Below are 144179 nucleotides of genomic sequence, written 5' to 3' on the forward strand. Positions count from 1 at the left end.
TGTCTCAGGACAAGGCACCGCAAGACTAAATATAGCTTTTATGTGTTCATATGTCATTAAACACCAACCAGCTAACGGTCTACTTGTTATTCTTTATTATGAATAACGGGAAATCGGAATAATTGTGGTTTTTGTCGCTTAGTGTATGTTTTCAAATTACGTTTGCGCTGCATTCGTTGACTTCTTTAAGTTCTCTGATGATTTATTTCTACTCCAAAATAGATTATATCAATAAAAACAGTACTGGCCTCCTTGAAGTACTAAAGCCTGTTTATAAACAATACACACAGCTTTTAAAGAATGACACGGATAGCACGAATTTCACTTCTGAGATACACTTGGTCCTAAATTAAGACGAACCCTCATTAATAGCAATATACATTTTACACAAAATAAATACAAAAGCATGGAGAAGGTTAGACATACTTCGAAGTTTGAAATTCAAACTTCATATAAAATCATTAGAACTTATTAATGCTACCTTTTTAAAACCCCTTTTGTAGTACGTGGATATTATCTGAGGTAAGCCAGTATGAAGAAGACAATATGGCAAATAGACCAACTGTTTGTGGTGCAACAAAATCTACACCATTAGAGGGTTCGAAATGAGAAAGACTTTCAACAAGGTGCTACAAACAGAGCATGATATCCTTGTAAAAATTTATCATGGTATGGCTCAAGGATACATGCATGTTATGATTTCTCGAACTGTCCAGCAGGTACGTAATAGAAAACTTCGTGATGGAACTAAAACCTCCAAACACCTTTCGGCAGGACAAATCTGTACCAAAGAACAATTTTAACAAAATCTGTTGCTAAATGGAATCTTCTCTCTTTTGGAAATTCGAAACAACGCTCACTTATACTCTTTTAAATCACAATTAAGAAATGAATATAGAAAAAGTCGCAGCCTATTACTATCAAGTAGAAAGTATAGTACCAATTATGCACACAATACTTCGGCTTGGCCGCAGTTAATTAAACGACTATCTTTTCAAAAACCATTGGTCACCTAGCAATAGATGTGCACGACGTGAGCCAGAAACCGCAAATCATTTTCTCTTATAAACAAACAATATATGTTCATGGGGTGAACCAAAAACCGCAAAGCATTTTCTGTTATAAACAAACAATAGGAATATTTATAGATTAATGCATTTGTATGGAAAAATATGAACGAGTTTTTTCGGATGGATATACTGCACGAGCTTGGGAGTGCAGTATATCCATCCGACAAAACGAGTTCATAATTTCCAATACAAATGAATTAATCTTTTTATTATGTAATCATTTTCTTATTCAACCTACGGCTTAATTATATAAACAAAAATACACTACAAGAAACAAAGTAACTGAATTTATGCTGTATTCCAAACTAAATACACAAGCACAGATTCAACAGTACTCAACAACAACATTATTAATGCGCATTTAACTCCGCCCATATAAATTTGAACTTTATCGCGCGGTAGACATCACTTTCGAAAGAAAATGGCGTTTTTGTCTACTTAAAATTGAAATTTAGAGTGATATTGTGAATGAATGTGTATTGCAACAACTTTTCCATTAAGTCTGGAATGAACAGATTTTGGTATTTTTGTCGATTCTATTAAATTTCGTGATAATGGCTAGATTTATCTGTATCAATTCTACATGAAGTACATCTGATTCCAGCAGCAAGGGAGCAGCGTGTTGACGTCTGCAAGTGTTTCTGTTCTATCATTGAATGTTTGGAATCATAATGTGGGAAATATATGAAGTCTTTCAATTATAAATATCAAAAAGCGCTATGGAATATAATGTTTATTTCATTTTGAGTACAGTAAGGAGGATGTAATTGCACTTGGAATATAGTCGAAATTACAGTACAATTTCGATATGTGTAATCAAGCTTGAGAACCCATGACATGGCTCATGTAATTCGGATTTGCAAAACTAAGAAAGTACATTTTGGGGAAATTCAGGATGTAAAACTGTAAGTATACTTTTTGCCATTCGTATTACCATCTAACGAAGACAAGTTTATACCTTGTCACTTGCATGTTATTTGTAGGGACCCAGACCTGTCTGTCGTCTATCTCTAGCCTAAATCTGAAACACTGTATCAAAACACTTAACGCGGAATGTGGCAAAGCATCTGGTATGTCGCAGTCCACGAAGCACCTGCTTTGGTTCATTCAGAAACAAATTTAATCAACCAAAACGTAAAGCGTCTACTACGTGAGCGTACATGATTTGTTTACAAAGTAGATCCTAATACACTACCGGGTACACGTGAGTGCAATATGAAATGCAGGTGAGTGCAATATTGTAAAATACTGCATGATTCTGACAATGTAAAGTTAACGGACAAAATAAAGCATATAATAATGCCTTCTATTACATAATATATAACTTCGTTATTAATGGGTGACTCCTTGTAATTAGTTGAGGTTAACGAGATGCTACCATGTCCGATAAATTTGTTTTACTTGTTACAACGTACATGTATATATGAATGAAACAAATTTCAATAGCACGACACCAACACATAACTGATGTATAGAAGTCAAATAGAAATATGATGGAATAAGATCTCATAAAAGTATAATAGTATTATGGATGACTAAATTATCTTTTAAGAGTAAAATTAAAACGTAATTGAGAGAGAGAGAGAGAGAGAGAGAGAGAGAGAGAGAGAGAGAGAGAGAGAGAAAACAATATTCTTATACACGCGATTCATTAAGAAAGTGCCACGATGACAATATGAAATGTGTCATACGGAAACTTCAAATTAATCAAGCGTGATGAAATACTGCTAATGAACCGATCAAGGCTTTTTCTTCGAAGCCTAGATTATTAAGCTGTCAGTCAACGAGCAAAAGTGACTTCACGGGTGATAAAAGATAATCACCTACCGTCACAGGTGTTAATAGAACCCATGATAGCCGAGCTTACATTGATCATTACACTTGGTCGCTTTTCCCATTCTACATTTTGACCAAACATTTATCATCTGAACGACTGTATGTGTTATTGTGTGTCTGCCATCACCGATATAAAAGACAACTACCGTATATACTCGCTTATTAGTACAGCCAAATTGAACTTAAAACAAAACAAAACAACAACAACAACCCAAAAAACAACAAAAAAACCCCAAAAAAAAACAAACAAACAAAGATCATGATCTGCCGTATCATGATTCGCCGCACATTAGGGTATATGTTGTTTGTTCTACTGATAACTCCTAACAAACTGCAAAAACTCAATTCTTCGGTGCATTATGCGCCGGCAGATCTGGGTCTGTGCATTTTGAAGGTGGACTGGTCTTATGTATACCAACAATTTGTAATTTTTAATCATTGCTGTAAATTGTAATAATTATCTTTAGTTGAAATTTTGTGCGTGCATAAATTCTATTTTAAGATAATAAAGAACGCAAAATTGCATATCTTCCACAAATAGATGTTTACGTAAGTATTGACAGTTACTAATGATAAAATTATTAGTAAAAATGTTTACGAGTTTCGGGCTTTTCCCATTGGACAGGTCAGTCAGGTGGTATCTTGGAAGAATTAGGTTAGTTCCCACTGGATGGGTTAAATCGTGTGAGCTGTTTTATGATGTTGGAAATTTGCGATTTGTCAAATAGCAGTAGTGATAATATACGCGTTTTAGCTTTTCGCCTGTATATAAGTGACTAAGACTGGGAAGTTTTGTTATTCTTTTTTCTTGTGTTTTTGTTGTAACATCAAGTCTGCAGACGTATTTTATGTTGTTTTCAGATATTATTTGTGAGGAAAACATTTGTTTGGATTTTTCAGTCGAAATTGAAAGTACTCATTTGGATATAATATTATTTTGCATCCACTGTGAATTATTCAAAGGAGTTCTGGACGACACCATTTTGGCTCTTGGTGAATTAGTATATTCTTGGACCTGAAATTTATACGGAACATTTCGATCTTTTGGACTTTAATAGAACTTTTTCAGGATTATTTTAGATTCAGTTCATAATACTGTAAGTTCCTTTAAAATTTTAATTTTATTACATCAATAATTAAAAATTACTAGTTGAGTTTTGCGAAACTTGTCGGTTTTTGCTTCTTTCTGTTACTTTGTTTATTACCATAGAATCGTAACAGAGTATATACGATATACAAACTGGAAATGAAGCTGATGATGAAGTATAACTACAGCTCTTGCAGCTGCTACTGCTGCTACCACTACTACTAACACCATATTTCTATAACCGTGTTGCCTATTATAACTATCTTCATTTGCATCATCAATGCCTAATGCAAATGCATACTCTTAAACATGAATAGTTTTTTCAAAAACGATTTCCATGTTTAAACGCAACCAGTTAGGTATACGGGATTGAAATCCGTTGATGTATACGCTAATACGATGGGTGTTTCTTACACAGCAATGTCAAGCTGTGTTCGTTCTCGAGGTTTAATTTATTTTATATTGAACAGAAAAGAACAGAACCTATAATTTGATATTTAAATATCAGGTTACATGTAGGAGGCATATGAGAGCAAACGTGATGGTTAGGTATGTTAATTGGCAGTGTGTGTAAAGCGTACTTATTAAACGTTTGAAGGTACAAAGAGGTATATGACAAAATGTGATGTGCATTAATATCATATGACGTAAAATACAACATAAACACCACATTATCAAGAACAATTATTATCACGGAGTACACATATATACACGAATACATGTACTTATATCTACATCAACATACATATGTATGCGTTCATACACATGAACATACATATGTATACGTACATACAAGCACACATATGCATATGCATGTGCACGTCCAGGCGGGGATGCAAATAATATATATTTGGCTCTTGCATACATTTTTTTTTTCTCACAATTATGTCAACGAATTTAGAAAGACATGCTAATAATGAATGCTTTCTGGATGAAAACAGTTTACTAAATTGTATTACATTAGGATTAGTACAATCATAAGATGGTAAGAATTTGTATCTTTGTCTTGAGAAATACGACGTACAAATAAACCTTAAAATTCCTCATCTATATCATCCCCGTCGCATACACTACATTTTCTGTCTTGTCTTGATATGTTTCCCCAACGCAATGATCTTACTGGATGTTTGTTTTCGCAGCTTCCAAATTTTAGCAAAGGTAAATAAACATTTGTTTCCAAAGCTATCAAATACTTCTCAAAGTTTAAATCTCGTTTGAATAATTGGTAAGTCGTACCTTTCAATGTCCTTCTAATCTTGTACTGCATTCCTGTAGTATAAATAAATTATTTAAAGATTATGCAACGCTTGCTTCAGCGCTTGAGGGGTACGTATTGATGTTAGGTAGAGCAGATAAATTATTCAACTGAAATCAAAATGATTTTAATATGTTCAGTCCATTCATAAATAAAGCCGGAATGAATACCGTATAACGTTTGGAAACTTCGGGGTATTTTGCTTTTGATTATTGAGAGCTAAAGTCCAATCGTGCGTCATTTAATATGGATGTCAACTGGTTTCATACCAAGTTATAAGTATAGGAAATTAACTTGTGCTGACATCCCCAAGACACGTGCTCCAGAATATTGGGGACAATTAAGAAGAAGTCATGTTAAATAGAATCAAAGTGGTGTGCGTACAATAGTACATTTACCACTATAGAAGTCATTGTATAAAAATTAATAAGAAACCATTAGATCGCTGGATAAGTATATCATAGCAAGCGTCCAGATGGTGAACCTGGTTGGCTTTAAGATTTTTGGAATAAACAAAGAACTATTATTTGATCATCATGCCGAGATTTTGCTCTAGACCTCTGAGACAATATTAACAGGAGGACCGGCATGACGGGATTTTAAGACCGTTTTATTAATTTTTTTGTTTTTTTATTGGGTTTTTTCTCGGCCGAAACCCCTTCTAGATTCCTCATTACTTATTTACAGTTAGAACTTTTTGCATACGCATGCATCGGAGTGAAAGCTTCGCTTGTCTATCTGCGTCAGGGGTTCATGGATTTGGGAGAGCTAAGCGTGGTCTCATACACACATTATAATATTACTTATTAGAGCAAGGTACCCGTGATGTATAGCACGGTATTTGGGAACCTACGTTCCACGGTATACCGCTATTATATTGTGGCCAAACAATTTGATTTCTGGGGTTTGAGCCTGACACGTTTGTGTTTAATTTACGTCAGTCAGTAGATGGAAGCAATGCCTTCCTCCGATTTATAGCAAAATAACGTCATATTATATCCATGATATTATGCGGAAAAATAATAATTATCTTGAGATTTAAAAAAAACCCACAAAATAACTCAAAAGAACCCCACTCCCTCTGAAAAGTATATGACCAGTACCTTATATGAGATGAATTTGCTTTTGTATGCTATTTGTATGCTAATTTTATGCTAATTATATGCTAATTGTTGTATAAGTTGTGATCTAAAAACAGCAACTGAAGTGGACGATAAAGCTTGAACTATAACTGACACCTGGTGAAAAACGCTGTGCTTACATCATGTGGGAAGTGCTGTTACTGAAAATCGTTGGATTCTTAACACATTCACATAACTAATTAAAATATGACATTTTTCGTTTAGTTTTGTTTTGTTGTTTTTAATCCGACTATGTCTAAAAAGTTGGGCTTAGTCCGAATATCTATCGCAATATTCCATTTGGCCACAGCGATGACATACATTACAAGATATGATCAAAAAATCATAATTATGATTATATTGGTAATATTCACCATTCATTTGTGACAGATGCAACAATTATGAAAACATTTTTTTTATAGAAATGTTTTATTATGATTAATGAAAACACGCTGTTAATATAATTAAAGTCTTAAGAAGATCACTGTAACGTCTTCCTCTTAGTAAGAGGGGTGGTTAATTGGATTTGGCTGGCGTTATCTAGAGGATGACCTCCCTCGATTTTATAGTCTCCTTATTCTCTAGTCTTCATATTCTGAAAGCTTCAACTCTTCCTGGACCTCCTAGTCCTTTATTCTGAATACGTCATCTATTTCCGGAATTCCGACCTTCGTCTTCAGACTGTCCTGTCTCTCCCAGAAAGCTGTTACCTTAAAGGACAAAAGTACCCCTAAATCTCTATACGTATCACTTTCTATAGTACACACAATTTCTTCACTTAATTAACTCAGAGCATTAACTAGCTATCCGAACACTGCATAAATTCCGACCTAATTCGATAGATTATCATTCTCGCTTCACAACGACCGATCATAAATTAACACGTGAGCAGTGTATCTAACATTACCGTATCTCTTTACATACATACCATATGGTCGATTACTTCACATAAAAGTCACAAAATTCTACCTCACAGCAATCCCTAACCTACAAGATTATTTAAACATTACAAAATCAGATATAAACATGCCATTATCGTTAACTCACGATAATCAATATCTTCCTAGCAGACAAAGGTAATTATTTTATATAACCCTATGAAATCCTACACATATGAAAGTTTGGATAGCATGCAATCGTCAATACTATCAATGAACTCGTAACTGTAAAATTAAAGAGATAAATTGCATAATAATTCTAGCATCAACAGATTTCCATGAAATTGAATAAACGATACACAATATGGATCAAAGTCATATCAAACACATTTGCACAAAACAAAAAATCAAAAATAGAAAATTACGTGAAAAATTAAAATCGTGTACCTTAATGTTGTACTCTTTCAGAAATTGTGCGTCCTAGCACTAAACCCTGTCTTTTCTTACAAGACAGCCACCTGGTCCCCTTTTCTCGTGCAACGAGGAAAGCACTATTCTTTTTAGGTTTCCTCGGCGCCAAACTTGTCCTCTCTCAAGGTTTTCGGACTAAAGAATTTTGACCCGGGTCGTCACTTTAAATTCACCTTACTTCCAAAGTGTACGCCTTAATTTAGTCTGGCCAATCGTATGCAGCGGTTCCTAATTTTTTTCCAAGATAATCATTTCTTTCGTCAGATTTTGGACAGCCCAGAATCTCTGAACTACATTGCCAATCAATTTTCCTTTGAAAATGATAATTTGACATGGGTTCCTATCGAGGGGTTATGGTTGATAGCTCAAATGTTTAGTTTCTCAGGGCAGCGTTGGAATGACCTGGTCAAATCTTAATGAGTCATATATGCTAGCCTATCAAGTGTAACACTGGCATGGGGGTCGGGGTGGAGGAAAGAAGAAAGGTCGAAGTGACCCTTCACGAAGACTTGTCTGGCTTAAATGTGATAAAATTTTAATGCTCAATGCTTTCAACTTTAAGGTTCAATACTATTCACAATTCAACACTTTACAATCACTTTAGATCTGTTCCCGTACATCCCTTACTGAAGGAAACTGCCAAAGTACCGGAACAGCCAAAAAGTATTGTTATGTTCAACAGGAGAAGAATGACGCTTTAAACTGGTATATAGGTAATGCCGCGCACCTCCACTGCTTACTCATCCATTATGATATTACTCACTGAGACAGATTAGATTCCAGCGCTAGATTTACTTGATTTTTCTAGATGTAGATCGTTTTATCCGCGATAACGACCAATTACAGTTTACTAATTGTACTGAGACTTCTTTGTTCCGCAGCGAGAATTTATGAACAGATCCTTATACGATTATATAACCGTGTTGAAATTATCTTTCATCTTCGCCTGCGATGCCAGTTACCATCGATATGTCTCCGACAACAATTTAGATGGGCTTACCTATAGTAGCTACAACAGTTGTTATTTCAGCAACACCCATGCCAACGGCGGTCGCGGTGGCTAGACCACAGATAGCATTCACGACATCAGGCACAAGAATGTACATTATAAGTAAAACGGTTGTCTTAGTGATATCATCTCGCGGCTGTTGTTCCGCTTCAGCTATGTTCTGGTGTCGGTAAATTTGAGGGTGCATCATAGCTCTTATATTAATAACCTAATCGCGAAGTATAGTTGTTCGGCGGGCAGACCCTGCTCAGACTGATTGCGTCCAGGTGAAACACGTAAACGCACTCCTAACCCATTACCCCTTTTTAATACAACAAATGCAATGCAACCATACAAAATATCTCTCTGATGAATATTTAAGTCTCCGGCAGTTGTGCATTCTGGGGGCATGACATCCGGTTCATATTGAACCATTCAAGTAGCTGTTCAGAATCCACGAACTATATTATGTGTTGATAAATCTAATATTAAACACAGACGCTGAAGACTGTTAATAACCCTCGATTCTTCTGTATCCCATGTATCTCATTTCTTTAAAACTTGTTAATAGTGAATGTGCCTGCAACGGAATAAGTTATACATGTGTTGTCATCGGAACTTGAACTAAATAAAGAATTTCTATATTCTAATACTTTATCGTCAGTATTAGGATCTTCCAGTGAGTGTCCTTGTTCTACTAATTGAAAACTCAGAGACCCCAGAATGCTAGTTGATGCGTAAACGATAAAGAAATAATATCCGGATCCGTCATCAACAATTCTAAAGTCACCACTGGGATGAAAGATTTAAATACTTATGTACTAATTTAGCATTGTAGTCAATTGTTTGTTTTAACTTCAGGTAGGGTGGGTCCTGCACGTAAGATTAATTGGCGCTCAGATCTCATAATGTGGAGAATCGATCGAGATGGCAGAACTGAGTGCGAGCGGGCGTATGCGTTGACGATTTTAGAGTCGTTACCGGTCACCAATGAAATCCTCTGTCGGATCTTGTCATTCATCCGTTGAATCTCATTGTGTTCGACGTGAACACGAGCGAGTAAATCCTGTAGAGCTGCAACAAAGCTAATGCCATCTCCACCGTGGGACTTCACCCGCAGTAATTGGTATAGAGAAAACTGCATCAAATTATTGTTTCGAGGACGAGATTGCAATCATTGAGGTCATACTCAGAGTTGTATTTACCAAGACGCTGCACAACAGCACTGATTTCCAAATAGAAAACACCTCATAATTCACCACCAGGGTTGCAGGTCACGGAACATAGCTGCCATAACAAGGGCAGGATGTGTACCGAAATGGGGCCATTGTAGTTGTTCTTATGGATGCGCTTTAACAGTTTTCTCTTTTTCTAATAAGGGGTTTGCACTAATACCATGAGTTCTGTAGACTAGACCCAGTAGAAAATGTGCAACCACGATGTTGTACGAATAAAGTTCATCATATACATAATCGAAGTCTTTAATGTGCCGAAGCATTAAAAAGCGAAACGTGTCCGCATTCATAATACCGTTGGTGAGCAACCGTTGACAAGTTGATGCAGCCTCATAAATGTTTTTGGCGCGTTATTACCGGCGCGAACTGATGCATTTGGGCAAGGCCATTGTGGAACGATTCAATTGTACATTTGCTGAACGATTATTCAGGCATCAATGTGCGAAAGAATAGTTGCTGGATCGTGAAGTGCGGTCTCGCGAGTGGACGGCACGGTTTTATTCAGGCATAACATCACTAAATAATGAAATCAAACTTATGGTTGGGATAAAACCCACTGGTGCGATACAGCAGAAAATTCACTTCCAAAGTGGCTTACGACAGACTCAAATATTTGGTAACAAGTTGCTTCCCTATCTGTATGCACCAGGGTAATTGCTATTGACCAGATTTGGTCTGTCGATGCATTTATCATCTCAGACCGGATTGACATTTCAGTACAGCCAACGCGCTACCATTTGGCACGAGATGGCACTGTGGTCCAACCACGATAGGCAAAGCCACCGAGTTACGCATTTGCGATGGAGGAGTTGCAAATCATTCCTGCAAATACAAGATTTATCTAGGTATCTGATCTCATACGCGTAAGTAGTGATTCATTCAGAGAAAATCCATTGGTATCAAACAGGGACAAACTTACCACCTTGGTGCAACGATATACATTCATGCGATGTTTCCACGAGCGAATCCGAGCGAATCTGATTTGCTGGGTGTGTGAATTTGCACCGTTGCCGTTAACACTCCACATACATGCTGTGCTTGATATCCTCTTGCACAACCATGCAAGGGACACATTCTGCTTTCTTGATGTTTTTTGCCGCTTGGCGGTCAGGCAACAAACAAATTCATATTGGGTCGATGTTCCTCGATGGGCTTGCCCGCGCACTTATCTTTAAATTTACGTGCGACATTTTTGTTGGTGTTGGTAATGAGCGGATGATAATTCGGGAACTCACTTGTGTCGAATTCTGTTAAGAGCGATGTTTCTTCCACGTGTGCATGTACATTAGTGTTAATATTCATCAGCAACGAGTCCGTTTACGTGGACAACATTCTGATGTTATCACCATAGCGTGGCTTAATCTTGTCTTAAATTATCTTCGTACATAAGCAGCCTTGACAAATCCAATACGGACGGACCAATATAAATGGGTTCTTTTACTGCATATCTTACGTGTCTCAAACGCTGACTCTACATTCGTTGGGTGAAGTTTAGTTGATCACTGTCCTCGACAAGATCAGCACAAATTCATTCTCGAAAATTTGCCAAGTATTTCAGTGAGTTTGACAAAATCTTTCACGAATTCATTCTTGGCGGCCGTTCAAAGATTCGTGTTAACCTGGATGTATGGAGCCTTTCACACACACATTCAGAACCACAGATACAACTGTAAGTTTCGTACGTGGAAGATATAGTAGAACCAAAGTGTACGCCTTAATTTACTCTGGCTACTCGTACGCAGCGTTTCCTAAATTTTCCCATGATAATCATTTCTTTCGTCAGATTTTGGAAAGCCTAGAATCTGTGAACTACGGTGCATATTAATTTCCCTTTGAAAATGATAATTTGACATGGGTTCCTATCAAGCGGTCATGGTTGGTATCTCAAATGTTTACATTCTCAGGACAGCGTTGCGATGCATCGGTCAAATCTCAATGAATCACAGATGCTAGCCTTTCAAGTTTTAACACTGATATGGGGGGCGGGGAAGAAAGGTCAAAGTGACCCTTCACAAAGACTTTTCTGGCTTAAATGTGATAACATTTTAATGCTCAATACATTTACCTTTAAGGTTCTATACAATTCAAAATTCGACACTTTTCAGTAACCTTTTCGCAAAATGGAAAACAATGCAGGTTCTTCTGAAATCCCAATCAAATTGGAAGACCTAAGAGAAAATAATAAATTACGATTATCTAATACGAATTTTGTATGAATAAAAAATATATATAAATAGGTGGCTTGCTTGTTCCTTTATTTCTCCGTTTTCCTCATTGCTTGATAGTTGCGATGCTTTCTAATACATCTGGCTCTCCGCACATTATAACCAGTAAAGGGAAACAAATTCAAAACACTAACCAAAGAAAGTAGCAAAACTCTTCAAGTTAACTCCCTTAGGGCTACTTTGCATGGTATTTGGCTTGTTGATACACACACACGCACATTAAGTTTGGCAAAACAATATTTGCATTTTAATTGAGAATGCTTATTTTGAATGAGCTTTCTAGAATATTGCTGCTTTTAAATAATATAATCCGTCCTTCTGCTGAATTACATATCACTTGTCTCTTTCCTTGAAGCCGAATGTGATTCGGAAAGTGCTTGGTGTTGGGGTTTGCATCAAATTGAGTACAATTTTCGCCGAGAGTAAAGGCGCATTCCATAAAATGGGTGGAACTATTTCCTATCATAGCATGAAATAAGTTTTTGTTCTGAATATGGCAAACGTGCTGTGCCGGGAATTATTTTTGGGTCTGACGTACATATATGAGTAGTATTTTGATTGACATGCACGTTTCATTGGATCTAGTAGCTGCACAAAAACAGAACCAGTGAAGAATTCTCACCCAGTAATAATCGGAGGCCGAAATACAGTCCTGAAGAGACCAGAGTGTTTTGATTGATATAGCGACAAAAAGTGACGTGAAAATCCTTTACCCTCTCCCCGGAATAAACTTAGCACTGCCACTTGCTAGTGAAAACTTGAACTTAGATATAATATGGAAGTATTCAGCTGCCGTCGACATCACCAGATGTTTCTATTTCATACGTGATCAAAACGACGTATTTTACGATAACATGGCGACTTACCAATTGCAATTTCTTGACGTGATTATTTAGACATTACGACACATTTACATACCTAGATTGCTATATTGTAGCAACACGTCAGTGAGAAAGCATATATCTATCTATCTATCTATCTATCTATCTATCTATCTATCTATCCTCTCTATCTATCTCTCTCTCTCTATTATATATATATATATATATATATATATATATATATATATATATATATATATATATATATATATATATATATATATATATATATATATATATATATATATATATATATATATATATATATATATATATATATATACGACACACATTATAATAACATGGCATTTAAAGTGTTGGTATAAAGCGAATTGATATACCATTACTACTGGCATTTAAATTGTAATCTGCCCATGGCACGATAATAAGAATATATAAACATTCTTTCAACTGCAGGAATATAGATCAATGATGAATTTTTACCTCATTCATTTATCATAAATGACATGAAAATAACGATAAAAAGTATTAATAGTGCATATTTTCTAAATGAAATTAAAATGATTCATAATTTCATCGGAGTCCATTCTTTTTTTCCATTCCCCTCCCCGTCTCGTGCGTAAGGGACATAAAAAGCAAAACTCTGGAGGGAGAGAGAAAAACATATGTCGCTGGACGAAAACATTAAATCTGAACTTGTAACAAGTAACCGACAGTAATCTGGTTCGTGGTAACGGTATGTTTACGCTTTCCTTGGAATCTATGTATAGTGTTCATAATATCAATGATACATAGTTGCAATAGCCAGTCAACACTAGGCCTATATGTTACATTTGTCGGTTACGAGGCACACATACTGCAGCGTATTTAATGCTTGTTGTCTTTGTTTTTTAAACCTATTATAATGTTCTAAAACTCAATTATTAATTAGTAAATATAAAAATGTCCAAATGATCGCCCAGTCCCCCTTCCCCTCTCTGTCTGTCTGTCTCTCACTCCGGATTTTCGTAGCTCGATACGGGTAAAAATTCGTGACAATACGATCGTTGGGGATTTTCGCTTGCTACATTTGGGGCCCCGAGTGGCCGAGTGGTCTAAAGCGCTCATCGTTCCAGATCACTGCCATCTGACCTCTGTCTGCGTGGGTTCGAGTCCAAGGCTCGGCTAGCGTGGGTACGTGGGAAAGCCTGCCAGTAGCTTCTCGTGGGTCGGTGGTTCTTCCCTGGGTTTTCCAGGGTTCTTCCTCCACCAGTTATACTGGCCGCCATGTATAGCCTATCTTGTGCTGAAAAATGGCGTTAAACCCTAGAACAACAACAACAACAATAACAGAACTACATTTTGTAGCGGATACACTCGCAGGGATGTGAGGAGTTCATTCATTCGGTCAATGCACAGTTACCCGCAGCATATCGTAACTCCATTCAAAGTGCAAATATGTGTATTTGTATGAGATATAAATAAAATATATGTATAGTATGTACGCTGTATCAATGATATACCACTCGTATAAATTTTTCATTAACTGGAAACTCGGCAAGCCTAGATTCCTTTTAATGAAAAATTTATACATCTTGTGGTATATCACTGATACAGCGTACATACTATACATATATTTTCAATCCCATTGCAACGTGCTGTCATGATTAGGCAGATACGATGATAAATTGGTATATATATATATATATATATATATATATATATATATATATATATATATATATATATATATATATATATATATATATATATATATATATATATATATATATATATATATATACACACATTGGAACATACATACATACATACATACATACATACATACATACATACCAATTTCTCATCATACATGCATTATCATATCAACAGTGCAGACGGTAATTCGTCCAGCTGACGTATGAGACGTCGTCTTTGTCACACATGCTAAAGAAATATAACGTCATGATGACACCTTAGTACACCCATAAATATACCGGTCAATGATGGTACCTTAGTACACCCATAAAGATACCAGTCAAGGATGGCACCTTAGTACACCCATAAAGATACCAGTCAAGGATAGCACCTTAGTACACCCATAAAGATACCAGTCAATGATGGCACCTTAGTACACCCATAAAGATACCAGTCAATGATGGCACCTTAGTACACTCATAAAGATACCAGTCAATGATGCCACCTTAGTACACTCATAAAGATACCAGTCAAAGATGGCACCTTTGAACATCCATAAATATACCAGTCAACGATGGAACCTTAGTACACTCATAAATATAGCAGTCAAAGATGGAACCCTAGTACACCCATAAAGATACCAGTCAATGATGACACCTTAGTACACTCACATAGATACCAGTCAATGATGGCACCTTAGTACACTCATAAAGATACTAATCAGTGACTAGAGAAAAATAAAATCTTCAAATTTTATGAATAAACACGATTTCCTGATTGGCACTGAATGGCTTTTGTCGAATAGTTTTAGACTTTTGTTAATTTTCTCAGACAGATTTTCTCAAAACAAATGATAAAATGGTTTCGGAATATCAGTCTGACCAACTTCGACTTCTTCTGTTCAGCCACAATTCACACACAAATGGTACATAATAAATGACACTGAGGATAAATGCATTTTTTTAAAAATAAAATAACCATATATGTACACAAAATGATATTTGTATTTGTTTGGATACATGTTTTATTTCCAAGGATGTGTTTATGAGACAAGCGAAAGTAGTTTTTTCGTGTTGGTTTAAGACATTTCGCTTACACTCTTCGAATGAAGCGAGTTACATTGCGAATGCTATACGCCGCAGACTGCACCGCATGGACTACCACGGAATAGTGGAGCTTTACATTCTGAAGACTTGTATGGTCAGTCATATTGTTTTTATACTCCGTCAGTGTATCTATAAGTCCAGGAAAACTTGGCCCAGACACTGAAGAATTAATTGTTGTCGACTGGGTCAGATGTCTGCAAACGAAAGTAATACAATGAAATTTAGTTACATTATTTGCAAATTTGCTGTTAGCACAAAACCTAAAGGCATACAGTGAGCAATATAGATAGTTTATTAGAGTGGTAACTTAAACTGAGCAAATTAAAATATCAGACATGTCTATAAATATTGTTACAAAACAGAATGATTAGTATATTAAATATCAACACAAAGAACAATTTGACATATAATGAGTTCCTTTTAGAGGGATGGGGAGAGAAAACGAATTAATCCTTTTAATTTTATGCTATTATGTACATTAAACGAAAATATTGTTCTCTCTCTCTCTCTCTCTCTCTCTCTCTCCACATTACCTAATAAGGCGTTGTCCAGGCAGACCTTGTGGCTCTAAAAATACTCTCTCAATTTCCATCAGCTGGTCATTCACTCTTCGAACAGCAATGGGGCTGCAAAATAAGTGTTTGCTTGCAGTAGCAGTTAAAGTATGATTTCAGATTTATATTCCCCGCCACGAATGTAAAAAGGGAAAGTAATGTTACCGTTGTCCGTCATTACGTTTTACGTTATGTCATGTTCTTACGTGCTGTAGGGTCGGTCAGTGGGGTGGGTGATATGTATGGTGATTTAGTGGGGCATTCGTGTTCTATGAAGAAGTTTTAGAGTTTATGACGATTTTATTATGCAGAAGAGATTAAGTAAAAGTTAATGCAAATTTGGGTCAGAGGTAAATATTTTGTGTCCATTTATAAAATAGGAAGTTTTTTTCATTATCCTTTCAGATTCCTCATGTTATACCAAGAACATTAAAAAATAAATTTTCTTTCCATATATTTCTACTTGGTATTTGAATGTCCAGAAATAATAATAATAATAATAATAATAATAATAATAATAATAATAATAAACGACTGAACTGATAGAGACACCACAAATCCGCTAACGAATCAAAAATATCAGTTCACAAATAGTCAGCATGTTTGGTCATCATTTCCACGGACAGTTGGGGACGGGATAGTAAACACGTTTGAGCTGAATCTGAATTGTTGTTCAAGTCCGAGGATGACCATGTCATCCTTGACCGGTTTATTTTCTGTGAGTGAGTGAATGGCTGATCATGCCATTTTGTGCTCTGAACTGTCAACGGCACACCTGACAGGCGATGCCACATGAATTTGTCTGATTAATGGAGGATGAGTAGTGAATAGGGATACTTCAGCGACAATGGGACTTCAATGTTAAAATAGGGTGTTTGTACTTTGGCGACAAGGGGAATTTAATATAGGTGGGATAGTTTGGCGACAAGGGGAATTTAACAAAGAGTTGTATAACGACAATGTATTGGGACTGTCTAGGGACAAAGGGAATTGGAGGGTGTGACGTCACGGTACTGGACACTGGGAAAACAATGTTGCAAAGGGCTGACCTCAGTCGGGCGGAACAGTGTTGCAAGGGGTTGACCTGAATACGCGCTACTCTAGGGACAAGGGACACATAGAGACATATACATAGAGACATGGTTGGAGACAGGGTTAGAGACATAGACAGAGACAATAGACATGAATAGATTTATGTACACTGGAGAGATGTACATAAATCTATCCAACAAAAATTCGACTAAATAGTTTTTAGGCAAGAGAGAATAGGCATCTTTTCCAGACAGTTGAGGGGCCCTGAAAAGGGTCTTTTTTTATTAACAACATTCAGTTAACATAGAGTGCATCGCACGGATTTTCTTCTCTTCCCCAGACTTCGTCTGACATCTTGATCGTAGATTAAGACTCGCTTCAGACAGCCTTGTCTCTCCACATAGATCCTTCGTTTCCAAAGGGCCGTCTCTGTGATCTTGGTGATTGACCATGATGATTTGACATGCATGTGATAGTCCGGGTTAAACAGCAACGACGATATGAGGGTAGACGATTCTACGTTAGTCCACATCTCGTGACGAGAACAGGTGAATGGAATGAGGTGAACCGCGGTTATTTATAGTGGAACAGCGAATCGAAACGGATTGAGTTCTTTCACCAATCCTAACACTTGTTACAAAATTCAGTCACAGTGCGGAGTCTGTCTTCGAGTCCGGAGAGAGCTGCATGTGACTTCACATTCCCTATATATGTGCTCAAGAGTTTGTGCGCAGTGAATCAATGCGACATAGTTAGAACATGACGGAAACTAAGAAGGCGATGAATTGGAGTGCACCGGCTGTGGAGACGAGGAGTGGTGGTATAGCAGCGGATACTAAAACAACCACAATCCTACTTCCAGAAAGAGTCTGATTTTAATTAGGATTTAGCGGATTTTCTCACAATAATTTGTTCTGGTACCAGTACCTTCTCCGCTTTCTCATTCCTTACCGCACGTCGAGGATTTTAAGCCGAGTCAGAAAGAAGAATAGGAGAATTTTTTGCAACAGCAGAAAGAAGCAAAACAAGCCTTTCTCATTCAGCAGCAACAACGAGAAGAAGACAAGAAGAAGAAGAAGAAGAAGCAGAGAAGAAACAATTTCTAGGAGAGAAGGAGGACAGTGAAAGTCAAACGGTGAAGGTACTCTTATACATTTTGGCAGAGTTGAGGAGTCTGAAAGAAATTTATCAGACTTCTGTAATACTACCTAAGAGAAAAAGACCTTCCCGAGCTAAACACTCCAATCCCGTCCACGCTCCCACTTCGCCTGAGAAACCAACGCTAGTGATCTCTACCAAATCATCGACAGTAGCAGGTCCAGAAGTAGTCCTTGTCCGTGGGAAAGGGATAAGAAAGTTAAAACTCCTTATTTCCCGTTCCTTATTTATTTTTAAATTGTTTTTTTTTTAAAAGAACAAACAAAAAAAGAACACACAACGGTCCTTTTCAGAGCCACCCATCTCTCTCGAAAAGAGAGTTCTCAATGATTGCCAAAATCAAATAAAACTCGTGTGTTAGTGCGTGAGTGTATGTTCTTATTATAAAAATCAAAACCAAGAGACACTTACGTTTTTCTTTCTGGTATATTCTCTGTAAAAAATTACAATCCAATTTCACAACACATCACTTTGAAAAGTTCATTAGCTTCTTCTTTGTCTTTTCACTCTCTCCTTTTTTGAATTTCTTCACTCTCACGGGTTTTTCCGCTTCTTCCTCACTTTCTTCTCGTCTTCCTTTCTATTCCTTCTGTATGTGTATGGGTTCTTCCTATTCGGAGGGTACTTCTTCCTGTTCGGAACCCCTTGCTACCTCCTGCTCCTGTTGTTTCTTACGGCAGTCTGAAAACTAATGTCCTTTCTCCTGACAATGATAACAGATATCTTGACCTTTGTCTCTCTTAACGCTTGCCTTGCTTTGACGTTGTGGACATTCTGAAGACCAATGCCCTTCTTCTGACAGATATAGCAAATATCTTGACTTTTATCTCAAAAGGAGAGAGAGTAGTCTGTGGTCTTCTCTGAAGGAAACCATTTTATGACACCTCGCAAAGCTTTCATCTGAAGTTCGATCTATGTTGGCTCTTCCCCTTTTTCTGGCATGATTGAGAGTGAAATCAATACTTGGTTGGAAGACACTAGCCTTACATTTATATATAGGGGACCATGACATTTAAAATAGAGTCATTTGACCTTTTGCAATCAAGATGAAACCATCGCACCACTTCATGAAGAAAGGAGAAGAAAGTATGATGCAGAAACATGACCTATAGCCTCACACAGTAGCCGAAGTCTTGGCTCAAATTCATGCCAGCGATTTTGAAGATGACATGAGTGAACCAGAATCCAGGACTAGAAAGTGTACACCAAACCAAAAACCACCACCAGTAATACTTGAAAACTACCACCACATTCGAGAGACGGATAAACTCTCCTCTGGAGAATTTAGAACCAGGGCTTACATGTACATGGTGAAATTTAAAGATTTCAGGTCAGACGTAACGCTGAAGAAAACAGAGGGGTTTATCACTTATTTGTGGGATTTTTGTTAACCACACTTATCGGCTATGCCGAGCCACCGACAGTCTGCAGTATCCCGTTTGGATCGAGTTTAGCAGGCCATCAAAATTGACACCTTCCAAAGTCATCGACAAGATCCAACACATACAGCAGTCCAACGACAAGTTTTACGTCACCGATGGAAAAGCGACACTGTACATGGTCCACGCTTCTCTTCCCAAACTGACCAGACAACGCAGAAAAGTGTTATTGGTGGACAACCTTCGCAGCACCAAACAATGTCTCGTCCAAATTAATTACCCTCAAGACAAGATGTGTTTAGCCCGTGCCATCGTCGTAGGCCGAACGTATGCCAACAAGAACGACACGTCAGAATAAAAAAAAGGCTGGGACAACGTTCGAAAATCAAACCAAGCCAAACACCCAAGAGAGGCAGAACTCCTGTTACAGCAAGCGGAGCTGTCTAAAGACACACCCTGTGGCATTCTCGAAATGCAAAATCTGCAAGACGTCTTGGCTCCACGCTACACCTTGAAAGTGCACCCTCAAGAAGTGGGCTCACCTCTGTTGTTTCGAGATAAAAATTTCAAACACGGAAAATACATTCACGTCTATCATCACGATGAACATTTCGATGTCATTACCAGTATCACCGTATTCCTGGAATAGGGTTATTATTGTGAGAAATGTGACTATGGGTATAACAATCGAGAGCAACACCATCATTGTGGATCGAAATGTGAGGACTGTTTGGCCTCTAAACCCGGTCTTGGCGAAGGACAAAAACGAGTTTGTTGCCCAGCGTGTCGGCGAACGTTTGTCAGTTCTACCTGTTGCCAACAACATCTGAATACGCAAGGTTCACATCAGAAAAGTTCTTGTCAACTCCTGAGATTGTGCCCTACTTGTGGACAAACCATACGTACCAATAGTATCAAGGCTTTTACGTACGTTCAGGAAAGAAACGATGTCACATTTGTCACCAAATCGTGGACTTGGAACACGAATGCTACATTCAAAAATACCAACCTCAATAGGAGGAGGAAGAAGATGACCACAAGAAGAAAGACAATTTCATCTTTTTCAATTTCGAATTCATGCAAGAGACTGGCATTCACATTCCTAATTTGTACGTAGCTCATCGAGCGTGCGAGAAGTGCATCCAAAAACTTATCTTTAGATCTTTAGTCCTTGCCCCCGCTGTAACAAGATTCCTGGAGGACGTGAAAAAACTTTCTGTAATCGAACACACTGGCCGATTTTGCCCAAAGGATCTTAGAATCTATCGACGAAACTTGGAGTCAAGAGGACATCTAACGTTACGGATATTACCATCGCTATGCCACAGTGATGGCTCACACTTTCTCGGGGTACAAGGGTCAATTTCTTCTCAAATACTATACGGAACAAAGTACCGAATGTCCTAAAGTCACTTTGAACTTAGCCAAAATCATTTCCATGCAAGTGGGGCAAGTGCAGTTTAAAGATTAGATGAGTGACTTGGCCAAGCCTTTGAGTCGAATGCCTAAAACATTTGGAATGACAGAAATGGCCAAATGTTATTTTTCGCACTTTTTCAATACCGAAGACAATCAACACACCGTTCTACCCCATTTGCAGGAGACTCACTATTACGACCCCGACAACATGCGCACTGAACAACGCGATGCTTTCTACGCTTGGTACCAAACTCACGCCCTGGACCCCTTCGACTTTCAGGAAGAAATGTTAAAGTAGTGTCGTCCGACATAGACATTTTACGACAATGCTGTGGAAAATTTCGAGAATTGTTCATGGAGCACGGAGGGATAAATCCTTTGGAAAAAAGCCTGCACCATTGCCAAAGCGTGTTCCTTAGTGTATCACAAACGATTCATGCCCGAGAAGAACCTGGCAGTCGTACGCCATAAAACGACCAATTTATTCAAACGTCAAGACTCGGTCAAAGCCCTACGCTGGCTACATTACTTGTGTGACAAGGAAGACAAGTGGATCCAACATGCCAGAAACTGAGGAGGTGAAAAGACCATCGGAACATATTCGGTGGATAGCTGGGACTTAGAAAACCCTAACATCGTGTACGAGTTTAATGGTTGCTTATTTCACTGTTGTTCAATCTGCTACCCACAACGGTACACCCAACATCAGTTTTTACAACGTACCATGGAAGACGTTTATGAGGACATTTGTCAGCGATGTTTAAAGTTAGAACAGCAAGGATACCATGTCGTGGAAATGTGGGAACACGAGTACGATCATCGTTTGAAAACCGAGCCGGAATTTAAACGCATCGTGGAAAGTTACAAGTTGGTGGACGCTCTGAACCCGTGATGCAGTTTGTATGGAAGACAGACGAGTGCCATCTGTTTGCTGTTCCACGCCGACGAGGAGAAAGGATGAGAAATCAAATACTTGGACGTGTTTTCACTGTATCCTTACATGTGCAAATATTGTCACTTTCCCGCAGGGCACCCACAGTTGCATACGGAACTCACTGACGTGGAAGACATTCAACAATTCGAAGGATTGATTAAATGTAAAATTCTTGCCTCCCACGGACTTGTGCCATCCCGTTTTACCTTACCACTGCCAAGGAAAAATGATGTTTCCTTTGTGTCGTGCTTGTGCCGAAACGTGCAACCAAGACAAACATTGTCAGCACACTCAGGAAGAACGAGCCTTGACAGGGAACTTGGGTCAGCATGGAATTGTTTAAAGCTCTGGACCTGTAATGCTAATTGTTAGAACTGTACAAAATTTACCGCTTTCCCGAGACAGAACAATACCATAAGAGCGACGAGACTCAGAAATTCATTTTCGCAGACTATGTGGATGCCTTTTTGAAACTGAAACCAGAAACCAGCGGCTATCCTTCCTGGTGCCACACTTCTGAAAAGCAAAATAAATTAAAAGAGAAATAATTGGAACAGGAAGGCATCACTTCAGATCTCATTGAGAAAAACGAAGGTCGACAATCGTTTGCTAAAGTGATGTTGAATTGCTTGTGGAGAAAATAGCACAACGACCGTGTTTACTCAAGACAGAGTATTTGACAGAACTTTCCCGCTACTTCAAGATGATTCACGATAAAACCAAATACATGAAACACGTGGACGTCCTTCGTGAAGACTCGATTCTTGTCAATTACGAAGAAGAACTGGACTTTGTACAGGCTGACGAATTTGGAAATGTCCCCATTGCAGCCTACGCGACAGCCCATGCTAGTTTATAATTGTACAAAGCCTTACACCAGTTAGGAAATAGTGAGCTGTATTTTTACACGGACAGTTGCATCTACATCGATCGCGTTGGTCACCGTCCCCTGACATCGAAGGAGACCGTTTTTAGGAGCCTGGACGGATGAGCACCCCGAAGACAAGATTCTAAGTTTTGCTAGTGTCGGTCCCAAAATTTACGGCAACGAATACCGGATCCCACAAGGAGAAGTGCACACAGAGTGTAAAGTGAAAGGACTGACGCTAAATTCTCGCAGCAGTCAAGTGGTGAGCTTTGGGGTATTGAAAGAACCCTTGCAGTCTGGAGAATATCAACATTTTAATGTGATGACCTACGAGCCTCACAAGATTATACGTTTAGCTACACACCAAATTATCAGCGACCTTAGGAAAAACTGTATCAAATCGTGTACCAGAAGCGACTGCGCTTCCCAACCACTGCACTTTACCTTACGAACAAATCAATATTGGTCAGGATATCAAAAGGAAAAACGTCCAAGATCGATAGTTCATTGTGACTACAGTCGCCAAGCGAGAAAGATGAATCCTTTTAAAAAAGACAATTTAAGTTCGGTGATTCTAAAGTGGAGTGCGATGCTGTTCCTTGCGATTGCAAGGATGCTGTACGTTGCGATCTCAGCGATTCAGCACAACACCATGGGAACTTCGCTATGACTACTAGTACCAATATATCTACCATGGAAAGTAATGCTGTGCGTGTCAAACCTGATGGATGCGAAATCGTTATTGCGGACTCTTTATTAGTTTTCATTTTTTATGTCATCCACAACGTGAAACCATGCGAAAACCACCCTAGTGATGTCATCCATGCCTGGGCAAACTACTTCGGGTTTCACCGTACCATAATCGAAATGAAAGAAGAAGATTCGTTTCCTGTATCTGAATACTGCGACTTTAAAAGTCGATTCCGAAATTTCCAAGAAAAATGGTCTGTATATCTGGGAGTACCTACCCCCGAAGAATTAGCCTGAGCCGGATTTATTTTCTTGGGCGAAGGTGACAAAGTCAAGTGCTTCAGTTAAGGTGTGTCACTTCACGAGTGGGAGAAGAAAGATTCGGCTTACCTGCAACACGTTGTGTGGTTTTCGCACTGTCACTGCCTACCTTTAGTGGGACCCCAGTAATCTCTTCATGGATACTTTACAAGAGAACATTCGTGGTTTACCTGAGGAGTTGAGTGAACGCATTTACTGAGAGTTTGTCAAAATACACGTCAAACGCAAAGAACAATTGCATCCTTTACGTCACCGATGTTGGAACCACTGGTACCTGAATGGCATCGGAATATTAAATTATTTCAAAGTGTTCCAATTTTCAGAAACTGATGAATCACATGAGATTCATAAAGTATAAAGTGTTGGATGCCACTCAATTTGCTTACAAGGTGACCATAGTACACCGAATTCCAACGGAAGAGTTAAAGGATTACCAAAATCTTTTACACGAACAAATTTTGGTTCAAGTGGAAACTTCTGTGCGACGTTTGTTATTTAAGTTAGTGACTAGACAATTTTGGTATGGTACTGAAAACCGAATTTGTCAAACATTTGATCGAACACAAAAATCAACTGATCGACCTTAAAAAGTTTTTGAAATAATCGAGTCCTGAAAAAGTATGAAATCTCTCGTCTTGTCTGTCTTCGTGTCAAAAGTGACATTCCCTTCACTACGGCTACCTCTCCTGTCCCTGCTTCTTCTTCATCCACTTTCAAAGTCATCGACGAAAAGTTCAGTCGTGTTTGTAGTGACGCCTTGTATCTTCGCCATCTCTTTAACATGTTAATTGCTGAACCGAAAGGTTCAGGCAAAACCGAATTTGTCAAACATTTGATCGAACATAAAAATCAATTGATCGATCTTCCACTTCAACGTATCGTGTGGTGTTACAAAGAGTGGCAATCGGCGTACATTCTCCTGCGAGAAAGTCAAGGGGATTTCCTCTTGTGTTTGAAAGGCATTCCTGGCGAAGACGACGTGATCGTTTCTGATCCCAGTCAAACCCATCTGGTCATTTTCGACGACATGTTAGGAGAAGACGAAGAAGAACTTAAACTGGTTTACGAGCATTACGTGGTCTTGCTTAAAAGTGCAAGTGTTAGCCAAACAGTTAAGAACTCCTTGGCTGACTCATGCGTACGACGATGCCACTCAAACCTCTCACGCCTATTTACTCGTGGATTTAAAACTCACGACCCACGATTATTTGCGATTTCGTACCCATCTGTTTCACCACTGGTGCCAAGATGGAAGACCTGTCGTGTACAAATCCCCATCGACTTAAAAAAGGTACATGAAAACCTCAGACACTTTTGGTATGTCTCACGCATCGTCAACATGACGTTCCTTCAGTCTCGTCTTCTCGTCAAATTGATTCGTGCCTTGTACGGAATCACTCACGAACAAAATCCACAAATATGTGCTCTTGTCTCAGAAGCCAGTCTCAGAGAAGTCTTACGATGGTTTATGGTGACAGCATGTCAATTACTGCAAGGCATCATTTACAGTCCACATCAGCCTAACGCTTTTTTGACAGAAGGAAAGTAGCCTTGACGCAACTGGCCGATCCTCGCATCAACACTCAAACCAAGAAGCAAATCATTTTGAAACCTGGAGGTAGCGGTTCACTATTCTCTAGGAGGTGTCATCATTCGCTCCCTCTTAAAATGGGATCCAAAGGCCCCAAAAGTCATCCCCAAGAAAAAAGCCGCTTTCTGACCTAAACGTACTCAGAAGAAAAAGAGCAGTGGTGTCAAAACCAGAAAAAGAAAAGTCCACAGAAAAAAGTCCCCAGAAAAGCCCCAAGAAAACAGCTTCTACCCGCAAGAGAGGCACTACAGTCCGGGCGCAACCTTACATTCCCAAGCCACGATCTGCAGCCATGGTGACCGCATTCCCAGTAGCCTCAGGTTCTTCTACTTTACCGTTGCTAGCGATGCCAGCCAAGCACAATTTGACACCCGTTCTTCCCTATTTGATACAAAAATGGAAACCCGTGTCTCCAGGAATTTCTCCTCCATCGGTGACACCCTTCTCCTCTTTATCTGTTGAGGCAGTTGCCAACAAATTACCTGCCCGCAGAAACAAAGTCCAAGAGAGATCGGGCATGTAACAGAGTTAACTGGATTTATCCAAGTAAGAACTGTCCCGATTTAGTCCATTGCGAACCTCTTTACGTCGAGTGATGCCTGTCATAGAGTTGATACTTTGTAGCGACAATCAGTGACGACGCATTCCATCACAATAAAAATGACCCAGGCAAACGATGGGTATCAGTATTTTTGTGCTTCAGAATGCAAGAAGATGTCGCGTGCCAGAAGTGCACACCATCACCCTCATCGTTCTCCTGTCCAGAAAGGAAAAGGAAAAAGAAAAGGACAGTCTCGTCGTTTAACCCCACATCCGAAGAAACGCTTAACCAAGCATCGATGTCTACACCGGAAAAGACACCATCGTCCAAAGAAAAGAGAAGCAACCAAAGTGGAGGATCGTCTGGTGATATAAAAAGAAATTCGTCACATTTTTGACGAAGACATAGTCAAAGAGCTCGTCAAAAAGACTGGTTACAAGCCCGTCGACCTACTACGAAAAATAAAATAAAAGTGTGTGTGCCAAGTAATCGATGTCAGTGTATTTTTTCTGTGCCCCGGAACAAACAAAGATGTCACCCCCCAGAAACCACACTTCTTCTACCCCCAAAGGAAAGAAAAGGAAAGGACTCCCTCCTCGTTTAGCCAAGCATTGGGACGTTTTGTCCAAAGCCCCTCCACCCATGCGAAAACAACTCATTCAAACCGCCTCCAAAGACATCGTCAGTACTGTGTGTGAATGTTGCCTGAATGTCATGAAAGGAACGATACCTTGTCTTAACATCAGAAAGAATGCTTAGCCAAGCATCAACACGTTCTTCGCCAAATGGTCCAAAAGAAAATACCCATCCGTAAAAATAAATATGTTGGTGCAATGTGGAGGATTTGTACACATATTGTTAGCACCTTTGGTGAATATAATATTGGAAACAATTATTACAGGACTTGTGAAGGGAGCTGGTTCACAAGGGATAGGTCAAAGTTAAAAAGAATCAAGAAGATAAAAGGGGCCTCTCGGGTCAAAAGATCACAGACGTGACCTTTGGAATCTGATGCAAGGAAGAAAAATGAAATTAGTGCCTTACAAACGATGGATGGAATTCCATTGTTGTCAAGGACAACGCACTCCGCATTTACCTTCCAATCCTCATTTGAACGAAATGACCCAGCTACAAGACGAACTTCAACATTTGATGGATCTCGGCGATTTGTCAGAAACGGAAAATCGCAACGGTACAGTCAAGTGTTTCAGCGAATTCAACTCTTTCACCAGAAAGCTTTAGACGAAACAGTTGGACCGACTCTGAAAGATTTTAAGACCCTGATGAAAAGTCCACCACCACAAGCCTCAATGACCAAGACAGACGCAGCCTCACGGATACATGAGGAAGAGGAGGCATGAGAAGTCTTTCAAACATTGTCAGTGGCTCCCATCCCTAGTAAGATTGCAGCGTCCTTGTTGACCCCTTCCCCCACACGAGAAGAACTCAAAGCTTGGGTTAAAAAGATGATACCCACTGCTCCTTCGACAGAAGTGAAAACGAAAGAGAAACCAGAAGTGAAAAAAAGAAAGCAAAACAAAAGCCACCCCATTACCACCACCACTACCGTCGACTTTATACTCCCGAGTCACGTCGGACACGTAAATCCGTTAAAAAACCACCACCTCACTCCATCCAGAGTAGCATCAATAAAGATTGGGTGACTTGTTAAAGAGAGAGTTCTAATGGAAAATATGTTAGCCAGCATTTACTACGATCCAGCCCATCCTGCGGGATACGGAGGAGTTGAGAAATTGTATCGTAAAGTCGACTTAGAAGTGTCCGTTTACCTCAAGTGCAACGATGGTTACAAGAACAAACCACGTACACTTTATACAAACCCATTCGAAGAACATTTTCCAGAAATCGCCCCCGAGTAAAGGACATCGATCATCCATGGCAATCCGATTTAGCTGATATCTCTTATTAGGCCACCTAAGATTGTAGCTGCAAATATTTGTTTTGTGTCATCCACGTCTTTTCTAAATTTGATCGGGTCGTTCCATTGACTTCCAAATCGAGCACTGAGTTAGCGCGATATCTAAAACTGGTGTTGAAACAAAGTGGTCGTAACCCTCTTTGATGGCAAACTGACAAAATCACCAAATGTTTGAACCAAGCTTTCCAAAGAGAATTAAAGAAACGAGACATTCATATTTTCACAACCGAGAATCCCGAAACCAAAGCTATGATTGTGGAATGTTTTCAACGCACCTTGAAAGAACGCATGTGGAAACATTTTAAGCATCAGCACACTCTTAAATACATCGACGTCTTACCGCACCTGGTCGAAGTTTACAAGCAATCTTACCATTGGAGCATCATATGCGGCCCGCAAGAAGTGACTCCCGACAACGAAGTGACCGTCTTTTTGAGCGCCTGTTTTGTATGTCCCCGACTACAATTGTCCCCACGAAAGATGGAGTGTAGACGACGGGAGATCGGGTGCGCATCGGCAAAACCAAACACAGTTTCGACAAAGGTTATTTACCCAACTGGATCACCGAATTGTTTCGTATCATTGGACGAGTGCCTGGTCGTCATCCTGCATCTATAAATTGGAAGACATGAATGTAGAAGTGTTAAAAGGAACCTTTATTTACAATGATTGACCAAAAAGGAAAACCAAGTGTACGACTTCGAAAGTATTCTCGATCAAAGAACCCGTAAAGTGGGAAAATGACGTGTCAAAGACGTCAAAGTACGTTGGAAATGATATCCTACCAGTTTTGATTCTTGGGTCGACGCTTCGCAAGTAATCGACTATAAAAAGAAGTGACCATCATGCCCTTCAACACAGCCTCAACCACGACTGTGACAATTCCTTCTCAGAGTTCTTCTGTGCAAGATTTACAAAAGCAACCCTTGTGCGTGTGATGTGGAAAACGTGTGCCTAAAACACAAATCGTCTTTTCCTGCCAAATCTTTGTGGTGTATTGTATCGTCGGTCTGTCATTGCCAATTTAAGTTTGCAACAAGGAGACAAACAAATGTGAACCATTTTACTGAGCAGTTGCATCGGTTACCTTCTACCCAATCCCTTCGCTGAAATACTCTAACAAAACAAGCAAAACCCTCTATAGGACACTCCTCTGATCTCCAGTGACCCCTCGGACAGTAGAGCTCTGGAATTATGAATAACCAATTTTTCTTAACTTGACCCAGTAACAGTTCCATGGATGTGTTTCCCCACAAAAGGTTGTGCTGTTTCACGGCTAAAGTACCTCAGGCTATCCAATTGGACCACGAAGCGCATTGGGAAGTAACTTTGGTCGAAATGTTTCACCCTACACAAATCAAAAACATCACTGAAACTCAAAACACCTTTGAGGTCGAAGTTCTTAGCGACCAAGTGCAACAATACTTGAATGAAAACAAAACTGTAGATGCCTTTAGGAAACGACCAGTGTCCCCTGATACTCCACGGTACATCTATATTTTGAAATTTCCTGCAGGCTATTATTTTAACGGTCAACATCTGGTGGATACTATTGCCTCCAAATTCAATGCGCTGTTTGACAAAGCCTTGGACGAATCAAAACAAAGTGGTGTCACCATCGAGTACCATAAAGTGACTTGTCGCCTCCTGATGTAATTTTCGGATGCCAAAACGTTGCCCATTACATTTTGTCCTGGATTGTTTGACCGTTTGGGTGGAGACCTCATGATGGTCAAGGGTCAACTCATGCCACCCATTACCAATAACTTGAATTTTGCGAAATGTTTCCGTTACCCTGTAGAACTGAACCAAGGATTAAATTTGCTCTTCGTATACTCTGATGTGGTGGACTACAACGTGGTGGGACACACATCCGCATCTTTAGCGCGAGTCATTCCTTTCAAAGCGGATTCTGCAACGACCAATGACGAGGAAAGTGGAAACACCTATCACGTTTTTGATTATTAAATAACAGAGAAAAATGATGCACCGAGAATCTTGCGAATGTTCCAAGTCGGAACTGGATCTGTTTGCCATGCCACCAACTGTGATGACGATGCAAGAATCCCAATGGGTAGAATTTCATCCCGTCTATTCTTTGACGATCTCAGCCCCCTCGAATTTGAAATCAAAGGATAGTCTAAAGATTAGATCGATCTGAATAACAGTTACTTGTACCTGAAAGTGAAAATGATCAAAACGGACGACACCGCTCCGGAAACCGATACCAGATTTGTACTTGAAGAACAAACTAGTCATCAGCAGCATGGATTCTTACCCTTACCGAGCGTAGCTCGAAAACCTCTTGACGAACGAAAAAGATGCCAAGAATACTTATCTAGATGCTGGTGTCGTATGGAAACCTCACAAAGCAGGCAAGGACAAGTTTAACGACACAGTCCTGACAACAGCTGACAATCCTCACAATGTGGGCTTTAACGACCGTCGAAAGTAATCCTGCAAGGACGTAGTTTAGAACTGATGGATCGTTTGCATTTGGACATGTGCTTACAAGAAAAGTACTTGCTGAAGGGGGTGGATATCCGCCTGAGACTGAATCTCAGCAGTACCGTTTTGCATCTGATGGCTAATACCAACGAGGACAAAACCATCATCCATGAAGCCAGACTATACGTGCGACATGTGGAAGTGTTACCTAAAGTGGGAAACGACATCAGTCACACTTTGAGGAGAATGACCGCCAACTATCCGATACAACGCGTGGAAGTATAAGCCTTCACTATTGCCGATGGAGTCCGATCCATAATCGAAGATCATCTGTTCCAAGGACAGTTACCCAAGCGTTTAATCATTGGTATTGTCAGCAACGAAGCCCTCAAGAGAGCCGTCACTGCCAACCCTTTCGAGTTTAGGCACTACAGAGTGTCCAAGATGGAAGTCAGTCGCGATGGCAAAACCTTGTGTACACGACCCATCGAACCTAAGTTTACCGAGAAGAATTACTTGAGATTGTACTTGGCCCTGTAAAAAGCCACGGGACAGTTAGGGACCAACACCAGCCACGGCATTTAGTACTACGATTATGCAGGAGGGTACGCTTTGTTGGTTGTTTTTTGGTTTAATAAAAACGTTATCGAAAGTGAGTGTTGGTTGTTTGTTTAAAAAATTGTTATATCACTATATATGCTCCTTGACTTCTCTCTATACCTCACTATGAGATGAGTTATAATTTTCCTACCCAAAATCCGCAGGGTTGTTTTCTATCGCGTCCGCGCTTGAGACATACATGCGCGGCTCACTCCAATCTGGCCTTCCACTGTTGACTCGTCAACACGTAAAGATGTCTTCCAAACTAGCAAAGCTGAACGCAGCCCATGTACATTTGTATCTAGTCAGTCAAAGCCTGATGTCAAGGCCCGAAGAGTTTGAAAATGCCAGGGTGCTGAGAGTGGCACAAGACCTGATAGAAGAACTCTTTAGAGAAGAAATAAAAAAGGAACAAGAATAATGGGCAGAGAAGTACAGACTTCAGAAGCAGCACCAGCAGCAACAACAACAACAGCAGGAGTTGGAGAGAGTCTTTGTCGACTGCCGTGATGACAGTAAAGAGTTCTCCTTCCAAAGAAGCGGGCATTATCCTGTGGGAAAACCTGCAGCCAGACGGGGACACGATAAGAGATTGCCTAATATTTCTTAACCAAAACAACCCTTTTCAGGGCTACCCCAAAAATCTAGAAAAGACTTACTAATCTATTGCCAGATTTGTCTGTATTTGTGTGTTGGTAGATTACAAAATAGAACTGTGCCTATAATGTGTGTGTTTGTAAGTGATGGGATAGAAGTGTGCCTATAAACACTTCGTTTCCCTGACTTTGTAGGATAATGAATGTGCTTGTTTTAGGATTGTATGTATGAGTGGTAATAAATTGTGCTTTGTACGTAAAAAGTGGACGTGAGTGTTTCTTTTAGGTCCGCGCGGTCTATATTTTCTATTGTGGTGTGGGTATTGTTTGTTTTTGTGTAAGGGGGTGTTTTACTTCACGTCCGTGCTTCAGACATATAAAACGCATCGTTCGTCAGTCTGGCTACCCATCGTCAACGTATCAAGATTAAAGAAAATGAGCAGAATTGCCACAACTGTTGGAATTCCAAATTCACCTGGAGTATGCCCGCCGTCTCTTGGATGAGCTAGCCATGGAGGCCATAGAAGAAAGTGAAAAAATAAAAAGGAAGGAGGAGGAGGAGATAAAAAAAAATGGGTTAAAGATAAATACATCTTTAACCCTTTCTCACACATATGCACGTAGTCTGCCAAAGGACGCGCTTGCTTTAACACTTCTGGCATTGATTTCATCATCGATGTGGACTGCACATCGCATTTTGCTGCCGAGATAGGTGAAATTGTCCACTGCCTCAAGAGTTTGCCCATTTACTGTGATGGTAGTCTGTACACAAGTCTTTCCTGGTGCAGGCTGCACCAAATCTGTCTTTTTGGGAATAATTACGAGACCGAAATTGTCATAAGCTGAAGAGAAATGGTTCATACTGTGTGGTATGTCAGACTAAGATTCTACATTAAAGTCATCAGCAAATAGGCTGAATATGATTCAGTATCAAGACATACCGATTTCAAAGGCCGCTGACCAGTACTACGGCTGGAAAAGGCATAAGGTATTATCTTATCACAGGAACAATGGTAAATTTGACGGACATTCTTTTACATCTCCATCGCATAAAATGGATCTCTACCATACAAATTACTTTTGTCGTTCTATGCAGAATTTTATTTTATATTTCAAGTCTAATACCCAGTTTGAAAGTCAGGGAATATTTAAAAGAAAATATAGTATTTCTTGCTTTAAATCACTGAATATTTTCATCCACTGGTATGGTCCTTTCGATTCTTTAAACTAAATCTTACAATTCAAAATCTAAATTGTAAAAGCAAATTTTTATCCTAACCAGCTCTCTTTAACCTTCTACTCCTTGATATTTGGTCCATATATCCCCTCTAACCATTCAAAATTTAACCTGTGTTTCGCTTTGCTTTCCTCAATTTTACTAATTAATTAATTAAATAATTAACGTGCCGAGGAGTATTAGTATACTGCATTACCTTCACACATTTTAAGTTTCTGAGTTAAAATTCGAAAAAGACTTTCACTAATAGTTACTCCACCCATACACTTTATTACCCACGTGTATCTAACTCTCTAGTTTTGGCTATGTGTGTCATGTAAAATTGGATCGGTCTTGAAGATTTATTTGTTGAGACCTGCGATCGTAAAATCGAATCGATACGCTGAACGCCTTTGTAAAAACTTGAATTTAAAAAATTCACACGGAAGAGGAGGAGGAGGAGGGGGATTTTGGTTCTAGGAGACCTGAGTGGTCTCAAGTAAAAGCCAAATCTGCCCACAGGAGGCATTAATTGGGTAAATTTATGACTTAAGTTTACGGATACATTACACTTGTACATAGAAGGTAATGAGACACCGATTTGTTTACAGAATAATTACCATTTGTTTATATTTATAAATTGTATTACCAGGACTTGTCAAAAAGTGAGAGATGACATAAAAGTAGAACTTCGAAACATCAAGTGCATCGGGCAAAATTTAACGTTCGTATTTGCCATTGTTTGGATTTTTCAGGGTCGCAGAGAAGTGAATTCTTTTAAACTATACTTACTCATTTCTGTTTAAGTTCGATACAGATATGTGGAAAGCAACCGACTCGTTGTGGAAAAATTTGACCGCTTTGCGTAGATGCTCTGTAAAATAGTAAGGTGCGTATAATGATATTTGTAAATAAATTGTATGTGAATAAGGGTCACGTTTTAAACATGCAATACCTGAGAGAGAGAGAGAGAGAGAGAGAGAGAGAGAGAGAGAGAGAGAGAGAGAGAACATATGTGTTTGTCTTTCACGGGTGCATGTGAAGTTGAGTACAGTGAAAAGTAATACCGGCAAGTATGTGATGCCGTCTCATTTGGTTGTCCTTTGTTGATTACCATACGCGTTGCGTAAAATTAAAATAAAAAAGAAAAGATATAACGAACATGAAAATTAATTATGTGATTCAAAGTTTAAACATGCGCTTTTGGACTTCTGTTTCTTTATTGAAAGGTGCGACCTTCTGAACTTAAGTGTTTAATTAGAGCTGAACATTCTTATGGCCTTAACCAAACTGCTAACATTATTACCAATATCAATTCCGCTGTTGATGATCTCTTTCTGATACCCGTACCAGAGATTGTCTGTGTAAAGTTGCAGAACCTCAGAATACTCTGTAATGTTGAATGGAATGATCATCGAATCCGCCAGTGAGCGCAATAATTCTCCGGACAACTTGCCTACTGTTGCATGTAACTAAGAACATGTGGAAACACGTGTCAATTATTAACATCAAGTAGAAATACTGATTTTTATAAGGTTGAAAATTAAAAAAAAAAATCTTCATTTTATTCGTTCTAGCTTAATACAACTGAAATTCCAATAACATGTATGTCATTTCTGATAGCAAAATGAAGTCGATTTGTTTTCATTTAAGCTTGAATTCAGTGATTTCAGTAAAACATGCTCAAATGGATTATTTACATAATAATACCAACATTTATTAGAAAAAAGTAATATATTGTATTTCCTGAAATGTTTATATATATTGCAGAGAGTGAGTTTATTGCTGGCGCAAAGGAAACAATAAAGAAACATATTAGTATATAGCAAAATAAAGTTAAGACAAACAAAACGAAACAACTTAAATTCCTTACAATAAACCCCGGATCAACCAGCTTATCCACGGCATAGAAGGTTTCGTAGCCTGTGTGATACAATGGGTAAAAGGCAAGGTTATTCCCGACCTGAAATTAATATATATAAGATTAAATGACCATGGCTGGGTATTTATCGACGTGTAAATTTTACCTAATCACTTATAAAGTAAATAAAATCCGAAGGACTTTATGTTAACTTTGTGAGCACGTTACCAAAGGTAGGCAGCAATACCGTTCCCTTTAAGATACAAAGTTTCTCGATGAAGCTCATACTATACTGAGTCGAGGTAGCGTCAGCTCCATTTTCTAGTGGACTTAGGTTTGCTGTTCAAAACGTAAGACTACGAAACGAATATTTATGAAAGGTCGGTATTCATTATTTCATAGGAACTGTAGAGTCGAAAAGATTCCTTCCGATAAAGACTTCAAAAATTTGTCAGTGAGAATAACAATTTCAATTTTAAATATTAGCCATTACATTGCCAAAGTTTTATGTTGTTGAGAGAAAAATGCTGTGGACGTAGGTATTTCTGCGATATACATACTAAGTCATAGTCATATCGGAAGTCTGCACACGGAATCCCGGCATACATCTGAAAAGTGGCATAGTCACTTCCTGCACCGACTATTGGAATCCTGTAAATTAGTTGAATTTGTTTTTACAGAGGTCAGTAGTTATTATTGTGCATGACAATGCGTAAAGAAAAGTTAAATATTAACTGAGATATGAGTTGAGGGTTTGTTTAAATGTATTTTAAAAATACATTTCGAAAACATCGACAAATGTTTAACAAATTTAAATCGCGTCATTTTTGTGTAAATAGAAGCAAATCTATGGTATAAACACATTTTATTTAATAAATTAGGTAAAAGGAGTAGAGCTAAAAGTTTCAAAACATTGGATACGCCTTTCCCCATACAAATGCAACTGAAAAAATGAATCAAAATCACAAGACGCAGATCTATACATAATGGAATGACCACATACATGAATGGCATAAAAAAAGTTATTTTGTTTTTTAACATAATGGCTCAATTTCAGCCAAACTTACAGTATTATAAATTAAAAACAACAATGTCCATGATAACAACGACAATAAAAAGACGAGTAGATTGGCTATGACGAATACAATAACCAGAAAACCAACCTTTAAGATACAAGAATCTTACTTACCATGGCTTGTCATATGTTTCATTTGTATTGGAGTTATGCCAGGGACGCCGCTTTAACCATGTGTCGTAAACGGTTCTTCTTCCGGCTGCGATTTCAGTAGGATCTGGATTGGGAACCTATGTAATAAACAGAGAAACTAATTTATACTAATTATGTCATCCAGTTCGTTGATTTATGTGAAAATTATAAATGATAACGAAATGAACAGTTAAATTCTATCCCCTTCATGAGTAAACGAAACACAAAATAAAGAATATCGACATATAATAAAAGAAACAATGACATTAATAAAGAATCTAATCTGATGATAAATGGGAAGTAACAAAATCCGCAATTCGTTGCGAAACTATTAAAATACTCATAAAATGCTTATTTAAGATTGGGAAAATGCCCCCGATATAAAAAAGGTAAACAGAAAAAGCAAACAAAATTGCAAAAAGAAATATCCTTGCAACAAGATACAGTGAGTTTCGCTGGAGAAACACATAAGTAAACAATAGATGGAGAGAGCTTTGACAGAATAACAGGATCAAACTAAGCGAATTACGCGAAGATACATTGAAAGTAACAATAGATAGAGAAAAAGTATTACAACTTAACTTTGAACCATAAATTATGGACTTCTACTGTTACGAGTCTATCCTCTTAAAATAAATAACAGAAACGACTGAAAAGTAAGCAAGCTTTGTAAAATTCAGCAACTTTTTATTTACGTAGAATACAAGTGAAAACAAAATTGATATTGAGAATTAAATCCCAAAATAATCACAAAATTACTGACACAAATCCTAATAATTTAAAGTTCTGAATAAACTGTAGTGAAGAGCTAAATTAATTAAAACGTTGAAGGTGTTGGTATGCCTGTGGTGGCCTGTATTGTGTTGTTGTACCAAAAGTCTTTTGTTGAAACACAATAATCTAATTTCAGGCATGAACTCACTATACATCCCAGTGAATTTCTGTATCCAAGAATATTATTTTTTTACAAGCACTTTGTATTTCCAAAGAAAATAATCACTGAATTAAATATTATGAGGAAATACATTCCAGCCCAAATGAATGTCTGATCACAAGAATAATACAAAATCGATTCAGCTGCATCTTAAAAGCACAAATGAATAATCTGTCCAATAACAAGATAATATAGTCTTCTACTTCTCTTCCGATTACAATTAACATTTTCTATTTAAAAAAAAATACCCAATTGAAAATAACCTTCTGGAAAGTTCATAATGTTTACAAAATAAAATCGTAGTTATAATTAGCAGTCTGTTACTAAAATAATAATATATAACCTAGACTATGTCAGGCACACCAGGTAAACTGCAGGAGAATTCCAGTTACCTATACCCAGACCCAAATATTACTTATATTAATAATGATCCTGATATTAGACCCGGACACAGAGATTAATTTAGCTCAGTATTTGTTGTTTACAGAATAAACATAATCAATAATTCAGGTGATAAAATAAATTTGATTTTGGACATGGTTATGTCCAGCCTACAATGTTACATTGCAATGGCATATAATAAAAAAAATCTAACAAACAATGAAAATTAAATATACAAAACACTACAACTGCATTGAACACTGGAGGGGTATAGATCTTGTATTAATTATACAATTATGAGTGATTTTGTATGTTGTAGCTTCCAAAATTAATATTGAAACTGTAGCTAAGCATATTGTATATGTATGGATCATTATTGACTGATTATAGTAATCATGAATGAGATAGAAGTGAAGAAACATATATTAGTATCGGACTAACTTCTGTAATATTTACCTTTCTGGCCGCGGAATGCATTTCTCTATGCAGTGGAGGCGATCCTAAACTTCGGACTGTAAAGTTTCCTTTGAAAAAAAGGGATCAAACCGTTTCAGACTTGGATACTTTATATATGTATTGTCCATTAAGTGTCTGCATTTTAAGCTAGGTTTGTTACTGGAAAAATGAGTAAAACTTCAAAATTATTATACTAGAATGACAATATTTTCCACAATGCTGCTGCTGGCGTACAAAATTGTAAATGGTTTTCTTTTATCAAACACATTTTACATGATTAAGGTCTGAATAATTTATGATAATCTCAGTCATTCCCTTTTGCTTACTGGCTAAAGAAAACAATCAAAATGAAACATAAAGATCAATATTTTCAAACTTGCCATTCATGTATATTCGATTCCGCAAGAAGTAGAACTTGTTAGATATTTAAAAAATTAATATGAGAGAAAAGAAAGCAATAATTGTGTCAATGTTCCGTACAGTGAATCAAAGGTTATATATATATATATATATATATATATATATATATATATATATATATATATATATATATATATATATATATATATATATATATATATATATATATATATATATATATATATATATATATATGTGTGTGTGTGTGTGTGTGTGTGTGTGTGTGTGTGTGTTGGCAGACAGTTCCTTCATGCCTGCGCAATGGACCTATTAGGTGGAGTGCAGTCTGCGCAAACTGGCCCAAGCCTTTAAACCTGGGGTTCATCTGCCATGGCCCAGCAAGCCAGGACGGTGACAGCTAGTTTATATCGGAGGTTCACTCTCCTAGGCAGATGGCCAACCATGGCTGAAGAGATCTGCCTTCCCTGCTAGTTTGAACCATATCTGATCAGCCACAGCCGCAATCCACTAATATATATGGTACCGAACACTTGGCCGTTGATCTGTAGACACCTTCCGCTCTAGCCGGTGACTTCCCTGTAGAAGTTCATATGCCTAGTGATGCAGTGTTAACATCACCCCCTCAAAGTCGTTTGGCTCGCCAGCTGAAACGGTGTACCGTGGTATGCCAGGAATGATTCCTTCTTGGAGGCAGATGTGAGAGATTTGGGAGATGGGTGAGGACCAGTGAGTCCTTTCACTCAGAGAGTACAGCTGCCAGACAACAAAGTACTACCTCTGTCTAGAGCCCCCTATACCCCTTATATAAAGTATGCACCTTTCAAAACATAGGTGTGAAATTTCATTGTCTATTTCTGATGAAATAAGAAAATAATATAAATCAGAGGTATCTAAACAAAACAAACAAATTAATGAGCTACTTCATAACACGAATGTTAATTTACTTTTTAGACTGAGTCAAGTTTACAACTAACACTTACATCATTATGTATCCATATAAACTCAAGCTGGTTATGTCTATTATAGTTTGTCTTCCCATTTTGTTATGTATATACAAATATTACACGATAAATATATTGCTGCCCTTCTACTTTCAACCGTTCTCTATCCTCTGTGTCTCCACAATTATGCTTTGTATTTTATATCATATGTCTACTTTTAGACCTGTGTTGGCAATGAAGTTCAGTTATACTCTGTTAGTTTAAAACAGAGATAATTCATATTAAGAACACAATTGAGAAGTCGACCGCTCCGAGGGCCTAAGCATCGGGTGCGGAAGGTCATGGGTTCCAGCCCCAGCCGTGTCATAACAATGACTTTGAAATGGTACTTGCAGCTTCCGGACTTGGCGGTCAGCATCAAGAGGTTAGTGTTAAGACTGGTCGGCCTGGTGTCAGGATAATGTGACTGGGTGGGACATCATGCTACATGTCTGCGGCATGATGCCCCAGTGCTAGACATCACTATAAAGTGCCACACTGCAGACATCGTATCGATATTACTTAAAAATTGTTAAAAGCTACGTTAAACACACACACACACACACACACACACACACACACACACACACACACACACACAGAGTCTTCCTTTTTCACGGTTTCGTTTGAGACAAACCAGCGGAAATCCAAATATTTTGCTGGTTGTTTTTGCAAAGGAAATATGAACTATTAAACTGTTAATGGTGAAAATAAAGAATTTTACGACGCATGTCGAAGAAACGTCGGACTTAGCCATATTCATGGGATAATAAATGAAAAACTATGCAACTGTAAAACTTGGACTTTCTCTATTGCATCTGCAACATTTATCTCTGCCATTGTAATAGCCACTTTCATATAACGGCTGAAGGCAGTTTGTTAGGAAAGAGCTTTTCTTACAAGATAGACCAACCGGGAATAACAAAAGATTTTCACATTGTTGCATAACATTCACTCCAAACCCATGAAAACTGTGGCAATGTATGGTGTTGGGTAGACATGCATGGTGTTGGGTAGACATGCATGTAGTTGGGTAGACATGTGAAATTATAAAACATGAACAATGTCTATATGAATACAAATAAAAACCAAGATTCATAATCTGATATACTCTCTTGTTAAGGAAATTCGAAACATTCAACGATAAGGAACCTTTCTCATCCAACAATTTTATCATTGTGTACTAAAACTATTCAGAAATCAATGTGTTCTTTCTAAGATTTGCTCTCTATTGACTCTGTTAATTTATAAGAACATTGACGAAATGAAGCTGCTTTTAAGACTATTATGAAATTGAATTCCCCAATTTTCTGCACTTTCTTTCAACTCCTTTAGAAATTAGTGATATTTAGAATTATAACAAGGGATTGCAATGAAACCTGAGTAAACAAAATGTTTCCACCAACCACAAGCAGCCTTTTAAAGTTGTAGTTTACCTGTAACTGCGATATCTAGATTGATGTATGCGACGGCTCTGCGATCAAGCTGTTTTATGGTTTCCTGCAAATGAAAGGTTTTGTCAGTAAAAGAATTTCCTATACTTGTATTTAGTATAAATATAAATACGTAAACTTTCATGTCCAGTACATTATTTTTTACTCCAATTTTTGCACTGGTTCCTGCGATCAAAAAAGAACTGAACAAAACCTTTCAAAAAATAAAAATAATAAATAAATAAATAAGAAAATTCTTAAACAAATGGCCAGTTTTGTCTTAGATTGAGTTCGGATAATAAAAATGTTGTTTAAGTGATATAAATGCAATATGGAATTTGTGGAAGCAAGCTACTGTAAGATCACATGTGCTTGTTGGTGGGGGGGGGGGAGGGTTGTGTGGTGCAGGGAAAGTTGAAAAATGAGGAGGGGATCGAAAGTACATTGTTTCTTTCTTACATAGGTAATTGCTTTGTTATGACAAGGGTCAAAGGTTACAGTAATAAGTAAGTCACTGTTCCAAAATGGTTTCTACTTCGTGTTTATGAATAACTTGAGACTTGTAAAGATTCCTTTTAACGTAAAAAATCCTAAATTAATCTTTCTAAAATATTTCCCGTAAAGTAGCAACATTATTAAAATTGCTCAAGTGACACTAGTTGTAAAAATTCTTTGAAATACTTAAAATACTTCCACTCACCCATAATAGTCATATGATTTATTTTTAAATTATAGAGAAGTTTGAAGATGAACAAAATGAGAATTCACATACTGTTGATTGTATATAATTTTTCTGGTTGTAATAAAAATTCAATTTTTGTTGGTACTTCAATTCCACGAAAGATCATTGCTTACCGAGTCTCTGAAATCGAAACATGTAACCAAGAAATTCACGAATATTTCTGACTCACAATAAATATAACAACCTACCTCAATCCATTCCGTAGATCCAATTAAAGCAAATTCCTCCGATCCCCAGCTGCAGAAAATTATGGTCCTTCTTGGTCGCCAACGTCCTGTGTAAAATTTAAAAATTTGTTTATGATACTAACTTAAAGTCTAATAGGAATAACAAGGTCACTGGTTGGAAATAAAATGAATCATTGTGTCAGAGCATAACGTATGTCAACTTGGAAAAAAAACCAAACATTTGCATTCTTCTTTATATACTAGTATATGTGTCTGTATTATTTATATGATTTAATCTGAACATCCCCCATTGCTTATAGTTACAAAATATATTTATTTTATGCTAAGCAGTGAATTACTTAATTTTCTAATTAAAATAAATTTGATATTTCACTGTAGTGAAAAAATAACTGTTTTATCACTACAGGAACTACTTTTTTGGGTCAGAACATACTTACCTCCCTTTGATTTTCTATCAGTGAACTACTTTTTCCTTATGTACATGTCATTGTCATCTGTGGCGTCTGCCAACGTATGTGAGCATAAAATAAAAAGAATATTTGCTTGAAAGAGTGAATAACGGATACATTTCATCTCGTGGGTAAAAAAACTCTAGTATTTTCAATCGTGGCTTAGCCACTCGTTAAAATATTGTGTTTTTCATCCACTCGATTAAATATATCAGTTATTCACTCGTTTCAAGCAAATATCCTCTATATAATTGCCAAAGATACAGGAAAGAGGCGATATATTCGACAAATGTGTTCCACCGATTTTTAGCAAATGTACGGTCAATATTGAGAGATGTAGTAGAACGTTTTATGTTGAAGGCTAACATTGTTCTAGATAAACAATGCATATAATGTCTGAAATAAAGATTTCCTATCAGTCTGCCAACAAGAACCACGGTGATTTTAGAAATAAGAACAACATCATTCAGAGTACAGAAATACTGACTGACTGGAAAGATGGACACCTCATCAAGATCCCAAATAAAGGCGACCTCAGCAACTGCTCCAATTACAGAGGAATCACACTCTTGTCAGTACCATTGAAAGTCTTCAACCGGGTCCACTTCGAGAGGATGAAGGAGGCCGTCAACCCACAGTTACGAGATGAGCTAGCGAGGTTCTGGCAGAAGAGATCGTGTACGGACCAAATAACTATTCTTCGCATCTTAGTCGAGCAATCGTTGGAGTGAAATTCTTCGTTCCGCATCAGAATTGTCGATTATGAGAAGGTATTTGACAGCGTGGACCGAGAGGCACTCTAGAAAGTTCTTCGCCACTGCGGCATCCCAACCAAGCTTGTGAACCTGATCAAGAACACTTACAACGGAATGCATGCAGTCATTCATGCATGACAAAACACAGACACAGCTTCCTAGTGCAGACAGGCGTGAGGCAAGGCTGCTGCTGTCTCCGTTTCTCTTCCTTCTCGCCATCGACTGGATTATGAAGATGTCCATCAATGGGCGGAAAAATAGGATCCAGTGGACATTGAGGAGTCAATTTGAGGATCTGGACTTTGCCGATGACCTAGCTCTCTTGTCCCACAGCCAGCAGCAAATGCAGGACAAGACCGACTTCCTGGCAGCCACAGCAGCACAGTATGGCCTCAACATCCACAAAGACAAGACCAAGATCCTCAAGATCAGTTATGTCAGTAAGTAACAACCAAGTCACACTGCAGGGAGGTCCGCTGGAAGAAGTGGAGACCTTCACATACCTGGGCAGCATTATCAACCAGCATGGTAGCTCTGACACAGACGTCAAGGCAAGGATCGGAAAGGCGAGAGCAGCTTTCATACAGCTCAAGAACATCAGGAGCTCGAAAGAAATTTCCTTGACTACCAAGATCAGACTGTTCAACTTCAGCGTGAAGTCAGTCCTACTGTATAGAGAAGAGACCTGACGAACCACCAAGTCGACCGTAAAGAGAATTCAGACCTTCATCAACTGCTGCCGAAGAAGAAACCTCCAGATCCGCTGGCCAGACACCATCAGCAACACCAACCTGTAGCAGAGAACCTCCCAGCTTCCGGTAGAGGACGAGATCAAGAAGAGAAGGTAGGGTAGGATAGGACACACCCTACGTAAGCCACCAACCAACATTACCAGGCAAACATTGTGGTGGAACCCTCAAGGCAACTGGAGAAGGGGACGAACAAGTACACCTGGCGACGTGACCTTAAGGCGGGCATCACTAAGATGGGTCATACCTGGAGTCAGCCCGAGGAGACGGCACAGGACAGAAGCCTCTGGCGATCTTTTTTTTTTTGGCGGCCTATACCCTGGCAGGGGTGACGGGCAAAACCGAACTAAACTGAATTCAGTGCATTGCTTTACGTCTCTATCGATGTCATTCAAAGTAGGGACTGGCATCAAAGTCGTGTGTAAGTATTTTATTTTGATGACCACTAATTCTAAGATATGGGTAAATGTAGAATTAGAACAGATATATCGCATGCGTAAGGAAATGTCTATCATTTTGGTGAACCTTTCCATGTATGAATGCGCAGAATTCGAATTCATTTACTTCAGATACCATCCAATTCAAGGTATGGTGTTCGCGGTCCATACATGATTACTTCCCATCTGTATTTTGATCTTCACAGAAATACAAGTGAGTTTGAACCCATTCTTTCTGTACCTAACTGATGATTGGTTGTTGGAACGCAGTCGCATGCATTTAGAAATCCCAATGTATAACTTGCTTTTTCAATTCGGAATTATTTGTTATCAATAGTAGACGAATTGATAATATTTACTTTCAGATAGAGAATATGTAGATCTGACACAGAAAGATTCATGTTCCACACAGCCCCACAACCAAAGATTCAAATAGACAACATGCAGACATGACCCAGCGATGATGCCTCAAAGCCATGACATACCCTACATGTCTCGTGTTCATTCTTGCATTCTGGGGCAGATACAGAACCAAGATCAGCATTTCATGTTTCGGTGTAAATAATATTACTTACCCGTCCGCGTCAGGCTGGCCATGAGTCGTGATATTTCCATCATGACGGCTGTTCCGCTGGATGGATCAATCGCGCCAAACACCCAGGAGTCACGATGATTTCCGAGTAAAACATACCTATCTATATTGAAATAAATAGATAAACATACAGTTACATAAGGTCTTTTGTTCAATGTTACGTTTAAAGAGAATGCTGGTCCAGTTTTAAGATACGCAGACATTGATTTGAAAGCAATTAAACTATTAGACTTCATCTACCGTACGCATATTCTTTTAGAACTGTTTGAAGAGCTCTCCCATATGCAGATTAAAACCTAAAAATTGAAATTGTACTCTGTAAAGAGAGATTGAACCTATTTCATATTTTGAAGCATTATATATACTGCAGCATTATATATATATAATGCTGCAGTTTTCACAGAGAGAGGCAAAGACAGAGAAAAATGATTAAGATCTATATTAATATAAAACGCCAGTAAAGTCGCGAGAGAAGGCCTAGTTGAAATATTGAAAGGAGTCTTGAGGGAAGAAATTCACCCATCATGGGACGTTTAACAATTTCAGTGAATTGAAACTGAAACATGTGCCAAATATGGAAAAAATAACAATACTGACCGACACGTGTTACAAGTAGGCATAAAGCAGTAAAACACTAAGGCCTAGTGAAGGGTCTTTCTGACATCCATTTTACAACGCTCACAAACCTGGTTCAACAGACCCGTGGATGATTCCGAACGCATTGTAGGTCTTTCTTATTTCGTTGTATGTCTCAACTCGTAGTGTTGCATTCCTGAAATATTCAGTGCATATAAAAGTGCTTCCATGACACTATCTTTCGAGATTTTAAAAATATCTAAACGCATACAAATGATTTTTAAGCCTGCCAAATCAAGAGAGTATAATTGCAGATTGACTCCCATGTATTCAATACTAGATGCATTGGCGTGCATTTCGAATTATGGAAAAGGTGTTCAAGTAATACTTTTGTGTTTATACTTCTTGTGTAGGGACACTATAACAGGTAATAATTGTTTAATATAAGACACAAAACAATATTAGAATCAAATTAAATTATTCTAGACGAGAGTACAAGTATTGTTACTCTGATTTAAGACATCAAAACCTACCATGCATTGCTTTAAAAACGTCGACTTCGTAGTTTGCATTAATAATGATAACATTAAAATAAGCGTCACCAACAATGAAAATCAGATAATTAAAACATGCAGTATGAGGAAGCAATACTCTGCGTATTTGATGCGAATAAATACACCAATTTTTTATTAATCCAAACTTACAATACAATCTCAAGGACAAGATACACGGGTTGAAAGACAACAAAAATATAACTGAAAATAAAGTTCAATTTCAAAAGTAAACGGTGACTCAGTTTGCGAAGACGATCTTTAAAAATCAGTTAAAGTTTGATAGAAATTTTAAATCATTGATAGGCTAGCTAGGACTGAAGGCTTGTTGCAGATTGCTGAAAATGTTACCACCCATTGCAGATGCACGTGCTGTTGGTTTGTTGATAACGCATAACGAAAATTTATCAGTCATACGGCATTATATTATCAGTCATACGGCATTCTATTATCAGTCATACGGCATTCTATTATTAGTCATACGGCATTCTATTATTAGTCATACGGCATTCTATTATCAGTCATACGGCATTCTGTTATTAGTCATACGGCATTCTCCATTTGTTATGATATAGGATTTAAATGATCATGAACGTCCAGTTACGTTGAGAAATATCTATGAATTGTGGGAGAATATTTAACAGGAGGAAAAGAAAATTCAATCAAGTGAATTGAAAAATGGCTAACTGAATAATCTATTTAAACATTTTTATTACCATATTTACAGCACATGGGGTCGGGCAACAATTTCCTACAAGTTAGCAACAGCCCTCCACAAATGGACAAGTAGGTGCATGAAAATTGGCTAGGACTAACAATGTATATATATATATATATATATATATATATATATATATATATATATATATATATATATATATATATATATATATATATATATATATATATATATATATATATATATATATATATATATATATATATATATATATATATATATATATATATATATACTTAGGAGTGGATCAGAAATACAGTTCATTAATACCAATGAGTCTCGAAATATTCATCCTACTAGAAAGGTCAATACAAAATTATAGTTTAACAACTAATTTAAAGAAGATAAAGTAAGTTAATAGGGGACTTAAAAAGGGGTTCCGTGGCTGATACTGGAGGGAGATCATGCCAGTAGGTAATGTATGTTAGACGATTATTGAACTCTTTTAGTATCTTTGCTGTAAGTCTGGAAGGATGTGATTGTATATGTCACGTGATTGATATGCTGATCCAAACAGCTAGATATTTGTGCTAACAGGGATGAATAACTGGTTTAAACAATGCATTAGTCTCTGTCTTGTACTGTATATTTCTTACAAATTTTTTTTTATAACGGTAGGCAGTCTCATCGTCCTCTCTACATGTGCACAATGGACTATCAGTAAGAAAATTTTAAAAGAAATCATTTTTAACAAAAGGTTGCTACAGTTGTTTCTTATCCTAGTATAAATAATTGACGATTTCCTGTTACCAGTCTAATATTACAGTGGGGCATGAGTTCCTGTTACCAGTCTAATAATACGGTGGGGCATGATTTCCTGTTACCAGCCTAATAGTACAGTGGGGCATGATCATGTGCTGGTGGAAATTGTAGGTTAAATATTAAGAAACTCTGTTTCATGTTTTACTCGATCTGACAGAGTTTTCCAAAATGTAATATGGAAAATATATAAGAAGTTCTTGCGATTCTTGTCTAGTATGTATTTTGTTGAAAATTATCTTTATTTATCAAATTATACTGTGTTCTATATTATGTGTCAAACTAACAGATGTACAAGATCTTGGTTATAAGAGGGAGAAGAACTACATATAATTTTGTGAAAGGTACAGAGTTTCTGAAGTTTGCTTGTTTCCAAATGGGAGCAAACTGGGTTATCTGTAAATACATATTGTTAGTAGATACGCTAGAACAGATCCTTGGGGACATCAGCAAACACATATTTGTTCCTTGACTCAGAGGTATTAAAAAATACTTTTTGAAGTAGATCCAGAAAGATAGTTACTTAGCCAACTGCTTAAATGAGCATATGTTCCGCATGTTTTCAATTTAAAGAGTAATTCGTTATGCCATACGAGATCAAAAGCCTTTGAAACACCACCCTAAACTGTGCAAACATTATCACGTTTGATGGTAGATATCGTGTGCTTGTGGGAAATTTTCAATTTTTAACGTAGCTTTTACCGTTTTTTAGTCATATCTATTCGATGTCTGCAGTGTGACAATTTGTAGTGATTCTAGTGATGTCTAGCACTGGGCATCATGCCGCAGACATGTAGCTTGATGTCCCACCCAGTCACATCCTGACACCAGGCCGACCTGTCCTAACAACAACCTCTTAATCCTGAGCGCCATGCGAGGTAGCTGCTAGTACCACCTTTATAAGTCTTTGGCATGACTTGGTAGGAGTTCGAACCGGCGACCTTCCGCATCCGAAACAGACCCACTAACCACTATACGCTGGAGCGATATGGTAGATATCTATTCACCGAAATATGGTGGAATTGTGTGGAATGAAACCAGACTAATTTCATTATGGAGATTATTTGAATTCCAACAGTTGTAAATAAATTTGAATATAAATCTTTCCATTGTTTTCCTGACGCAGCTTAACAAAAACACGTCATTAATTTGACGGATCGTTGGGATTCCCTTTATAAAAACTTGCATCAGAATAGCTTTTCTCGAGATATTTGGAAACAATTGCTTTCTTAATAATTTATTGAGTAAGATGCTCCCAGGTTTGGCAACGGCTGGGGAGGCACCTTTCAACATTCGGTGACTGAGCTTATCAAATCCAATAGCCTTTTGACTGGGTATAGTTTTTATTATAGCTAGAAAATCGTGCTCTACTACTGTAATTTCTGATTTTTGTTTATTAGTGTTTAAACATTCTGCTTTTCTAAATCAGTAAATGATTTTGCTATAGTTCCTGTTGTATAATCTAGTGATGGTATTATATTTATTTTGTTCTGTTTAATTAAATGTCAAATTAGATGCCAATATTCCTTGTTGACGTGTCTAAAGTTTTCAGTGTTATCACATTTTGAGCAAAATTAGTTCTATTGAATTTTTTTTTACACCTTGCGTAAAATGTCCTTACTTAAGTGTGTTCGTTGGAATACAAGTAGCTGGGGAACATGTGGGTGACACATAAGAAAGTCAACAATTGATACAAATACAGTTTAATAGTGATAGATGTGTTTTGGAAATATATTTGGGCTGAAAAAGGAAGACAACATACGCAATGCTTCAAGGGAAATCTTTCAATGGAGAAAACCCGAATATACACCGTTTTATGAAGGAAAATGGTTTTAAAACAGGAACATTAACCATTTTCAAGAAAAACACAGAATACTTTTCAACATACTCGGATGAATGATCATCCATACTGGATTTAAAGGTTTAATATAATTTTAAACACCAGAATACGGATGAATTTCACTGAAAATGAAACCATAGTTGACGTTGTTCCAAAATGTGTTGAGAGATACAATACTTATTATCACAGACCAATAGACATACCGTAAATTGAAGAATCCAAAGACGAAAACATCTACATTATCAAAACCCTATTAGGTTACTTCATACATTTGGAATAACTAGATTTCAAAGGGCAATCTTTCTAACTTTCCATCAGATCTTTAAAATCAGTTAAATCATTTTAGTTGATCTGATATGATCGTTGGTAAGACCTATGGGAGATGAGATAGAGGGTTGTTCTCTGAAGAAAAATTATAGCTAAGACCTATGGGAGATGAGATAGAGGGTTGTTCTCTGAAGAAAGATTATAGCTAAGACCTATGGGAGATGAGATAGAGGGTTGTTCTCTGAAGAAAAATTATAGTTAAGACCTATGGGAGATGAGATAGAGGGATGTTCTCTGAAGAAAAATTATAGCTATACGACTAACAATATAACATGTGTAAAGTTGAAAATGTTTCGTAGTCCAAAAGAATTAACAAAAAAATATGTATTCGTAAAATGTGACAGACACACTAATTTGTTAAACAGTGAACAAGCGCAAAACATTTTGCCATATCAATGGTCGACGAACAATACATATTGCAGCATAAAGTAGCATTAAAAATCTTGGCGGTTTTTGAAAACTAATTAAGTACCAGAATGTGTAAAAAACGGTGCCATAGAAAATGAAGAATTAAAACATGCTTGAGATGTGAAATGCCAGTACATCTAAACATCACAGGCAACCAATTAATGGCACACGTGAAAACCTTAAATGAGCGACTGCGATCTGCATAATGTTCTAGCAACTTAGAATATGACTTGAGGAAAGAAATGGAAAGAGACAGCATCCCAGAATGTGAAGTTGATTCCAATAGATCTCATAAAGCTGATATTAGGTAGAACAATACAAGCTCGTTCAATAAATCTTGAACAAAATAAAGGGCAATGGAAAACACATAGACGTTGCTTCAATCATGGACACTTTTCAGCTTCTTTAAATTTTACAGCATCTACGCTATCAATTGTGATTTTCTTCTTAGATAAAACATTTTAGTTACACAATTTGTATACGTCTATAAAATCTTCAATCATTAGGAAGTATTATAAAATAAAGAAACAAATCGGTTGATTTTTGGAGGAATGTCTACACACATGGATTAAATAATATCCAGTACACCTTTAACAGTGTATAGATATATAAATTATAACGATGCAGGTTTTACAGAACTTTCATACTAAACTACGGAACTAAATGGTATAGTCAATATCTAAATTTATTACAAATCCAACAGATAAAAATGTATGTCAAAAAATGCTCAGTGTATTTGCACAAAAATGCCAATTTCATATTATTTTTTACACGACTAAATAATGGAGTTTAAAGAAAAGAAATTAGTATAACACCTTAATTTTGTTCTGCCATTCAGTTTAGCGCATTAAATTGGTCATCTCACTTCTACCAAGTGAACATAATAAATACATTTGACTAGCCAAAGATACATTCTTCCAAAAATTAAATTTTTCGCAAACAATCCATTAAGTATTTTCGATTACTAGAATGTAATCTATGACAATATTGATTTTTTGAACAGACGGAGCATCATCTGAGCGGGGCAGGGTGGATGAAAATATCTGATTGTAGGATTGGCATTTGATAGACACAAATGTATCACAATTAGTCGAAACAGTATATATTGGCATTTCATAGACAAAAATGTATCAGATTTAATCGAAACAGCACATAGATTTCAGTTTTATTTCAAGACGCGAAAACTTGCTATTTGGATGAAAAGACCCTTTACGTGATGATGATTTATTAAAAATCAAATAACTACAATAGATATAAGTAGTGAAGGGGGATATTATAGCGACAATGGGAATTAGCATTACAGGACCCCTTGGGAACATATAGCGACAATGGAAATTTAACATGGAGAAAAATCGTGGGAACATATAGCGACAAGGGAAATTTAACATGGAGAAAAATCGTGGGAACATATAGCGACAAGGGAAATTAACATGGAGAAAAATCGTGGGACTGTTGAGCGACAAGGGGATTTGAACATGGAGAAAAATCGTGGGAACATATAGCGACAAAGGAAATTAACATGGGATTTTTTTTTTAAAAAAAATAAAAAATAAAAAAGGGGTAGGCAATGGAAAGGCTATCTCTTTTCGAGAAATATGGCTGGCCCTGAAAAGGGCCTTTGGGTTTATGTTAATATTAATATTAACATAGATGGCATCTGTCACATCTTCTTCTTCTTCTTAAACTCCTTCTAACTGCCGGTCCATACACAAGTACCCTCTTGAGACATCCTTGTCTTTCTATATAAACTCTCCTCATCCATAGACTAGTATCTGTCCTATCAACAACAGTCCACTTGGACCGGACATACATGAGCATGTCCGTCCTGAACATCATTGTTGACACAAGGGTTGAAGATTGAACGTCGGTCCACATCTTGAGGCTCCGAGAACAGGTGAATCAATGCAGTGAACTGCGCTTATTTATAGGCAGAGGTAGGATTGAAACGGATTGAGTTCATTCACCAATCCGAACACGCGTTACAAAATTCAGTCAGCCCACATCCAATCCGAAGAGAGCAGTCTGTGACGTCTGTTGGTCTATATAGATTCGCTAGCGCTTGTGTGCAGTCAATCTATGCGACAGTGATTCAACATGACGGAAACTCAGAAAACGATCCAATGGGGTGCACCAGCAGGGGAGACCGCCCAAGGGAACCCGGACTTACTTTCAGAAGAGGTGAATTGGGATTTTGTGGATTTTCTCTCCTCGCAAGAATTTGTTCCGGAACCTTCGTTACCTTCTTCATTACCGCAAGTGGAGAATTTTAGACAGAGACAGAAAGAAGAATTGGAGAAATTTATACAACGACAAAAGGAAGCGGAACAAGCTTTTCTCCTACAGCAACAGCAGCAAGAAGAAGAGGTAAAAAAAAAAACAACAGCAACAACAGCAAGAAGAAGTAGCAGCAAAGAAACAAGAGGGTGAAAATTAAACGGTCACGGTACTGTTGGACATTTTAGCGGAGTTAAGAAGTCTGAAACAAATGTATCAGACTTCTTTATTACGACCGAAGAGAATACGACCTTCCCGAGCTAAACACGTCAACCCTGTGATTAAGCCTACCGTACCACCCTTAGTGATTTCAACCCAATCATTATCATCATCATCAACATTACGCAGTCCAGAAGTAGGCCTTGGCCGTGGCAAAGGCATAAGGCAGTTAAAGTTGATTGCTTAAACTCACCCCTACGCCATAAAGAAAAAAGGCCCTTTTCAGGGCCACCCACATTTCTCGAAAAGAAATACAATTTCAATTTGCCAATAACTCAAAAATAAACCCCACCCATTTTACCCTTATAGTACGTGTCTGTGTATGAGTGCGTGAGTGTACGTTCTTATTTTAAAATCAAAACTCAAAGACACTTACCTTATATCATTAATTTATTCTTTTCTCCATTTTTTACAATCCAATTCACAATTCACAACACAACACTTTAATAAAAAGTTCATTGACTTCTTCTTTCTCCCTGTTTAGTCTCTCTGTTTTTTAAATTTCTTCACCGCCTTTTCCTCATTTTCTTCCCTTCTTCTTTTCTTCTTCTCCTGTTTCTTTGCCTCTTGTAAATAGAATTGTCTTCTTTCTTCCTCTTCTTCCTCTGAAGAATCCCTCTCTTCTTCCGAAGAATCCCTCTCTTCTTCTGAAGAATCCCTCTTTTCTTCTGACTCCTCTTGTTTCTTTTTTGGGCAATCTGGAGACCAATGTCCTTTTTCTTTACAATAATAACAGGTATCTTGACTTTTGTCTTTTTTAGTCCCTGTTTTTGTTCTTTTTTGACGGTCTGGACACTCTGAAGACCAATGCCCTTTCTTCTGACAGATATAGCAAGTATCTTGACTTTTATCTCGAAAGGAAGGAGAGTAGTCCGTAGGCTGGTCTGAAGAGAATTTTCTAATGACCCCTCGCAAAGCTCTGACGAAACGTTCCATCTGGTTAGTCTCTTCCATCGTTGTGCTCGGCTTGAGAGTGAAATGAATAGTGAAAGGACAAGACACACACCCTTTTATATACGCTGGTCTGCTATGACTATAAAGTAGCTCATGGTGTTTGAACTTGAGTCATTTGACTTTTTGCTTTCAAGATGAAACGATCTAATTCATTTGAGAAGAAAGAAGAAGAAAGTAAGAGGCAGAAACGTGATCTATCGCCTCGTACCAGAGCTGAAATCTTGGCACAAATTCATGCCAGTGATTTTGAAGAGGACATGAGTGAACCAGAATCAGAACCCTCTAAAACAAGTTCACCACCCTTAGTCAACCCTGAAAAATACTATTCCATTCGAGAGACGGAAAAGCGCTCCTCTAGAAAATTTAGAACCACGGCTTACAAATACACGGTGAAGTTTAAAGATTTCAAGGCTGAAGTGCCGTTAGAGAAAGCAGAAGTGTTCATCACTGAGGTGTGGGATTCTTTGCTCACTGCACTCAAGCAACAATGTCAACCCAAAGAAGACGATCGCTTGAGACTTTCCATACAACACGACGGTTTGAAATCCCCTGTTTGGATCGAGTTTAGCACCCCTGCAGAATTGACCGCTTCCAAAGTCATGGACAAGATTCAACACGTGCAACAATCTAATGACCAGTTTGACATCACCGATGGAAAAGCCACATTGGACATGACCCACGTCTCTCCTCCTCAAGGGACCGGACGCAAAAAGATGTTATTGGTGAACGACCTTCGCAGCATTAAGCGTAGCCTTGTCCAAATTCACAATCCTCATGACCAGATGTGTTTAGCCCGTGCCATCGTGGTGGGACGAACCTATGCCAACAAGAACGACACGGTACAATGGAAAAGAGCCTGGAAAACTATTCAACGATCCGATCGAGCCAAACAACGAAACGAAGCAGAACTCCTGTTGCAACAAGCTGGCCTGTCCAAAGACACACCCTGTGGCATTCCTGAGATGCAAAAATTGCAAGATGCCCTAGCTCCACGTTACACCTTGAAAGTACACACTCAAGAAGTGCGCGGGTCTTTATTGTTTCGAGGGCAAGACTTTAAGGACGGAAAATACATTCATGTCTATTATCACGATGACCATTTCGATACCATTACCACTATCACCGGATTCCTGGGATACGGTTATTACTGTGAGAAATGTGACCATGGTTATAATAATCGAGAGCAACACAAGCATTGTGGATCGAAATGCTCAGGATGTTTGGCCTCTTCACCCTGTCTGAGCGAAGAACCAGTGCCTTGTTCAACTTGTCTGCGCACGTTTGTTAGCCCTACCTGTTACCAACAACATCTGAAAACGCAAGGTTCACAGAAGAAATGTGCTTGTCAACTTCTGAGATTGTGCCCTACGTGTGAACAAGTCATACGTACCAATAATACCAAGGCACACGTATGTTCAGGAAAGAAAAAATGTCACATTTGTCACCACATCGTGGACTTGGAACACCAATGCTACGTGCAAAAATACCAGCCCCCACCAGAGAAAGAGGATGGTCACAAGAAGAAAGGCAATTTCATCTTTTTCGATTTCGAATGCATGCAAGAGACCGGCATTCACATTCCTAATTTCTGCGTGGCTCATCGAGCGTGCGAGAAGTGCATTCAAGAACCTATCTTCAGTCATTGCCCTCACTGTAGCAAGATTCCTGGAGGGCGTGAAAAAATCTTTCGGGACCAAACACGCTAGCCGATTTTGCCCAATGGGTCTTAGACCCCGTCGACAAGACGTGGAGCCAAGAGGACATCGAACTTTACGGAGATTGTCATCGTCATGCCACGGTGATGGCTCACAATTTCTCCGGATACGATGGACAATTTCTTCTCAGATACTATACGGAACAAGGCACCGAGCGTCCTAAAGTGACTTTGAACGGAGCCAAAATCATTTTCATGCAAGTGGGACAAGTACAGTTTAAAGATTCGATGAGCTATTTGGCCATGCCTTTGAGTCGAATGCCTAAAACGTTTGGAATGACAGAAATGGCTAAAGGGTACTTTCCACACTTTTTCAATACGGAAGCCAATCAACACGCCGTTCTACCCCATTTACCTGAGGCTCACTATTACGACCCCGACAACATGCGTACCGAACAACGAGAAGCTTTCTACGCTTGGTACCAGGCTCACGCCTCGGACCCTTTCGACTTTCAGGAAGAAATGCTAAAGTATTGTCGTTCCGACGTGAATATTTTACGGCGTTGCTGTGGAAAATTTCGAGAACTGTTCATGGAACACGGAGGGGTCGATCCTTTGAAAGAAGCTTGCACCATTGCCAAAGCGTGTTCCTTAGTGTATCGACAACGATTCATGCCTGAAAACACCGTGGCTGTCATCAGCCCTCAAACGACCAACTTTGTGAAACGTCAATACTCGGTCAAAGCCCTACGTTGGTTACATTACTTGTGCGACAAGGAAAACAAATGGATTCAGCATGCCCGCAACGGAGGGGGCGAAAAGACCATCGGAACGTATTCGGTCGATGGCTGGGACTTAGAAAACCCCAAGATCGTGTACGAGTTTAACGGTTGCTTATTTCACGGATGTCCCGTCTGTTACCCTGACCGTGGCACTAAAAATCAGTTTTTGCAACGAACCATGGAAGACTTGTACCAGGACACTTGTCAGCGGCGCCTAAAGTTAGAACAGCAAGGATACCAAGTGGTGGAAATGTGGGAACACGAGTACGATCACCGTATGAAAACCGATCCCGACTTTAAACGCCTCGTGGAAAGTTACCAGTTCATGGACCCGCTGAACCCGAGGGATAGTTTGTACGGAGGAAGGACCAATGCCACCTGTTTGCTGTACCAAGCTGACGAAGAGAAAGGAGAAGAAATCAAATACTTGGACGTGTGTTCGCTGTATCCCTACGTGTGCAAATATTGTCGCTTTCCTGTAGGGCACCCGCAATTGCTGACGGAACACATCGACCTGGTCAACATTCGACAATACGAAGGCTTGATCAAGTGCAAAGTTTTGCCTCCCACGAACCTATACCATCCCGTCTTACCTCACCATTGTCAAGGCAAATTGATGTTTCCCTTGTGCCGTACTTGTGCCGAAACGTGTAACCAAGATCAACCTTGTCAGCACAGCCAGGAAGAACGGGCCTTGACGGGAACCTGGGTCAGCGTAGAATTGTTCAAAGCTCTGGACATGGGATACCAACTGTTAGAAGTGTACGAAATTTGCCACTTTCCCAAGACACAACAATACCGCAAGGGTGACCCTACTCAGAAAGGCATTTTCGCAGACTACGTGGATGCCTTTTTGAAACTGAAGCAAGAAGCCAGCGGCTATCCTTCCTGGTGTCACACTCCCCAAGACCAAATAAAATTCAAAGAGAAATACTACGAACAAGAAGGCATCATTTTAGACCACATCGAGAAAAACGAAGGCAGGCGATCGTTTGCCAAAGTGATGTTAAATTGCTTGTGGGGTAAAATGGCACAACGACCGTGTTTACCCAAGACGGAATATTTGACAGAACCTTCCCGCTACTTCCAGAGGATTCACGACAAAACCAAATACATGAAACACGTGGACGTCGCTCGAGAGAATTTGATCTTGGTCAATTACGAAGAAGATCTGGACTTTGTACAAGACGACCCTTTTGGAAATGTCATCATTGCGGCTTACGTGACAGCTCATGCTCGCTTAAAATTGTACGAAGCTTTAGAACTGTTAGGGGAACGCGTCCTGTACTTTGACACGGACAGTTGCATTTACATCCATCACCCGATTCAACATCACCCTAACATCGAAGGAGACCGTTTAGGAGCCTGGACAGACGAGCATCCCGACGACAAGATTCTAAGTTTCGTCAGTGGCGGTCCCAAAAATTACGGCTACGAATACCGTGACAAACAAGGAGAAGTGCACACGACGTGCAAAGTGAAAGGACTGACTCTGAATTATCGTACCAGTCGAGTGGTCAACTTTGGGGTATTGAAAGAAGCCTTGCAATCGGGAGAGGATGGAAACTTTAAAGTGACCACCTATCAACCGAACAAGATTGTACGTTTACCCACTCACCACATCGTCAGTCGGCCCTTGGAAAAAGTCTATCAAATTGTATACCAGAAGCGAGTGCGACTTCCCAATCATTTCACCTTACCGTATGGACACGTCGGTATTGGTCTGTATATAAAAAAGGAACCCTAGGCAAGATCGATAGTTCATTGGGACTACCAAGACCGAGCGAACAAGATGAATACTTTGAAAGAGACATCGTTCCAGTTTGGGGATTGTAAAAAAGTTGTATCTTCCTCTAGTGTGACTAATACTGGATGGATAAGACCCAGGCATTGCGACGGAAAATGTCCGGAAGGAAACTGCGATTGTCCATGTGGTTACCATTGTAATTGCGTAACGGAGTTTGCAGACGAGTGCGATTGTGAGCCTTGCGATGGATACGATGCTGTACCTTGTGACCTGAGCGATGCCGTAAAGCATCATGGGAACTTTGTTCTCACTACCCCTATCATGGAAAGTGATGTTGTGCGTGTCAAACCTGAGGGATGCGAAAGCGATGCCGCTCGTCCTCTTGGACATTTTACTGGGTTTCGTTTTAAAGGGGAATGTTCACCTTCACGTCTACCCCCCTACGGATGTCATCCAGCCCTGAGCAAACTCCTACCCATGTCACTCAACCCTCATCGAAACGAACCTGTGAAAGACGAATATTCGTTTCCTGTGCGTTTGTCGGAATACTGCGACTTTGAAAATCGTCTTCAATCGTTCAAAGGAGAATGGCCTAAGTATCTGGGAGGACCGACCCCCGAAGAATTAGCCAGAGCCGGATTTTTCTACTTGGGCGAAGGAGATAAAGTCAAGTGCTTCAGTTGCGGTGTGTCACTTCACCACTGGGAACCGCAAGATTCGGCCTACGTAGAACATGCTCGATGGTCACCGAATTGTCATTACTTACCCTTAGTGGGACCGAGACATTGAAGTAACTTCTTACTATAATAATCTGTTCATGGATACTTTGCTAGAGAACATTCGTGCCTTGCCTGTGGAGTTGAGGGAATGCATTTACCGAGAGCTGGTCAAAATACAAGTGAAACGTAAAGAACAATTGCATCCGTTACGTCACCGGTGTTTGAACCACTGGTACCTGAAGGCTATACAAGGATTGATTGAGTTGAAAGTGTTCCATTGGACAGACATTGATCAACGACCTCCTGGTTATAAAAAGGAATGGTTTGGTATTGACGATTCTATCTACTACATTGTAAACGTACTGCATCGAATTCCAGAGGAAGAGTTAACGAATTACCAACATGTTTCACGCAATGTCAACTTAGTGAAAGAGGAAACTTCTGAACGAATTGTAATGTGTAGATTAGTGGTGAAACGATTTAGATTCGACAATGAATTAAAACCATGTTTGTGCCAACAGTACATTTCTTGTGTCAGACCAAAGAGGATTTAGTATGACCTATTCATGGATACTTTGCTAGAGAACATTCGTGCCTTGCCTGTGGAATTGAGAGAATGCATTTACCGAGAGCTGGTCAAAATACAAGTCAAACGTAAAGAACAATTGCATCCGATACGTCACCAGATCTTTAACCACTGGTACCTGAATGGTATAAGAGAACTGATTCGTCAGAAATTCTTTCAATGGTCAGACATTGTTCAAAACTTTGAGGTCGCTAATGATCGACATGTTCATGATTATGGTTACTTCGAGATTCACCTAGTGCAACGCATTGAGGAAGACAAGTTAAAGGATTACAAACATATTTTACGTGGAATCTGCTTAGCGGAAGAGGAAACACCTAAACGAACTCTGACGTTTCGGTTACAGTATGCAAGATTTAGATTCCCTACTGGAGAACGAAGATCTCTGGCTAGAAAGTACGTCTATTGCATCCGAAAAAAAGAGAATATAAAAACAGGCTGCCATGCCACGGTTTATGTCACATGTCATCCAACAGATTCCGTGGAAGGAACTCAATGACCATATTCAAACCGTGGATCATTACCATCAATTATTACAAGAACTGTATCCATTCAATTTGGGACGACAAGTGGTGTGTGTCTTAGTGACTTGTTTTCTGGGATTTCGTTTACCAGCCGATTCTTTGTGGACTCTTTACGATCAGTACTTGCCACCTCAATGGCCTTAAATGGTCACGAAAAACTCCTTTTACTCAAAGGCTTGCGATTAAATCTGGATAATTCTCGACCTCAACAGGAAAAAAAGATTCGTCAACTTTTAGCTACCCAAGACGTGTATGACGATGTGTGTGTAGCTTGTGACTTACATCCCCATTGGACAGATGTCCGTGCCTGGAAAGAATGGGGTTTTGAGGCTTGGACCCAAGAAGTGGCCCAGTATGCACGAGAGTTGTTCAAGGAAAAAAGTTACTTTTCAACCCGTGTTAGTGACGGTGCCAGAAGAACCCGTCACCCAGGACAGGACTGTCGTGGACAGGCCTGAAAGACCCTTTCGGGAGGACACTTGTGTGACCTTACCCCCTACTATAGAACTGGTTAGAACATTACCCAAAACATGTGATTGTTGTACAGACACTTGTGTTTATTCCACGTTCATAGTTATCATGTGCCTTTTATTGTTGTACTTAAGCCTTTGGCTTTTATGTATTTTTGTCTTTCGTATTCATGTTTGAAAAAAAAAACATTCAATAAACGTGTTCTGAAAAAGTATATAAACTCTTGTCTTGTTTGTTTTAGTGTCACAAGTGACATTTCTCACACCATGACTATCTCTGCTGTCTCTACTCCCTCTTCCTCTACTGTCAAAGTCATCGACGAACAGTTAGATCGTGCCAGTTGGGAGGCTTTGTATCTTCGCCATCCCTTTAACATGCTCATTGCTGGACCTAGCGGTTCAGGCAAAACCGAATTCGTCAAACGTTTGATCGAACATAAACATCATTTGATCGATCGGCCACCTCAACGGATCGTGTGGTGTTACAAAGAGTGGCAATCGGCGTACAGCCTCTTGCGAGAAAGTCAAGGCGATTCCATCGTGTTTGTGGAAGGTATTCCTAAAGAAGACGACGGCATCGTCTCTGACTCCCGTCAAACCCATTTGGTCATTTTCGACGACATGTTAGGAGAAGACGAAGAAGAAATTAAATTGTGGTTCACGCGCAAAGGGCATCATCGTAATGCCAGTGTCGTTTACATCACCCAAAATTTGTTTCAACAAAGTAAAGCCCATCGCACCATCAGTCTCAATGCACATTACGTGGTATTGTTTAAAAGCCCTCGAGATAAATCGCAAGTGCAAGTCTTAGCCAAACAGTTAGGAACGCCTTGGCTGACTCAGGCGTACGACGATGCCACTCAAACGCCACACGCCTATTTACTCGTCGATTTGAAACCTACGACTCCCGAGGATTTGCGATTTCGTACCCACTTGTTTCACCACTGGTGCCAAGACGGAGGGCCTGTCCTGTACACGTCTCCGTCCTCGACTTCATTTCACTCCCCATCAAAAAATCTATAAAAACCTCAGACCCTTTTTCGTCTGTCTCACACAGTGTGAACATGACGTCCCTTCAGTCGCATCTTCCCGTCAAATTGATTCGTGCCTTGTATGGGATCAGTCGAGAAAAAGATCCACAAACACGAGCTCGTGTCTTAGAAGCTAGTCTCAAAGAAGTCTTACGATGGTTCACGGTGACGGCACGTCAATTACTCCAAGGAATCATTCAGATTCCTCATCAAACCAAACGCTTTTTCGATCGAAACAAAGTCGCTTTGGTCCAACTGGCCAATCCCCGCATCGACACTCAAACCAAAAAACAAATCATTTTGAAACCTGGAGGGAGCGGTACTCTAGGAGGGGTCATCATTCGTTCACTCTTAAGATGGGATCCTAATGCCCCCAAAGTTATCCCCAAGACAAAAGTCCAACGAAGCCCCAAGAAGAAAAAGAAAAAGACCAGGTCCCCAAAGAGAAGAACTTCTCCAGTGGCGGGACCCTCCTCTTACCAGACACCACCCCGGAAAAAGAAAAGAAGCCCCAAGAAAAAGAAACGTCCACAGAAGAAAACTAGTCGCAAGAGAGGCACTTCGGCCAGGACGCAACCTTACACTCGCAAACCACGATCTGCCACGGCGGTGACTACGTCCCCGGCATCCTCACGTTTGTCCACTTCTCCGTTGATGACACCAGGAACTGAAGAGTACTTGGAGACGTTGATCACACCAAGAACATCTCCGTTGATGACCCTCAAAAGAACTTCCCCAGTGGCAGGACCCTCCAATTTAGTGGCAGTGGCTGCTGCTCACAAAGTACCTTCTCCCAAAATCAAAGTCCATGAAAGATCGGGCATGTTACAAAGTTTACTGGATTTGTCCAAGCAAGAACTGGCTCGATTTAGTCCGTTACGTACCCCTGCACGACGTGTCATGCCTGTCCTCAAACTAATACGCCGTAAAGACAATCAGTGGCGACGCGTTCCAGTATAAAAAAGGCCTGTGACCAAGTAGGGTATCAGTGTTTTTTTGGTGCTCCTAAAGACTCAAAGATGTCACCCTCCAAAAAACCCCAAGGAAAGAAAAGGAAAGGACTGCCACCACGTTTAGCCAAACATGGGGACCTGTTATCTGTCCTGTCCAAAGCTTCTCCACCTCTACGAAAAAAACTCATTCAAACGGCCTCCAAAGAGGTCATCGATACCGTGTGCGAATGTTGTTTGAACGTTTTGAAAGGCACGATCCCTTTGTCCAAACACCAGAAACAATGCTTAGGCAAACATCGTCACGTTCTTCGGAAAATGGTTCAAAAGAAAATTCCCATTCGTCAAAAAAGAAGATGTTGGTCCAACGTGGAGGCATTTTACCTCTCTTGTTAGGCCCCATACTGAAAGGAGTCTTGGGAACCATGTTGGGAGGACTGGTGGGAGCAAGATAAAAAGGCCTTTGGAAGTTCCAAGATCTCAGAATCGACCCCTGACAACCCCATGGAAGGACGAAAACTAGCTTTAGTGCCTTACAAACGATGGATGGAATACCATCGGTGGCAAGAACAACGCACCCCGCATTTACCTCCCAATCCCAATTTGAGCGAGATGTCCCAGTTACAACACGAATTGCAGTCCTTGATGGATCGCCAAGATTTGTCCGAAAAAGAAAAATCGCAAAAGTACGGTCAACTCTTGCAACAATTGCAACTCTTTCACCAGAAAGCTTTAGACGAAACAGCTCTACCCACTTTGAAAGATTTTAAGACCTTGATGAAAAGTCCAGCACCATCACCAGTACCAGTACCAGTACCAGTACCAGTGGTCAAGACAGAAAAAGGAAAAGAAGAAGAAGAAGAAGGGTTTCAAACTCCACCAGAAAAAGTACGCAAGTTAACAACACCACCTACCTCCAGAATTGGATGGATTAAAAAGATGATGACCACCCCTTCTTCATCACAAGAGAAAAAGAAAGTGAAGACAGAAGTGAAGACAGAAGTGAAACAAGAACCGATATCCCCCGTATCCTCCTCTTCAACACCTATTGCCGGTCGCACACGCAAAGCCTTGCAATCCAAGAAAATACCCCAAGAGAAAAAGAGTAGCCTCTTCCAAGAGTGGGTGCCTTATTAACACACAAACACAAAAAATGGAAAAAGTCTTAGCCAGCATTTACTACGATCCCTCGCATCCTGCAGGTTACGCAGGAGTTCAAAAATTGTATCGTGCTGCCAAAACTCGACTGAAAAGTCTCCGTTTACCTCAAGTGCAACGATGGTTACAAGAACAAGCTACCTACACTTTACACAAACCCATTCGACGCAAGTTTGCCAGAAGTCGCACCCGATTGGGTGGAAGGCATCGATCATCAATGGCAAGCCGATTTAGCCGATGTCTCTCATTTGGCCAGCTACAATCGTGGCTACAAATATTTGTTTTGTGTCATCGACGTCTTTTCCAAATTTGCCTGGGTCGTGCCCTTGACATCCAAATCGAGCAGCGAGTTAGTGCGAGCCCTACAACGGGTGTTGAAACAAAGCGGTCGTCACCCTCTTCGATGGCAAACGGACAAAGGCACCGAATTTCTGAACCAAGCTTTCCAAAAAGAATTAAAGAAACGTGACATTCATTTTTTTACCACCGAGAATCCCGAAACCAAAGCCAGCATCGTGGAACGTTTTCAACGCACTTTGAAAGAACGCATGTGGAAATATTTTACGCATCACCACACTCTGAAGTACATCGACATCTTACCGCACCTGGTGCAAGCGTACAACCAATCTTACCATCGAAGCATCGGACCTGCCCCGCAAGACGTGACTCCCGACAACGAAGTGCTAGTGTTTGAGCGTCTGTTTGGTACGTCCCCGACGAGGGCTGTCCCCAAGAAAAATGGAGAGTTGACCGTAGGAGATTGGGTGCGCATTGGCAAAACCAAACGCACTTTCGACAAAGGTTACTTACCTAACTGGACGACCGAATTGTTTCGTGTCACTGGACGAGTGCATGGCCGGCATCCTACCGTCTATAAATTGGAAGACATGAACGGAGAAGTGCTCAAAGGAACGTTTTATTTGCCCGAGTTACAACGTGTCACCAAAAAAGAAGACGACGTGTACGACATCGAAAGCATTCTCGAACGCAGAACCCGTAAAGTGGGCAAACGACGTGTCAAAGAAGTCAAAGTACGTTGGAAAGGATATCCACCCAGTTTCGATTCTTGGATCGACGCTTCGCAAGTCATCGACTATAAAAAGAAGTGACCATCATGCCCTTTCACACAAGAGACGCAGCTACGTCGACCACTCCTTCTTCACCTAGTTCTTCTGTGCAAGATTTACAAAAACAACCCTTGTGGGTGTGGTGTGGAGAACGTGTGCCTAAAACGCAAATCGTCTTTTTCTGCCAAATCTTCGTGGTGTATTGTGTCATCGGGGCAGCCATTGCCAATTTGAGTTTGCAACAAGGAGACAAACAATTGTGGACCATTTTATTGAGCAGTTGCATCGGTTACCTGCTTCCCAATCCCTCCCTGAAATTCTCCTCGAACGGGAACGTTGTGTCCAGTGCCAGTGCCAGTCACCACTCCAACCACAACCAGAACCCCATTCTAGACGGAGACACGCCTCTGACGTCCAGTAATATCCCCTCGGACAGCCACAGAACTCTGGAATTATGAGTCACGAAAACCAATTTTACTTAACCTTACCCAGTGACAGTTCCATGGAGGTGTTTCCCCACAACACGTTGTGCTGTTACACGGCTAAATTACCTCAGGCCATCCAGTTAGATCACGAAGCCCATTGGGAAGTGGCTTTAGTAGAAATGATTCACCCGACCCAAGTCCTCAATGTCCTTCCCAATGAAAATAAATTTGATGTGGAAGTTCATGACGAGCAAATGCAACAGTGGATGGATACCCATAGCAAATATGACAAGAAAACCCGTACACCAAATCTAAAGTGGACCACCTATCACTTGTTCATTCCCCCAGGCTATTATTTTAGTGGTCAACATTTGGTCAACACCATAGCCACCAGGTTTAATGGTGTGTTTCTGAAAGCTTTGGAAAGTGTCAAAAAAAGTGTCACCCTGGAGTACCACAAAACAGCTCGTCGCTTCCTGATAAAATTTCCTGAGGGGCCCAAAATCGTGTCTTTCTTATTTTGTCCTGAATTGTTTGACATGTTGGGCGGTGACATGGAGCTGAGGAAGAAAGTAGAACAAAAAACACAACCCGAATTACCAGTCATTTACGACAACGATTCTTTTGCCAAGTATTTTCGTACCCCGGTAGAACTGAACCAAGGACTGAATTTGATGTTCGTGTACTCTGATGTGGTGGAATACAACGTGGTGGGACACACCTCCGTGCCGTTACTGCGTGTCATTCCTTTCAAAGTGGATTCTGCCGCAAACGCTGACGAGGAAGGTGGAAACACTTACCACGTCCACCGCGAATTTGTCCATCCTCACTATTTGCCTGTCAGCAAGTCGTATTTGGACACGGTCAACATTACTATAAAAGGAGATTTGGGACAAAATATTCCATTCACCAAAGGAAAAGTCACGGTGAAACTCCATTTTCGAAAACGGTTTTCTCACGACTCGTAAGTAAGTCATGTATCCAGTGTACCGAGGGGTTGCTCGACAGCGAGGACACGGTTTAGGAGACATGTTAAAATCGGCCTTTTGTTCGGTGGCTCCGGTGTTGAAACCGATGGTGACACGCGGATTGCACGCCTTGAAAGATGCGGCACTGACACAAGGCAAAGAATTTCTCCAAAATGTTATCATCGACAAACAAAACCCTAAAGAAGCCTTCATGAGGGCAGGCAAAAATGTCTTGCTGCAAACGGGCAAAGACATTTTGGGCCGACGAGACACACCTATAAATGCCCTGCACGCTACCGAGTCAGGCATTCAGCAAGGACAAGGCAGAAAGAGACGACGAAGAAAACACCCTTTCACCAGACTTCAAGCGAGAAAGGCCAAGAAAAGAAGAACCGTTCGAGACTTAGACGTTTTCGATTATTGAGAAAGAACAGAACAAAAAAATGATGCACCGAGAGTCATGCGCCTGTTCCAAGACGGAACTGGATCTGTTTGCCATGCCCCCCACCATGATGACGATGCAAGAATCCCAGTGGGTGGAATTTCACCCCGTCTCCTCATTGACAGCCTCAGCTCCCATCGAGTTTGAAATCAAAGGACAGCCCGAAGATTACATCGATCTGAATAGCAGTTACTTGTACTTGAAAGTCAAAGTTGTCGATGAGGACAATTCGACCCTAGATGGCGATGAGGTAATAGCTCCCGTCAACAATTTCATGCATTCCTTGTTTAGCGGAGTGGACTTGTACTTGAACAACAAACTGGTCAGCAGCAGCATGGATACTTACTCTTATCGAGCGTACCTGGAAAATCTCTTGACGTACGGAATAGATGCCAAGAACACTCATCTCAATGCCTGTGTGCTATGAGAAGCTGACGAAGCAGGCCAGTTTGAAAGATTCGAAACTGATGCAAGCAAAACACCAAACAATGACGGATTTGTAGAACGAAGAGACAAAATCAAAAACGGACAAAGTTTAGAACTGATGGATCGTTTACATCTGGACATGTGGTTGCAAGAGAAATATTTGCTAAACGGGGTGAATGTTCGCCTGAGACTGAATCGTAGCAGTGCCGCTTTCCATTTGATAGGTACTACTGTTTGCAAAACTGTCATCGAGGAAGCCAGGCTCTACGTACGCCGTGTGGAAGTGTTACCTAAAGTGGGAAACGACATCAGTCAGACGTTGAGCAGAACGACCGCCAAGTATCCCATACGACGCGTGGAAGTGAAAACGTTCACCATTCCCAAGGGACAGCGATCCATGATCGAAGATCATCTGTTCCAAGGACAGCTACCCAAACGTTTAATCGTTGGTATAGTCGAGAATACAGCCTTCAACGGAGCTGTCGAAAAAAATCCTTTCTACTTTCAACACTTTGGCGTGTCCAAGATCGAAGTCAGTCGCGATGGCAAGACCTTGTGTACCCGACCTTTCGAACCTGACTTTGAGAAGAAGAATTACTTGAGATCGTACTTGTCCCTGTACGAAGCCACCGGCCAGTTAGGAACCAACACCAGTCACGGCATTACGTACGAGGATTACGCAGGAGGTTATGCTTTGTGGGCTTTCGATTTCACTCCAGACCAAGGCAGCGACGAGGGACATTTCCACCCTATAAAATCCGGCCAAATTCGTGTGGAAATTCAGTTTGCAAACCGAGACCCTGATGTAACGGTGAACGTCATCCTGTATGCCGAATTTGATAATACCATAGAAATCAATAGTTTGAGAGAAGTCATTCTAGATTACTAGAAGCCATGGAAGACTGTTATCCCTCTTTACCTAGTGGAGAAACTTTGGACATGGAATGTAAGGAGACCGTGGAAAAAGAAGAAGAAGTGATCATGATGAAGTCCCGATGGCCAGAACAAGAAGCGCATTTAGTCTCCTGTTTTGCCAAACACTTGGTCGATAAAATGACGGAATTGATCAAGAAAAATTGTTATGGATGTCAAAACGATCATCCCAGTCAAATTCAACACGATAAATGCCTGATGTTGAGTCAAGAAGAAAAATTGGACGAGTATCTGGACGAAGCTTGGAGTCTCATCTCGAACAAAGACGTGTTGCACCAGTGGTATAAAGACTTGCGTGAACATTCTTGTCCACCATTAACCACTCAAGAGATCCATCGTATCGAAGCTCTCCTGAATCAGAGTGAGGAAACAGAACGAATAACCGTTTATTCGTCAGACATTTTCAAGCAAAAAGTCAGGATCGAATTGACGACTTATTATTACCTGTGAAGAAGAAAACAACACAAATGGATACCTGGGAACTTTATTACCTTTTGAACCACAGTTCGTATACGGCTTCTTGGAATCCTGTCGTCTGTGCTAAAGATGAACTCCCTCATCGCAAACCTAAAGACCATCAAGCTTACGTGACCAACACGGACGACAGTCATCTCCCAGGAACCCACTGGGTAGCCGTCTACTTTCCTCAAGAAGGATGTGTGGAATATTTCGATTCGTACGGATTGCCCCCTTTGGAAGACGATATCATTGACTTTATGAGAAGAAATGCTCAAACCACCCGATTCAATAATGTGAAATTACAAGGCACAGATTCCTTGGTGTGTGGACAATATTGTGTGTATTTTCTGCATCATCGCAGCCTGGGCTATTCCTTAGAACATTTAGTGACTCATTTCGATCCTCGTTCTTCTGCTAGAAATGATGTGAAAGTAGATCGATGGTTTTGTGACCATTATGCTTATCTTTTGTCTCAAGCTAGGAAACGTAGTGTCCATCAATGGCCTAATGATTTCCAACAGTGGAAATCACAATTTCTTTCACAACGTTGTCAGCCCTGTTTAAAGTAGATTGTCCATTGAGAAAAAATGTTTGTGATTTGAAAAAAATTGTTTGATGTTATAGTGTTGGATTATTGTTAAAAATGTTAAAAATGTTGTTGTTTAGTGTTAAGTGATTTTTGAATAAAAAATGTTGTGTTTTGAAAAAAATGCCTTTGTCTTTTGTTTAGCTATAAGAATGTTGGATTGATGCTCTTTCATTTCTTACTATCCCTCTCATGAACGTTGCGGCTCGAAAACCGTGTGGGATGTTTTCCTTCACGTCCGCGCTTTGACTTTAAGAACCGGGGTTGTTTCCAGTCTAACCATCCATTGTCGACTCATCCTCCTACGAAGATGTGCTCCAAACTAGCTAAGCTCAACGAAGCCTACGTGAATTTGCATAGGGTCAGACACAGTCTGATACCGAAGCCAGAAGAAATAGAGAATGTGAGAATGTTAAAAATCACTGAAGACCTGATAGAAGAGCTCTTCAGAGAAGAAATGAACAGGGAGAAAGAAGAATGGACAGAGAAGTACAGACTTCAGAGACAGCAGCAACAGCAGCAACAACAGCAACAGCAGCAGCAACAACCTGAAGCTGACAGAGGCTTTGTCGATTGTCGTATCGACACCAAAGAGTTCTTCTTCTCTTTCCGAAGAAGCAGACCTATCGCCAGAAAGTCAATCCTCAGAGGACATCGCATTCTTAGAAACTAAAAAAAGAATGCCATAGCAAACAAAAAAACAGCCCTTTTCAGGGCTACCCAATACTCTAGAAAAGAAATAACGATCAATTTGCCAATGTGTGTAGGTAGAGTAGTGTGAAAATAAACACTAACTCTTTTTAAAAAATGTGAGGGTATGTGTTTGTGTGTTTGTGTTTGTAAGTGATCAAGTAAGTTGGTATGGATAGTAGATTAAAATGATGTCTTTTTTGGTGTTTGAGGTGTGTATTTGGGGTTAAATTGGATTGCTTTGCGTATGTAAATAGTCTATTGAAGTGATTTATGAAAAAATTTTAAAATAGTGATGGGTAGCATAAAAAGTGAGTGAGTGTTTCTTTTAGGTCCACGCGTTGTTGTTGTTTTTGGTCATGATCTAGGTAAGATCAATTTTATGTTTTTAGGGGATGTTTTCCTTCACGTCCGCGCTTTCACTATAAATTGAAACTCGCTGGACAGTCTAGCTACCCTTGTTGATTGATCAACACAAGAATGAATAGTAGCAGAATAAGCAAACTTCTTGAACTCCAGATACATCTGGAATATGTAAGGCGCCTGGTCAATGAACTGGCTGCGGAGGCTATAATAGAAGAAGAAAGAATAAAGAAGGAAGAGGAGGAGAGAAGACAGAGGGAAGAGGAGGAAAAGAAAAGAGAAGAGAGGATGTCGTTCAATATTCCCGAGACAGAGGATTGGGGTGATGAAGCGAATCATCCTCCCTCTTCGCTCCCCAGAAGAAAGGTGAAAGGAGACTGGGGAAGAAGATGCGTGTGTGGCGCCAGGCCAGGAAGGTGTAATCATTAGATAGTTGCATCTGGAGTTCAAAAAAACAGCCCTTTTCAGGGCTATCCAATACTCTAGAAAAGAAATAACTATTAATTTGCCAATGTGTGTAGGTAGAGTAGTGTGAAAATAAACACTAACTCTTTTTTTAAGATCGTGTGAGGGCATGTGTTGGTGTGTTTGTGTTTGTAAGAGTAAAGGTATGTTTGTGCGAATAGTAGATTATGGGTTTCTTTATTGTTTCTTAGCAAATGTGGAGAGTATAGTTTGGGTTATATTATATGAAATGAAAAAGTAGGGGGATGTTTTCCTTCACGTCCGCGCGTTGTTTGGTCATGATCTAGGTAAGATCCATTTTATGTTTTTAGGGGGATGTTTTCCTTCACGTCCGCGCTTTCACTATAAGAACCCACAGTGTTCGTTGTTCAAACCATTCTGCAAAGAATAAAAAGAAGATGGCGTCAACCCAAATGGACAAAATACAAACCTTGCAAGACGTTTTAGACAACTTAGGAATAATGGAACAGATGCTAATAAGACTCGTTGAAGACCATTATTCCTATAGTCCCCATCGTGTAAAGATGGAAATTAATAACTTAAGAAAAGCAAAGGACAAGATTAGTGGTGTCATGAAAGAGATAAAGGAGGAGAAGGAGGATGAAGAGGAAAGAATAAGAATACGCAAATGGAACGAAAAAATTGAAAAAGAAGAAAATGAAAAGAGGAAGAAAGAAGAGGAGGAAGAGAAGAAGAAAGAAGAGGAGGAGAAGAAAAAAAAGAAAGGGAAGAAGAGTGTAGGAGATAAAATAAGAACTTGGTGGGGGAAAAGAAGAAATTAGAAGAAGAAGAAGAAGAAGAAGAAGAAGAAGAAGAAGAAAACCCAAAGGCCCTTTTCAGGGCCAGCCATATTTCTCGAAAAGAGATAGCCTTTCCATTGCCTACCCCTTTTTTATTTTTTATTTTTTTTAAAAAAAAAAAATCCCATGTTAATTTCCTTTGTCGCTATATGTTCCCACGATTTTTCTCCATGTTCAAATCCCCTTGTCGCTCAACAGTCCCACGATTTTTCTCCATGTTAATTTCCCTTGTCGCTATATGTTCCCACGATTTTTCTCCATGTTAAATTTCCCTTGTCGCTATATGTTCCCACGATTTTTCTCCATGTTAAATTTCCATTGTCGCTATATGTTCCCAAGGGGTCCTGTAATGCTAATTCCCATTGTCGCTATAATATCCCCCTTCACTACTGATATATGAAAATATTTAATTTGATCTATTTGTTTTGCAATAGATTAAAAGTTTTACCATAGCAGTACAGGAGAAATTTCAAAGGATAATGCAAATACTTGAGCGATAAAGGGTCAGAAGAATGTAAAGTTGCACATCAAGGATGTTGGGATCCAACACCTGCTGTCGAGTTAGCAGCTTACTAAAGCAAATGTAACTATGCAACATGTATATCTGAATACTTGACAACTCGGTCAACGGATGAAACGAACTGCAGGCAAATATGAATCTACTCACTAGACTTTCATCATTCTGCAGGATAGCAACGGATTAAGAGATGCAAGACTATACATAGTTTATCAGATTTATAAGGTCTTATGTCATCTGTATGTTAAGTGCACAGGTACAGACATCATATATTATTATACAGCATGCTTAGACTGCTCAGACTTAAAACTAAAGGATCTGTTTAACTTAGGACAGAAATATTACGATACAGATGAAAACATTAATGTAAAATTTCAACAATGCATAACAGATTTATAAGTGAAATTTGACTGTTCTGCTAGTGGTGATGGTATCTTTCCATTGCCGAATGATGTGGTCATAAAAACTGAGAGGTATAGTTGGATACAGTGTATAACTTTACAGAAATCCATTAATACCCTTATTACAATGACCGATATGCAAAGAGTGATCAACAATCTGCTAAGAGTACGGAAAGAAACATTAAAAGACATAAACGAAGAAAAAGTACATGAAACTTATGTGGATACGAAGGATAACGATGGTAATTGTCGTTCCATTGTCAGGATGGCTGAATATGTGCGTAACACATCAATTAATTATGTCGTATTTTGGGACTTGATCACGATTTGATAACCTAATGATGAGTGATACATGGCGATATATATATATATATATATATATATATATATATATATATATATATATATATATATATATATATAATGAGCTGTTTTATTTAAATGTTTTAAAACATGTCCCATGCACGTCAACTTTGCCCGGTCTCATTTTCCTTTTTTTTCACACCTTTCATCAGTGATGAAAATGACAACCCCACTTATGCCTAAACCAACTAATATCACGTGATCATCTACAAAAGATTCAATTTGGCCAGTACTATTCAATAGACAACTTACTAGAGAATCAATAACATCAGATGCAAATATTGCTACATTGTTCGCTAAATCCAAGAAACAAATTGGCTATTGCTGTTTAAGCTATTTGTATTCTGTAAAACAAATGATGATTTGCTTGAAGTATGAGTTCGATCAAGGGGAGGAAGTTGAGCTGCGTTAGAAAAAGAATTTTACGTAATTTGCTACAGGTTGAGCAATTGCTGATATAATCATTAATACCTCTGTAGCGCTTTCACAACTGAGTGTAAGAGTTGTCCGTTCCCTGATAAGAGCGTACTGGGAGCGAATCAAAAGGTGTAAGCCACTGCCTGACAGCAGTATGACCCAAAATTGATTAGCTATATTTTTTCCAATGAGCAACATTCGATATCAAAATGTATAGACATGATTACATGCCTTCAAATGGTATCAAATACTTCACTGCCTTTTTTCATTCAAACTAGGACAGCATCTAGCAGCACAGTGCTTGCTATAAATTATAGACGTGATAATTTCAAATGACCAAAGGGTGGAGTGTATACCATGCAATACAGAAAAAAAAAAATAACGAAGCAAAAGTCATCTCAGAAGATTTTACATGGGAAATAGACTCGCTGATTCCACTCAAAAATCATCTTGACAATGCTCTTCAGTCTGCTTCCTCCATAGCATTTTATCAGTTTTTGGTATCACTATTTTGTTGCTCTATTAATTAGTCCAGGCATGTGCAACTAACGGCGGGCGCGAGTACACTCATATCATATGGGTCACATTTAAAATTTGCTCTCTGGCCCGCCTCTAGCGGAAGTTGTACATGCTTAAATTAGTCTGTCGTCGGCCGCATTGGGTATGCTCAAACAAATAACAGTAGCGCATATGTTACGCCTTACCGTGGGAAACGAGGCAATATATCTATTTTAATTTGTACTTATATATAGAAATATAGCATAGACGTTTAGGTTATACTTACTTGTCTGACATCACAACCAATCGTCAATGAGAAGAAAAACCACGAAACCATTTTTTATGCACGATAAAAATTTGTTCTAACAGGCGAGTCCACTCCCATCCCGCACATACAGACACACACACACGATAGATCGGCCACTGCATGAATATTAGGTCCAATTAAAATGCACAGACTTGACTTGTTGAGGATATTTATGGAAAAATGTCCTTAATATGTACCCTGTAAAGGAAACAGCAACACCATTTTACCTTTAAGGTCACAGAAACTGGGTATCTTAATTAGCATCAACATTTTCTGATATGAGATAGCGAGAGCCCAAAGACTAATAGTAAATCAGGGAAAATAAAATAAGCCGGTCAAGTTTTACGATGCCATAATTGTTCTTGGCTTGAAGAATACTTTGCAGCTTTATTAGGTATTCTATGACAACTGGTTACACACTTATAGAGCAGTGGCATGTTTATGAACTTGAGATAGGGCGATACACTCTGTTTACTTAGGTCGAGGATATCAAGATCAGTGGGAATGTAAATCAGTAGTGCATTGTCTCCAAATGCCTTTAAAATTGTCTTAGATGAGACGGGGCGTTGGATTCTAACTATAGTGTTTTGAAATGTTATCTAAAAACTGTTTTGATAATCGACTATGGAATGATATATTTAACAGGCGATGAACGTTTTAACAAACTGTGTTTTGAAATTTTGTCTGAAAACTGTTTTTATTATAAGACTATAATAATATAATAAGATGGTTATGAAATGTGATGATCATTATAACATGCCAATTCCCAGTTATCATTGAATAACGCAGTTTTATTTTTATCCTACTAATGGTATGATCAGATAAAAATAACTTTTTACCAAGTGGAGTTTGAAAACCCAGTGCCTATTCTGTACGTGATATTTAGCGCACCAGTCCATCCTTTCGGGGCAGCTTCTCCAAACAAATTCCTGAGAAAAATCAAGAGAAAACATGAATGAATGATATACTAGCTGCAATGCTTCTGATGAATATTTAAAAATATTTTCGTAAACCAAAAATATGATTTAGAATCATCCAAGTACTACACACACATGTATGCATGTATGTATATATGTATGTATGTATGTATGTATGTATGTATGTATGTATGTATGTATGTGTGTATGTGTGTGTGTATGTATATATGTATGTATGTATGTATGTATGTATGTATGTGTGTGTGTGCGTGCGTGCGTGCACGCGTGGATGTATGTATGCATGTATGTATGTATATGTGTGTGTGTATGTATGCATGCATGTATGTATCTGTGTATGTATGTATGTATGCATGTGTGTGTGTGTGTGTGTGTGTGTGTGTGTGTGTGTGTGTGTACAGGGAATCGCACAGTGCCGAAAACCCTTTGGGTGTGTGTACAGGGAATCGCACAGTGCCGAAAACCCTTTGGACGAATAGTCAATTGGTTTTAATAGAACCCCAACAAGAAAATATTTCATCTCTGCGAAAGCCTCAAAACTGAATACCTTTGGGATAAAAAAGCAATAGGTTTTGATAGGTGTTCGGTTTACTGAGAGTTTTGCAATGTGAATAAATTATTTTTTCTAGCGCTTATGTGATAAGTGATAATATTATTATGAATAAAAATCATTGTATTGGTAAGAACGCACTCAATTGGAACAGCTGTTAGTTTCTTTTAAAAAAATATATTTAATGAAAACGTAGTTGAACAACATACGTTCCCTCCAAAACTCACACCCTGTCACATGAATAAATCCAGCCGTTTCTACAAAGAAATAATTCCCTCGTTACAAGAAATATTTGAGCAGTGAGTTCTATAGTTTACTACAACTCTATTAGATAATCCATAATGCTTAAATATTTCGTACAATTGATAATTTTCACAATCCAAGAGCATGGCTTTAACGTCCATAATAGTCATTTCTTTGACCTAGTCACGGGCTTTTTCTTTGATTATGGGTCTTGAGATTGGAATGTTTTGGTCCTAGCTAGGCTAAACCATTGCCAAAAGAGACCATTCAGCTTTTGTCAGAATTACAGATATTGCTGAAACAACGCTTGCTGGTATTTGCATCGCTGTTTGTTTCTAATTCTTTCTTGTAGAATTCCATTTTCTGTAAAACATAAAACAGTAGAGGTTCCCTCTACCAACATTTGCCCTAGTTTCGTCAATATAGGTTTGGCACATATGCATACTTATTGATCAGACCAATTCTTTTCTGCAGGGATAGTTCAATCCTAGTTCTGACATTCTGACATCTGCTTGAAGTCGTGGTTACTTAAATACATGCATGTAATGATTTTTCTCCATTAAAAATCGATTGGGTGAATTTGACTTTAAAATACTGTTTTCTTCGGTCTCCGTCGGCAAAGAATCAAAAATGAGATCATATGACTGATTAATAAAGTAATGATGTTTAATTTAACAAAAAGGTCAAAAATACGTATACTAATCATGTGTGCAAATGAACTGCATCAATCACAATTAGACAAGAAGCAGATACACATTCTCTTTTTGAACCTGCGATCGTTTCATTATAGATAGTTTCCGAATGACGTCATCAGCTGCCATATTTGTGGTCAGCTGGCGGATTTATCGTAGACTTGATATGGTGTTTGGAAATTGAAATAAATTCATTTAATCTCAAGATGCTTTTAAGAAAATTACATACATAAAAAAACGCAAATGAAGCTTTTTGTTAGTATCTATATTTGTGATTCATAAGTTGACTTTGCTTAAGTGTGCCTTGTTAAAAATGGTAATGTTTGGTGATCGCATATAAGAGAAATTGCCAGGTTGCCCATCGTCTAGATAAAATGGGCAGAATATTGTCTGCCAGTAACCTTATCGTGAAGCTTCTAATAATCATTCCCCAAAAATATGGCGCTTTTTATGCAAAGACTTCCGATTAGTTTATTGTCAGCAGACATCCAGGTCGACGCGCGAGTATATTATTGTTTTAGCTACATGTACCCTTAATACTTTATCAGGTTTTTGACTCATCAATAAACCTCCTACAGTAGTTACTAACCGTAATTAATCTGTTCCAGCGCGTGCCAGGAATTTAGCTGCAAAATGCGGTTACTAGTTTGAAGAGAGTTTCGGTTTTATGTTTTTTTTCCTTAGCATAAATTTGAAATTTGGGATCGAAATTTGTTTAGGTATTCGAAGTTGAGGGGGTCTGGATTCCAGGAAAATATGACATAAAAGAAGGGTGTACACTGTCCAAAAATATGTTTGCTTTTTACTGAAGCATCCCCCCCCCGAAAAAAATGAAAGAGTATGCATATTCCTATCCATCATGCTATTGTTGGAATACACGGCGAGAAATCTTCAGTGTTCTCATTGAAGAAGGCAACGATAGTTTCCATTCATTCCCGCTTATGTGCATACATATATAAATCAGCTCACGTATTATATTTTTAGTAGGATACCAGTCTTGAAGTAGGAGAAGGTTGAATACCATATACTTAATACTTAGAGATCAAGTTATGGGCTGTGATATCAGCGTGGAATGTTTCTTTCATAATTTCCAAGACCTTTATCAACGCTTTCAGCTTCTACATAGATTATGTCTGTCCACGTGGACTATTTCGATATAAAACTTATTTTTTTCTTAACAGGTTTGAAATTAACGATTAAGATTTTATTGGTACCCATCTTTAGGGACATTGATTTCAAGACAATGCGGCGAAGCACATAATTTTGTTTATTCAGAAAATATGCGATTACTTCATTCAAGAAGCACACGTTTTTCCCACTATCTCGTCTATCGCACAACACAGTTATATTACAGGGCCTCATATAAGTTCACTGTGCAGTGCTTAATTGAAAAGCAATTGAAAAAGAATTCATTCAAAGGTCACTAAATTCATGATGTTTTGCGAAATTCTAAATCAAAAATAATGCTTTTAAAAATTCATGATCACGATGAATTCATTTACAATATTAATATTTCTTTCCCTGGTCATTACCATCGCAATTGTTGCCATCAAAAGTCAAAAGTCAATTAGTCACAGAGAATATTGATAATGACTGCATAAAAGTGTTTCTAAGCGCCACTAATGTCTTACCAATGTGGGCTTCGTAATGAGATTACAGTATTTCGTGGAAAAAATTGTTATACGCATAATAAATGATTTGCACCGCCAGGCAAAGTCCACTCACGTACTTTACAGTTTGTACGTTGCTAAAGCTGGACTCATTCAAACTACATAATAATTATTTCTCGATATAGCTAATTCCATAGACCAGTCACTTCAAGCAGTAGCCACATTTTGCATCATTATGATATAGCAATCATTTGTAAAGGATTTTATTTCTGGACTAATAAGGTATTTTACAGTCAAATTGGCAAGTACAAAAAAAAAACAACTTAATTTTGTTATCTATATGGGATCGTATTTTTTGAAAATCTTTGTATACACTGCATACCATGGATTTGAATTTGTTATTTCAGTGTTATCTTGGCATTAATTTTATTGGTATAGCATTGTCTAGTTTCAGCTTTCGCGATTTCCTACCATTGTAGCTGATTTATCATGAATTAGTAATCTAGTGTTGTAACGTATATTACTTGAACTCTTCAAGAAGGGTAGGTAATGAAGTTAATAGACTGTACAACAATAAACAATTTCAAGCGGTTATTTCAAAGGAATCAAAGCAATCTTCGAGGTGTAAAGGAAAAAAAGCCGGGCAACACGACCAAACGTCCTTCTAAAATATTTGGCATTCATAATCTATATTTATTCTTTATTTTCAGCATCAACAAATCACCTCCTTGCTGTGAAGAATTGGATACTATGTCTATTTTGACAAGGCTAATTTCTAGGCAAGCAAAACAAATATACAAGCATTTTCAAAATAGTACTCTAGTTTTCTTCCAGAATACATTATAAGCAGTGACCATTCCCTGAGAAGATTTGTAAAATGTCAGTCAATGATAGTTGCTGCATATGTTGTACTATTTGCTTTCTGGATCAGACCAACCAATAAACTTTTGTATTCACTATGAGCTTTATGTTGAAAACTGTATCTCGAAGGATAATTAGCCTGTTTAATGTGTAATAAAATACGTGCAATCACACTCAGTACAACAGGCCACAAAGAAGGCAGCGGCTTCCATTACATAAAAATATATTGTACGGTGGATTAAATACGAATTAAATACGAATTATTTGGATAAATGCCAATAGAACTACAAGAAAATTAAATTTACGGATCATGAAAATGCAAATCTTAAGAAAAGGGACAAAATTTGAGATCCTTTAGCGTTGCCATTGCCACTGTAACCGGAGGACGCCCTTTGAACTCAGGTGCTTTCCAAACAGGACGACTACATTTTGTTTTACAATGTTATAAAAAAGAAATCCACCCAGAATGAAAAGTTCTCAAATTAAATAAGCTTTTTTGTTTTGTTTTAAAATATCATTTGTCGTTTCCTGAATCAGTAAGTTTGTTTGTGTTTGGATAGTGGTTAATTAGCTCATCTGGACCATGTCCAAAGCATAAAAAATAAACTATGGATCAAAGATTAGATCAAAACTGAAAACAAAGTCAAAACTAACATAAGTAAAAACTAACATATTTAAAACATTTAACATTTCAAAGTGAGATAGAGAGAGAGAGAGAGAGAGAGAGGGGGGACAATGCACTGGTTACAGCCACTGTTTTCCATTTTGTGATTATCAGAAGTAGGTATCGAGTTAAATAAGCATTTGAAGAGTCACTTACCCAATAAAATGCTGAATAGTACCATAGTTCACTGGAATAACCGGGATTCTTGGCAGGTCCACTTCACTTTCATTATACCGGTACGCAGATTCTGTTTATTGTAGAACATTCAAAGTTGAGCTATCATTGTATTAAAAAATTTAGTCAACTGTAGGCAGACATATATATATATATATATATATATATATATATATATATATATATATATATATATATATATATATATATATATATGAGGTCTACGGCAAAGGAAAAAGTGTTTGGATCCAATTTAGTCATTTATTTCCAATGCATGAAAAGTAAGTCACAGCTCTCTTCTTATGGATGACATAAAATAAATCGGATCTATTCTGAACAAATACCAAGATGATACAGCAAAGTTAGGATTATAATATGCCATAAATGGAAAATTCGACATATTGCCGTTTGAGCTTACTTATTGCTGGCCTCAAGTGTATAAGAGATTTGGCACAATATTCTTTTTAATCTTCAAAGATGCCAGTCACAGAGCAAACAAACTGACATAGTCGCTAATGTCACTCAGTGAATGACCAAGAACAATACATTACTTTATATCATGTAAAACACACAATGACTTGTGATGAACTTCCAAGACAATATACAATATCATATATCTTATGAAAACAGATATTTTACTTAAATGTTTACTGAACCTCAAGACGTATGTGCATTGAAAAAATTGAGTAGGAATTGTGTCGGAAAGTAAGTAATACGTTTGGCGTTAGCTGTTTCCATGCGTGAACACGTTTCCACGCTTCAAAATCAAAAATTTGTGTCAAACTCACATAGTTTGTCTGTTGAAAAGTGCGATCACATACTATTCAGTCATGCATCCATTTCAGCACATTACAAATCGAACCGTTTCCTAAAGGAATCTACAATTGAAACATCTAATATCGAAAAATTCACATTCTCGTAAAGGGGAGGAAAACGTACCGTAAGCAGGATATCCCGGGGTCAGGGGGTCTCCAGTCCCACGGAAGATGCTCCCCATCTGAGTGGCTGTTGGAGGAATCCACCAGCTATCCGGGTAAACATCAGCATGACCACCCGCTATGTAATCGGCAGGATCGGTGTACAACACCACCCCTATGGCGCCTCTTGCCTGCGCATTGGCTACCTAAAACACACACACACACACAATATATATATATATATATATATATATATATATATATATATATATATATATATATATATATATATATATATATATATATATATATATATATATATATGAGCAATCTGATACAACTTACAAGTACAATTTAAGCTTAAATAGTATTGCTAGATTTGAGGGAAGGTACGATTAAACAGAGTCATTACACATATAGTTAAAAGATACGTCAGTCAATCTGATTTTTACTTAGAGCACCGAAAGTATTGGTAAATTTTGTCTGACCAAAATTAATGCAGTATTATCATCATCACCTTGCTGGATCTGCCTATCTTCCCGTGCCTGGCTATAACAATGCAAAGGGAGACATTAATATCCTTTTTCTCCAAATCCTGAAAATCCTCTGCTCTGGCATAGTTGACATAAACCATTGGACCCTGCGGAAAAAAAAATGAATTCAGAGACATTAAAAACGGATATTGTATTTACGTTGACTCAAATATATGTTACATACCATTGGAATGGGCCATTTCGTCACCACACCATTGCTACTCCTTCTACCAGCTACACTTCCGTATTGCTACTAATTCCATTACCAATATCACAATGGCTGTTAAAGTGTGTTGACTGCTAGCAAAAATTGAATCTATCATGGTTATGATAAATTCTAGATAAAGAAACTGCTTCACAATCTCTGGCTATTGATGAGAATTATGGGAATAATCGTTATCGTCATCATAGCTCAATTTTTGACGATGATGATGGTGATGAAGCTGTTAATAATAATAATAAGAATAAGAATAAGATACAAACCGTAACCGTGCCTTTTCCGGAGTAAGCATGATATGGGAATGGTACGGTTTGATTTTCGTGTTCTGTCAGTATAGCGTCCCTGTCAGGTGATTCAAAGACAACGGTACCGTTTTCGTCATGCATCCAGAGTTTATTTGAAACATTATCACTCGGGTAGGACAATAGGATGTCGTATGAAGTTAAAACGGCATCATCTAGTCCTGCTTCCTTCCAAAACTCTTTGAGCATGTGCGCTTGGGTGTAATCCTCTGGCCTGCCTGCTATATGAGGAGTGACGCTGAGATTCCTTGAAGAGAAGGAGACTGTTTCAATTAAATACTGCATGTACTTTCGATATGTTTGTTTCGACTAAAGGCACTTTATTATGACATTGTCCATAATATATATGTGATTACGATTACTATTTGGCACATAACTTTACTAGCTTGAGAGATATTTTGATAAACCTTCGTAACTAGACGATTTGTTATGAACCATAATGAAGCCTCTCTATACACTGGACAAGCTCAGTATATAATCCTTGTAACTAGACGATTTGTTATGAACCATAATCAAACCTCTCCATATACTGGGCAAGCTCAGTGTAAGATCCTTGTAACTAGATGCTTTGTTATGAACCATAATCAAGCCTCTCCATACATTGGACAAGCTCAGTATATGATCCTTGTAACTAGACGATTCGTTATGAACCATAATCAAGCCTCTCCATATACTTGGCAAGCTCAATATATGATCCTTGTAACTAGACTATTTGTTATGAACCATAATTAAGCCTCTTCATACATTGGGCAGGCTCAATATGCTAGACAAAGTAACTTTACCTGTTGCTGTGTCCAAGCTGTTAGGTTTAAACGGCCGGGTATGTTTTGATGAATATTTACCCCGATGTACAAAGGTGACTTATTACTATGGTAGTTCTCTGTCTCAAAGGCCAAGGCATAAAGAAAAGAAGATGTAACTTCGTGGTCTATTTCTGCCTCACCCGTTTCTGCGTGTTCGTGTCTGACTCGTTAACCAGTTGAAATATTTGTCTGAGACTTAACCCACATATTCACCATGACTAGATGAAATGCTGGCTTTATCAAATCATGTTCCCTTTGTCAAAAGTCAAGGTCTAAGTAAAGAACATGCACCAGAAGAATGCTCACACTGCTAATTAAAGCAATCACGACACAGAAACATTTCCTTCCATCTTTTTCGAGACGATACTGTATACATCAGGCATTTCCCTGTAATATGCACATGGTTGAAACACATTAACTAAAGTAAGTTAGGCATATATCCTCGCTCAAACTCTGACCAAACATGACCTTTATTACTTTCGATGGCCACTCGACAGTCTGGGATTCCGGATTGGGAGTTGAATAACTTTGTTAATAATGTCTACCGCTTTGGAAACAAAATTTAGCAGTAAAGGGATATTAAACGCTAGCAAAGCGTCGTAGCTTTCAAAAATTTATACGAAAATCCTAAGTTTCTTTTCAAGAATACAAGAGTTTTCTTCATGATTGGAAAACTCAACAGAGGTAAAGGTCACGTCTCAATAGAAAATTGTGCCTTTCTGTTTATATCAATTTGCTTAGACTTAGGCTCTGTTTTATAAAGTCCTTAATGCTCCAATAGAGTAAATTTACAGAACTTAATATTAGCATTTCTATTATTCGACTGTGCAGTGTTTATCAAGTAATCATTACTCGATGACCCACGGAGATCCCGATGACGGAAACTACTGCAGCTTTTATTAATAATGTAATTACTATGACGACGGCGATGAAGACGAATTTCATTGTTGCTGCTAATATAATTTGTTGAAATACGACTAATATGAAGCTTCTCGCAGTTAATTTTATTTGGTGTTACCGTACGACATGACTTGCTTTACAAACTGGAATTATTCATGTTTCATGTCAAAGGTAGGCACTAAGTAAAATTATCCAGCTTCAGTCAAACCGGTTAGTAACTGAAATAGAAATACAAAGACATGAATTTAACATGGCGGTACAAACGTTATTAACATTAAGGGTAAAATACATTTTCCAAGACCAGCATCATCACAGATACACAAATATGACAGGCAGAAATATATCTGTAAAAGTTGTTGAATTCTTTTCTATTCACAGGAAATGTTTTATGCCACAAGGAATCTCTCTCTCTCTCTCTCTCTCTCTCTCTCTCTCTCTATATATATATATATATATATATATATATATATATATATATATATATATATATATATATATATATATATATATATATATATATAGAGAGAGAGAGAGAGAGAGAGAGAGAGAGAGAGAGAGAGAGAGAGAGACAGACAGAGAGAGACTCAGTTGTAAATTATTTTCAAGACGTCAAAATCAATTAAGGTTTCGATAGGTCATTTTGTGAAGACATCATTGTACACTAGGCACAGTCTTCTTACAAAGTCAACATGTATCGAAGGAACAATTAATAATCTAACATATCCTGGCCAATCAAAACAGTTAAGCAGAACATCGTAGATTTGTTTGCATCTCCAATGAATCCATAAGATATATAAACAAGTTTGGTACGCATATTGAGTAAAATAGGAATGAACAATTAAGACAAGAAATGATATGATGTTCACAGAAGCATATAGTAAACAGTTCAACTCAAATGTAAAAGTCTGTAATAGATACTAATCGTAACTGGGTCGGTTTTTGAACGTCATCTTTCCATCAAGGGAGTGATTAAATATGATACTGATCAAGGGATAAAAATCATCCCGAATAACGATGCCACTCTTATTACGTAAAGATACATGAAGGAAGAAATAACAGTTAGAAGGACAATAGGTCTTAGTCTGGTTCCCTGCTTAGTGTGCTCCTTGCGTTGCACTCTGCTATACTAAATATAGCGGATTGCAACGCACGGAGCATCCTAAGCAGGGAACCACACTAAATTTGTCTGAGGGCAAATCAAGTGGTGACCACTCTGTCGGGTAGCTGAATTTGAATGATGAAACACTGACAGATTTTTGAACGTATCAAATGGGTTCGTTTCCAGAGTAAAATACTTTGAATGCTTGCATGGGTTTGGAAGCCTAAAAATGAGTGCTGCAGTATGTGATGACTAATTTAATTTCAGCATGTCAAGTGTTGTGCCCAGACATTAAAATTAAGCCATGCAAGATCATCCAGTGGAACACACGAAGGCCGAGGTCTATTCTAGTCTATCACGGAAAAGAGCTGTAGTGTCTAATGTTTCTACCCAGTAAAAACTTTTGTGTTCTTTAATTCAGTCTTTTATTCTCTTATTCATTCGGAGTTATGTGCCAGAAGGTGAGTTTTGAAGGTCATTCATACAATTTGGAAAGAGAAGGATGGTAATATATTATATAAATTACTGTTATTAATATATTTGTAATTGGTAGGTGCAATTATATTCTTTTTCTTATTTTAAATTTTAACAATATCTTAGTATAATTAGCAAACTGTTATTCAATGCATAAGTCTGAACATATAATCTTCTAACATAATATATTCTTGTTCTTATTCCATCTAATTAAATCGATTTTCCCATGTATTTTATTCTTTATGAATATAGGTTCAGCATTTCATTCCAAAATGGAATAACCATAAGATAGTTTACGAAACCTGGAAACTGCCTAACAACTGGCATTGTGACAGTTTGAGGTAAGCAATCCCTAAAGTCGCTAAATTTTTCTACACTCACGAGGGAAGGCGCAAAAGAGATATACAAACTTCAGTGATATCCCTATATTATCTGTCTAAAATAATATAACTTGAAAAGTAACGCACATGAGACATATTTCCTTTTTTAGCATACAATGCATTTCATAACAAATTCACGCAACATCTTGAAGCAGAAATCGTATTGGCATATGCATGAATTCTCATCATCCTCATGTAAAAGAGTACGATTTTAAAAAAATCGGTATCAAAGGGTAAATAAATTCGTTGCTCACATAGATAACTGACCAGCTGTATCATGCCAAAGGTGCAACAAGGAGTGCTTTATATTTTGTTATGACTCTATGCTCTTAAAATAAGTAGCAGAAAAGAGTGTAAGACAACAAGCTTTCTAAAATTTAACAAATAATTTATTTCCCTAAAATACAAAGTGAAAATGAGAAGAAGAATAAAAGAACTTACGGTTTTGCGATTTAAATACCAAAATAATCAAAAAATTACAGACACAAGTCCTAATAATTTAAAATCCTGGATAAAACCCAGTAAATATCCAGAATAAATCCAAAAACTGACGTCGATGTATGTTAAAGCTCCCAGTACGCTGATGTGCCAACAGTCTTTTGTTGAATCACATAAATATAATTCCAGGCTTGAATTCACTATAAATTCCAGTGAATGTCTTTATCCAAGAATTGTATCAGAGCACTTTTATATTTCCAGAGAAATTAATCGCTTGAATTCAATACTTTGAAGAAAATAGATACCAGTCCTAAATTACTGGTCACAACATATATTACAACTTGATTGTGCTAAAACTTAAAGCAGAAATGATAAAATCCTCTCAGTTACAGTATATATAGTTCTCTACTTGACCTCAGGTCACAATTAGAAATTTCTATTTAATAAAACCCATTACCTAATGGAAAATAGCCTCGAATGATCCTCATATTTACAAAATCAAAACACCTTAACCTAGATGGACTCAGAAAAATTCCAAAACTTTGATCCAAATAAACATGTTTACTTCTTCTATTAATAATAATACTGATTTTAAACCCATACACATAGAGAATAATTTAGCTATTTATTAGTTGTTTACAATTAATAAAATTAAAAAGTCAATTTGGGTCAAGCACTAATGAACTCAAATTTGGCCAAGGTCAAGTCCAACATACAACGTTACGTTACAATAGCATGTAATGAAATAAAATAATAAAAAAATAAAACTAATTAACAAATTAAAAAAAATTAGATATAAAGAACAATTAGTATATTAATTCGCAATGCTAGCATGACAGACTGCATCATGGACTGGGCTATGTTTTGTATGACTTGCATTAAATCTAAAGGTAAAAATGGTTATGCACAAGATGTCTAAAACAAAAATTAATTTAATCTATTAGCTCACATAAAATCAAATATTAAATAATAATTATATTTGTATAACAAAATTTCAATCTTTCGAGTATGGTGTAATACTTATTAAAATGATGAAGAAGAGAAATTCTAACTTGTTTGGTACTAGCGTCATCTTTCTATGCCCACATGAGAGCGTGATGGAAAGCGGAGAAACTACAACTGAACATTAATATTTTAGATAAATATGCTGTATATATGCTGCAGACAAAAAATTATAAAATCTTTAATTTCTTTTAGTTACCTCAGATAGTTTCTGATGTTGGTCTGGTTAATTCCGTTGATGATAATGTCACTGATTTCAGGGTCGGCATCTTTGATAATTGTATCAGCCACTCCCGGCAGAAAGACGCCATCTTGAATTTTATTAGGCGAGGAAACGGACTCTTTCTTTATGCCGACATAACCTATTAGGATTCCAATCCCTATTCCCAACGCCAAAGAAACTGCGATAATGAGAACTACCTTAGGTCTCCGGTTTGAAGAATGGAATATATTTTCATGTTCAGCGTCAGAAACGTTCAATTCTTGGCGTGAAGATCTATAATCCATTCTCTCGGGTGAGCTACCGTTGAATATGGCAAACAGTATTAACTCTGTATGGACGTACCTATCTTTCTCTATCTCCTACAGACACTACACCATGCCATAAATTTATAACATGATTGCACTTGCTTTGAAGACAAAAGTATCATATCTTGACGACTGACAAGGAATTGTAAATTTCCTGTCAATCTTTTTACGTTAATAAATTTGGAAAGGCAAGGTATTAAAATAAAGTTAATGTCAAGGTATTGTTGTGGGGAGTTGTTGAATTTGTACACGCGCATTATGAATAGCAGTGAGCTTACTTCAGCGCGTCTCGAGTTGCTGCTATAACACAGTGGCTCAGCAACCGCCCAAGCAACCTTCATAACCGAGCGTGGAGCTAAGGGGCCGGGTGGGGTTGGTGGTGGTGGTGGTCGAACATTCCCATTGAGCAACATTATTATTGTGAAAGGGCCCCATATGTAATTATTTATGGGTGTGAGAGGCGAATCTCTTGCTTCACCAGTAAAGAAATAGCTGTGAGAAATGTGTATTTATTGTGCGAAAATGACATTAACAAAGTCATATAGATCCAGAACAAAGGCTTGCAATACGTGCGCTTATAGGTTTGTTTCCATCAACTATTTATCCCTCGATTGATATTTCACGCAAATAAAACCCCGACAGTGCTGTTAATCTGCACATTGCATAAATTTTGGTTTAATTTTATGTAAAAATATAAAACTACCAGCCAATAATAAACATATTGCAGATAAAGAGGAAGAACGATATAGCACTGCTAATCTATGTCATGAATACGCAGGATTAAAATCACGCCATTGAACACGCAACAGGTAAATAAATAGGTTAGCGGGACCTATACTGAAAGAATCGGTTAACAAAAGATTTATAGATACAACAAACCACAAAACGAACGCGAAATTCTAAATTGGTCCATATTCAGAAGGAATCATAACGGGTGATCACCTGATGTGTGTGTATGTGTGTGTGTGTGTGTGTGTATCTGCGTGCGTGCGTGTGTGTGTGCGTGTGTACAGAGAGAGAGTCTTTGTTTCCTTTCGTGTTTCCACTGATAATTTCAGAATATTTCTTATTGCTTTCAGTTGGATAATAATCGGGATTTTTGGCCCTCTCACATTTGTGGTTACCGGGGCCGACCGTTCTGTATTCCTCAAAACTTATTCCCCAGTGAGGAATTTTGCACACATGTACATCTGTGATTGTAGTCCACGTGATGAGTCAACCGGAAGCTTGTCATGGTTTGGGGCGCAGCAGTGTCATGAACCCAAAGGCAGATCGATATACGCTGGCAAATATTTACTCGATAATTACTGCCGGTAAATGAGTGAACCGGTTTTGGTCGCTAGCGTCCCGGTTCCGTATCTATGCGCTGAGACGTCGTTGATTTTGCTTATTAGCCAAAATGATCTGGAACTCAGCAATGGTTTTATCTTCAAATGACATTTGACTGACTGTATTGAGACTGCTTCGTGCCAGACATAGACATTCGAGCGAATGCAACTGTAACGAAATTATTTTATACAGCGCCACCCTCAACAACGGTTATTATCAATAGAGCCCCCCGACATCAAATCCGACTGGTGTACCGCTGTTGGTTGCTATAGTTACAATTTCAGCAACATCAGGGCCAACACTGGTCGCGGCGGTGCTTCCGCAAATATAATCTACGACGATACTCGCGCGTTTATATTTTGCGAGCAAATCGATTTTCTTGGCAATTACATTCGAGCGTCGGTAATTCTGTGTGACCACAACAGTTCTACTATTACTAACATGATCGCATAGTATAAATGGTCGGGAGGAGGACCATGTCCAGACTCATCAAGTCCAGGTGCAACACGCACTTCTGAAAAAATTACCTTTCTTCTATTGGTCCAGCTGCCTTATATCAAAGACAATATCTGCTAAGGGGAATATTTAAGTATCTGGCGCTTGCGCATACTTGAGGCCAAGCACAAGGTTCATATACAACCATAACAATTACGCCATTAAATTATGTCTGAAACTATCGTTCTCGTCTTCGCCCAAGACCTGTTACATGAACAAAAACATTTTTGTTGAATAACAAAAAATGTTTTTGTTATATCATCTCAGATGAGGCAAAATAATCGATGGGGAATATAACAGGGATGAATTCCACTTCATCGTCGTAGAAGCATACATTTTGTGTGTTCACCCCTGGTTGTCTACTCTGCGACCAGGAGTTTTCACTTTTAATGATTCCAAGCTGGGTTCAAGTTGGTATTACCACACAAAGTAGGTTTCAGCGGTCTATTTCTCTTTGACCAATTACACGATTATATTTGAGTGTATACGAGAGTCTGATAACATCATTTTCGCGTAGATATTAGTCAACAAGCGATACAAAAATCATCATCGATGTTGGCATAAGTCGATCCAATACTTCATCTGAAATTTCATAACATCATCATCGCGTGGCTGTTCAGAACCTATCACTATAAGTCATGATAACTCTTAAAGAAAACAAACCAAGGACGGTTAAGTACCCTTCCGGATCGATGTTGAATACGTCTAACTGAATTTTATCTCCAATGACCAACGATACTGATTTCCACATCTGAAAAATTCTACAGCTTTGCCGGTTTTGTTGATACGTGATTCAAACCAATACGGCGCTGTTCATTTATCAACATTAGCATTCTTTCTTACCTAAGCATGATCCAGTCTAAAAAGTCTTTGAGATTTTACGTTTATTAATATCGAAGCTATTTTTAAGAGAACGATAATCAAGTCGGCCATAGAATAAGATTGACACGTTCTTTTTCCTCTGCTTCTTTGGTCAGTATTAATAAAAGTTGATTCCATGAAGTTAGCACGCGCGGTGATAAGGGTACATTTTTCTCTACGATCTGTTTCGACACAGTCACAGCAGCTCGATATAGTCTTTGATAGAACCCATCGACACACCAGAGGCTCTGGTTCCCTCCTTCTCGGTGATTTCGGCCAGGATTGTCGCAATGGCTCCTAACGGCTTCAGAACAATATCGCAGATGTCCACGTTAAACACTGTCAGGTTTCCAGCTTGATCTCTCACAAGCTCACCCATATTGACGTCAACAACAATCCTATTGCTTAACGCACTCAGATCTGCTTTGATTTCAAACCTAGTTTAATCTTCAAAACCGCGTTAGGTCGCTCCTTTGCGCTTGCGCGTCCGTAAATTTCAATTGACGTTTCTGATATATTTCAAGAGGAGCATCTAAGAGATAATGTAGAAACAAGAAGTGATTGTGGTGTCGGGCTTGATGAATCTTTGCAGTGCGAGTGCTTGCGTTGCTTCAGCATGGAGATGTAAATATGTTTAACTGTCCATTATAGTATGTAGCGATAGCGTTGACATAAACACCGCCTCATTTAGAACTATGCAAGACGCGTTTCCGACGGCTTTTAATGCAATCACTAGCACGGGAGCCGCAGCCGTCAGCAATGCAGGAATCCTGCGAGAAATGATAATATTTATCAGCTCTTTTGCAGTTGCGTAACCTCTATGTTCGATAACTTTACTGTCACCGAGGTGGGGCTTTTGTTTTGTTTGGCCGCATTGAGTTGATTAAATGGTGCTTGGTTTGGTCGCGTGTGAACAATTCAACTTTGTCGGAGAAAGTTTTGTTGTGACTCCGAAATAGTTTATTATTGCACTACGGGAATCCAACCTTAACGTTATGTGATATTATTTTTATCTTGCTTTTCAATTATAATAACTACAAGTTTGAGAAAATTTTACTAGTTTTCCTAAATGGGCTCTAGGATCTTCATCCGACCACTCGAACCCTCCAACAACACAGTCTTAACAGCAGTACATCTGGGGACAGCAGTTACTCGTGAAAGTGCATATCAACCACGGACTTGTTGCAAGGTTTATGTTCTAAGAAAAAAAATCAGTCGTTCTCGCAAATCTGCAGACCCGTGTCGATATTTTGATGCGGATACATGTAAGACTATACCTTGTGACATGCGCAGGCAACATAATTGTTTGTGAAGTCAAGCAAACTGTTGAACGGCACTTTGTTTAGAGTCTGTGGTGAGCGCGAGAAACGATAGTGTAATTGTCGCTGTATCGGGCGGGTCCTATTATCGTCGTGTCAGTGTCAATATTATCTAAAATATTTTCGATTTCCTTTAACGCCGCGAAGTAAGCTGTTGTTAAGCTGTTGTTAACAAGTCAAACTTTGGCAAAGTCATTTCGTATAAATTTTCCATCGATTTCCAAGAAGATCTCAGACCGGAGTAAAAGTCCAACCGTGTCATGCACTGGTACATCTATTTTTTGTTGATCGGGATCTTTAATACAAATAATGCTGCAAATCTTCAATGCTTTTATATACTTTCACTGGTACGTCCATGGCAAGCACAGTATCGGGTACATCTTTGAATGATATCATTGTGAAACTTAACATAATATCTGCTTCGTCTAATACCTGTGTGAAACGGCGTTGACGTCAGAGCCCTGTCCCCAACTGTAATCCGCTTCCTGTTGCCTCATTATCAGCCATTTCATCGGCGTTGGTTTGCGCCAACTCGTGCAGACGAAGTTGTGCACAATCATTAATGATTTTACTGACCGGACTGGGCATTGCTTCACTGGACGGGAGCGCAATTACCCTTGGTTCTACCAACGGTGACTGAGTCAACCGATCCGCAGCAGCACATTTGATGCTATCACTATTATTGCAAACTATTCAAAATTTGAGACAATGATAAACCATGCTTTGACTCAGTTCAATGAAATGCTTACGGAAAGAGACATATTCTGAAATAAAGCCCCGAAGACAATTATAATTTGTACGCCATCAACTTAATACCATGAAAAGCATGCTATGTAAAATAAAATTCTTTTTATCATATCGCCACTCATAAAGTTCAGCCAGGATCTAGAAACCTCTCAACCTTTAGAGAACTTCCTCAATGATTGATCATCAATGGTTTAGTTCTTTCGACCTTCCAATAATAGTCTTCGCCCAGAATGTCCGATGAATATAATCAACCACCTAAAGTTTAGTCGTAGATAGCGCAAATGTTTCAAATATTTTCTTGGACATCTTACTGAAATGTTGATTGTATAACTTCTTCTCACGCACCCCACCCCTCTCTTTACATAGAAAATGCACGGAAAAACTAAATCTGTTGTATCTGCCTTTCTCATAAACATCATCAGTTCGTGGTATATTTATAAAATTTTGAGCAAGTTAATGCGGTATGCATTGTACCAACACACAAATACAAATAGTGAAGATATAAAAATCTAGGTAATATTAGGCTGATACCGAGTAATATCTATCATTACGTATTTGGAATTGACTCTCCAAACACCATTAAGGCTGACCGCTTTTCTAAAGGAACACTTACTGTGCAGCTTGAAGTGATGTGATCATTACAATAATCCGTCATCGATACTACGTCACTTTTTTGCGTAGTCATATTTTATCTCTATCAATTCCTAAACTATGCACTCGAAATCGGGTTGTGAGTAATTGTTTTTGATCAAAAACATCCCACTTGAATTCCATAGAAAATTCATCATTGTGTAATACGAATTCTGAAAATAATAAATAGGTGGATATTACATTTTCAATATTTTCGGATGCCAAATATGTTGGAGTTTATATACCACACGTTACTGCAGTAGGTTGGTGCGCAATGAGATGGAAAAGGTAAGTCACAGTCAAAACGAACTTTCATTGTATCCTATTTGGTCGCTACATTTTACATGAATTTTGGATGCATACAGTCTATTTGATTTCGACGTCTTCCTATTGACGTCAGTATATTTATCACAGATTTCTACTTCTAATATTGGTTTGTCTTATCACAAGACCTATTATCAGTAATGACATATAAGAACACATTAGGTCTGGCTTGATAAAGTAACGAATCTACACATATGGCTCTGCAAAACATTTTGTTTAACATTTTACTCGTAGCAACAACTATGACTTACGTCAGAACACAAATGACAGAACATGACCAGCCATCTAATGATGTTCTACGAAGAATAGAGGCTCTAGAGAGAGCACAGGATGAATGTACTCAAAACCTCAGACACATTTCTAAACTGGAACATCTACTGCAAGACGCTTTCATGCGAATAGAAGAGGCAGAAAATATTATCAAAATGCTTGAACGTGAACTTCTTGAAAAAGACGCCACTGTACAGAAATCGCAATATGCTTCACATGATCAACAGAGCTTCGTGTTCCCTAAATCCATGATCAGAAACTCAGAAAAGCATCTAAAAAGACTTGCAGAATTGATGCCGGAAGGATCTGATTTAAATTACACGGATACAATAATAGAGAATGAATACTAATAATAATAATGAGGACTTTGTATAGCGCCTAATCTTTAAAAGCTCTTAGCGCTTTACAACATTAAACAACACCTATAAGATAAGAAACATAATAATATTATTACAAAAACAAACAACATGAAATTAGAAAAACATTAAAAAATAAAAAAAAAACTTGCTGAGAATATAATGAAACCAGGAGTTAACAAACGTCTGGCAATCTTACTATGAATGGACATAATATTACAGAACGAAATCAAAGTGTTTCTGTCAAATTTAAAGATGCATCAAATATTAAAAGATCAGGTAGGTAAAACAATACCAATATTAAAATATGAAAGAAAAGATCTATATTTCTAATGGGAGATTCATTCTTTTATGAATTATCACAAGAGCGTTGACATTCATCTTGTTTCACCAATTTGTAGCTCAGAATGAAAAACCTATTCGTAATAACTGTTACTGTTAGTAATAAAGATAATGTCTTGTTCTAGAGGATGGATTATGAATTAAATTTTAGGATTTGGACTATAAGATTGCTTCGCTGCTAGGATTAAAATTAGTTCCTCAATTCTCATTGATACTGAAATAGGATTTATGAAGGTTAGTCATTGCAGAAAGTACTAGACTATTATATGATATGGATCAACTCGAAAAGGAAACTAGATATGGTTTATTATTGTTCTTAGACTTTGAAAACGCTTCGACTCATTCAACTGCAGTATCGAGGAAAAAGCATTACAACCTTTATGAGATGGAAAGGGTAAGTCACAGGTGATTCTGTTTGTAAGTGATTTAGGCTGGTTTGTAATATTCTAAATTTTGTGTTATACACAATGGAAATATGTCATCATTTTTAGATTTGAAAGAGAATGTCGTCAAAAGGGGACCCTCTTGCACCATATTTGTTTCTCATCGGTGTTGAGATTTTAGCTATAAATTTAAAGCAAAACGTGGATGTACGGAGACTCATATTTAATGTCTATGAGTATACATTAAATCAGTGTGCGGATGACGCTTTTATGCTTCTTGATGGATCTCGACATTCTCTTAAAGCAGCTATGAATATATTGCAAAGCTTTTTTCTATTATCTATACTTGAATGTGATATAACAAAAACAAAAGCTATTTGGATTGGAAACAAGACATTTTCTAATGAAAGAATATGTTCTGATAAGGACCTCATCTAACTTTACACTCTTTGTAATCGATTTTACTCCAGACTTGCAACAAATGTTGGAAATTAGTTATAGGAATTGATCAAAGGAGGCAAAAAGAATACAGGCAAGCTGTAGTCAAATAAATCTTTCATTAGTAGGTAAAGTAATTGTTGTAAATACGCTTGTTCTGTCCATATTCATAATAATTTGTTCAGTACTTCCACATCCGTCAGCAAAAGTTGAAACAGAACTAAATCGTACCTTAGTTAAGTTTGTATGGCGTGGTAAAGTAGAGTGGATTAAGCATGATATTCTAAAATCCCCGGAGATCAAAGGATGATATAAAACACTTTTATTCAGGTGTTAGGTACATTACGATGGGTTGAAATATTACTGGAACACTAGGCGGAGCGTTGCAGAACCTAGTCAATACAACTACAACTACAAAGAATATTTGGAATTTAGGGAGGATAAAATTAAAAGAGTTTGGTAACCTCATTAAAAACAGTTTTTGGAGATTTGTAATTTTGGCAGTATTTAATTGGAAAGAGGAACAAATGAGTATGTACCCTTTAGTTTTTGTTGTCTTAAATTTTGTTACACCTAGACTGTTTTATCAATACAAATCTTGAAAGAAAGAAGACATTGACGTTATTAACGATTTACTTGATGAATACGGTAAAGTAATACTTTTTGAAATAATAAAATAAACTGGATGCGATGATGTTTTGAAGTGCTTCTCTTTAGCATCCAAAATTCCAATATCATGTTAAGATGTAATCAAAAACCATTCGGCTCATAAATTTGATAAGCAGGATGATAAAATAATAAACTCGCAAAAAGAAAACTCGCTGAAGTTTGTTCACAAATATTTTTTTTTTCAAGAAGGCAGAAGCAACACACTGTTAAGCAAGACGCGCGGATTTAATATTTAATAAAAATATAAGTAGTGAGCAGTGGTCTGAGATGTATTTATGTGAGAAACCTTGTACTAAGGATAAAAATTTTATCTCTTTTAATTTTAAATTAATTCATAGAACTATTGTCACTAATAATTTTTGAAAAGAATTAATATATTAGACGACGACAAATACAATTTATGCAATTTATGTGAAAGTATTGAATAACTGTTATATAGTTGCAATATTACTTCAACGTTTTGGTACCTTTTGCTAAACTTTTTGCACCTTGTTGTCAAAATAATATACATTTGCCAAAAAAAAAAAAATATTGTTAGGAAGTGAATAATTGGATATTTTGTGCAATCTCGTGCTTATTTTGGCTAAATATTATATTTCTACTAGCAGATTTAATATGCAAACTCCTATGTAAGCTTTCTAGCAAATAGTGGAAACGCATAAGAACGTTGAAAAATATACAGCTAACATGAAAAATCTGTAATATGGCAAAATTTGTCAGACCTAGACGCTGGATACTTGTGTCAGTCTATCTAATTTGCGTGACTAAAGAGCTTGTGTGCTATGTTCATGTGTACGTGAAAGTTTGTGTGTTTTCTTTTCTTTTTCTGTGGATTATATTTTTTGTCCATAGATTATCTGATAACCAGAAATGTTTAATTGTAAAGGTGACTTTTTTCTGTGGTGTTCCCCCACCTAGTGGTTATCTTATTACGGGGGAAAAAAATAAATAAATTTAAGTTTTAGCACATTGTTTGACTTATTTTCTTTGTTTTCCAAAATGAAAAGATGTAAACAAAAACACAGGTTGGCAAAATATTGGAATTACAATACATTATAATAATAAATGGCAGCTTTAAAGAATAGGTAACTGCAGAAGATTAATATCAATATTTCAAATCCCTTTGCAATTCATCATCATTTCGTATTTGTCAGTTGCACTTACTCACTCCTCTTGTCCTTCTGCATGTAGTCTGATACGTGCTGTTGGCAGTCTGACTGTAACGGAAGTAGCTTTCTCTGTTATAAATGCTTCGCCGAGCAGTTTTGTTTTCCATGCAAATCAGATACTAACATATGACACGGTGCTATATAACAAAGGAAACTCTTACAATCCAAAGAGGGACATGTTCACTTGCCCGGCAACTGCAACTTTTTACTTCTTTGCAAATGTTGGATCATCGCCTGATAAGGTGGCAGCCATTGGTTTAAAATTAGACGGATTACTTAAAGGACATGCACTTGCCATGTCGAGTTCGACTGCATATGAGCAAGGAAGTACTGTAGTTTGGGTTAAACGTGACATCGGGCAGAATGTATATGTAAAAGCCTTTGGAAATGCTGCGGTATATGGAGACTATTATACATCGTTTTCTGGATGTCTCATTTCTAGAGAAGATACCATCAGCAGCTAAGGGAAGACTGCTATCACCATGACTTTTAACATTGATTGTTTTGGTCTTGTCTTATAACCACCACATAACTGACGAATACTAAGAATATGGAGGGGAAGATAAATAAATGTAATATAAAGAGTTTCTCACAGCTTTTGAGTTAGAATGTTTAATAACTCACATATCACTTTATGATTAAAATTAAGATTAAAGAAACGTGTATTTTTATATTTACCTGTTTTATACATCAGTAAAATAACCAAATATAAAACGAATAAAACTTTAAAAGCCTAATATATGCTCAAGCGTATAAATGCAGAAATGAAAGGTTCCTATAATCTCCGTTGGTCTCAGACAAGTTCGTTAGGAGGACTTTATGAGGACGAAGACTAGTCGTTTTATTCAAACAAATTTATGAAGAATTGTTTTCATTCCGTGTTCTACGAGATTTCTAAACTTGCTCTCCGTTTCAGAAGGCGTCTGCTCATGAGCGTAAGACTTTACCCAAAGAAAAAGAAGACCCTTAGTAGATCTGCGCCATATGCAGAACTAAATTGTGAATACGTTTTCTTAAGTAAGTTCAGTAAGTGTCATAACAGTCAGGAAGTCAGGACCTGGAGAGTGTAGTGATTAACCCACTGCATCTCTTTACCACATGTTGCTACCCTAAGAGCCAACATCCGTAGAGGTGAGGGTTGGCTCATCCAAGATATGTTTTCTCCTCGTTTCAGTGGAATTGTTATTGTTCAGCCGAATCATGACTTGTAAAACAATTATTCGCTATAGTTATATAGATTATATTCTGATAAGATCAATCAATCATTATATATATATCGATACGACTCTATGGTCATGAATTGAATAACAGAAGAGAGAGAGAAAGCCGACTAGTTTTGTTCAATTTAATAATTATTTTATCTCCCAAGAATGCAAAGTGAAAATTTTGAGAAGAACTTGACAGTATTGTGAAATAAATCCCAAATAGTCCTAAAAGTTTTATCACATTAAAAAAGTATAGAATATTCCGAATGAATTCCAATCTTCACTGTGCTGTTGTACATACAGCGTGGAATAGTGTTGATGTACTAACAGTCTTAATGTATCACAATAATATAATCAAAAATATCCCAAAATGAATTCACAATAATAACAAATTAGCGATTTAATTCGAAAATAATCAATTATAACATTTTAATTTAAATGAAAAATTTAAATAAATAGACCACCTCGACTCAAGTTTAAAGACTGATTCAGCTACAAAGATGTTAAAGCATGAATGATTAATTCTGCATATCATAACATTCATATTAAAAAAAACTATGGCACAATAAAAAAAAATCCAGAATCAGGGTAATTTTATCATTAAAATTAGTTCTAGAAAATATAGGTTGTAAACATGGTCAGGTTTCTTACTAAAAATTTAGTAAAGAACGTGTAAACATAGGGTAGACCATGTTTTTCCCAAAGGGAATACCAATTCAGATTCAATTAAACATGTTTACCTCCAAGAAATTATTATCGTAAAATATGTAAGATCATAGACAATAACTGCTGTGTAAAATGTTGTTTACAAGAAAAAGACATCAGTCAGGTAATCCCAAACTCCCCTCAATTGTGACTAATGTGCTTTTGTACCAACCTCTTTGCATGTGCTGAAGTGCTAACAGTCTTAATGTGTCACACTGGCATTGTCCAGAACGTGTTTGAATGAATTCATCACAATACCAAAATAATGTTTAATTCAAAGAGTCGTATGAGCATTTTTAAATTCCAATAAACAATTTAAATAAATGATTCCTTTCAAATTAAATCTGAACAGAGCATGAACGACTTCTGCAGACGGAAAAAAGAAGAAGAAAAAGGAAATTAGGAATAATTGCACCCTTTTCTCCTTAAATACATCTCCACGACTCTATTGAGAGTCTATCACAACTGATCCCCACGTGACATATATCGAAATATCGACCCACCTGAAATGTGTTGCAATACTCAATCACCCATGGAAACATACCCCAAACTAAAAACAGGTTCATTATCAAGGCTGGGTCTAGAACCCGAATCTAAGTAAACAACCTATTTATAGCATCATCGTCTTAAAATAAAATCTGCAATCATGGACAAAAAAAAATTTTGTTTACACATCATCATTAAAATCTACATATATATATAACACTCATAGAAAATGAATGATGAAATGCATTACTAAATGGGGATACAGATGTATATTGAGCGACCTTTAGTAATAGTGCTGGGGTCAAAATATTTTGTTGAAATTCTTTTTAATTTTCGGTTCACAAAGAAAGATTTTGAAAGTCACTATATATTTTTAGATATCACAATTAGTGGCAATATGATAATTGGTGTGAATTTGTGTAGTCATAATGATGGTAATCTTACTTTTTCTTATTAAATAGCTGGTATTATTACGTTAGGTTGGTCCAAACGGTCAATTTCTCATTGATCTTTGCAAGATTATATTTGAGTGTATACGAGTGTGTGGTAACATCATTTTCAAGCAGATATTAGCCGAAAATCGGCACAAAAATCACCATTATCCCGTCAGTCGATCAAACACTTCGTCTGTAAATGGCACACCATCGTCATCACGTGACTGTTCAGAATCTATAACGCATATGTAACAATAGCTCTTAAACACCAAGAACAGTAAAGTACCCTTCCGGATAGACGTTGAATACTGCACACTGAATTTAATCTCCAGCAACCAATGATGTTGATATTCCACATCTGAAAAATTCTACAACAGGACCGGTTTTGTTGATACGTGATGTTGGTGATGATTCAAACTAATATGCTACTAATCATTTATCAACGTTAACTTTCTATCCCACCAAAGTTTAGTTCCGATTAAGATAAACAAATATGATCCTGTCTCAAACATTTGTTGAGATTTTACGTTAAGCTATTTTCAAGAGAATGATAAATAAGAATAGAACGAGATTAACGCTTTCTTTTTCATATGCTTCTTTGTCATTCTTCATAAACGTTTCCTCCATGAAGTAACTACGCGTCTTGGTGAGGGTACGTATTTTTCTGTACGAACTGTTTCGTCAAAGCCTCAGCAGTGTCGATGTAGTCTTTGATAAAGAGTCTCTGATTTTCTCCTTCTCAGTGGCACAAAACAATATCGCAGATGTCCACGTCGGACGCTTTATCTGTTCCATTTTGATCTTTGAAAGATAACAAGCTCACCCGGGTCGACGTCAACATCAACGAAGTTGTTTAACACATTCCAGTCTGCTTTGGTTGCAAACCTGGTTTAATCCTCAAAATATCGTCAGGTCGCTTCTCTGCGGTTGCGCGTCCTTAAATTTCATTTCAACAGGCATTTCGTACATATTTCAAGTGTAGCGTCTATGTTATAATTTGGAAACAGCCATTAATTGCATTATCGACCTTCATGAATGTTTGCTGTGCGAGTCGTGCAGTGCTGAGCAAGGAGATGTCAATATATTTGGACAGTCCATCCTAGTATGTAGCGGTATAGTTGAATAAAACAGTGATGGACGACTGTGTCATCCAAACGCTCCGCTACCAGCTCTTGCACGTCTGGACAGTCAACTTTACGTGGCGGTGGAAGTCCGTATGAGTCAAAATACAAAAGCTGTTGAGGTATTATCATGTTAGCGATGTAAATGAGGTCCTGCTTTCAAATCCAGTCTAACAGGATCGCTTTTCCACGAGCAGGGGATCATTGATACAAGTTCATTTCGCAGAAACATATCTGACTGACTTTGTCAACATGAGTATATCACAATTTGTAATGGGTGCGCCGTACACTTGGCTTTCATGGTTGTGGACAGATTGGCCGTTTAAAAAAACTTCTGGTAACGTCCCGAGTAACTGAAGACTTTTCCTTTTTAATTCGTGTACGAGGTGCGATGTGGCCACACAGAACCGTTACGGACACGGTTCCGACGGTTCCGACGATCTTTAATGGTCACTTTTGCAACCACGAGAGCTGCAGCCCTCATCAATGTTTGAATCGCTGTGAGAAATGAAAATATCCATTCGATCTTTTGTAGTTGTGTCACCTGACTTCGGTAACTTGAATGTCACCGAGGTGTTTTGTTTGGTTTCGTCGCACTGAGTTGATGAAGTTGTGCTTAATTTAATCCCACGGGGACAATTCCAATTCTTTGTCGGAGAAAGTTTCAGTATGACTCCGCAATTATATAATATTGCGCTCTTTATTTTCGCAAGCTCCTTTGGGAGTCCAACCTTAACTTCGTGATATTATAGTATTTGGTCTGTGGAATTAAAAGCCATTTTTCAGCACATATTTATAACAACTACGAGTTTGTCAAAAGTTTACTAGTTTTCCACAATGGAGTCAATGGTCTTCATCCGACCACCCGAGTCTTCCAAAAACACAGTCTTAACAGTAATGCATTTGTAAGCTCCAACGTGGACAGCAGTTACACGTGCATGAAAGTGCATATCAACCAAGTACTGCCTGTACAGGTATATATGTTCCAAAGAAAAGTAATAAATCGGTTACAATGAAGTGGAGTCTTTCTAGCAAATCTACAGACCCTATCCCCAACTATAATCCGCTTCCCATTGCATCGATGTTGGTTTGCGCCAACTAGGCCAGAAGTTGTTGGGCACCTTCATTTTTGATTTTATTGACCATATCGGGTGTTGCTTCTTGACGGGAGCGCACTCTCCCTTGATTTCAGCAGTGATGATAAACAGGCGTTGGAGTAAGCGACACTAGACAACTCGGCAGAACATTCGTGTAGAATCCATAACAATATATAACATGCGACGCTGTATGTAACTGCTACTGATGGCATTCGATGTTAGATTAACCTGCATGGTGATGGTGATCCTGACAATATATGGCGAAATATTGTATCCCATGCGGAAAAGTCGTTAATACCTTTAGGCCAACTGAGAATAGTTCTCACCTATGAATGCACGATGTTAATCATGTACTGTGTGGGATTCGATCGAGGTGGCAGAGTCGAGTGTGGACAAGTGTTCGTGTATAAAGTTTTGTATAGAACCAACGAAATCATTCATTGGACGTCTTCATTGAGTCAGTGTCTTACGCGCCAACGGTAAATCCAGTTAGGTTCCAGGCTGAGCCATTGTCGGAAGAAATATTCGCGGGAAGGCCCCCAAACATCAGCGATCGGGTATTAAGTCAACTATAATGCACGCGTAGCGATATTAGAGCGATCTCGATTGTGCGCGGCTGCTCCACTGTATTTGGTGCAAACAAATAGGATGGTTTCATTGAAAAGATCCTGATCACAAAGGTGACGATCGAGGTTATATTTGCAACAACACGCTGCATGGTGGCATTGATTTCATGTAAAATGGGAAACAAACTCATCATGAGAGCATGCGCGTTTATCATATACAGCATAGGCGTCGTCAACGAGTTCGTGCATTAACGAAAGAAACGTATCCAGGTCGATCATGGTGAACATCCTTTGACAATCGACGAGACCAAATTGATGAACCGACCCATAAGTGTTTCAAGACGATGGACGAGGTATTTTGTCTATTCTTAATCTACAAACAAGCATTTGAACAATGCAATGGAACCTTTTATTGTCTAACGTTTGCATCCACGATCACCCAGACCTTTTGACTTGGTTTTCGGGGGAAGAGTATCCTCTGGGGAATAATTTTCTTTAGAAGGCTCCCTCGTAAAATGAACACCATATATTTTTTCCAAAAGTATATTGTGTGTATGGAGAAAAATCTCTCAGCATGGTTATGTTTATACCTTACGCGTGGTTCTACAGAGCTCAACAAGTTTATAGCGATCATTTCACATAAGATTACTGTATAGTCTTTCCAATCCAGTCCACTACCGAAATACATATACAGGTCATTCTCTTATGATGGAATCTGGGTGTGTTTTCACGTATAGTTCAGACTTCAACATAAAAGATTTTAAGTCTCTTGGACTAGCTCCTTTAACACCAATCTAGTGGGGATGGTCAAAGATCGCTTGCTGTGCCGATTCATTAAATATTTGAATTGGTGCTTCCAAGTATGATTGTTGCTCGAATGGTTTGTTGTAGAAGATTGACAATATCCCCTCTAAAATAACTTCCTATTGAAAGTTTTCTAACCTTTTATGACTCTGTGCTAGTTGTACTGCCGTATCATCGCTGTGATTGTTTTCTGCGACCTTCTGCACATTTTTTGCGGTCTTGGGTGCAATCTCTTTTGTTGGTTTGATCAGCGGTGCAAACGTTTATTCGAAATTAGTGTGAGATCTTCCCGTGCGGATTGTTGCGCCTGCAAAATATATTTGACACGTTCACGAAAATTAATATACTCGTGGGGAAGTTCAAGGTGTTCACGGGCAGTTTTCTGGCATCAGTCAGCAGCTTCTGCTGTGTCACAAATGGAGGATCTCGACACTGTATATATTTATCATGGTTGTTAAATTCCTTTGTCCATACGGTAGTTATAGTTTTATCACTTGGTCAAGTGAATCTTGAGGAAACAGTAAGGTCCCGTTGACCTCCGGAACATATTCCGAAACATTTGGGCTGGTCCAATGAATGTTTGCGAGGCCATCCGCTTCAACCACTAAATGATATCAACATGTTACACTGGTACTGGATTACATTGTGAAGGTGTGTTAATCATTAGCTCACATAGATGATAGACGGTATGTTTGTGCTGGCCTCAGTAAAATAAACTCGCAGAGCCGTCCAACAGAATTTGCAAATATATTGCCGTGCTTGGGCGGTCAGGTTTAACGGACGGAGAGTAGTCGATGACGGTCAAATCGTTTCTTTTTTGTTTTGCCAGTACCATGTTGAATGTTTATTGTTGTATAACACATTCATGCCCTCATATTGTGTGTAATGCCGTATGCAAACACTTACCACGAATCCAACTCTGTTCCGTACTCGTAATGATCGATCTTCAGCGCTAGAACTTGTGTCCGATGCGGAATGAAAGAGTTTTCGTTCGTGAAAACAACCGGTTCCGCGTGCAACGAACGTGGACGCGTAGGTTTAAAGCAAACAAACAAACAAACTCTGCGGTGATACAGCTACCGCACTAGCAAAGCAACAGGAGATATCGAGGAGTAAATACCCAGGAGAAAAATATTCCTGTGAACAATTACTGTGGACCTGGAACATGAGTAGATATTCGACTGAATTACATTAACTGACCTCGGGTCCTTAAGAAAACTTCTAAATATCTATGCTGCATGTTCTCGAGTACGAAGAATCAAACGAAATCCATGTGCGCCAATGCACTCATGCTGATTTCGTTCTGACTTAAACACAATCAATCATCCGCTCGGAAAAAGAATCTCCAGATGGATAATTAAATGGGGTTTCAAGGGAGAGATTATTCTTTGCGGTTAAATACCACCCATTTGAGGTTAGGTAACAATTATGTCCGCGATAGCTAGCGACCTCGGCAAAGGTTAAGCACTGAGACGCTTGATAGTGGCTTGCTAAACAAGCGTTGTGGCTTATTTACCTGGCCGCATCAAGGCGATTTTCCCGTGCATGGTATGAGGTAAGGAACCCCAACGACGTTGACCAGGTTGATCTTTTGTTTCTTCCGCTTGATCGGGTACGTGCGTGGAAATACAAATATGTATTAACCATTGTAGATATTGCCAGCAAATATAAGGAAGCCAACCCGTTGACGTCTCTTATTCAACAAATGTTGCAGACGCACTGCAACGTATCAATAAACTTTCAAAGTTAACAAGGCCACAGCTTTTAGAAGTTGATGCCGGTAAAAAGAATTGCTCGGTTCTTGCTACGTTCTCAACGAAACAAGATCTGCAGGTACGTTTTGGACATGTCGGTATACATGACGAGCAAGTTGTTGTGTAACGATTCAACCGAACACTTGTGGACTTGCTCAGAAACAATTTCTTCCGGTATCTATATGCACCGAGGGAGTTAAAAGGTGGATCGCCTTGTGCTATTGACCCTGTGTGGTCTGCTGTTACGTTAACGATCTGTCAGCGAATCCATTTTCCTGGGGCAACCGTTACGTTACTATGTGACACCCGCTGACGAGTGAGCTGCAAACCTACCAAATTAGGCATTTGTACGAGAGGATTTACAAGACACGTTCTCACGAATGCACAATGACCACAAAGATTTATTTTGGGATATGTGCGTGTTGGTACGCGTACGTTAGGACACCATAGGAAAAAATCCATCGCTTAGAGACAGGCTTGCCTTGTTGCATCGATTCAAATCGATGAGATGTTTGTTTAAATGGATAAGATTTACCACGTGCTCGAACTCGTGCCGCTCAAGTAAGCGTTTCAGATATATTTCGTGCTAGAGATCATTTGCGTAAGCACTCCAGATGTATTTTACGACAGCGATTGTTTTACATGACCGAGCGTGGACTCCTTTCATCATCTCGATGCTTTCCAAACTTCCAACTCCACTGGGGACAACAAAGATGAAGTACATTTTTCGATCGCTCCGGATTCGTCTTTGGAAATTATATAGCATTTTTGGACCTCTTAGACGAATCGATATGAAACATTTGACCTAACCAGCGATTTGATTTTTCCCGTGACGGCACAAACACGTCATTGATAAAGTAATTTAATTCCCGCATTAGCCGCATATGAAGATTATTTCATAATACTATATGTATTAAACTGTTTGGTTTTTAATGGCATTATATAATAGCCAATGAACTGAGTTCTTTAATAGTGAATTACTTATGTATTACCTGTGTATATCGGTCTGCCTAAGAGCTTACAACAATGCATCTACCCAACCCTTGACAACCTTGCACGTGTATTCACGTGGATTACAATCACAGGCGCACGCGTGTGCGAAAATCCTCAGTGGGGAAAAAGTCATGGGAAATACAGTAGAGGTTTCGATCCTTGTAACCAAATACTAGTGAGACGGTCTCAAAATCCCGAATATCATTCTATTTGTCCAAATCTGGTTGAATACATTCCAACAGATATCTATTTGATGCCTCTTGATAGTACTCAGTGATGATGTTGAACAGCCATTCGAATTCCTCATATATGTATGATATTCGTATTGTATATGTTAATGTTAGTAGCACTTTGGCTTGGTTTGTGGAATTTAAAGCCATTTTTCAGCACACGATAGACTAAACGTGTTGGCCAGTATAATGAATCGGTCCATTTCCTATTGTGAGTTGGATACAAATCTGTAACGCTGTTATTAAGCTCAATGACCAAATTAAAATGGCTGGATAGATAGATAGATAGACAGATAGACAGACAGACAGACAGACAGACCCACTTGTTTTGCTATTTAGTTTATGTGTCATGTTGATTTACAAGTCTAACACTTACACTGTGATCTTAATGAGAATGTCTAACATGGATGACATTATGAACTATTTGAGGATCAGTAATAAAGTGGATCATATATATGAAGTAGTGAATTGTTTCCTAAATAGTTGACGCGGAAGACTGACACAGTTGTGTTGCTCTTAATGACGGTATATATCAAGTTTAGTTTTCAGCATCTCCGTTTTTTATTTGCTGCGTATTGAAATAGTCTAAAACCTTTTAGTTAAGTGTCGGCATGAATCAAGTCTGTGACAGAAACTTTAAATCAGTTATATTTCGTTCCAGTTATTAACAATTCTTATTTAGAGTAAGGCTAATACATCCGAAATAAAAAGTACATTCGTGCATGCTCAGTGTATAAAAGATATATTAGGATTTGACTCTCTGTCTCTCAGTGTATTTATATTTGATGTAGTTAGGTTACTATTTTCCTGATGTAATGTCATGTACATGCTTTTCAATGTAATTGTATATGAAAATAACATGTGTTAGCTAAACCATTATGTGATGCCAGTACAATTCGTAATACAACTAACAGGTTCTGTATCAGTTTTGTATGTATGTATGTATGTATGTATGTATGTATGTATGTATGTATGTATGTATGTATGTATGTATGTATGCATGTGTATTTCTAATAAATGTCATCAGTTAGTGGTATATATTTTAAAAATATGAGCACTGTAATATGGTATACACTGTACCAAATAGTAAGTACAAAAACACTGGATATAATCATCTAGGTTATATTTGAACTGACAAAGAGTACAGTATGTTAGGACACATTTGGAACTGACTCTCCAAACACCACTAAGGCTGTCCACTTCATTTGGAACTGACTCTCCAAACACCACTAAGGCTGTCCACTTCATTTGGAACTGACTCTCCAAACACCACCAAGGCTGTCCATTTCATTTGGAACTGACTCTCCAATCACCATTAAGGCTGTCCACTTCATTTGGAACTGACTCTCCAAACACCACTAAGGCTGTCCACTTCTTTTGGAAATAACTCTCCAAACACTAATAAGGCTATCCACTTCATTAAAACTGACTCTCCAAACACCACTAAGGCTGTCCACTTCATTTGGAACTGACTCTCCAAACACCACTAAGGCTGTCCACTTCTTTTGGAAATAACTCTCCAAACACTAATAAGGCTATCCACTTCATTAAAACTGACTCTCCAAACACCACTAAGGCTGTCCACTTCATTTGGAACTGACTCTCCAAACACCACCAAGGCTGTCCACTTCATTTGGAACTGACTCTCCAAACACCACTAAGGCTGTCCACTTCATTTGGAACTGACTCTCCAAACACCACTAAGGCTGTCCACTTCATTTGGAAATAACTCTCCAAACACCAATAAGGCTATCCACTTCATTAAAACTGACTCTCCAAACTCCACTAAGGCTGTCCACTTCGTTTGGAATCGACTCTCTAAACACCACTTAGGCTGTCCACTTCATTTGGAACTGACTCTCCAAACGCCATTAAGGCTGTCCACTTCATTTGTAACTGACTCTCACTAAGACTGTCAATATCATTTGGAACTGACTCTCCAAACACCACTAAGGCTTTCCACTTCGTTTGGAATCGACTCTCCAAACACCATTAAGGCTGTCTACTTCATTTGGAACTAACTCTCACTAAGGCTGTCCATATCATTTGAAACTGACTCTCCAAACACCACTAAAGCCGTCCACTTCATTTGGAACTGACTCTCCAAACACCACTAAGGCTGTCCACTTCGCTTGGAATCGATTCTCCAAACACCACTAAGGCTGTCCACTTCATTTGGAACTGACTCTCCAAACACAACTAAAGCTGTCCACTTGATTTGGAACTAACTCCCCAAACACTAAGGCTGTCCACTTCATTTGGAACTGAATCTCCAAACACCAATAAGGCTGTCCACTTCATTTAGAACCGACTCTTCAAACACCACTAAGGCTGTCCACTTCATTTGGAATCGACTCTCTAAACACCACTAAGGCTGTTCACTTCGTTTGGAACTGACTCTCCAGACACCACCAAGGCTGTCCACTTCATTTGGAACTGACTCTCCAAACACCACTAACGCTGTCCACTTCGTTTGGAATCGACTCTCTACACACCACTAAGGCTGTCCACTTCGTTTGGAACTGACTCACCAAACACCACCAAGGCTGTAAGGCTGTCCACTTCATTTGGAACTGACTCTCCAAACGCCATTAAGGCTGTCCACTTCATTTGGAACTGACTCTCCAAACACCACCAAGATTGTCCACTTTGTTTGGAATCGACTCTCCAAACACCACTAAAGCTGTCCACTTTATTTGGAACTGACTCTCACTAAGGCTGTCCATATCATTTGAAACTGACTCTCCAAACACCACTAAAGCCGTCCACTTCATTTGGAACTGACTCTCCAAACACCACTAAGGCTGTCCACTTCGCTTGGAATCGATTCTCCAAACACCACTAAGGCTGTCCACTTCATTTGGAACTGACTCTCCAAACACCACTAAGGCTGTCCACTTCATTTAGAACCGACTCTTCAAACACCACTAGGGCTGTCCACTTCATTTGGAATCGACTCTCTAAACACCACTAAGGTTGTTCACTTCGTTTGGAACTGACTCTCCAGACACCACCAAGGCTGTCCACTTAATTTGGAACTGACTCTCCAAACACCAATAAGGCTGTCCACTTCATTTGGAACTGAATCTCCAAACACCACTAACGCTGTCCACTTCGTTTGGAATCGACTCTCTACACACCACTAAGGCTGTCCACTTCATTTGGAACTGACTCTCAAAACACCAATAAGGCTGTCCACTTCATTTGGAACTGAATCTCCAAACACCACTAACGCTGTCCACTTCGTTTGGAATCGACTCTCTACACACCACTAAGGCTGTCCACTTCATTTGGAACTGACTCTCCAAACACCAGTAAGGCTGTCCACTTCATTTGGAACTGACTCTCCAAACACCACTAAGGTTGTCCACTTCGTTTGGAATTGACTCTCGAAACACCACTAAAGCTGTCCACGTTATTTGGAACTGACTCTCACTAAGGCTGTCCATATCATTTGAAACGGACTCTCCAAACACCACTAAAGCCGTCCACTTCATTTGGAACTGACTCTCCAAACACCACTAAGGCTGTCCACTTCGCTTGGAATCGATTCTCCAAACACCACTAAGGCTGTCCACTTCATTTGGAACTGACTCTCCAAACACCACTAAGGCTGTCCACTTCATTTGGAACTGACTCTCCAAACACCAATAAGGCTGTCCACTTCATTTAGAACCGACTCTTCAAACACCACTAAGGCTGTCCACTTCATTTGGAACTAACTCCCCAAACACTAAGGCTGTCCACTTCATTTAGAACTGATTCTCCAAACACGAATAAGGCTGTCCACTTCATTTAGAACCGACTCTTCAAACACCACTAAGGCTGTCCACTTCATTTGGAATCGACTCTCTAAACACCACTAAGGCTGTTCACTTCGTTTGGAACTGACTCTCCAGACACCACCAAGGCTGTCCACTTCATTTAGAACTGACTCTCCAAACACCAATAAGGGTGTCCACTTCATTTGGAACTGAATCTCCAAACACCACTAACGCTGTCCACTTCGTTTGGAATTGACTCTCTACACACCACTAAGGCTGTCCACTTCGTTTGGAACTGACTCTCCAAACGCCATTAAGGCTGTCCACTTCATTTGGAACTGACTCTCCAAACACCAACAAGGCTGTCCACTTTATTTGGAACTGAATCTCCAAACACCACTAACGCTGTCCACTTCGTTTGGAATCGACTCTCTACACACCACTAAGGCTGTCCACTTCGTTTGGAACTGACTCTCCAAACACCACCAAGGCTGTAAGGCTGTCCACTTCATTTGGAACTGACTCTCCAAACGCCATTAAGGCTGTCCACTTCATTTGGAACTGACTCTCCAAACACCACTAAGGTTGTCCACTTCGTTTGGAATCGACCCTCCAAACACCACTAAGGCTGTCCACTTCATTTGGAACTGACTCTCCAAACACCACTAAACCTGTCCACTTCGTTTGGAATCGATTCTCCAAACACCACTAAGGCTGTCCACTTCGTTTGAAACTGACTCTCCAAACGCCATTAAGGCTGTCCACTTCATTTGGAACTGAATCTCCAAACGCCATTAAGGCTGTCCACTTCATTTGGAACTGACTCTCCAAACACCACTAAGGCTGTCCACTTCATTTGGAATTGACTCTCCAAACACCACTAAGGCTGTCCACTTCATTTGCTACTGACTCTCCTTACACCACTAAGACTGTCCACTTTTATTTTTAAAAATCAGCACTTAGTACGCAGCTTGAAATGATGTCATCATTACAACATTTCGTCATCGATACGACGTCATGTTTTACGTAGTTTTATTTTATCTCTATGAGTTCTTAAATTATGCACTCGAAATCCGGTTATAAATCATTGTTCCTCTTCATATGGAGATGTTTTAAGTATATTTTATTTCAATGAATGCTGTCTAGCATGAAAATAATGTTTGAATTCGATAGAAAAGTTAAAATTATGTAATATGAACTTCAAAAACAATAAATACGTGAATATTACATTTTCAATATTTACGGAAGCCAACTATGTTGAAGTTTATAACCCTCTAGTTAGTGCAATAGTTTAATGGACAATGTGACGGTAAAAGGATATCTGAGTCAAAACATGCTTTCATGTTTATTGTATTTGGTTGCTACATTTTGAATGAAAATTTGCATTCATATAATCTATGGGAATTCGACATATCTATTTATAAGTCAATATACATATGTCAGTGTACTTATCACAGACTTCTACTTGTAATCTGGTTTGTCTTATCACAAGAGCTATTATCAGTTGTGTCATACAAGGTTACGCTAGGCTGGCAACTTAGTCTGGCTTGATATAGTAATGAAATCTACGCTGATGGCTCTGCCAATCATTTTATTTAACATTTTACTCGTAGCGAGTATGACTTGTGTCAGAACACAAATGACAGAACATGACCAGCCATCTAATGATGTTCTACGAAGAGTAGAGGCTCTAGAGAGAGCACAGGATGAATGTACTCAAAACCTCAGACATATATCTAAACTGGAACAACTACTGCAAGACGCTTTTACGCGAATAGAAAAGGCAGAAGGACACATCAACAAGCTTGAACGGGAACTTCTTGAAAGAGATGCCACTGAGCAGAAATCGCAATATGCTTCTCTTGATCAGCATAGCATCTTGTTCACTAAATCCAAGATCAGAAAGTCAGAAAAGCGTCTGAAAAAACTTGTGGAATTGATTCCGGAAAGATCTGGAGTAAATTACACAGATGCAATAAGAGTGAAAGAAGCCTTGAGCGAACAACCGTCTGGCAGTCCTAAGATGAATAGATCTAGCATTATAGAAAGGAACCATAGCGGATCATTCAAATTTGAACAGGCACAAAATATTAAAAGAGCAGGTATTTACAACAAGACACTATTGAAGTATGAAACGATCTATATTGCTAATGGCAGATACATTCTTTTATAAATTGTAAAAGAAGCGTATGACATTGGTCTTAGTGTATACATTTTAGCTCAGAATTTAAAACTTCGTGGTCACTATTGCGATTTAGTTTAAAAAAAACAAAACATTTTTTGTTCTAGGGGACTGATTTTGCATTATCGTTTAACACAATATTTGACTTATTTTCTTTGTCAAAAAGAAGATTAAAAATCAGGATGAGAGAATGTTGGAAAGATAATACAATATAATAATAAATGACAGTTTTAAAGAATAGGATACTGCAGACTATTAATATCGAATCACTTTGCAATTCTTCATCATTCGTATTTGTAACTGTATTTCACCTTTTTATCTTTCTATAGGTGTTCTGAGACGGGCTGCAGGTAGTTTGACTTTAACAGAAGTAGCTTTCCATGTTACTTTGGTTTCCGCTAACAATGTTTTTCAGTCAGATCAGATACTAACATATGACACGGTGCTCTACAACAAAGGAAACGCTTACAACCCAACGATGGGTACGTTCATTTGCCCCGTGACTGGAACTTATTACTTCTTCGCAAATATTGGAGTATCGCCTAATAAGTTTGCATCCATCAGTATAAAATCAGACGGGTTGGTTAAAGGACGTGCCATTGCTACATCAAATTCGGGTCATGAGCAAGGAAGTACCTCTGTTTTCGTTAAATGTGACGTGGGACAGCATGTGTATGTAGAAGCTTATCAAAATTCTGAGGCATATGGAGACCATTATACATCGTTTTCTGGATTTCTCATTTCAAGGGAAGAGACAAGTAGCAGCTAAGGGAAGATTGCGATCATTGCGGCTTACAGTATGCATTGCTTTTCTCTTGTCTCGTAACAACCACGGATATGACGACTACTACGAATAAAGATACAAAGCGAAATAACTTAAAATGTGAGATTTTCTTAGCTCTTGATAGAGTTATAATGTTCAGTAACTCATACATCATTTTATGTTTAAAAAAGATTAAAGATATGCATACATATTTTGTGGATTTATTTGTTCTTTTCCTTACGAAAAATGTATGGAAAAGATATGTCTTGATTAAATTGTACAATTCACACCTGAACTCTAACCACCCCCACCAATTCAATACCCAAATAAACAAATAAAAACATAAAATCCCTAGCATATATCCAAGAGTTTAAGTGCAGAACCTAAAGGAGATTTGAATTTACGTTGGTCACATATATGTTTTTAGGAAGACTAGGAAAAGTCATTGTATATTTACGAAATTATTGAGAAAGAAAATTAATAATTACTCATCATTAATTTTCTCTTCCTGTCATCGCTGTTGCGTAACACATCTCAGTATTGATTAGTTATTTTTTGTTTTATTCCTGTACCAGGTTTAATTTAGTCTCTTGTAGTGAATTTCTTTATCTCTTTTTTTTGGGGGGGGGGGAGGGGGACACGAGACAGATGCCCCCCCCCCCATCCTAGCCAAATCTGTAAATGGTTTATGTGTATTTGTTGCCCCAAAAGGTGTGTTGTTTGTATATTTTATCTCTAATTTGGAATTTAAATTTTTGTTTAGAAATTTGGATCGGGGTATTTCTAAATTCCCTAGTGTGCCTATAGGGTTGTTTCTCCGAAAGTGATTTCTGTCATCCTCTCGGAAATCCTTCCCTAGTGTGTTATCGACCTGGCTAGGGTCTCCTATGTCTTGTGTTTGCTATGTGTGTGTGCTATGTGTTCTGGTTGCTATAAATGTTTCCATGTCAGGACAGCCGCTATGCCGAATTTCAAGATCCCAGTTTTCTTAACTTTCCCGTGTTCATAATACATCGGGAATATTTGTTTAATTTTGAATTTTGACGATGAGTAGTAGTATGTATATTAATTTAAAACCCTATTGGTTTTTGTGTGTGCACCTATATTCCATTCTCGTATAATAATAAGGTAGTACTGTGTTCGAGATGGGGTTCATACTTTTTTTAATTTGGTGTACTTCTCCCATCTCGAGCAGGTCCATCTTTTGAAATTGATATTTTATGCCGAAACTCCAAAATTATTCTTCCCTTTCGGGGTATAAAAAAAAATAATAATTGGGGAGGGGAGATCCCACCTTAATTCCTAATAACTATGACCTGACCACAGGCTCTTTTTGTTGATATGATATAGTTACTAATTTCATATAACGTATTTCTAGTGAAAGTTCCATCCAGGAATAAAATATTTTGTTTTTTGTATGGATTAATTTTCTGGATTTCACTTATAACTTTTATACGATTAGTTTGTGTTTTTGAACATTGTACCATTACATGATATTTGGAGTAGGGTCCTATTTTACACAGTGAACATCTCGGCGGTACTCTGACCATACGCCGTCTCACTGCGGCCTCTCCTGTCAACCATGCATTATGCATGTATTTGAAGCAGAGGCTTTGAATTTTTAGAGATCCTAATTTCGTCCAATTTTTCCATGCTCTATTCCAGTCTACATATATATTTTCTTTTTCTGTTGTACTTTTTATATTTTTTGTAGCTTCATCCCTAACCCAGTTATATGTCAATTTTTCTTCTAAGCCCCATAGTTCCTTTTTATCTCTGTTTTTCAAGATTATTTCCTTAATATTCCTAATTCGGTCTAGATATTTCTAAACGTTTGGTTAATTTGTTATTCTTATATATATCTTCCCTATTTCTAATTGAGAATCCATAACGGTATATATAGATACCTTCCCATGGACTCATCGGTGTTGCTCTTATCCTCTTAAAACGGTTTATTGTATTCGCTAATTTAATCAAGATGGGGCTGGGGAGTGCTACCCCACCCCTCTCTTTAGCCTTATATAATATTTCTTTGTTTATGTAATGAAGTTTAAAATTCCATATGTAGTCAATTATAGATTTATCCATTGTTTTTAAAATTTTATTGCTTATGTCTATTGATTTTAAAATATAGTTCATATGCACATACATATACGTTTTTGCTACTTGTACCCTTTCCATCAAGCACAGTGGCGTAAGAGCCCAGATTTTCACATTATGTTCGATGGCTTCTATTATCTTCATACAGTTTGCTTTCTCTGCATTTTCTCCAAAGAAAATTCCTAATGCTTTGACCTGTTTTTTAATTAGATGTGGGGGCAGCCCTGAGTGGTTGCCCTTCCAGTTTCATATTTTAAGTATCTCAGTTTTATCATGATTAATTTGTGATCCCGACACTTTCCCAAAATTATCAATTCTTTGGTCAGGTGCTTAAAGGAGTTAGCGTCCGTTATACAGTTTTTCTACAATCGTCTGCATGTTGCAGCATTTTCACTTCATCCTTTATGTTGGGTACTTTGATACCTTCAATCTCTTTGTTTAGTTGTATTTTCCTATTTAGAATTTCAATTGCTATTACGTATAATAGCATAGATAGTGGGCATCCTTGCCTCACTGATCTTTGAATTTCAAATTTACCTGTTCTCGCTCCATTGACCTGCACTCTGGAAGTTATTTTAGTGTACAGGATTTTAGTCCATTTTAGGAAATTATTTCGCAAGCCAAATTTGGCTAGTACTTTTTGTAAGTAGTTATGTTCTAATCTGTCGAATGCTTTTTCTTGGTCAAAAAGTACCATGGCAGCTTTTTGTCCAGTTTCTTTTATATGTTCTATAATGGTTGTAATGCTAAGTATATTATGCTGAATATCTCTTCCTTTCGGTCCGCATGTTTGATTGGTATTTATTATGTTCCCCATCCCTTTTTTTTATCCTATCTGCTAAAATTTTACTTAATATTTTGTAATCCGTGTTAAGGAGGGAGATGGGCCTCCAATTGTTAAGGTCCTCCCTATCTCCCTTCCCTTTATATATTAATGTTATGATCCCTTCCCTCGTACTGTCCGTCATTGTATCATTTCTTAGCAATATATTATTATATAAACATTCTAGGATTGGCGACAACTCACCACAGAACTTCGTATAGAAGTCCGTGGTGAGTCCATCTCCTCCTGTAGATTTCCCTTTTGAGAGGTTCCGTATACTTTCTAGTATTTCCTCTTGCGAAATAAATCCATCACATAAGTTCTTATGTTCTGTTGAAATTTTTTCGCATTCAATGTTTTTTAAGTATTCATCAATTTTATTATCCTCAATTTTTTGGGCAGTATATAAATGGGCATAGTAATTTTCAACATGTTTTAAAATTTCTTGCTTATCAGTTGTAATGTTATCTCCCTCTATTTTAAAAGCATTTATTACCTTTTCCCCTCCTCTTCTAATTTCTTCTCTTTTGTAGAGTCCTTTCGCTTTCTTATAAATTTGTGAAAATTTCACCGCCCTTATTTCTTTGCCCTTTATTTTCTCTTCATTTATCTGGTTTAATCTATCATTTAATTTTTTTGTAAGTATTACTGGGTTATCTTTTTTCAGTTGTAGCACATTAGCCTCCTTTTCAAGTTTGAGTTTCATACTTCTCATTTGTGTATATTTTATTGTTTTATTTTTTATGTTATTTTTTAAGACCTCCCACTCTTTAATTATATCCCTATTCCCTTTTTCAACTGTGTTGTTTATCAATTTTTTATTTCTATAATAAATTGGGGATCTTCTAACAGTTTATTATAAAATTTCCAAAATCCTTTTCCCCATTTTCTTTCATTTGATATTGTGATTTTTATGTATATAAATTTATAATCTGAGACCTTAAAATCTAATATCTTTGCTTTTTTTATACATTTTTTCATTGTAATTTGTACATAAGAACTTATTAATTCGAATTCCTTTATTGATTTTGTATTCAAAAGTAAAGTCTTTTCTTGGCATGTTTAAAATCCGGTATATGTCTGTAAGTTTGTGTGCACTTGCAAATTCTCTCATTATTTTTTTTTACAGTTCCTATCATTTGTAGTTAACTCCACTTCTCTATCAATTTTATCACCCGCCCAGTTATAATCACCCCCATTATCACATTTTCCATATTGTATTTTTCTAAGTGTTTAGATAACTCCTTAATAAACTCGTGTTTCTTATAAGTCTTTGCAGGTATATATACATTTATAAGGTGTGTTTTCTCAATTTTAATATGGATCATCCTACCTTTAAGATCTTTTCCTTCTTCTATTCTTTCCCAATTAACTCCCGGTTTATTTTTAATCAAAATAGCTACTCCCCCTTTTATGTCCTCTCCTATATAGTCATTTTTTATTAGTATTCCATTTAAGTAGCTTTCACAATAGGCTTTAACCGCATCTGTAAAGCCATTATGGGTCTCTTGAAAAAATAAAATATCATATTTTAGATTTTTATTAAATTTAGAAATTTTGTCCTTATTTATCCATTTACGTTAATAGATAGTATATGAAAGTTCGATCCCTCCATTTTTGCTTCTCCAGGTTGTCACATTTATATCCTAGATGTTTGAGTTTATATTTCATATTCTTATTTTAAGTTAGGTTGAAGGGGTGGTTTCCCCCTCCCCCATAATGTTATTTGTATTGTACTGTGATGTCTCCATTGTGTCACTATAGTCATTGTCATTTGTCTGTCTGAGTTGTAGTTGTTCCTGTCTCATTTTCCGTGTTCTCTGTCATTATCGTGTTCCTGGTTTCTTCCGAACTCCCTTTTTCAGAGTCTGTGTCCGTTCTTCTATGCTCAACTAGGTCCGCATCATGGTCACTCTGACTCTCTATTTCACTTGTATTTGATTTTATTTCTTGAGTTTCTTTCTTTTTCTTTTGTTGCTGAATTTTCTTTCTTGTCCCAATTTCTTTGTTTGAATTTACATCCGATTGATCCATAAAACTGTCTCCTTTCTCTTGCGGGGATATTCCCATTTCTGCCTTTCTTTTTGGTCTCTGACTCCTTCGTAACGGGGTGGACGTCAGGGGTGTTAAAGGCGTTATTCCCGTTATTTCTTCTCCATCTTCTTCTAGTGTATCTTTTTCCTCTAGGCATTGGAAACGGTTTTGGATATTGATTCCTTCTTCTTTCTCCCTTGCCGGTGTTTCAATTTTTCTTGTCTTATTTGGACTCAGTATTTTTCTCCACTCTGGTGTGGTTTGTGTATTGTGTATTTCCGTTACGTCAATATCTGGAAGGGTGTATATTATATCAGAATCTTCTTCCTTCTCTTTTCTTATTTGTTGTATCATCTTCACTATTTCTTCCTGTTGCTTCTGCAAATGTTCACTTTGTTGTTGTTGTTGTTGTAATTGTTGCTGTTGCTGTTGCGCTTCCACTCTCTTGTTGTTTCCATTTCCGGCTGTTTTGCTTGCGTAGGTTTCTCTTTCTGCCGCGCCCCCTCTTGTTGGCTTCTTTCCCGGGCAATCCCATGGCCTATGCCCGACCTGTGTACAAATAGGGCAGATTCTGTCTTTTTCTGCTCCTTTGTACCATCTTTTTAACTTAAAACCTAGTACGTAAAAAAACATGGGGATTATTTTTGCCTCTTTTCTGTGTACATATATGATGCGGTTCCCGGATTTAATTGGGGCAAAGCCCCATATTGTAGCCATTCTGTGGTTCAGTACGCTTACTCCGAACTTTTTCTCTAGTTTGTGTATTAGCTCATCACTACTGACCGATAGAGGCAATCCCATGATGTGAACTTCTGTAGTTTTAGGTGTAATATGTCTTACAAATGGTTCTGTCATCGACACTGTTGCCTTTACTCCTTTTACTTTTAATTCCCTTTCGTGAATCAGTGGGTTTTGATCTTTGGTATAGATTACATATTTGTTGATGCCTGCGTGTTGAACGCCATCTATTTTCTCTGTATCTACTCCCAAAACGTTTATTGCCATTAATACCTCAGCTTGCATGGGCGTTGAGGGTGCTCCACTAAGGTCAAGGGTCTGGCATCCTGATGGGTGTTCAGCAATTAATTTATTGTCCTCCACCCTTGTATGAAAATATTTCCTTAGCTTCGAACCGGCTGGTATGGCCTCTGGCATTTTTTCCCTGTCTATTTTTTCTGAATTGTTTGAGTTTGTCTGAGTTAAGTTCACTAGTGCAGGTCTCACACTACTATTTAGACTCCACTATTAATTTATGACAACTTTAGATAGATTGAGGTGGTGATACCTAGCAAAGAATATTCCTGAATTGTTTTGTTTTCCCACTTAATGTATATGCAATAGTTTTAGATGGTCCAGTAATAAGGTGTCTACTACTCTACACAATTCTTTATATGCAATGAAAATGAAAGGAAATAGAAAAAAAGATACAAGTTATAAATGAATTATGAAAAAGTCTCACAAATAATCCCGTTCGCAGCTACACTCCTAATTCACTAGCTTGCTTAGGCGGCATTGTATTGTACTGTACTGTGCTGTGCTGTACTGTACTACTGAGCTTTCTTTATCTCAAGGTAATAATGCTAAGAAGGATATACACGAAATGATATTATGTTCTTAAACAATTCTACTTGTGAACTGCATGTGGAGTTCCAGATTTTAAAAAGTGGACGATACTGTACAGCCAGAGCTGGTTTAAGAGGAAATGAACTCAGGGAAAATGCGGGAGCATGTGTGATGTTCTTCGGTTTTTAAAAAGTGCGGAAATAGCTTTAGCAATTTACGTCATTCCAAACGTTACAGGCAATTTACGTCATTCATAACATGTTAAGTAATTTACCTCATTTCAAACTTTAAAGCACTTTACGCAAATGCAATACCAGATAACTCATGGCATCTTTTAATTGTATGTTTCCCACTTTCGTGTAAATGATTTAGACTCCGTTCCTAATCGTGAAAAATGTTTCTAAAGAAAAGTCTTTTCGTATCCCAATAAATTGTCAGCAATCCCTGTAGCATATTAACGTCAGTTCACGTAACAATTCACATTCTCTCTATCCGAGTTGTCGCCAGTGGTGTACATAACCCATTGAGCGAAATCAGAAAGAGTAAGAGAGACACGACATTTTTCTTTTCATGTACACCTGTAATCATGCCACAATTTCGACAGTGATGCAAAGAACACAGAAGTAAGCAATAGTTCTTTTACCATTCTCCATTTTCACTGTTATCTTAGCCTCTTTCCTTTCATCTTAAAGTGAGGAAAAATACTTGTCTAGAACTAAATACACTTTTGTATAACGGTTGAAATATTTAGCTATATATAAGTATCATATGTATATATAGTCTTTCTTAATATCAATAAAACCTTTTAAAAATTAGAATATACAGCACGGTCCTTGTGGCCGCATTGATCTGACTGAAGCAGCGTGTGGGATCTTCACTTGGGGGCTGACTCGGGTAACAACTACCGAAGCACTAAAGCAGGGGTGCACAACCCCCGGACCGCGCCCAAACGTGTTCTTTCCGGCCGTCAGGGCAAATTAAAACAACACAGAAATCTGGCCGCGAAAAGTAATAATATTAAAGAAGTTAATGTTTGCGGCCTTCGAATGGTCTTAGAAAATGCAATCTGGCTCTTGGCCAAAAAAGGACGTGCACACCTGCATTAGGGTATTTAAACCATCTCACGTGCACGTATAGTAGCATGAAGAGACATTGGTGGACATATAATAAAAAAAGATTTAAAAAAGTGAAAGATGATATCAGCGATATGGATACGATATATATATATATATATATATATATATATATATATATATATATATATATATATATATATATATATATATATATATATATATATATATATATATATATATATATATATATATATATATATATATATATATATATATATATATATATATCTGTGTGTGTGTGTGTGTGTGTGTGTGTGTGTGTAGAAGAAGAAGAAGAAACAGAAGGGGATTCATATACATGTAAACAGTCATACATAAACAATGACGAATTTACTGTCGTTGAGTAAGGTTTCTGATCTGTGCAGTTAACTTGAAGAATTATGCCACCATTTCGTAATAGAATTTTCTGTATATAATCTGACTAGTATTAAGAGACCATCTATTTTATGATGGAAATATTTAAAAAGAAGGATGTTATGATGGTCTCCTGTTCATAATAGGACTTACTTTTATTTATTTTTAAAGAGGACTGCATAGATCAATTATCTCTATTTCTTGTTCAATACACAAAATATTATAGTTTTCGTTCAAATACCAAGTAGAAAAGAACTCTTGAGAACCAAAAGATACCTCTGTGATTATTCTGTAAAATTGTGTTCAATTAGCTTCCTTTACTTTAGGAATTTCATTGTTGACAGTAAGTAGGCTGTCATTCGAATGATGCCTGCCCCTGTTGATAAACATGATAATTATCAACGTTACGCTCATTAGCACTCTCTCAGTGACGTAGAAAGAATATCTGTCATTCCCCCGCTTTTGAAAAGCTTAATATGGAGCCAGCTCCCAATAAAAAAAGCTGTTTGATGGTAAATACTGGCACCCATTGGACCTACATCCCCGACCCTTATACCCACCACCCCTCCCCTCAGTTGTTGGGATTGCGTGGGCGGTTACTAACAGATTATCTATTTAATTGCCAAAACACATTTGCACATTAGTTGACTGCACTAAGTTTTCCCATGCTAAATTTTAAAGGCCATCAACACTATGGCACAGGCTTATATGTACAGATAATTTCATATCAACAGGAATAGGCGGTGATCTGTGACGAACAAACTATTTGTCACGTTGGTAAAATGTAGCAGAATTTCACACACATCTCCTATGATATTAGCTTCAAACAGGCGTGAATTTTCCCTGACTGCATCTTGCACCAACTGTGCAGTGTGTCGACTATCAACTCTTGAAGTGGAATTATTGGTGTGTATATGCCGAGTAATTAGTGTCTGCCTATATGACTCGAAATAGTGTCCCGACGTACATCTGATATCACTGCTATTTCTACACAATATTAACTGTTACTTTTACAAAATTATTTGCAAGAAGACAACTCCGGTGGCCAAAATGGTTAGCGGGTCCGCCTCGGATGCGAGATGTCGCGGGTTCGAACCGGCCGAGTCCTATCAAAGACGTAAAGACACACATCCCTACAAGCAAACGAAAATGCATGATCTGCCACACAAATATAGAAACATGGTATCAGATACAAAGGGAGCAAACGTTTATAGACATGCTGTTTTACCCTTACATACCAACATACTATCACACAGAAGAAAGGAAGTTTTAGTTGTCAGCAACATCGACATATACAAACACATAATACACAAAATATAAAGACAAAAAGTTTGGCAAGAGGGATTGGTATTTCTCTTTTCTAGAGATCTGGGTGGCCTTGAAAGGCCCGTCAGGGTTTGTTAGCCAAAGGCAGATAACATAAGTTCCGTCCCATCAGTGGTTTTCTACTTCTGAAACTTCATCGCATCGTTGAACCGTACAATAAAACCTGTTGTGAATACCTTGTATACCCGGAGCGATAGTACTATTGCCACTGTAACCGGTATTCTTACTTCGGTTTAGCTTTGGCAGTTTCCCTGTCGTATTTGTAGCACTACCTTCACCTCCTTCTTCATCATTACCACTGTTGGGTAAGATTGGGATATTTTTTACAGCGACAGAAGACGCAGAAGAAACAGTTGTTCAACAATATCAAGACGAGAAAGTTCAAAGCTGAAGTGTACCGGTTTCATTACAGATTTGTGGGATTCCTTGTTAGATGAACTGAAATGATAATGTGAAGCTAAAGAGGACGATCGTTCTGGACTATCCATCCATGACGATAATTTGAAGTCTCCTGTTTGGATCGACATCGTCTAAAGTTATCGACAAAATTCAATACATCCAACAATCAAAGGAAGAGTTTGACATGACCGACGCAAAAGCAGATCTTCACATGACCCATGTTTTGCCTCCTAGAGGCAAACGACGCAGAAAAGTGTCATTGGTAAATGAACTCTACAAAACGCAAGAGTGTCCAAATTGTCAGTGAAAACAACCAGATTGGCTTAGCCTATGCATTTGTCGTGGATCGAACGAAGAACAAGACCCACAGGAAGGAAAAGAGAACGGAAATGCATTCCATAATTGCCCCAACAACGAAGAGCAGATTTCCTTTTGAATCAAGCAGACCGTGTATGGCCTGCCTGAAATGCAGAAAATTCAAGACGTGTTGACAACATCATAAACGTACTTGTGAATTATTGAGATTGTCTTTCACTTGTGGAGCTAATAACTCAAAGGCAGACGTCTGTCAAGGAAGGAAAATACGCGTTTTTGTGACTATAGCTTGGACTTTGAGCATCAATCTTACAGTCAAAGATATGAACTGCAGGAAGACTTCATGCAAGAACAGCACAATAACAAAACGAAAAAGACAATGGCATTAACATCCCTATTTCCTTTGCTCATCATACTTGTGAAACGTGCATACCAAAATCTATATTTTCGAAAACGATTCTCAAGTGAATTGTAAGAGATGTATCATGTTCATGAAAGAGTCGCTCGACAAAGAGGAAGCGGTTTAGGAGATATGTTACACCAACTTATCGCACGAGAACACGCTTCTTAAACAGGGTTGGGACTCGATTATTGTACCACTTGACGCAAGGAAAAGAACTTTAAAATGTCCTCATTGACAAACAAAATCCAAAGATTTCTTCATGAGAGCAGAAACAATACGGTTTCAAACCGGAAAAGACTATTTAAATCCCCGAGAAATCCCTATAAATTCGTTTCACATTTCTGGCCAAGGCATTACTAGTTCTATGCCCCAGCAAGGACGACTATGCCAAAATAGACGTCTAAACCTTCTTGGATCTCATAAACATGTTCAGAAGAAAAGGAGAAGAACAGGAGATGTCAGAGAAATGGCAGTGTTTGAGTCTTGATTGAGAAAGGGAAAAAATGATGCTCCGAGATTCATGTGAAAGTTCTAAGTCAGAACATAATCAATTTGACATGCCACCCACGATTATGAAGTTACACGAATACCATTTTTTATAATTTTATTTTGTGTCGTCTTCAACTACCATAGCTCCTATCGAATTTAAAGTGATCATATCGACCTGAACAACAGTCACTTGTACCTGAAAGTCAAAGTGGACAACATCAATCCAGGGGAAGAAGCCAGCGTAGCTCCCTTTAACAATGTGTTCAGTGAAATGGATTTGTAATAACAGAATAATCAGTAGCAGCATGGATACCAACCCATAACGAGCCCACCTAGAAAATTTCGTGACGTACGGAAAAGAAGCAAGTATACACATCTGAATGCCTCCGTAGTTTGGAATCCTGAAACTTTGGAAGTCTTCAACAACGCAGACCGACAGCAAAGTATCCGACACGACGAGTGGAAGTGCAATCTTTCACCATTACCTGTGGACTCTGATCCAAGATAGAAGCTTTTGTTTTCCAAGGAAAGCTACCTAAACATTTGCTCTTTGGCAACATCAATATTGCGGCCCTCAATGGAGCCAGTGATCAACATACTTTCGAGTTCCAACAGTTAGATAAGTCCAAGAAATAAGTCACTTGAGGTGGCCAAACGTTGTGTACCAGGCTCTTTGTATCTAAGTGTATCCAGAAATAAAATATACTTGAGATCGTACATGGCATTATTTAAAGTTGTAGGACAGTCAGTTAACAACAGCAACCAATATCGGTTTGCAGTAGATATGGCCAACACATTGAATGTCATCTTGTATGCAGAGTTTGACAATACTCTTTACAGCAGTTGTTTGAGAGAAGTGATCCTCGACTGTAAAACAAGAAAAGATCGTACATGCAAAGTCAAATTTACAGTCATTATGTCAAGATGGACAGAACAAGAACAACATTTAGTCTCCTGTTTTGCACGTGATTTGGCTTAAAGCCTAGCCAGAAAACATTTTTATGAACGTCAAATCCATGATCGTAGTAAGAAACAACACGACTAATCCATGATCCTAGTAAGAAACAACACGTCAGATCCATGATCCTCGTAAGAAACATCACGTCAAAACCATGATCTTATTAAGAAATAACACGTCATATCCATGATCCTAGTAAGAAACAATATATCAAATCCATGATTCTAGTAAGAAACAACACGTCAGATCCATGATCTTAGTAAGAAACAACACGTCAGATCCATGATCCTAGTAAGAAACAACACGATTAACCCATGATTCTGGTAAGAAACAACACGTCAGATCCATGATCCTAATAAGAAACAAAACGTCAGGGCCATGATCCTAGTAAGAAACAACACGTCAGATCCATGATCCTAGTAAGAAACAACATGTAAAATCCATGATCCTAGTAAGAAACAACATGTCAGATCCATGATCCTAGTAAGAAACAACATATTAAATCCACCATCATAGTAAGAAACAACACGTCAAATCCATGATCCTAGTAAGAAAAAACGCATCAGATCCATGATCCTAGTAAGAAACATCACGTCAAATCCATTCTCTAAGAAACAACACGTCAAAATCCATGATCCTAATAAGAAACAACACGTAAGATCCTAGTAAGATACAACACGTCAAATCCTAGTAAGATCAAAAAGTCAAACCCATGATCCTAGTAAGAAACAACACGTCAGATCCATGATCCTAGTAAGAAACAACACGTAAAATCCTTGATCCTGGTAAGAAACAACACGACTAATCCATGATCCTAGTAAGAAACAACGCGTCAGATCCATGATCCTGGTAAGAAACAAAACATCAGATCCATGATCCTAGTAAGAAACAACACGTCAGATCCATGATGCTAGTAAGAAACAACAAGTCAAATCCATGATCCTAGCAAGAAACAACATATTAAGTCCACGATCCTTTGTAAGAAACAAAACGTCAGATCCATGATCCTAGTAAGAAACAACATATCAAATCCACGATCCTATGATCTTAATAAGAAACAACACGACAAATGCATGATGATGTGTCAAGACGAAATGTTGGAACAGGCTTGGAATCTCATCTCAGAAGAGAATATTAAGAGGAAATGGTATAAAACCTTGCGTGATCATTGACTTATCTAGAAAACAAACGCATTATGAAGTTCTCTTGCAACAAAATACAGACACTACCCGTGGTTCCTCCGTTTTATTGACAGCAAGCACTGAATTGATGACTTATCACTACCTATGAAAAACCCTAAAGGAAAACAATGGATACCTGGGAACTTCACTAACTTATGACTATCAGTTCATACACAGCCTCTTGGAATCCTGTCGTGTGTGCCAATGCAGCACAGACGACAATCATCAACCAAGAACCAACTGCCTAGCTGTCTACTTTCTCAACGAGCACAGAGTGAAATATTTTTATATGGATTACATCCTCTGGAAAACAAGATCATTCTCTTTATGAAAAGAAATGCTGTATCAACTTAATTCAATAATGTGAGATTACAAGGGGTCACATTATTTGGTATGTGGACACAATATTATGTGTATTTTCTTCATCAGCGCAGTCTTCAATTTCGCTTAGAAGATGTAGTAACTTCTTTTGATCGTGAGTAATCTAGAAATGAAGAAGATAAATGGTAAAGATTGTTCTGTGAAAAATTATAGATATATCTTTTCTTTGTCTCAGAAGCAAAGTGTGAATAGATGGCAAAATGCCAGTGCCTTAGATTAATACGTCTATGTCTAATAGTCTTTATGTGTACTCCTCTTTAACAACTAAATGTCTGACCAAATATGGTGTTATTTTGATTTTTATATATATTTGTTGAAAATAAATTGTAAATTCATTTACACATATCTTTCTCTCAATCTTACTCATGTTCTTCATTACGTCCGTCCTTTGTCCCAGATAAAGTGGTGCGTTCACCAGTACGTCCACCCATAGTCAAGTCGAAAAGAAGACAATAATGAACATAAATATGAAAACTTAATGGGTCAAACCATCATTTTATGCTGGACGGATAAGAAAGAAGAAAAGAGTGAAGAAATACATGAACCTAAATAAAACTAAAAAATAAGAAAAGAAATGTAAAGAGAGGAAATAGGAAGCCTTTTATTTTTATCTTCTCTACGGTAAGTTTTCTATTTCATGCAAGTATTCATTATTAATAATGTCATCCAAAAGCAAATTTTTTCAATATTAAAAATAATAATTTTTCTCACATTTTCTTGTACAAACAAAATCTCACTTCCCACTGTATTCATTTCTCATAATGCGCTTTCACAGAATTGACATGACATTTGCTAGTTCTGATGTTCCAGTGATTTATAACTACGGAGGGGTGTGGTGGGGTGGGGTGCGGGTGGTTCGTTCCACCATAATTATACGCATATATTTTCTCGTAGAACATACTGCATATTTCTTCTCTGCATTATTCATTTTTTCCATTTTCAAAGTGTATAAGATGCATGTTCACGATTACATCGTAATATCTGCCAATAGTTCTTTCTAAATTTAATGTGCCTGATGTTGGAATAACGCCATTTCAAATCTTCAAATTTCATGTGCATATTTACAGTCTTATATATGTCCACATTCTGCATTGCAATATTCCACTGCTGGGTCTACTCGTTGCATTCTTACAGCTTTATTGAGTATTTTTTAATCACCATAACGGTAAAAATACAAAACATTGTAAAAGTTACGATGTAGTACAGTGATAGTTACAACTTAGATGTTAGCATGATGATAGATGCAATATTGTAATCAACACTCTCTGTTGTCATAATGGGGCATTATTGTAATGACCATATTAATTTATTTATTTATTTATTTATTAATTTATTTATTTATTCATTTGTTTTTTATTTTTTTCTCTTAGCATGCTGATCTGGAATCAGGGATTGTTCATTGCAGTCTCACCAAAATCGGATAATCATTCCTCGTTTAAACAGTGATTTTGTTCATGTAAGCTATCTTGTGAAATTCAGAATTTAACACTTGAAACTTGCCAACAAATCAATAATGACTCTAGAATTTCATTTTTAAAATTAACGTCTTACAACATTTAAAAATAAATGTCCTGCTAAATAAATAAAAAATGATGCTGTTTTGTGAAGCTATTCACGTAATCAGTCCCACGGAAATCATATACGCACAAGGACGACTTTATTTACATTGAGCAACTTTTTTGATCTACGATTTTAGCTTGCTGGATTATACACATTGCTTTTTTGATATTCTACACAGTCTGAGTGGTAATAAGTGGTCATCGTCTTTAAGAAGGGAAATATAGCCTCGTTAGAACTAGGGTTGATTATTATGGACTCGTGCTCGTCAAGTATATTTTTCAAAAGATGTCATGTAGTTTGTACTTAATAAAGGATTGGACGTGGATTTGTTATATCCATTTGTTTCAAACACACCAAAGAGTATCGGCTGTTTATTATGTTACCAAAGAGAGAGAGAGAGAGCGAGAGAAGAAATAAAGACCAGAGGCGAAGGTAACTCTCTCGAACTATTCCTAGTTCTAAATATGTACGAATTATTTCCCTTACACTGGAGGATTACATTTTTATGACGTTACTCCATGCCTACGAAATTCCTTTGATAAAAGTGCAATTACATTAATATAAATTGCAATATATTCTGTACAATTAGAGACATTGAATACACACAGAATATTCAAGACAATATGCGTCAAGTGTTAATAGCGAAATATTCAGAATGCTGACGGACTCTAAGTACTGATTCAATTCCTATAGTAAACCAATGGAAACATCACATTTTTAAAATTACAACAAATTTAAATTTCAAAATACTCATGATCAAACCTACATCTCTTAGTATAAACCGTTTCTTGTGGACAGTTACTACACACGTCCGCCATTAAGGTACTGATTAGCGCAACTGATAATATACGACTTACACTAGAAAGACTGGATAAAACAGGAAATGCCTCAAAAACTTCCATATTTCTATATTGCTATCAAACAACTTTATTTCAGCATAAATCTTCCAAAATCTACTCTCAAATACTACAGAAAATTGCTACATCAGAATGTGAGTAAAGCACAAAATAGAAATTTATTAACATATTTATGTTCACAAAATTCAGGTCAATACTTCTGAAAAAAATATTATCGTGCAGGAAAATTGATCAATTTAAACTGAGCAAGAAATTTTATATATAATCTGCGAGAGAAAAAGTCACTGAAATGCCCAAGTAAATGAAAAGTGACCGATTTGATACACTTCATGGTTTTATTATTTACTGTCCTGATATGAAATTACAAACAAGAATATATGTAAATATATATTCCAAAACATTATACACACACACACACACACACAAACACACACACACACACATAATGCTTTGGAATGAACAATCTTTGGAATGTCAATTTATTGATAAGGTTTTGTAAAATGTAAAATAAGTAGTTTGAAGAAAGAAGTAATATTTTTTATTTCATACTTTTTCTAAGTAAAAATTAAATAATCACCTTTTTAATTACTAGCTGAATATATTCTTTTCGATTAAAAAAGAGATAATGGATCGTACAGATATGAGCGAAGTCTTTGATAGTCAAATCCTTTTGTAGTTTTTAAGGCTTCATCGGATTAATAAATATCGATATGGTGAATAGAATTTAATTTCTGGATCAATTAATGAAAGTAATTTCGTTGAAATTAATAATTATTTAATTCAGTTTTCTGTGTGGTCATTTATCGGTATAATTTAATTATGTACGTACATATGTGCTGTTCTCACAACAAACTATGAGAATAAGTGAACAAAAAATATATGAACATAAAGAGAAGGTATGAAAATTATTACCTAGTTTAGTTGACGTGTTTGATGAGAACCCAAAGACGATTTCATAAAATAATTGAAACTTTAGAGCTTTGAAATAAATAACTTGCGAAAATAAGCGTTATACTATGAACCACAATCTCGGGGATGAAATCTAACCAATTATACAATATTACATAAGAAAAGTTCGAAGTAAAACAACAATAAAACGTTAGGGTAATCAATTCGTTAAATATTGTTTTCACAGGGATGCACTGTTAATTGAAAGCTCATGCAAGCAAATGATATTTACAGTAAATGTATGAATATAGCTTCAATAGTACACAGTGCTAGGTGAATTCAGTACTGTAATGTCACGTGATACACATAAGGCTAAGCCCATTAAAACCAACAAGCAGAGGTCTATGTTCTCATCATTAATGAGAGAGAATGTGTGGAGAAATCTGAAACACGTGTTTTTAATTCCGCACCTAAAAAATTGGGTGCTGCTTTCGGTATTGAGTGTCACAAATTCAAGTATATAAATGAGTCGAAATTGTATCCATAGAAAATTCTGTCTATTAATTTCAGTTTTAAAAAAATGATTCTGTTTACTAACATTTAACCTTTCACTATCAACCGATAATGACTCTCCAAACTCGTATATACTGTACTGTTTTATATTCAACCATTGCTAGAATGGTTCCCATTTTTCAATACAAATAATGCCGTGAGTTCTATATGCACCCTTGATTTGCGTGGCACCTTTATATGGTAGTAGAATGCATAAGTACGCTAGAGAATATCAAAACATATTGGCAATCTATGTATACCAACATGAGCAATGATGTTTTCAGACAACATTCTGAGTATCTGAATTTCATTAAAGAAATCTGAAGAAAAAAATTCAAATAATTCTGTGTAATGATGATTAACTTTACATGCTCTCAACATTTATTTTCCTTCCGTTTAAGATTGAAATCTATTATCATCCTTGTAATAGTATGCAACAAACCAGTCAAGGGTCAAAGTGCAGGCATTACCTTCTATGATCGCTTATAAGTCGAATCGAACTGCAAATAACAAAGAACACGATCTTCCGTCTCATAATTATATCAGGGTCTATCTTGTTTTTTCTACTGATTACTTTTAATAATGTGCACTGACCCAGATCCGCCGAGCCGACACATTTATGCGACTGTTCTGAGTCTGTACAGTTTGCAGTTGGGCTCGTCTTATAAGCGAGTAGAGACGGTACTTCGAACAAAAGAGACTTTAAATGTCAGAAGTTACTTAAAATTACTCCCGATCATGTATAATTTACAAGCAAAGTAAGGTAGTCACAAGCTAATATAAATAAAAAATAGAAAGTTACGAAAGAGGCACTTAATGAGATTAGTGGGACACAATGCCATGTGGGGTCATCAGCATTATATGGTATTTTAATAAAATTAGTGGGACACAGTGCATTGTGAGGTCATCAGTATTATACTGTATTTTAATAAAATTAATGGGACACATTGCCGTGTGGTGTCATCAGTATTATATGGTTTATTAATGCAATTAGTGGGATACATGCCATGTGGGGTCATCAGAATTATATTGTATTTTAATAAAATTAATGGGACACATTGCCGTGTGGTGTCATCAGCATTATATGGTTTTTAATGCAATTAGTGGGACACAATGCCATGTGGGGTTATCAGAATTATATTGTATTTTAATGAAATTAGTGGGATACAATGCCATGTGGGGTCATCAGAATTATATTGTATTTTAATAAAATTAATGGGACACATTGCCGTGTGGTGTCATCAGCATTATAGGGTTTTATAATGCAATTAGTGGGACACAATGCCATGTGGGGTTATCAGAATTATATTGTATTTTAATGAAATTAGTGGGATACAATGCCATGTGGGGTCATCAGAATTATATTGTATTTTAATAAAATTAATGGGACACATTGCCGTGTGGTGTCATCAGTATTATATGGTTTATTAATGCAATTAGTGGGATACATGCCATGTGGGGTCATCAGAATTATATTGTATTTTAATAAAATTAATGGGACACATTGCCGTGTGGTGTCATCAGCATTATATGGTTTTTAATGCAATTAGTGGGACACAATGCCATGTGGGGTTATCAGAATTATATTGTATTTTAATGAAATTAGTGGGATACAATGCCATGTGGGGTCATCAGAATTATATTGTATTTTAATAAAATTAATGGGACACATTGCCGTGTGGTGTCATCAGCATTATAGGGTTTTATAATGCAATTAGTGGGACACAATGCCATGTGGGGTTATCAGAATTATATTGTATTTTAATGAAATTAGTGGGATACAATGCCATGTGGGGTCATCAGAATTATATTGTATTTTAATAAAATTAATGGGACACATTGCCGTGTGGTGTCATCAGTATTATATGGTTTATTAATGCAATTAGTGGGATACATGCCATATGGGGTCATCAGAATTATATTGTATTTTAATAAAATTAATGGGACACATTGCCGTGTGGTGTCATCAGCATTATATGGTTTTTAATGCAATTAGTGGGACACAATGCCATGTGGGGTTATCAGAATTATATTGTATTTTAATGAAATTAGTGGGATACAATGCCATGTGGGGTCATCAGAATTATATTGTATTTTAATAAAATTAATGGGACACATTGCCGTGTGGTGTCATCAGCATTATAGGGTTTTATAATGCAATTAGTGGGACACAATGCCATGTGGGGTTATCAGAATTATATTGTATTTTAATGAAATTAGTGGGATACAATGCCATGTGGGGTCTTCAGAATTATATTGTATTTTAATAAAATTAATGGGACACATTGCCGTGTGGTGTCATCAGCATTATATGGTTTTATAATGCAATTAGTGGGACACAATGCCATGTGGGGTCATCATAATTATATTGTATTTTAATGAAATTAGTGGGATACAATGCCATGTGGGGTTATCAGTATTATATGGTATTTTAATAAAATTAATGGGACACAGTACAGTTTGGGGTCATCAGTATTATATTGTATTTTAATAAAATTAATGGGACACAATGCCGTGCGGTGTCATCAGCATTATATGGTTTTTTAATGCAATTAGTGGGACATAATGCCATGTGGGGTCATCAGAATTATATTTTATTTTAATGAAATTAGTGGGATACAATGCATTGTGGGGTCATCAGTATTATATGGTATTTTAATGAAATTAGTGGGATACAATGCATTGTGAGGTCATCAGCATTATATGGTATTTTAATGAAATTAGTGGGATACAATGCATTGTGAGGTCATCAGAATTATATGGTATTTTAATGAAATTAATGGGACACAATGCATTGTGAGGTCATCAGCATTATATGGTATTTTAATGAAATTAGTGGGATACAATGCATTGTGAGGTCATCAGCATTATGTGGTATTTTAATGAAATTAATGGGACACAATGCATTGTGAGGTCATCAGAATTATATGGTATTTTAAGACGTAAGTGATTCAATTTGAAGCATTAAGTGTGAAAACATTACTAGTAAATACGAAATAGATAACAATAAATACTCTGCAAAATTCTTATCTGTCAAGCATGTATAAATTTGGTCGTATTGATCTTAACCAATGTGAAAAACACCAAGCTAGAATAGACAAATCTACACACGCTACCCCCTCATCGCGTCTTTATGGCAACAGTTATCATAACTGAATGTGTGATAATTTACCAGAGAAAATGTCGGAGAGGCAGAGAAAAGGTATTTTATTTTGCTTGTTATTCACAAACAAAACCAGATTATTACATATACATTCCTTCCCTTTATCTCAAGCAATAATTATAAGCAATACCAACATTAATTTCACACAACCAGTGCAAGACGTAGGCATGTATCTTGACAGTTTTCTCTTACTGTAGGAATACGTCATGATCACATGCAACACTGCACGTCTGGAGCTGCGACGCATCAGTTCCATACAGAACATTCTTTTTGTTGATGCCATTAAAACACTTTGTGTGTTCCTTAGTACTTTCTAAACTGGACTATTGTAATTCTCTTCTATCTTGTTTATCTCAATACATATTACAGATACTTAAAAAAGTTTAAAACAGTTCTGCCCGAATCGACCTCAGAATACCAATAAGCGAGAAGGCAGCCCCACCCCCACCCCACCCCGTACTCTCCAGAATCAAACACGAAATCTCTTCTCTCTGCTCCATTTCGCTGACTGTCTGAAGTTTATATGGAACTTTTAATTCTTTTTGACTTTATTATGATTCTTTCGGGATTATTTTGGATTTTCATAATAATCTGTAAGTTTCTCTAATATTTTCAGTTCCAATGTTGATAATTAAATTATTTGTTAAGTTTTACAAAACTTGTTGTTTTTGCTTTTTTCTGTTAATTAGTTTATGACCGTAGATTCTTAACTATATATACACACACACACACACACACACACACACACACACACACACACACACACACACACATATATTTGTTTTGCTTTTCACGGGCCTCTGTTTTGCTATTTTTAAAAAAGCGATCCTAAATGTGAAAAACCCACGTCGGTTTGAAATTCCTTTTGAGACAGAGACACTTATATTTTGAATGTTTAATGCCTTCAACGAACAACAGCTCGATACAGGAATTATTTACATTAATAAGTGTGAACAACTATTGGTTTAATCTAATGATTATGAGAGATTGAAAGGCTCTTGTCGTCTGCAGGTCATCCAACAAAAGAGTTTACAACATTCCTTAATTTTTATCTTCAAATTTATTTATATCGGTTGTGTCATGCAACAGTCAAAACTCTGAAATCTATGTGTATCAAAATGCTGACATGTTTGAAAATATTTGTTGAAAAAGCTCTTGGAATCTCTTTTCTACCGTACAGTCAAGATTATTCGACCATCAACAGTATTTCTGTCTTGGCTCAGTCATCAGCTGAGTTTAAATTGGGTGTGAATTAATGTCTCTTGATAATTTGCATCGCTTATGTGATTACCACTTGCGTTGAAGTTTCTTGGATCTTGGAACAGGGTTAGGAAGAAGTTGATAACCTTCAAATACGTGATAACAATTGATCGTCTGCAAACATCAAACATACTGTCGTCTGCTTTAATGAACTGCTCACCGAGGGGTTTGATCGTTAGCTTGCAATCATCAACTCATTTTTCATGTAATATGGGGGATAATTTCGACAAAATGATTAGGTATACCATCTGCTTTTAACTGTAAACAAATCAATTTTAATTTGAATATGATCTCTTCCCCGTTTCGACCTGTTTCATAACATTGGCATAATTGGAAGACATTGGAATCCATTTCATCAGCTAACCACATGGAGATGTAATTGGTAATCAAATATGATTCTTTACTCCTGAGTTCACCAGACGATCAATAACATGCTATCAAAAAGACAGATTAGAACTAATCAAGATACGACATATAAATCGAGAAGGAAACAAAGCAAATGAAGCCGTTAATTCTGCAGGCAATGACATTGTAAGGTGATTGAAATGTCATACAAATGAGACATACCGATATATTTCCTTTAATGTTTAGTTAAATACGGATCATCCAAATAATTATTTAAAAAAGCATCACTTGCATGCATCTGTTTGTTTCTCTCGCGTTTTTTGATAAGTACGACCTTCTATATTTTTGTGGATATGCTAACGGATAAATGAATACTTGGAGAAACATGTACTTATTTATTTTATGTCTGCACTCACATGCTCGTAACATTTTAATCGGTATTTATTTATACATGTATATGGTGAAATAAAATGTGATATCAGTCAACATCCTGAAAAGCGCCTTGTCATAATGATATCATCTGCAATTATATTGGAGTTAGATATTTGTCTGTATTTTATATGGTAGTACGAGGATTCAACAAATTCATTAATTTCAAGACATTATCGTAAAGCATGCATATCTATAAATAATAAAAAAAAGGCTTTCTTTCAGTGTCATTATTGATATTCGTCTGTGCTGATTTTGTCTCAGTATGACTCATTAAAGATGGCAACTATATACAGATGTAAGGGCTAGCTGTCAACCTGTACTCCAATAACGTAAATTTATGACCAAGTTACCTTTTAATAAACTGAATGAATTGGCCTGTTGGACAACGAATATGCGTCATCGTTAGACTATGGACAAACAACTCACATAATCTTTCTGTTAATCATAAACAACAGGGCCGGATCAGGTCAAATGTTGGGGGTTGGGGTTGTTCCCTAAAATTCAACAAGGCTGTGACTTTCCTCGAAACTGCACCAGAGCAAAAGCATGTGTTTATTTACTCAAAGTGTGCATACTGCCCATTAAACGTGTACAAGAATAACATAATGGTCTAAGTTCAACTGACCAGTAGTCGTTATTTGACCTGTTGAAAAAAAACTTTGCTTGAATTTGTTATCACTAACTCATTATCTTCATCATCATCATCATCGTCTCCGCCGCCGTCGTTAAAAGTGTTTACATGAAAGAGAGTAAGCAACATTCATGGTCACATTATAGAAACTGAAGAAAAAATATTTCTTTTCACATAGCTTTAGCAGTAAAATGATAATACTTAGGTTTGGTTATCTTTCCGGAAGACAAGCTCGAAATGGATAAATTATTTCTCCACCATGTCGTGACCTGTGATCCTCATACGCTCGATCCATGAATTGTTGCTCTTCTTTGACGTTTCCAATGAACCTAAAAGCCTTAACTACTTCTACAAAAATGGTCTGATAACGTCCGACAGTTATTATCCAGAAGACAAATTCCGCAACGTGATGCTGACTATTTCCGATTGCAAAACTCATCTTTCACGCACAAAATGGCACGTTCCATGCGAACATTGTGTCCGATCAAGATCTAATTATGGCGGCACGTGTTTCCACATCTCCTAAGTACGTAGAATAAAGTGAAGGGCGTTGTGTCCATTTTGACCACTTTGAATTCTTTATGGGTCGTAATTGGCACTTTTCTTTTAGTATTAATTTCGTGTGTTAAATGTGCAATTTTCCAGTGCCTTGCTAATTGTTACTGAAGTCGTTAATTTTAAGGTATCAAATAAATTCTCTTTTCTCGACAGTTGAAATTCATCGTCGTTGGTGTGTATTCTATCCAGAGAAACAGGTATGTTTCATGCTTGATTTTGTCTTATACAACTCCATATGATATCAATGATTGATTGACGTAACGATGAAGTTGCAATGTCGATAACGTGACATTTTCTTAATCCTAAAGGAATTAATGCGTTTTGTTGAATATGGACTTAAATTTTGAAAGCGAGAATTTCATTGAAATAATTGAAATAATAATATTTAAGCTGTTCTGTGTGTACAAGGAACAAAAACAAAAATACAATTTACCAAAAGTTTAAATGTTATATCTTTATACTATGGTCAGCATAGCACTGTAAGAACCTAGCACGAGAGGACAATACTAATTACATAAAGCACAAGAGTACAATACCAGTTACATAAAGCACAAGAGTACAATACCAATTACATAAAGAACAAGAGTACAATACCAATTACATAAAGCACAAGAGTACAATAAGAGTTACATAAAGCACAAAAGTAGAATACCAATTACATAAAGCACAAGAGTACAATACCAGTGACATAAAGAACTGGAGTACAATACCAAAGCCATAAAGCACAAGAGTACAATACCAATTACATGAAGCACAAGAGTAAATCACTAATTACATAAATCGCAAGAGCACAATACCAATCACACAAAGCACAAGAGTACAATACCGATTGCACAAAGCACAAGAGCACAATACCAATTACATAAAACACAAGAGTAAAATAACAGTTATATAAAGCACAAGAGTACAATAACAATTACATAAAGCACAAGAGTACAACACCAGTTACATAAAGCACAAGAGTACAATACCAATTACATAAAACACAAGAGTACAATAACAATTACATAAGGCACACGAGTACAATACCAATTGCATAAAGCACAAGAGTACAATACCAGTTACATAAAACACATTAGTACAACACCAGTTACATAAAGCACAAGAGTAAAATACCAATTACATAAAGCACAATAGTGCAATACCAATTACATAAAGCACAATAGTGCAGTACCAATTACATAAAGCACAAGAGTACAATACCAATTACATAAAGGACAAGAGTAAAATACCAATTACATAAAGCACAAGAGTACAATACCAATTACAGAAAGCACAAGAGTACAATACCAGTTACAAAGGGTAACGTCTCATTAGAGCGAAAACCATTAGAGCTTATCACACTAGAGCGCAAAAAATATTTTTGTCCTACTAGAGCTAATCTTATTAGGGCGCATCCCATTAGAGCGCGAAGAACTAGTATCACTAGAGCGCGAACTAGTCAAAAGAATTTTGAAGAAACAAAGTATTTATTATTCTCGTTCGTGGGTTGCTCATTGATCTTTGCATTTTATTATTTTACAATGTGTCATACTCATACTGTCCGTGGAGCTGGTCTCCTTGTTTTCCTTTCCGGTATATTTCTTTATGACATATACTTCCTTCTTCAGACACTAGGTCTTGCGACTGGTTTCTATATCATGGTCTCTAAATTATAGTGATCTTGACCAAGGATCAATCTATAGTATTGTGTTTGTGTTATATATATATATATAACATAAAACGTGATGGCAATTCAATCTTGTTGAACTTAATTTTTTTCTCCGCGCCCCATTGTGAATGCGCTCTAGTGAGATTTTTTTACGCCCTAATGGGATTAGCCCTAATGAGAAAAAGAAATTTGTCAGCGCCTCACTGAGCGGCGCTCAAATGGGATGCGCTCTAGTGAGACCAAACCGTTACAAAGAGAACAAGAGTATAATTATGGTTACATACAACACATGCGTACGGTACCAATTAAATAAAGCACAAGAGAACAATTTGCATGAACAAAAGATGTAAATGTATACAATAAATGATTTATCCAAAATTGCCGGTGACTTTTACTTTGTAAGAAGCTTACTGCATTTGTCGACTTTTACTTACATGTCGAACTTAAAAAACGGACACTGCAAAAATGATTTTTTTTTATGATCTACCTTATTTACGACAGGTTTTCGCTTTCGAAAATTGTATTATTTTAAGTTGTTTGTAAGGATGATTATTTTCTATTGCCGATAGGAAACTCGCCCAAACTTTAGCAGAATAGTTTTTGTTCGTACATCATAAATGTATAAGCTAATTTAAAATAGAAATTAATGATGACATCACGCTTATTCTTTTGTATTGTTGACGTTTGTAAAAGAATATATATACATAGTATGCATTGGCAATAAAGCTTTTGGTATCATTCATACTAAAACAGCTTTCCAAATGTCTGTGGTTGTTTTACCGGTGGATACGCGTCTACATTTCATGACATAGACTTTTTTCAACCAGACTGGAAAAGCAATTATCCTAATTAAAATTTCATTCGTTTCCTAAAGACCCTCTTGCTATGTTTATGTCAGATGAGATTACGCACTTTTTGCTATATTTGCGGCAAATGGATTGCGTTGTCAAATAACATACGCCTCTGAAGCACGCATTACCGAAGTCGCCGATTAAGAATGATGGTTTAAAGTGTCACAATATCCCTGGATACTGTTGATGAGGACCTAAAATAATGTTATATTTTAAAATAAATCTTTTACTCGGGATGTATTTATGGGTAGAGCTGAAATCCAATGAGGATTCTAAATGAGATTTACTGAGTGTTAGTGAAAGAAAACTCTGGTTCAACGACTTGTGAATTTGCATAATTGTGATTTAAGATTATTTGAAAATGAGGAGCTCCGCACATTATCCGTTTGAAAGATGTACTGGCAGATAATCAACAATGATAAACATGCATTATACGGAATGTGCTGGATACGTTCAGACCTGGCTTTGGTCAGTAATGTTCATTGGATTATTCGTCTCCACAAAAGTGGATAATGATTAATATCAAGATGATACTAATGTTAAAGTTCGTGATCACGACATTTCCGACAAAAATTATTCTGGATACCATGTGTACTGTTTTGAAGTAACCTTACGGCTTTCTACATCATCTATATATAGAAATACACCATTGGCTGGCCTAAAGGACATAAACATATGATAAGGTCACGTGTTCGATTCATAATACCACTGCCGTTGTAATATACCTGTCGTAAATCATCACCGTCTATTTAAGATTGCCGAAGCATTTTCTAATGTGTAACCAAGTGCAATACTTCTGATTTGATATGTGAAATTTTGTTCCCTAGTATTCTATTTTCTGTTTATTGTTTATAATCAGACGCCAAAACCAGCCGAAAAAGGTTCGTTTTCATCCAAATGGCGACATCCAAGAGAAGCGCGCCCCAATGGAAGATGGATAATGTGATCGATTTATGGTTTGTCATGGCCTGTATTTAACATTCGATGCTTACCAAAGCAACTGTTCCCGCTCAGCCATGACAAAAGTAAATAATGTCTTTTGTAGATTTGTTTTCTCGCACATATTTGTGACGGGCGATCTTCTCGCTATGCTGAAATGCAACGTTTATCTCGTTATTTGATGGCTAATGTAACATAATTCATACGTCTTTCATTGACAGTATCTACAGTTACTAAAGAGGAACAAAGAAGTGAACTGAAAGTAATCCGTTAATCTTGTAATCGTTTGTTTGTTTCCTTGTTTGTTATTTTTTAGGCATTTACGCTTGGTGAATGAACAAATATTATGTTAACCTATGATATTCAATCTCAGTCTGAAGGGTTGTTTTTAAAGACTGTCACCATGTTAGATTAAATATATTACTTAAAACGCCTCTTCACTAGCAAGGACGAAATATAATATTAAGAGAGTTTTTTCCATTTGGTTTTATAAATGTCTAAGGCTTTCTGTTTTTTCTTCTGTTTAATAGTAAGTATATAAATAGGAAATGCATCGCAGGACGGAGATAAAAGCTCATCTGTTTTTCAGTTGAATGGCATGTGTGTAGTATGAACACTCATCAGAGGACGAATGACGTGTGTAGCATGGACACTCATCAGAGGACGAATGGCATGTGTGTAGTATGGACTCTCATCAGAGGACGAATGGCATGTGTGCATTATGGACCAGGGGACGAATGGCATGTGTGTAGTATGGACCCTCATTAGAGGACGAATGACGTGTGTAGTATGGACCCTCATCAGAGGACGAATGGCATGTGTGCATTATGGACCAGAGGGCGAATGGCATGTGTGTAGTATGGACCCTCATTAGAGGACGAATGACATGTGTGTAGTATGGACCCTCATCAGAGGACGAATGGCATGTGTGTAGTATAGACGCTCATCAGAGGACGAATGACGTGTGTAGCATGGACACTCATCAGAGGACGAATGGCATGTGTGTAGTATGGACCCTCATCAGAGGACGAATGGCATGTGTGTAGTATGGACCCTCATCAAAGGACGAATGGCATGTGTGTAGTATGGACCCTCATTAGAGGACGAATGGCATGTGTGTAGTATGGACCCTCATCAGAGGACGAATGGCATGTGTGTAGTATGGACACTCATCAGGACGAATTGCATGTGTGTAATATGGACTCTCATCAGAGGACGAATGGCATGTGTGTAGTATGGACACTCATCAGACGACGAATGACATGTGTGTAGTATAGACCCTCATCAGACGGTGTACACTCATCAGAGGACGATGATAAAAGTTGCCTATGTTTCAGTCGAATGGTACTTAAGTAAGGAAATGGATCGCATGACTAAGATAAAATCTAATATGTTTGCCAGCCCAGTGGTACATATATAGTAAGGAAATGGATCGCAGGACTAAGATAAAATCTAATATATTTGCCAGCCCAATGGTACATATATAGTAAGGAAATGGATCGCAGGACTAAGATAAAATCTAATGTTTGCCAGCCCAATGGTACATATATAGTAAGGAAATGCATCGCAGGACTAAGATAAAATCTAATATGTTTGCCAGCCCAATGGTACATATATAGTAAGGAAATGGATCGCAGGAGTAAGATAAAATCTAATGTTTGCCAGTCCAATGGTACATATATAGTAAGGAAATGGATCGCAGGACTAAGATAAAATCTAATGTTTGCCAGCCCAATGGTACATATATAGTAAGGAAATGCGTCGCAGGACTAAGATACAATCTAATATGTTTGCCAGTCCAATGGTACATATATAGTAAGGAAATGGATCGCAGGACTAAGATAAAAATATAATGTTTGCCAGCCCAATGGTACATATATGGTGTCATGTTTACCCCGACCCAGAGTAGCCCAGTTCAAACATGTATAATCAAAGTAATTCTGACAGGCCATCGTTTGATGTCAAACATTGCCGAAGGCTAGCACTAATCCGTTACGTAAGATTGTTGTGGCTAGAATCGAAGGACCGGACATCGGAGTTGCGAAGTCACAGACAGCCAATTATCACCTAGGTGTCGAAATGTTTCCAAGATCAAAAGAAATTGCCTGAAGAAGTGGGAGTGTCCTAACTTCTTTCCCCTGCAAACAGACAGACAGGTTGAACTGGCCGCTAAGACGATTGGACAGGGGCACAGCGCCAACCAATCAGAATCGAGATGGGGGGAGACCTTGATTTGGGTAGAATGATATCCCCGCGTTTTCTGGCAAAAGTTAGTTGGCTGAGAGAAATTACCCAGAGAAGAGGTTGGCGTAACTCCGAATAGCCTTCGTTATTGGCGGGAAAAATCTTAGAGCGGGAAATTCTAAGTACAGAAAGCTTCAAATAAGGTCAGTAGATATTTGTTCGGTCTTTGTGGAATGCGACTGCATTTTAATTGTAGGTCGTATGTATACTTTATTATTACTAGAATCGTAGTACGAAAAATTACTTTGTTTTGTTAATATGCTTGCATATTTTGAAGAAATGAGTTGATATTTGTAAAGAATTATATAGCTTGCTAGCCGTCGTAAGAGTTAATATTGTACTTTGCTATGTGGGTATTTTATAGTAGACTAACACATATGTTTATATGATTATAGATTTTGCCATTGTTGAATATTTGTAATGTACAGACATGCGTCTGATTGTTGTCAGATTGTAGTACGATGAGATTAAATATATGTGTATATACTGACGTGACGCAATGTATTGATGTCTGTATAACAATTCGCCGATACTGTGTTATTACGCCATTGTTTACCCTGCAAGAAGTGTGTGGGAATTTCGATGTGTATGCATGCGTGGCCGAAACAGTGACATCTATCTGATGATTAATTGTCGATATAGTGTGAGGTGAGATTCGATAAAACATATGTTAACGCCTTGTGGTTTTTCACAGGAAGCTTTGAGGGACAGACCAGTTAAAGTTTGGTCCCGTTGTCTCAGATAGAGAGACGGAGGATAGGAGGGAAGGAGAAGAAGGTAGAGTTGAAGTCTGGGAGCGAAATTGGAGGAGGAGATAATAGAGAGGGAAAGGAGAAGAAAGGAGAAGTTGAAGTCTGGGAGCGAAGTGGAGGAGGAAATAGTAGAGAGGGGAACGGAGACAAAGGAGGAGTCAGAGGAGCGGAAAGAAGGAAGGAATCAGCGGGAAAGAAAAAGATGAGTAGATGCAAGGACAGGGGGAAAATCGAACTCACACTGTAAATCACGGGATGAATTAGGCTGTCACTTGGTCGAGGGAAAGACGAGTGATTGGAAGTTATTGTTTTAAATTATCAAATTTATTAAATTGTTATTGATTGAATTTCATCTTCGTGTTCTCTATAATTTAACCGTCGGCATTGCTGACTGGGGGCTCAGAGCTGTAAATCTACATCATCACTAATTTAACATTCTAACCTAACGAGCCAGGGTGGAACTTTCATCATAGTTTAATTAAATTATATTGGAAGAACCCCACCCCAATACGTCAAAGTGTCACATATAGTAAGGAAATGCATCGCAGGACTAAGATAAAATCTAATATGTTTGCCAGCCCAGTGGTACATATATGGTAAAGAAATGCATCGCATGACTAAGATAAAATCTAAAATAATAGCCAGTTCAATGGTACGTATATAGTTAGTAAATGCATCGCAGGACTAAGATAAAATCTAATTTATTTATCAGTCGAATGGTACGTATGAAGTGTCTCAAGTCATCACCGGATGAAGATAACGTATCTCTAAGATTCAGTCGGCTAGCATATTTAAACGAGTTGGAAATATAAACTATATATATACATACATACATGCTGGCAGAAGGAGTATTAATATTAATATTAAGTATTAATATTAAAAGAATACGGTTCCCACAGTTCCGCAAAAACACAGTTTGGACAAAAGCAGGTGTTTCAACATCAGTTCAAGTTTTCGTTTCCTTTTATTATTCAAATGGAAACAAAATGGCGATGATTTATATTCTATATATTTGCAATAAATCCGCTCCGTACGCACACATGACTTTCCACGATAACGAAATTTATCAGAGAGTTTATCATATTGCTGTTAGCACTACTATGTATTACATTAGTTTTGAACAGCGGACACCTGATGATAAGGGACATACTATGTTAGGTCCCATTCCGTCTATTAAGGACAGGTTTTTCTGTAATTATAGAAGACAAAGTACTGTATGAATTAACAAAGACACTGCCAATAGTATGTGGCTAACGAACGGCAGACAAATTCCAACTGAACCAATATGCTTCCACTTTAAAACAATATTCCAAGATCAGTAACTCATCACATCTTGGAATATTCCTGATTTGTATATTCACTGTTAACTCAGGCATTCTCCATTGGTCAAATCTTACTTCTACAAAATTTACGGTCAGATATGTACGTTAGTAGTAAATGGGGTGAGATTAGCGACAATGGGAATTAGCATTACAGAGACCCCTGGGTCAGATTAGCGACAATGGAAATTTAACATGGCGAAAAATCGTGGGTCAGATTAGCGACAAAGGGAATTTAACATGGAACTATAGTGTGGGTCTGTTTAGCGACAAGGGGAAATTAACATGGGGAATAGAGTTTGGGCTTTTGGGATTTTTTTTTTTTTTTTAAAGTTTTTTTAAATTTAAATTTAAATTTAAATTTAAATTTAAAAAGAAAAGGGGTAGGCAATGGAAAGGCTATCTCTTTTCGAGAAATATGGCTGGCCCTGAAAAGGGCCTTTGGGTTTTCTTCTGCTTCTAGTTTCTTCTTTTTCTCCACCAAGTTCTTATTTTATCTCCAACACTCTTTCTCTTCTTTTCTTTCTTTTTTATCTCCTGCTCTTCTTTCTTCTTCTCTTCCTCCTCTTCTTTCTTCCTCTTCTCATTTTCTTCTTCTTTTTCAATCTTTTCGTTCCATTTGCTTATTCTTATTCTTTCCTCTTCATCCTCCTTCTCCTCCTTTATCTCTTTCATGACACCACTAATCTTGTCCTTTACCTTTTTTAAGTTATTAATTTCCATCTTTACACGATGGGGACTATAGGAATAATGGTCTTCAACCAGTCTTATCAACATCTGCTCCATCATTCCTAAGTTGTCTAAAACGTCTTGTAATGTTTGTATTTTGTCCATTTGGTTAGAAGCCATCTTCTTTTTTTATTCTTTGCAGAATGGTTTGAACGACGAATACTGTGGGTTCTTATACTTAAAGCGCGTACGTGAAGGAAAACATCCC

At 37.7% G+C, this 144179-nt stretch overlaps 2 protein-coding genes across 2 annotated transcripts; one reads left to right on the top strand and one right to left on the bottom strand.

The window, feature by feature from the left end:
* Positions 1 to 15697: 15697 nt before the first annotated feature.
* Positions 15698 to 86358, bottom strand: LOC149808166 (N-acetylated-alpha-linked acidic dipeptidase 2-like). The gene is made up of 18 exons (XM_089974055.1): positions 86014 to 86358; positions 80680 to 80965; positions 80181 to 80303; positions 79686 to 79869; positions 78729 to 78819; positions 73857 to 73946; positions 45309 to 45394; positions 44606 to 44725; positions 41641 to 41726; positions 40714 to 40777; positions 37917 to 37984; positions 36128 to 36243; positions 35499 to 35589; positions 34951 to 35040; positions 34384 to 34549; positions 33870 to 33951; positions 16325 to 16417; positions 15698 to 15985 (listed from the first exon to the last, which is right to left on the bottom strand). Exons 1-18 carry the CDS (start codon positions 86319 to 86321, stop codon positions 15778 to 15780), a joined length of 2352 nt encoding a protein of 783 aa, XP_089830181.1. The 5' UTR covers positions 86322 to 86358; the 3' UTR covers positions 15698 to 15777.
* Positions 86359 to 110350: 23992 nt separating this feature from the next.
* Positions 110351 to 111947, top strand: LOC149808167 (uncharacterized). Its single transcript, XM_089950044.1, has 2 exons — positions 110351 to 110935; positions 111345 to 111947. Exons 1-2 carry the CDS (start codon positions 110392 to 110394, stop codon positions 111782 to 111784), a joined length of 984 nt encoding a protein of 327 aa, XP_089806170.1. The 5' UTR covers positions 110351 to 110391; the 3' UTR covers positions 111785 to 111947.
* Positions 111948 to 144179: the final 32232 nt, after the last annotated feature.

This window comes from Sinohyriopsis cumingii, chromosome 1, assembly GCF_028554795.1.
Source record: "Sinohyriopsis cumingii isolate HCF-2022 chromosome 1, ASM2855479v2, whole genome shotgun sequence".
In the NCBI taxonomy this organism is placed as follows: Eukaryota; Metazoa; Mollusca; class Bivalvia; order Unionida; family Unionidae; genus Sinohyriopsis; species Sinohyriopsis cumingii.

What these genes read in the sequence shown, in the direction of transcription:
- LOC149808166 (XM_089974055.1), bottom strand. Translation starts at nt 86,321, where the DNA reads ATGGATTATAGATCTTCACGCCAAGAATTGAACGTTTCTGACGCTGAA. An exon ending in AACATCAGAAACTATCTGAG is followed by an intron (nt 80,966 to 86,013) that starts GTAACTAAAAGA and finishes CTTCTCTTCAAG; the next exon opens with GAATCTCAGCGTCACTCCTC. An exon ending in CAACAGCGGAATTGATATTG is followed by an intron (nt 33,952 to 34,383) that starts GTAATAATGTTA and finishes ACTATTTTACAG; the next exon opens with AGCATCTACGCAAAGCGGTC.
- LOC149808167 (XM_089950044.1), top strand. Translation starts at nt 110,392, where the DNA reads ATGAAATCTACGCTGATGGCTCTGCCAATCATTTTATTTAACATTTTA. An exon ending in ACAAAATATTAAAAGAGCAG is followed by an intron (nt 110,936 to 111,344) that starts GTATTTACAACA and finishes ATCTTTCTATAG; the next exon opens with GTGTTCTGAGACGGGCTGCA.